Below are 144,179 nucleotides of genomic sequence, written 5' to 3'. Positions count from 1 at the left end.
GAATTTAAAGAGACAGAAACAGAAATTTTGTTTTCTGAGTCCGAGTTGACCTTATTATTATCAGTTTGTTTAAAACACTCCATCAGAGCTCTAGAAGTCAGCATAAGTGCTCTTAAGCTTTCATCTTTTTTGAGAGAGACTAAATTATATATTCTCCAGTTTATCTGGTCCCAAAAATGAAAAGTAAAAGCAGACTGTAAGTTTAAATCTTGAGTATTCGCTTTAACCCAGATAAGTAAGTTTTTAAGCTCAGTTTTTGAGACTTCAGAATGACCTTTTTCTTGTAACATTGTCTCTAATTGATGAAAAACATTCAATTTTTGATAAGTTCATTCCCATTTTTGTTTTCTTTTAATGATTTTTTTTTTCTATCTTTGCTCCCAATGTTACTCAAGCGCTCTCCTGAGATAAGTTACTTACAAATTCCTTGGCTTCGGCGGGAGAGATGATACCATCCTCCTGATTAACACTTGAGTCTCCAGCAGCAGGTAAATCCACGATTTTTCTTTTTTCTTCTAATCTACATCCTCGAACGTGGTATCCTCACACGGGTAGGCACCAATTATGGGGACAAAGGGTAGATATAGGTCCAATTGTGTCAGGAACCCACGTCTTAAGAAAGGAACCCACTTGCCGCGGCAAAACGTCCAGATATGGACAACACTGGACAAACCAGACCAGTGAAGAGCCTTTTTTTATTATTTGCACATCAGTCTCAGAACATGGTTTTACAATGGAGACAGGACGTTAACAGCTCGCTGATCCACAGGGAATGCCAGAGAAGGTGGGGTGATACAGAATGACATAAAACCATCTCAGTCTAGATTTCAGCCAATCATACATAGAACAACACATATTGACAAGCATTCTATCCAATCTTATAAAACACACGTAATGGTAGTTAAAACAATGACTGGTTCATAAGAGACAAAGAACAGAGCTCTATTCATGCTAACCTTCTAAAGATATACGTTAAATAACCTTGTTGCCATCCTAAAGCCAATTCTACAGAGGCCTATTGTTATTTGTCACGTATGCTCTACTGCTTGGGAAACTTTTCTGCTGTATCTGCAATGCTAACAAAACTTCAGTCTGAGGCCTATACTTTTTTAACCATTTCCTAAAAACCCTCTAACTTTATGGATTCCAACAATAAGGAAAAATTGCAGTGCTGGGAACAGCCTTCATGGCTGCCTACCACGTGGCATGTTCATCTTCAAGATGGATGCTCAGTGTTTTATACCCCTAGGAATTGTGTCAGCCAACCCTGGCCCCTCCCCATGGTCTGTCAGTCAACTCTTCTTTGCCGTTTATCAGTGGAGACTGCTTTCTTGTCACTTGATTGGAGGGCCACGTGTTGTCATGCCCCTTAGAAACAAGCCTTTTCATTCCCAACTGCCCCATGGAAGGGGCACATGTGCCCACCTTCTTTCTACCTGTCCTAGACAACCCAGGCTGCCTAATGGCAACAATACAGACGGGGAGAGGAGGAAAGGGAACTATGGAGAGGACAGAGGACATCTAAACTACAATAACATAACTATGCCTCAATAAAGATTCTCTTAATATTCACACAGTATTCATCCCCATGCGAGAGCCAATCATCTCACTATCCATCTGTAACAAGTTGAAAGAGAACAAAGTCACCAAAGCATCACTTACTTACTGATAACAAGTCATCTGAGTCAGGTGCATCTCACTGAGGAGGCATACATCTCTCTAAAATGCACCAACTTTTATACTCTTCCTCAACCGCTGTTGTCCCTGTCCCATTATCCCATTGGCTGGGTATCAGGAACTTACATTCCTCACATTCTTTCTGAATGCCCGAAGTGCTCAAGCTGATACCTCCCTTCCCCCCACACTTTCTATACCTCTAAGTACCAAGCACTGGTTAACTCCCCTTTTCCTACCCCACCCCACCCCACACTGAAGCAGCCTAGGCTCATGCTAGCTACATCTTTGCCTAAAAGACTGTTTCTAGTTCAAAACCTTTCTCACTATCTTGCCCAGACTTGACAGACATGAGAAGTCATGTTGGACCAACTAACCATCCTTCATCTTTCAAAATGGCCCTGTGGTCATAAAAGCTGAAGTTTTAATCAAGACCAGCTGCAACAGTGGTTGTTGACCTGCACCATCAATCTACTCCTCCTCAAGTTCCTCCCTTCACTGGCAAGTGAAAGGGCAGGGCACCACTGGGCCCTGGCACCCTTGGTCCTCACTTGCACAGCCTCACACTCATTCGTGCTTTGCTCCAGGTCTTGCCTGGTGTAGGGAATGAGTAAAAAGTAAGGAATGTTTCTCAATTGCCTCTTAGAAAATTAAGGTTTGAAAGTTAAAGTGTTCAACTGCCTCTAACAAAAACTTTAGAAACTGCTTTATTTTAGAAAATGAAGCATCCTGTTTCAAGTCATTAGAAGGGCTTGTACTTGGTACATCAGCAGAGTAAGTAATAAACTTCGAAACATCAGGCAAACTTCTCCTGAACACCAATGAACCAGCCAACCTCAAGGGAGCAAATAAAGTTATGATGGATGCGGCTAACCTGCCCCCATGTCTAAAAACTTATCAAAGTGCTGGAGTCTTTACTGTCTTTGCTGTCCTTCACTGTTCTGGCTGCTCCTACAAAGCTGTTTGTCCTTCCCCTCCTCCTCCCTCAACCCCTGCCCCATCCCCCGCTGGTCTGGCTGCCTGGCTCAGCTCCCTTGCTGGATTGCTGGCCAGCTCTCAGAGGAGCTTCACCAGGGAAAGACCCATCATGCCCCATGAAGATATTCCCCATGCATTCTATAAGCCAGTGCTGGACCCCTGGTAATCCCTTTCCTGTGGTATTCGTCATTATTCTTGGAAATTTCCTATTTTTCTGTTTCCTTTTTATCCTTCCTTCATGAAAAAATAAGTGAGTTATCACTTTGAATCCAAACATCTAATCTCATTTGTGTTTTAATATCACTTTCAGATATGTCTAGAACCTAGTTCCTTTGCTTAATTGTTGATCAAAGCAAAAGTCACCTCACCTTAAGGTATGGCTGGTTCTCAAGTTGGCCAGGAACTAGAGAAGCCTTATCAGCCTCCCCACAGTGCCCCTGTAAAGCAGCCCATCTCTTTTATCCTGACCCAGGCCAGGCAGCATGGTAGGAGGGAACTTCTGCCCCTCCACAGGGAGTTCCAATGTCACTTGCCACCTCACCCAGCTTTTCCTGGGGAGACTCAGGGGCTGCCAGATGGGGGGATGTGCCAGCCCATCATATGTTTTTGGGGTACTAAATCCCTTTTGTAGGTACAGACCTTCATTTCCCACACCTCTATGCGTGCATAGACTATACCTGTGCCCCCAAGTGCAGCCCCCAAGGGGTTCAGGCTGACACATCCTTGTTGCTGTCAGGAGAAATTATTAGAGAAGGTCAGGCACAGGTTAACAAGCCTCACAAGACCACTCCGGCATGTAATTAAGATCAGTCTATTGCTGGAAATACTCTCCTTTGCTCTTCGTCTGCTTTGCCCTTGTTCATGCCCACTAAGAGTCTGGCAAGTCTATCATGGTGTTATCCAAACACATGATGAAAGATTCACTTTCTATTATCTAACAACTGGAACTTCAGTTCTAAAAGTCTTTAGACAGTCTAAAGACTGTGTGATGCTTTGTTCTTCTTGTCTCTCTTGTCTCTGTTTATAATGTTGTAAACTCTACAATGAAATATTCATTTCAATCAATAAAGTACATCAGAAATAGCCATGATTATACATCTATATTTGTGCTGTAGTTATTATTTTAGAATCTGCTCTTTTGATGGTTTCACTTCGGAGTCTGGAAAGACCTGAACGTACCAACCATCTAGTTCTCTAAGTTTTAGTTTTGGCCTTAACTGCAAGAAGGTTGCTACATTCTGGAGCTCAAAATACGGCTAACACACATATTTTGCATTTGAATTAGGCTTGAGAGAAATACACAGATTGTAGGAAGCATGAAAATTTTACTATTCACAAAGCTGAAAATTAATAAAAAATATGGGTAATTATTACATATTTAACATTAAAAAATAGTTGAACATTAACAATGCTCTGGGAAAAGAAGTCAACCATATTAAAATATTTCAGGGTGCTGTATTCTTTGGCATTACTGATTATTGCTAGCAAGTTTATAGAAATCAGTGTTTCATTTGTAAGTACATTTCTTGTAACCATAAAAGAGCTTCACAAGATTTCACAGTCACATAATCTTAAAGAGGAAACTGTGTGGAAAAATTAAAAATGCCAGTGTTTATGTCCAAGGAGGAGACATAGGAGTCCTGTACCTTTATTCAAATAAAGGGAGAGGCCATGGGGCATTTCCTAAGGAGTCTTTAAAATTGTTGGAGAAAGCAACTAATTTATTATCGGAAGTTGTCAGGCACATCACCATCTTCCTTTCCCCATTGGCTGAGGTACTTGGAAGGTAGAGACACCCTGAATTGCTTACTCTGTGACCACTTCTAATATGCACTGTCCCTTTTTAAAATTTTGTTGCAAAACACTATTCATAATTCCATTATGTCTCTGTTCTTTTCCTCTAAGTTCAAGAATTTAACACAGCCTTGGTTGAGCATCAGTCCATGTCAATTAGTAAAATTTTTTAGAACTGATAGTTTCTTTCTTCTGTTACTTCCTTATCTGTAAGTTCCTGGCCCTATCTACAAGCCAGTTCACATGGTCTGTTTATAAAGACACATTCATCTTACTAATTTCAATCCTTCCCCTTTTAATTTTCTCAATAATTCTCTTTACAAACCTTAATTATAATTTGTGACAGCTATAGCTGGTATACACCTACACAAACAGTTCGGCCTTGATAGTCACTTATTCAACCAGCTAGCTCCTTAGCTTATGGAAGTACAGAAGTCTCCAAGTATGAAAGTGATTGGCTGAATTCAACCTCAAACATGGGGACCCCAGCCAATTCCTTTAAGCCAGAGATGCGCCCACATCATTGGCTAGTAAGATGGGTGGAGTTGAAACCTTTGTCCAATCAACTCAGTATGAGTAGAAAGGTTGAAGCCCCTATAAAAAGGGCTGCCCTTCAATAAACACTGGCTGTTGCTGCATGAGCATAAAGTTTATTTGTTGTTTTTCTGTCTCCAAAACTGTGACAATCATTCATTTAATATTTTCTTCCTGGGTCTTCTTTGGTTTTGCAATTATTCATGGTGATATAATTTTCTTTCCTTTAGCCATTTCTGGATCAGTAGGCACGGCTACTGTTATAAGTAAAAGTTGAGTTATGTTAAATTAGCGTATAGTTCAATTATATTCTAGTAATTATATTAATGGCATTATGTTAAGAGTGGGGGCGGTTATTAGAATGTTCTAGGAGAAGGATCCAGGGTTTGGTGGAAGGGTGGTCTGGCAGGGCAAGGTGAGGTCGAAGGGGGATTGGATGGAAGATCTGACCAATCATTCAAAGCCCTGCAGAAATGATTGGTACGGAACGAACAGCGTTAAAGACCAATGAGAAGCCTGGAAATGGACCAATCATCATGCAGATCCACAATGGACCAATCCTGGACTCGAAGGGGGCTATAAATGGGGAGACTTCAGATGGGTCAGGGTTCTTTTTGGAAACTTGTTTTCTGGGGAGAACCCAGTGCACTTGGGGATAGCGCACTGTTCTGTTTTTGGTTTGCTGTGTGGGTGTTTGGGCTTATCCTAGGTAGTCTGTTCCTTGCAGCTATTTTAATAAATGAGAACCTCTTTTCCAGAGAATGTTTGGCTTAGTTCATATTCGTAACATTTTTTGGGAGAATGTCCGGGATAGGCCACGCCCCAAAACAGTCCAGGGTAGCCCAGGACCTGGGAGATGCGTCCAGTCACCTTTTTGGCTGCCAGAGATTGGACTACATCGGACTGCGGAAGGGCTTGAGCCTAGACCCAAGGCTGCAGGGAACACAGCGACACAAAAGGTGAGAGCCCTCCAAGAGGGAGCAAGGCTCATGTTGCCTCAGAGCAACATGAGTGGGGTTAAAGGTAATAGGGGGTGTGAAGTGCGTGTGAGTGAATGAGATGGGGACTGTGAGTACAGACCCCCGAAGCGAGTGCAGTCCTCCCAGTACCACAATTCTGGACTCCCACAGGGGGGTTGGCTGGGAAAAGAGGGAAGTGAGTGTTGTCGTGGAGTGCATGTACCCCTATGGACCCCCGGGAGTAGGGGAGACGGGGAATGCCAACCTATAGCTGCCCTTACCCGCACAGGCTTCCCTTCCTCCGGTGATTGGAGGCTCCTAGGAGTGGTTTGAGCCCTTGGCCTGAGTTATACCCCTCGAACTAGGACCCCGTTGCAGGGTCATAGAGTGGGACACACTCAGTATCCCGAACTAGGATCCCACTGGGGGGTCATAGGGTTACCTGAGGGGGTTAGTGGGGTGGGCTTTCCCAGAGAGGAGTAGAGCTCCGACTGCTAGCTCAAACTACCTGGAGGACTGTTCCTCAGGGATAGACTAGAGGAGTCTACTCCCTGAGGAACTAGGACCTTGGGGGTGGGAGAAAATAGTCCTATACGGAGACCACTGAACAAAGTGGCCACCGTGTAGGGGAGTGCCCCTTTTCTGAAGCCAGGGAAGGGGAGGGTTCCCAACCCAAGGGCAGTAGGGTCCCTTTGAACTAGGACCCCAGTGGGAAGGGGGTCATAGAGGGGAAGTAGGCTTACCCTGAGCTAGGATCCCAGCTAAAGAGGGTCGTAGGGGTGGCTGACAATAGACTTCACAGGGATGGTGACGCACAGGGGGGAGGTGGGCCACTGGCTGTGGAAGGGCCCTTTCAGTCACTGAGGTTGAAGGGGAGGTTAGAACCAGCTTACATTACAGAGAATTTTTCTCTTTTTTTGTATGTTAAGAGTCAGGGCCCCTAAGGAGTGAGGTTTGAAGGCGAGGGCAGGCCAAAATTCCTTTGATCACTCCTTAGGAATTTTGGAGTTTTCTGTGTGGCTGGCCAAGAAGCGGCCATTTGGGGTTTTCTGTGAGATGGGCCAATAAGCAGCCATTTGGAGTTTTCTGTGAGGCGAGCTGACAAGCGGTCATTTTGAGTTTTCAGTGAGGCAGACCAAGAAGCAGCCATTTTGAGTTTTTGGTGAGGCGAGCTGAGAAGCGGCCATTTTGAGTTTTCAATGCAGTGGGCCAGGCAGCGGCCATTTTGATTTTCATGTGCGGTGGGCCAGGAAGCGGCCATTCTGAGTTTCATGTGTGGTGTGCAGTGACCATTTTAAGTAAGTGGCTTGCTGCATCTATTTTGTATTTGGTTGAGCAAGTAAGTTGTTTCATTTCTTGAAATAGCCATCATTATTGTTTAGTTTTCCAGCTAAAAGGATAGATAATATATTTCTTTTTAGAATTAATTTCGACATTTCACTATTGTTAGGTTATAAATGTTCATTGGAATTGACATTATTATTCTGAAATCCTTGTTAAACCGCCATAGTTATTTTGTTTCCCACACTAAATATTTAAGTCACCTTTTTTTTTGTTTTGTTTCCCACTAAAGCCATCATATTTATTTCATTTCTCACGTCAAACATTTATTTAAAGTTGCCATCTTTGTCTTGTCTCTTATGAGAAGGAACTTTTTAAAGTAACCATTATTATTACATTTTCCACAATAATTAATATTTATTTTCTCTTCCTCATTTATAACTAATACATATACCTTATGAGAAAAAAAAAATTGTATTTGGATACCAATTGCTAATTAAAGATGGTACAGTGTGCTGGCAAAAGTGCCAGCAGGAAGAGAAAAGGGAAGGAAGTTTTTAAGAAAATACCTCCTAGTAGTCCTTTAGGTGAACTTTTAAATAATTGGGATACTAATGAGGGAATGAAGGATCTAGATAAGATAAAAATGATAAGATACTGTACAAAATATGGCCTAAAGAGAGTACTGCTGAAGGACCTATTTTCTGGCCCTGGTACGGGACAAAAGAAAGATGGCTACGTATAGCATTAAATAGATAAGTCAATATCCGAGTAGAACCTTGCGATGAAGAGATTAGATATGCTAAATGTTGGTTAGAAAGGGAGAAACAGGAAGAGGAAATAAAATTATATAAAATATCCAGAGAAGAAGAAAAAGAAGAAACTAAGCTACCAGAAAGGAGGTGGGATCCTTTAGACCATCTTCCTCTGCCTCCCCCTCCTGATCCCTTAGATTACCTCCTGTTACCTCCTCCTCCAACTCCTCCTATTACCACCTTCCTCCTCCCCCTCCAAATTTGTACCCTTTGGTACCATCTCACGAGGTGGATGCAATTTCAGTATCTACTCCCACAGGAGTTTTAAAATCACCTCAAGATTTTAATTCAAGTTGTCCTGCTCCTGGCATCCCATCTTCTGTATCACCTCCCTTCCCAAATATACCAGAACCTGCCCATTCTAGTACTCCTTCAGTTTTGCAGATTCCCTCCAGTTCCTCAAGTACCCAGACACTGGTCTCTAGTACCACTCAGAGTGTCCATACCCCAGTTTTGGCTCCCAAAACTTTCCAAAATACCCCTCTTTATTTTTCCCCCATACTTCAACCCATAACCCAGAGTACCTCTTCCCCTATTCTTATTCCTGGAACATCACAAAACATTCCTTTTTATTTATCCCCCATACCCCAACATACTGAGAGTCAAAAGCAGGAGCAAAGTTTGCAAACAAAAGGTCAGGGAGTGAAAAAGGCCTGTTGTTATAAAGATATAGAGGAAAAGAAGGTAATTGAACTACATGAGCATGTAGCAAGCTATCAATATAATAAAAGGTTCCAAGCAAAGAAAATTCAAGATGAACGTGGGAGAACTGAAAAGTTATATCCTCTAAGGGAAGTGCCTATGGGGGGGCCAGAGGTGGTACTGGTTTTGTGAATGCCCCATTAACCGCCTCTGAAGTTAGAAATTTTAAGAAAGAAATTAAAACTTTATTAGAAGACCCAATAGGCATCTCCCAACAATTAGACCAATTCTTAGGGCCTAACATCTTTATGTGGGAGGAATTCAATTCTATCCTAGAAATATTGTTCTCTTCCAAAGAAAGACAAATAATTCATACCGCAGGTAAGAGGATTTGGGAAAGAGAAAATAGTCAAGGTCCTAGAGGGGAAGATAAAATGCCTGTCAACCCACCTAACTGGGATCCAAACCAGGAAGAGGGAAGAGCGAGCATGAGGCAATATAGGACACTAATTGTAAGAGGGATAAGAGAGGCAGTCCCAAGAACAAATAATGCATGATTGGCATTTGATAGTCAACAGGAGCAAGATGAATCATCCAGCACCTTAGAAAGATTAAAAAGAAACTTTCAGTTATACTCAAGTGTGGATCCAGATAGTCCAGAAGGACAAATTTTAGTTAAAATTCAATTTGTTACAAGGGCCTGGGTGGATATATGAAGGAAATTGGAAAAGTTAGATGATTGGCAGGAAAAAGGAATGAACGAGTTATTAAGAGAAGTATATCTAAGGAGGGACAAGGAGAAAACCAGGACAAAAGCAAAAATTATGGTAGCAGTAGCTAGAGAGAGTGCTAGATTTGAGAATAGTGAGTCACCAGGAGATGGAAAAAGAGAGTACACAGGTCCAAGAATAAGTGGGTTTAAAGATCAGCCAAGTAGAAGGTACGAGCCAGACATAGATAATAAGTCACCTTGGCCCGAGAAAAGACCACCTTGGGCAGAAATCACATGCTTTTATTGTGGTAAGAAAGGACATACCAGAAATTTCTGCAGAAAAAGAAAGATGGATGAGGCTATTGCTCAGGAACAAGACACCTTAGGGAGAAGGCTGAAAGGAGAGGACTTGGGGTGTCAGGGGCTCTACTCTCTGAAGGATGATATTGGACATCAAAAGGAGCCCCTGGTAAACCTAGAAATTTGCCCTCAGAGTGAGGAAATGGAATTTTTAGTGGATACTGGAGCAGATCGTTCAAGTATTTCAAATTTTCCCAAGGGATGCAAATTAAGTAACCGAACCTGTAAAGTTAAAGGTGCTGAGAATAACCCTTTTGAAGTACCCATTGTTAAAGAAGTACCTATAAAAGGAAGTTTCAGAGAAGGCTGTGCTGACCTGCTGTATATGCCTGATTTAGACTCTAACCTCTTAGGCTTTAGGGATTTACAAGTGCAGTTGTAGTCCCTGAAGGAAAACGTATGGTAGTGAAAATGATGGTTTTAAAAGAAGAAGATGAGAGAGAGATAGATCCAAGAGTGTGCACAGAAGGAGGGGGTCATGGACTGTTGGAATCCACCCATAGAAATCAAAATGAAATCTGACATTCTCCCAGTAAGAGTTAAACAATTTCTGTAGAAGGGAATGAGGGATTAACACCTGTAATTAAAGACTTAACTAAAGAGGGAATTTTAGAACCGTGCATGTCTCCACATAACACCCCAATATTACCCATAAAGAAACCCAATGGTACATACCGATTAGTCCAAGATTCATGAGAAGTAAATAAGCAAACTGTTACTCGATATCCAGTAGTAGCCAACCTGTATAATTCATTGAGCAAAGTACCATTGAGACATGCATGGTTTAGTGTTATAGATTTAAAAGATGCTTTTTGGTCCTGTCTGCTTGAGAAAGAAAGCAGAAAATGGATTGTGTTTGAATGGGAAGATGATGAAACTGGGACAAAACAACAATTAAAATGGACAAGGTTGCCTCAGGGATTCACGGAGTCACCAAACCTATTTGGCCATACCCTAGAAGAACTAATGAAACAGTTTATACCTGAAGAAGGATCTCAAACCCTACAGTATCTAGATGATCTATTAATTTCTGGGAAACAGAAAGAAGACATACAAACAGCAACTGATAATTTACTGAACTTCCTAGGGGAAAAGGGGTTAAAAGTATCTAAAAGAAAGTTACAATTTGTGGAATCAGAAGTAAAGTATCTAGGCCATATAACAGGGAAAGTATATAAGAGATTAGATGCTGACCGAATTCAGGGAATACTGTCATTGCCAGCACCAAAACCAAAAACAGATGTGAGAAAATTAACAGGATTAATTAGGTATTGAAAATTATGGATAGATGGATGCACAAAATTAGTTAAGTTTCTGTATGATAAATTAGTTGAAAATGAGCCCATATGTTGGGATGAAAATGATGAGAAAATGTTAAAAGACCTAAAAGAAAAGTTGGCAAATGCTCCAGTATTAAGTTTATCAGATTTAAATAGACTGTTTGAACTACTCGTCAATGTAGAAGAAGGAATAGCTTATGGAGTTATTGTACAAGAATGGTGTGGGGTGCGAAAACCCATGCTTATCTCTCCAAATTGCTGGATCCCGTAGTTAGAGGCTGGCCCACTTGTCTCCAGGCAGTGGCTGGAACTGTAACTCTTGTGGAGGAAGGTTACAAGTTGACATTAGGAAACAACATCAAGGTGTTTACTCCACATGATATAAAAGGTATACTAAGTAAGAAAGCCTGTCAATGGATTCCAGATAGCAGACTTTTAAAATATGAATTGATATTAAACAAAAGTGAAAATATAGAATTGACAACAACAAGGATCCAAAATCCTGCACAATTTTTATATGGAGAATCAAAAGAAGAATTGGAACATCACTGTCTTGAAACCATAGATTGGCAGATAAAAGTTAGAGAAGATTTATGAGAACTACCTTTACTTGAAGCAGATATACTGCTTATAGATGGTTCATCATGGGTAGTAGATGGTAAGCGAGTTTCAGGGTATGCTATTGTAAATGGACGTATGATGACAGTCATAGAAAAAGGAAAGCTTCCCAATAGTTGATCTGCACAATGCTGTGAGCTATATGCCTTATTGAAAGGGCTAAAATGGCTTGATCAAAGGAGTGGGACCATATTCACTGACTCAAAATATGCCTGTGGGGTAGTATATACTTTTGGGAAGATCTGGGCAGAGAGATGATTTGTTAACTCAAAGGGAAGAACCATAATTCATGGAGGCCTTATAAAGGCAGTGTTAGAAGCCTTGAAAAGACCAAAAGAAATTGCAGTGGTACATATAAAGGGACATCAAAAAGGCAATACTAGAGAAATAAAAGGGAGCAACTTGGCAGACGTAACTGCAAAAAAGGCCCCTCTAGAAGATTCTGAAAAGATCTTCAGGTTAAATGAAGTAGGAGATGAGAATGAGGAAGATCAAGAAAAGGAGGAGATTCCCTATATTTAATGAAAAAGAACAAGAGGAGTTACTAAAACATGGTGCAGTCCAAAACAGAAAAGGAGAATGGAGGATACCAGACAGTAGACAAGTATTAAACAAGGCATTAACTGTAGAAGCGAAGGGAGACGACCCATCCTTTGATCAGCATCGAACTCCGATTTATTGATCCAACATGCACATTTTATAACTGTGTTAATTAAGTTCATACATATTACAAAACCCGAGCTCATCATTGGCGACATTACACACCAACCCCTCCTTTTGTTTTCAATACCTGTGGTTTGTTATTGAGACCAAGACTTGTTTTCTTATCCTGTTATGAACGGTTCTCAAGGCCTCCATGTTTGTCACCTTTGCTTTCCCATACTATCCAAGGACAAAATATTTACTTGTTATTAAAAAACAACCTGAGAACTTCTGCTGTTTACAGAAACGTGCCTGAGAATTTTGTTGTTTACAGGAACAGGCTTTGAGAATTTGCTGCTTACAGCTGCCTTTTACTTTTCAATCAGCTGTATATGATTATGGCATGTCTGAACAAAACTCTATAAGCCATGTCTGAGCAAAATTCTCCAACAAATTCCCCCTTTTTTCTTTTATGCACAAGGAGGTTAGTCTGCTAGGGTTTTTCTATTATTCTACTGACCATATCTTGAATACAATTAAAAATACAAGGTAAAATAAGTAAAAGCATTATAAGCACACTTAGTATCTCTATAAGGTTCCCCAGCCATGGTCTGAGCAATGGCTTTTACCCCAAAGGGTTAAAACCACCCCCAACTGAGCCATAATGTCCTGCCTTATCAGGCATTGCACGGTAGGTGGTAATTGGACTAAGAAAAGAAGGCTGTTAGCTGTTTTCATTCATGCGAACCCAGAGAGGAGGCGAACGGCTAGGGCTAATAATGCTGGAATCGACCCCAGTGTCCAACAAGACTGAGAATGATCCTTTATGTCCTTGAAATTCCACTTCCACCCTTTTCTTGGGTCTCTCAGAAAAGTTCAAAGTCAGTAAGGTAAGTCCTCCGGTGGATTCAAAACCATTTCCCCCCTCTCTTGTCCTTTTACAGTCTGTAATCCCTTAGTCATTTGGCTCAAATGGCACCAGCTGAGCAATTCTCAGTCCTTTGTTAATTTGGAGTGGTGGGAAAGTAGTATGCATCATAACATATAGTCCACACCAATGACGCCAAGCAAAACAAATAGTCCCAACAAATGCAGATCATAAAATAAACATCTAGCATAAATCTATCTAACATCACTCCAACTTAACAGCACTTAAACTTAAAGCACTTAAAATATTTAAACTTAACAGAACTTAACATCACTTAAACTTAACAGAAATTAAACTCAACAGAACTTAACTTAGCAGAACTTAAGTTTAACAGACCTTAACTTTAACAAAGTTTAACCTTAATAGAACTTAAACTTAACAGATTTTCAAATGAACAGAACTTACATGTAAAATCACTTAAATTTAACAGAACTTAACTTTAACAGAACTTAACTGACTTTAAATTCTACATAACTTAAACCGAATATAATTTAATCTTAACAGAATCTAACTTCACTTAAATTTAATAACACTTAAACTTAGCAGAAATTAAACTGAACAGCACTTAAACCTAACAGGACATAAACTTAACAAAACTTAACCTTAACAGTATTTAACATTTAACGGCACTTAATAGATAATTTAACTTAAACTACTTAGCAACGGATAAAACTTACTATAGAAATAAAATATAGCATTTACTATGACTTACTTACAGGCCTGATTCTAAAATACTAAGCTAAAACAACTTTTTTCACGTGTTTGCTGCAGCATTTTTATACTTGAATGCACTTAAACATAAGAAGTTTGTTCAAGGTATACCTGTGGAAAAATTCTTTTGAATTCAGTGCTTGCTTTTACATCTATCGCATCCAAGCAAAGTTCAAAGAACATAAAAAGCACACTCACTACATCTCGCTCATACAATCGCTTCAACACATCTTTAACATTTTTAAATTTTTCAAAATACAATTTCAGAGTTTGATGTTCCACCGACCGAGCCATGTTAATGCAGATGATTCTGACAGCATAACGGATGCTAAGCCAAATTGGCCAAAATTTGACTCACGCATTCAGTACGCTGATTTCTGTTTCAAAGTCTCTGCCAGGAAGAACAAAAAGTCTTTTTAACTTAGGTGAGGAGCGTCTGGATAGTAATGCTCCTTGGTGTCGCTTGTTTATTATCACTGGTTTCTTAATTGCAGTAGGGATCTTTTCTTTTGTTGACGAGAGTCACATTTATTACGGCTGTTAGGTCTAAAACTGAAGCTTTTTACCGGCTGTGGGGCGGAGGGAAAAACGCTGGCGCTGGAAAAGCGCTCTGGTCCCGCGCCGCTTGTGTTGGAGCAGGAGACCCCCCCCGCACTGGGCTTCTACAGCAGCTCCGCTCCCCCCACGACTGCCTCCGCTACCACCGCTGCAGTGCAGCATTTCAGGCAGTCACTCGCCGCGGCTGCTCTCCATGGTGCAGCGCCCATGCCGAGTTCGGAGCGGCACAGCCCTGCAGGTGCCCTGAGCCGCGGCTGCTGCCTTGCACTCAGAGACATGCTGAAGTATTTTGCACTACCCGCCATAGCTTAGTTAACTTCTTGGCAGTTTTATCACTCTCCAAAGTAGCCTCCCATAATAAATCACCGAATTTACGCCACTCCGTTAACTCGTAAACCGTATGGGGGTTAATAAAAACTCCCCTACCATAGCCGTATGTCCAAAGTCCTGGTAAATCCTTTTGCAAATCTACCCCCTTAACTGGCCTTTTTTGTAAAAAGGCAGTAAATAATTCATATGCTGCTTGCCTTTCCATACCTAAAATCGTCAGCGCTGATTGCAGCCTCTTCAAGGTCCATGCAGCACGTATCAGTCAGGCTCGCCTGTACAACACCCAGGGCACGACGCGTCTCAGCTTCGTTTTTATCCCTTTTTCTTTTGTTGCGTTTACTGCCGTCCCGGCTGCTTGGACCTGACCCATGTCTTCGCTCCTCCGTGGTGCGTTGCTATATCACGTCCGGGTTCCACCATTTGTAGAAGCGAAGGGAGATGACCCATTCTTTGATCAGCATCGAACTCCGATTTATTGATCCAACATGCACATTTTAAAATTGTGTTAATTAAGTTCATACATATTACAAAACCCGAGTTCATCATTAGCGACAGATTACACACCAACCCCTCCTTTTGTCCACACTCTCGGATCTATCTCTCTCTCATCTTCTTTTAAAACCATCATTTTCACTACCATACGTTTTCCTTCAGGGACTACTCCTATTCTTAACTGCACTTGTAAATCCCTAAAGCCTAAGAGGTTAGAGTCTAAATCAGGCATATACAGCAGGTCAGCACAGCCTTCTCTGAAACTTCCTTTTATAGGTACTTCTTCAATAATGGGTACTTCAAAAGGGTTGTTCTCTGCACCTTTAACTTTACAGGTTCGGTTACTTAATTTGCATCCCTTGGGAAGCTGTCAATGGAAAAGAAAAGAAAGCCTGTCAATGGATTTCAGATACCAGACTTTTAAAATATGAGTTCATATTTTAATGAATATGAATTATTTAAAAATAGGAATATGAATTATTAAACAAAAGTGAAAATATAGAATTGACAACAACAAGGATCCAAAATCCTGCACAATTTTTATATGGAGAATCAAAAGAAGAATTGGAACATCACTGTCTTGAAACCATAGATTGGCAGATAAAAGTTAGAGAAGATTTATGAGAACTACCTTTACTTGAAGCAGATATACTGCTTATAGATGGTTCATCATGGGTAGTAGATGGTAAGCGAGTTTCAGGGTATGCTATTGTAAATGGACGTATGATGACAGTCATAGAAAAAGGAAAGCTTCCCAATAGTTGATCTGCACAATGCTGTGAGCTATATGCCTTATTGAAAGGGCTAAAATGGCTTGATCAAAGGAGTGGGACCATATTCACTGACTCAAAATATGCCTGTGGGGTAGTATATACTTTTGGGAAGATCTGGGCAGAGAGATGATTTGTTAACTCAAAGGGAAGAACCATAATTCATGAAGGCCTCATAAAGGCAGTGTTAGAAGCCTTGAAAAGACCAAAAGAAATTGCAGTGGTACATATAAAGGGACATCAAAAAGGCAATACTAGAGAAATAAAAGGGAGCAACTTGGCAGACGTAACTGCAAAAAAGGCCCCTCTAGAAGATTCTGAAAAGATCTTCAGGTTAAATGAAGTAGGAGATGGGAATGAGGAAAATGCTATCATCCTCTGTACGCAGGAGAGTCTCGGACTCCTGTCCTCAGAACACACTCGAATCCAAGCCCCAGTTGTATCAACATTTATCATTAACCACTTCTATAGAGGATGGCAAAGTGTATTGGCTATTCGAAAATATAGGGAATTTTTAAACAGAAATTGTTGGGGGAATGCCCTATGAAAGAAAAATGGATCTATTCAGAAAGGAAACAGATTAAAAGGAGAAGTAAGACATGCGGCTTAAGAACCAGATTTACTGGACATTGAGACAACTATACACAATTGAAGAGGAAACGTGTTAAAGCACTGATTAAAAGACTGGTTAAGGAACTAATTAAATAACTGTCAAGACACTGTTAAGAGGTTGATGTGGGCTAAAGCCCAATCAAAGTTTTAGGGGGGGAGATGTTACAAGTAAACTTTAAGTTATGTTAAATTAGGGTATAGTTCAATTATATTGCATTAATTATGTTATATTAATTGCATTATGTTAAGAGTGGGGGTGGTTATTGGAATGTTCTAGGGAAAGGGTCCAGGGTTTGGTGGAAGGGCGGTCTGGCAGGCAAGGTGAGGTCAAAGAGGGATTGGATGGAAGATCTGACCAATCATTCAAAGCCCTGCAGAAATGATTGGTACGGAACGAACAGCGTTAAAGACCAATGAGAAGCCTGGAAATGGACCAATCATCATGCAGATCCACAATGGACCAATCCTGGACTCGAAGGGGGACTATAAATGGAGGGGGGGAGTTCTGATGGGTCAGGGTGCTTCTTTTTGGAAACTTGTTTTCTGGGGAGAACCCAGTGCACTTGGGGATAGCGCACTGTTCTGTTTTTGGCTTGCTGTGTGGGTGTTTGGGCTTATCCTAGGTAGTCTGTTCCTTGCAGCTATTTTAATAAACGAGAACCTCTTTGTCCAGAGGAGGTTTGGCCTCGTTCACATTCACAACAGCTGCCACCTGCATCCCCTTGATTACATGCTGAATGAGCTACACTAAGTAGGATATCATGCAGGGTAAAAAAAGATTTAAGTTGCTATAGCACATAAAAGGAAAAATAGCATTTGTTTAACCCGTAGTCCACCAGGTAACCATGAAAAATGTCCCATTACCATCCTTTTCATGTTTGGGCTGGTACATGAGTTAATTGTCTTATTTCCTTTGCTATCTGCTTGACCACTTTTCTGTTGTCATCCATTTGAAAACAGTAGTTTGAGTCACTTATCTTCCCACAAATTCTTCCTTTTTCTGCTAATAATCTAACACCATCCAATGTTTAAGTATTGCATTCCTCAACTGAGTGGATTTATCAGCAAGAAGATTCAGAGCTGTACTTGTCTGGTTGATTAGTCTTTAAAAGACAGCTTGTAACCTAATTATCTAATTCCAATTATAAATGGGTTGTCTGGTACCTAATTTGTTAGGATTCCAGGTGGCTGGTGTGCCGTGCTGTATAATCTGTTCTGGTGGCCATTCATCTTTTCCCTGCTTTGGGGCAATCCCTGCAGCCAGGGATGTGTCAATTGACTGCTTTTCTCTACTTAAATCATCATATGCTTTGATCCCTGATTTCCCTGAATTTGTGGTAGCAAAAATACTCCAGCAGTTTAATATAGGATATAAAACATATCCTTGACCAGTTTGGAGGTAACTTGGGATAATGATGTTGGCCACAAACCCCATAATGTCCTTTCAAGTTCCATATTGTGTTGGCAAAGGGACCTTCCCACTTTTCGTCAACAACTAGTGGGTCAAAATGTAGCTTATTTCCTGGGCCTAACGGTATTCCAACAGTACTTGCCCCACCATAAAAGCCACAATATTTCCATTTCCAAGCTCCTAAATGGAGTTTCCATTTACAATATCATCCCAAGCTGCTTGCTGGATTTGGACCAGAATTCATTAAAAAGGGTTCAAGTTCTATTCTGATGTTACCACTTCCACTGATTATCATGGACATGTGTCTTACTTATAAAATAGGTAGTCAGAAAAGTGTCTCTTCCTAGTGCTTTACAGCCTTCAAAATCCCTGTGGTAGGATCACTTTACCCAGGTACCATTAGTGAGCTTAATGTACATGTGATTCCATCTGCCTCAATATTTAGAACAATCATAAGGAAGGCAATTTGGGATCCAACATTCATCCCAAAGATATCTATTTATCCCAAAGATAAAGTCCAGTCATTTACGATGTGTTCATTTAATTAAAACAAAAATAAGGAAGCCTGCACTGTCAAAGGTAATACATCAGATGGAAGCTATATTTTAAAAACTTGTCCAGAACATGCTAGAAGATGATTTGTTGTGGTAGTTCACCTTTCTTCAGTAATTAGCAGAGGCATTTAAAAGAAAGAATAGTTTTAAAACATCAAACTAGAGAGTGTTGTGCTTCATGTGTTTTTTCTTTTTCATTAAAGTACATGGTGCATACTCCTGTGCATGTTTCCCTCCAGCATTATGGTTAATGCATAACTCCAACCTAACTCTTCAAATGTGTTTATTTGGAATTTGACATGACTTATTGAACACTTGGAAAATGAAATAAACAAGGGCCAGGAGAATTCTTCTCCTTTTTAATGCCTTTATTAAAAGTGATCAGCTCAGGATTGGGCGGCTCGACAGTCTGCAGCGTCTGTCGTCTCTCCCAAGGCGACTCAGAGGAGGAGGATATGCACAGCTCTGTCCACCAGGGGCAGAGCTGGGGATCAGATCCTCTTGGGAGCCTTTAGGGCCTGCTGATCCCGTCAGATGGTGCCCCTCCCACTCTGTCAGCTTGGTCTCACCGCCGGGGTCAACTCTCATGGTCAGGGCGAGAGGGTCCGAAGGTGTTCCGCGTCTCTGCAGGCTCAGTACTCGGCTCCTCACGTCCAGACATCACTCCAGTCTCTCAACTCTTAGGTGCTCCAGTCTCTCAACTCTTAGGTGGCTCGTTGTTTTTGGGGTTTCTCCGTGGGTTTGGAGTCGGGGGTTCCACAAAGCATTCTGGTCTTGGGAGTCACTTTGCATAACCCCCCCCCCCACACACCCTCTAAGGTGTCTTCACTATTCTGAGAAAGGTAAAACTTAGCCTCGGGCAAGGTCCCCACCCAGGAGAAGGGCCATTACCTTGCCCCAGCCAGGGCTTTTACTAATACAAAAACAACCATTAACGACAACGACCCGTGATCACAATAACAAAGGCAGCAGCCCAGCAGTAGTGGTAACTTTTTCTCACAGAAAAAAATATTAACCGAATTTTTGTTCATAACAGTCCCCCCTCTTTTTCTTTGATCGAGCTTAAATTCTAAGCTCGCATCAACTCCCAATTTTTGTTTTGAATCTACTATAAATCTCTTGTGCGCTTTGGTAATCATGGTTGCTTAACCTTGTTACTTTCCTTGGTTTCTTCAGGTTGGTCTGCACGGCAAGTACTATTCTACTAAAACAGATAAATAAGCATAGTAAAAAAAGCAATCCTCCAAGTACACACACAGTGAGAAAAACTACCTTTTCCCATACATCCTTTTTTAAAATCTCCAGGTTCTCCCACCCACTGGGATCAAGTGTAGGAGTTTGTTCCTCATTATTTACACATGCTAACCTTTTTATTTCATTTGAAATGTTCCTAATAATTGAATTCTTTATTTTTAATACTGCCTGGAGCCGGATAACTTTGTTTAACATAGATATTGGGATCCGAATTTGGCTTTTACAGTCTTGGATTTTCTCAATTTCTATTCCACTTTGCTTGTTCTGTTTAATTTCTCCCAAATCATTATATATAGGAACTCCCAAACTTGATCCAGTTTCTTTGGGTAATAAGAAAATTGGTTTTATCACTCTAGCGGTGGAGCTGCCAGATGAGATCAAATCTAGGGGTTTAAGGCTCCCCTGAAATGTGTTCCAAAAGGGGTTTATCTCTTTTCCAGTACACTCATATAAATACTTGTAAGAAACAATTTTTCTTACCCTTTTCACCATTTCTTTGCTTTTCACTAGATCTGCTGAGCTTGTTTCAGCAGCATCACATTCAAAGCACAACCAGGCTTCCCCTATAGGGCACTCTCCTAGGAGTGGCTGCCTAAAAGTGGCAGTATTGTATGCTCTCCAATACATTCTCTTATTTTTCTGATAAAAGACCAATTGGGAGAGGTTAACACAATCAGGGTTAGAACTGATGTGGACTCTCGACAAGGAGCTCACTTCCTCCTCACAGAGGGGTTGGTAGCATTCATTGTGCGGCTCAGCTGGGCTCCCCTGAGCACCACCAGCAATCAGAGCCATCAGTACTACCCTTCCCAAGAGTCCGGTATGGGTCATCTTGCAGAGCCTGCCCACCCGGCCTTGCCTTTTAAGGAATTTGACTGAGGAAAAGCTTCCAGGCTCTTTAGAGTCCCTTCTACCCGCTTCTCTGCTTAAACCTCTCTTGGTCTGTTCCCTACCAATTTTGGTTTCCCCTCCCAGGGGAGTGTTCTGTAGAGGATTAACCTGGAGTCTTTAGAATTAAATTGGGGAACTTAACCAGAATTACTTATTTACAGTCTTAAACTTTTTACCAACATAGTTTACACAGAACAGTCTTAAAACATTTTAAGCAATATTAGAACTCTTAACAAACAATTTTTTTCCACACAGTTCAGTCTTTTTGACTCTTCCTTCTGAGAGTCAACTTTAAATCTTTTGGTCCTTTTACAACAGTGTACTCAGGTGATTTAGCTTGTGAAGCAGATGAGTCTTGTCCAGCGCCGGGGGGTGAGAGTGGTGTGGACTCTGGTCCAATGCCAGAGGGGGAAGCTGATGTTGGATCCAGTCCCGTACCTGGGGGTGAGACTGGCCCTTTTATTCCTGTGATCTGAGTCCAACCTTTTTCTTTGGTCCGCACAGCTGAATTTGTGATCAGGAGCACCTGGAAGGGGCCTTCAAATTTAGGCATTAATGTTCCCGTAGTCCATGATTTTATCAAAACCCAATCTTCTGGACTAATGTTGTGAACTTTTGTGTCGAGAGGGGAAGTTTGAGGAAGGTATCCTTTCTTTCTAAGTCTCTCCAGAGCTCTTCCAATTATTTCTAAATACTTTCTGGTAGCTTCTTCCCCTTCCAGATAGTCTCCTGTGCTATAAGGTGTTAACAAGAATGGCAGCCCAAACATCATTTCATAAGGTGAAATTCTTATGTCAGCCCGAGGTCTTGTTCTGATACGCAATAGCGCTAGGGGCAAACACTTCAGCCAATTCATCTTTGTTTCCTCAATCAATTTAGTTAATACATTTTTGAGAGTTTTGTTCATTTGCTCCACCCTCCCAGAACTCTGGGGATGCCACGGAGTATGCAACCTCCATTTCATTCCTAAAGCCTCAATTATATTTTGTAATGTTTGGGACACAAAATGTGGACCTCGGTCTGAGTCTATGGTGTCCACAATACCATATCTGGGGATAATATTCTCTAGGATTGCTTTTGCCACGACTTGAGCTGTTTCCCTCCTGGTCGGGAAGGCTTCTACCCAGTGTGTGAGATGATCAACTATAACCAGTAAATATCTGTACCCTTGCACTGGGGGCATTTCAGTGAAATCTATCTGTATGCTTTGGAAGGGTCTCAAGGCTAATTCCCTTCCTCCAGGTGCTACTTTTCTCATAACTTTCTGGTTCACTTTTTGACAAATGATACACCCTCTGGTAACAGCTTTAGACAGGCTATATATCCCGATGCATAGGTTATTTCTTAGGAAATGATCACATAGTCCTTGGACTCCCCAGTGAGTTAATTTATGTAGTTCCGTTAGCACTGTCCGAGCCAGTGCTTTTTTCAAAAACACCCGTCCATCTGAGGTTAACCACTCTCCCTGTTGTCCTTGATGTAACTTTAAATCTTTTATTGCTTCTAATTCTTCTTCACTAAATATTGGTTCCTCCCCTTTTTCAGGTGTCATTTTTGTCTTCAAAATTTTTACTGGATCCCCTGGTTCTAGAGCTGCTTCTTTGGCTATCTGATCAGCCAGTCGGTTTCCTTTAACTTCTAAACTGTCTCCTCTTTGGTGCCCCTTTATATGGACCACTGCTATTTCTGTAGGATTTTGTAGGGCTTCTAGTACTGATCGGACTAGGTTCTCATGGGCTAAGCTCTTTCCCTTTGAACTTAAATACCCACGTTCCTCCCATATTTTCCCAAATGTGTGAACTGTCCCATACGCATATTGGGAGTCCGTATAAATGGTTCCCCGGTCCCCCTCCAGTAAGTCCAGTCCCCTTTTCAGGGCATATATTTCACAACTTTGGGCTGACCAGCTTGGGGATAGGTTCCCTTTTTCTGCAATTTGTAATGTTTCTCCATCTATAATGGCATAACCTGAAGCTCTTTTTCCATTTACTACTCTTGAAGAGCCATCTATGAATAAGCTTCATTAGTATTATCTCATATTTTAATATTCTAGCATTGGTTAACCACTGCGGAGCTCTCTGTCTCAGTACTGCCTTAAGATCATGAGGAGTATGCACTTTAATTTTGCCCTGTAAGGTCAATTTTTGAGTCTTCTCTATCAGGATTGCGGTTGCTGCTATTGCCTGTATACAAACTGGCCAGCCTCTAGCCACTGGATCTAACAATTTGGAGATGTATGCCACAGGTTTCCTGCACCCTCCCCACTCTTGAGTTAATACTCCATAGGCTATACCTCCTTCTGCACTCACAAACAGGTCAAAGCCCTTCCTGAGGTCTGGTAAGCTTAGGACCGGGGCAGAAGACAATTTGTTTTTTAAGTTTTCCAATTGTTGATCATCTTCAGCTGTCCAAATTAGGGGTTCTGGATCCACTAGTTTATTGTACAGAAATTTCACACTCTGTGTGTATTGATCCAACCATAACTTACAATACCCGGACAAGCCCAGGAGTTTTCTCACATCTCTTTTCGTTTTTGGGGCCGGGAGAGCTAAAATATCTGAAATTCTGTCAGGGCTCAGTTTCTTATACCCTCCCCCTATTATGTGCCCCAAGTATGTTACTTCTGATTGCACAAATTGTAGTTTCCCTTGGGAAACTTTTAGTCCTTTCTCCTCCAGAAAATTCAAAAGTTTAATACTAGTTTGTCTGACCTGATCATTTTCCTTTCCTGATACCATCAGGTCATCAACATACTGCAAGATCTGCACTTCTTGTTCAGGGACAAATTGTTCCAACAAACTCTCTAAAGCTTATCCAAAGAGATTGGGGGTTTCAGTGAACCCCTGTGGTAATCGGGTCCACCTTAACTGTTGTCTCCTTTTCATACTCAGGTCCTCCCATTCAAAGGCAAACCAATCCCTCCATTCTGTTGCCAGAGGACACGCCCAGAAAGCATCCTTCAAATCTATGACAGTGAACCAAGCATGTTCTCTTGGAATTCTGCTTAGGAGACTATACGGGTTGGGCACAACTGGATGTCTGGCAATGGTTCTTTTGTTGACTTCCCTCAAATCTTGTACCAGCCTATATTTCCCTTCAGCCTTTTAAACTGCCAGTATAGGGGTATTATGTGGTGACATGCAGGGTTCTAAAATTCCCTCCTGCAACAGTTGCTCAATGACTATAGCAAGCCCCTTCTTTCCTTCTAGGGAAATCGGATACTGTTTAACTCGTATGGGTGAGGTATCATCCTGCATTTTTATTGTTATCAGTGGAATGTCTAATAAGCCTCTCTTTCCCCCCTCAGCCCATACCTCAGGATTTATCTCTGCAACATCTCCTTGAGACAGCTTCATCACTTGTACTACCATCCTCCCTTCCCTTGGAACAATCCCAACCCCCAAATGGACTTGCAGATCCCTTCCTAACAAACTTTTTTCTAAGTTAGGCAGATAAAGAAAATTAGCTTTACATTGCCTTGAGTTTCCAATTATTTTCACTTCTTCAATCACTGATGCTCTAAATGGTCTCCCCTCTGCACCCAATACTTCACAAAATTGTCTCCCAATTTCCATACCTTGTGGTATTTTGTTGAGACAGGACTTATCTGCCCCTGTATCAACGAAAAATTCAAACTCCTCATTTAGGGGTCCCACTTCTAAGTTTACCAAGGGCTCTTCTAGATGTTTCATCGGGTCCCCTGTAGTAAAAAGCCCTTGACACCCCTAGTCCTCCCCCTTAAGAATCCTTCCTAAATTGTCCTGTTCCTTGGCTATTGCTTCATCAAGACTGAGCTTTTTACAAAACCTCCTGACGTGTCCTGCCTTTCCACAGTAATAGCAATGCCGTTCTCTCAAAGGGACTTGAGGTCTCTCAACCCTTCGTGCACTGGTCAGTACTGGCCTACCTCTGCCTCCTCCTGGTGGTGGACCCGCCCACCCTGCACTTTCTCTAGCTACAGCAACCATGATCTTAGCCTTGGCCTTTGCTTTATCTTCCTCCCTCCTTAAATACACCTTCAATGCCTCTTTTAATAACTCATTAATGTCCTTCTCTTGCCAATCTTCCATCTTTTCCAGTTTTCTCCTTATATCAGGCCAAGATTTGGTAACAAATTGGACTTTTAGCAGCATTTGACCTTCTGAGGTGTCTGGGTCTATTCTAGAGTACAACTGGAAGTTCCGCCTTAGGCGATTAAGCCAGTTAGCAGGAGCTTCATCCTTCTCCTGTGTACCCTCAAATGCCAATTGGGTATTAGTTCCTTTGGGAACTGACTCTTTGATCCCCTGTATTATCAAAGACCTATATTCCCTCATGGCCTTCCTCCCCTCTTCCTGGTTAGGGTTCCAGCTGGGCTCCGTTAATGGCAATTTCTGTTCACCTGTTGGCACCTGGGGTCCTGGACTGTTATCTTTCTCCCAAATTTTTATGCCAGCCGCCCTTATCATCTGAACCTTCTCTGGGGAAAATAATATACTCAGGATGGAATTCATCTCCCCCCAAGCGTAGATATTTGGACCTAGAAATTGATCCACTTGGTTGGCTATGCCCACTGGGTCCTCAACCAAATGCCCCAACTCTTTCTTGAATCCTTTCACCTCAGAAGCAATTAGGGGAGCATTCACAAAGCCAACACCACCCGCCACTCCTCCCATAGGAACCTCTCTGAGGGGAAAGAGTCTCTCTGTCTTGGAGGTCTTGGATCTGGTGCTACAGTATGGCCCATCTTCAGATGCCAAACTACTTTGAGGGTTCTCTGGGTTACCCTGAATGTTCCGCCCATCAGCAGGTATATTTGCTGATAGCTGTTTATTGGACGAGGAGGCATTTGTGTCCCAACTAGGAGGAGGTAAAGGGACTGCAATAGGAGGGGGAGAAGAGCCTGAGTGTATAATAAGCGGAGTTGGAGAAGGGGTGGAGAATGCAGCAGGTGGAGTAGGCACTTGTGGTGGTGCAGAAGGGACTGGAGGAGATACTGGGTTCATCATAGCGGAAGCTGAAGAGGTAGAAGGAGGAGTTTGAGCAGGTGATAATGAGATGGCAGCCGGGGGAAGAACCGGACCTGCCATTTGAGGTGCTTGAAGAAGAGGATTATAAAGTGGAGGGGCAGAAGGAGGCAAATAATCCAGGGGGTCCCATCTTTTACTAGACCTATCATCCCCTCCTTCATTCCCCTTTTTCTTCCTCTGTACCTTACAAATTCGCACCCCTTCATCCTCAACAGCACTCTTTAACCAGCAAGCCACATAGAGTAATTGCTCAGGATCAGTATCTCTTCGAGCTGTCAGATAATTATTTAATTGTTGGCACATCCACTTATCCTTTGTCCCACACCAAGGCCATCCTCCTTGCAACTCTAATTCTGGCCACACTTCCATACAATAATGGATCATTTTCACTTTATCTAATCCCTCCGTGGCATCTATAGAATCCCATTTTTCTAACAGTTCTCCTAAGGGACTATTGGGATGTATATACCTCAGTCTCTTGCCAGTCTTTTTACTACTACAACATCCCATTTTTCAGGTTTCAATAAAAAAGTCCCAAAGGTGCCTCTACTGACCGGGAGTTTCAGAAAAAACCTTGTTTGAGGAGCTTCAGCCTCCTCCACTGAACTTCAAATTTCTGCCTGATGCTCAGGACTTTATACTGAAACAACTGCCCAATCTCTTGATTGCCCAAGTTCCCAACGTCAGGTCTTACATCTATCGGGACTTAAACACACGAAGCCTCGGCCAAGAATCTGGGTCGTGCCTGACTCCCTCAGTCAGGAAAAACAACTGCTTGATTTTTAGTTCACCTAACCCGCCAATTTTTAGGCTTCACCGTATCAGGACTTAAAAGCAAACCACAGCCTCCTTTGCTGGGGTTTGTGCCTGACTCCCTTTGTCAGGACTTACTTTGCCTGCAGGGCTTGTGAAACACCCGAATCCTTCTCGCGACTGACAAATCTTACTCGAATCCTTCTCGAGACTTACAAAAGTGCCTGACCTCCCTTTGTCAGGACTTTGGGGTGCGTGCCACTCATACACAGTAATTCACTCCGCACGCCTGGAGTGGGGGGCCCTTTATTCCCCCTTGGGAGACGACTCACTCACATTAATTCCACTTGCTTCCCCCTGTTCCTGGCCGGTTTTCTCGCGAAAAGCCGGAACCGCAGTACTGAGGGGTCCCTCTCACTTCGAAGGTCCGGCTGCCGGCCCTCGTCTCACTCACACACACATGCACATGTCTCCCACTCCCGCCACCGGATTTCTCACCAGTCCGGTGCTCCGGTGCTCCTCTGCGTCGCTGTCCTGAGCCGATCTCTCTGGTCCTGGTAGCCAGCTGTCCTCTGAAGATCCAAGATGGCCAGTCCTGAGTCCTCTTGCGGCGTGGCTATCCCGGATGAGCATCCCCAGCTGAAATAAACAAGGGCCAGGAGAATTCTTCTCCTTTTTAATGCCTTTATTAAAAGTGATCAGCTCAGGATTGGGCGGCTCGACAGTCTGCAGCGTCTGTCGTCTCTCCCAAGGCGACTCAGAGGAGGAGGATATGCACAGCTCTGTCCACCAGGGGCAGAGCTGGGGATCAGATCCTCTTGGGAGCCTTTAGGGCCTGCTGATCCCGTCAGATGGTGCCCCTCCCACTCTGTCAGCTTGGTCTCACCGCCGGGGTCAACTCTCATGGTCAGGGCGAGAGGGTCCGAAGGTGTTCCGCGTCTCTGCAGGCTCAGTACTCGGCTCCTCACGTCCAGACATCACTCCAGTCTCTCAACTCTTAGGTGGCTCGTTGTTTTTGGGGTTTCTCCGTGGGTTTGGAGTCGGGGGTTCCACAAAGCATTCTGGTCTTGGGAGTCACTTTGCATAACCCCCCCCCCCACACACCCTCTAAGGTGTCTTCACTATTCTGAGAAAGGTAAAACTTAGCCTCGGGCAAGGTCCCCACCCAGGAGAAGGGCCATTACCTTGCCCCAGCCAGGGCTTTTACTAATACAAAAACAACCATTAACGACAACGACCCGTGATCACAATAACAAAGGCAGCAGCCCAGCAGTAGTGGTAACTTTTTCTCACAGAAAAAAATATTAACCGAATTTTTGTTCATAACAGAAAGTAGTTCTCCAGCCCTGTTTTCTTACATGACAAGGAAAAAAAAAATTAGTTAGACCTTACCCTTCCAGATTTTATAGCTTTGATAGAGTTCTGTGAGGTAGAATTACAATTTTGTAGTCTAGGTATTTCGAAACTGACCTCCTGCTTACTGTATTCTGAATAGAGGTTTCACCTGAAGATTTCATTACAAAAGGAATATCATCAACCCTCCTATGAGAAATGAGTGCTCACTTTTAAAAAAATTAATGAAACTTTAACGAAAAGTACAAGGAAAAGACTAAATAAGGGAAAATTACAGCTCTGGGAGCTGCTGCAACTACCAGCCATGTACACCTCTTCAAAATGGATGCTCCTCCTTCTATAACTTTAGCCCCTCCTAGAGTCTTGTCAGTCCAGCGGTGGAGATCACTTTCTTACATCTTGATTGGAGGTCAGGTGTCAGGATAGTAACAAGCCAACGCTCCCCAAGTGCCCCGACTACCAAGGCCATCCTGTGATAACAATGTGGGGAGGAGAAGGACATATTACAGGTAACATAACTACACATCTACAAAACTTCTCTTAACATACTCTGAACATTAACAATGTTTACCCGTTAATTGTGAGAGGTGAAATAAACATGGCCAGGAGACTTCTTCTCCTTTTTAATACCTTTATTATAAGTGATCAGCTCAGGATTGGGCAGCTCAGACAGGTCTGCAGCTTCCAGTTGTCTCTCCCAGGGCGACTCAGAAGAGGAGGAGGATATGCGCAGCTTTGCCCACTAGGAGCACAGCTGGGGATCAGGTCCTTGTGGGAGCCTTTAGGGTGTGGTGATCCCTTCTGATGTTACTGCTGCTAGCTCTCTTACACGGCTCTCAGCACTGGGGACGACTCCCTCTGTCAGGGTGAGAGGGACTACGAAGGTGTTCTGCATCTCTGCAGGCTCAGCACTCGGCTCCTCACGTCCAGACATCACTCCAATCTCTCAACTCTTAGGTGGCTCATTGTTTTTGGGGTTTTCTCAGTATGTTTGGAGCAGGGGTCCCACACAGCATGCTGGTCCTTAGAGTTATGTGCACATCCCTCCCCTCAAGTCTCTTCTCCTCACTGTTTGGGAGGTACCCCACCCTTCACTGTCTCAGAGAGGTGCCATTAACTCGCCCCAGCCAGGGCTTTTACTGATACAAAAACAACTGTTAACAACAACGACCTGTAATTACCATAGCACAAGCAGCAGCCCAGCAGCAACAGTGGTAACCTTTTTCTCACAGAAAAAATTGGCAGAATTCTTGTTCATAACAAGAGCCAACCATCTCATTACTCATCTATAAAAATCCCAAGTGAAATTTAGTTAAAATTTAAACTAGAAAGCTACCTCTCTTATTAACAGCTTCTTTGCAAGCAGTACTAAAAAGAGATGCAACTGTTAAGTTCCAGAAAAAAAGACTAAAGGACATTTAAGGTTGTGGACATGTAACAACTTTATTATGGATACTTGGTGCCACAGTAGTTTTGAGGGGTTGGGTTTCTTTCTTTTGGGGGTTGGGTTTCTTTCTTTTTTCTTTCTTTTTCTTTTACTTACAGAATTTTTTCCAATAAGTTGCTAGGAAACTAATTACTGAGTACTTATGGGTACTTAAGACAAAAGAAGTAGCTGAAGTGTTGAAGTGAGGGGGAGAACGACCATCCTATAATGCATCGAACTCCGATTTATTGATTGATCAGTCACTTTAAATAACAGTGTTAATTAACTTCATGCATATTCCAAAATCCAGGTTTACGCTAGGCTAACAGAGAAAACTCTAACCACTCCTTTTGCTTTACAATACTGTTGATTGTTTACACAAAACAAAACCAGTGTTCCCACTGTGATATGAAAGGTTCCCAAAACTTCCACATCTGTTCCCAGGGTGCCATCTTTTCCCAGAGAGGGTGTTTCACTTGTTATGGGAAGACTGTCTGAGAACCTTATTGTTTATACAATGATGCCTGAGAGAGACTAATTGTTTATAGAAGTCAGACTGGGAACTGCTTTGGAACTGCTTCACAGCTACCTGTTACCTTTCTCTCAATTGCATGGCTTCATGGCCTTTTTCTTTAAGCCATGCTTGAACTAAACTCCCGACATTTCCCCCGTCTTTTTCTTTAAGAGAAAGGAGGTTAGTTTGCCACATTTTCTCTATCATCCTACTAACCATCTTTTGGATACAGCTACAGAAACAAGGTAAGATAAGTAAAAGCAATAAGAGTACACCTAATATCCCTATAGCATATTTTACAAGGTTTCTTAGCCATGGTCCCAATCCTAAATTTTTAAGCCACTCATCAATTCCCAATCCTTCTTCTTCGTTAAGTTTGTTAGGTCCTAGCCGCCGTAGCTCCTTTAACTTAGCATGAATAGATACAGAATGATCAGATAAGTTCATGCAACACATCCCTTCAAACTCTTCACACCCATGGCTTTGTGCTAATAATAAGAAATCTATAGCAGCTCTATTTTGTAGAACAGCGTGATTAACACTTTGTACATCTGAAGTTAACATATCTAATATCTGTGAAGTTCTATTTAATTCACCCTTAGCCCAACACCCTATTTGTTTTGCTAGAGTCATTGCTTTGCTTGCAGCACCCCAGGGTAGGAAAGCAGAAACCATCACTTGTTTAAATTTACTCCAGAACCATGGATCTCCTATTTGACTACAGTCTAAGTTATGTAAGCTGCGCCTTTGCTTGCCTGTCTTATGACTTAGTTGCATTAACACAGATATATTAGGGTGGAATAGTGATAACTTGCCTAAATAACAAGGTCCACCCTGAGGCTGGGCTGGTATTCCATTCCAGGCTCTATCTCCACAAATTGGAAATATTCCTGTAGGTAATTTCTTAGGTGTCAGGATATTAGAGCCTTTACATTGATTATAAAGCTGTTTGGACACTATGTCTGGGCTTAGAGATGAATCCAGAGTTGCCCATGTTTGTTTATGCTGATTCATCTTTTAAGAATTAGAGTAATCAAAGCTGAACCATCCACCGTTGGAAGTGCTGGTCATGCTAGCATTTGCACTTCCAGAAAGCTCCAACTCCTCGGGTGGAGAATGCAAAGGAATATTAAGTGATTGAATTAGCAGACATTGTCGGTAGCCATCACTCTGACTGGCAGTATACCCTTTCTGTGCAGGCAATTTAATATTTACCATATTGTGCATACATAAAGCACGATTATTAATAAGACTGCAGAATTCTTGAGGAGACCATACTGGCAATGCTGAGACAAAGCGACGACTGATTAATCTGTCTAGCAAGTGTTATTCATACATTATCTCTAGGTTGATTAAACTGTATTACCCTTAATTCTTCAGCTACTACTAGACCTAGCAATATAACAAAAGTAAACCTCATTTTTCTGTTTTTACTTTGACCTTCTTTTTCTTATCAGTTTTTAACCTTGCTGTTCCTGAAACCTGAAGACCACACCTTTGTAACCTTCTAATGCAGTTATCTAATGCTTGATTGGGATCTCCTTTTATAGGCCCTACAACAGAATGTTGTGTTAAAGGCACCAGTTTTCTATACCTTACAGAGGTTATATATGATGCACTTTGAGCTTTAACCCTTTTCAAAATACACTGCACCTCCCACCGATAATAAGCCAAGATTTTCTGCTCATGTGATTCATAAAGATCTAAAGCTGAGGCAGTGTTTAGTCCTGTTTCATTTCGTAGTGCCCACTCCCAATTATGTTCCCAGGTATGTCTATAATTACTATAAATGAAAAAGTGACAACTGATCCACCCAAAAGATCTTGTCACAACCCCCACAACACAGTGCACCCAAGCAGCACAATTTGAGCTGTGACATTCAAGGCAGCTCTCTTTTGCCGGTCCTTTTATATGGAAAGATGATAATGATTCAATAATGTCAATCAGTTCCCTGGTCATCCGGCAACGGCGTTTTATCCTTAAGGGTTAAAACCACCCCCAGCTGAGCCACAATGTCCAGCCTTATCAGGCATTACAGGGTAGGTGGTAATTAGACTAAGAAAAGAAGGCTGTTAGCTGTTTTCATTCATGTGAACCTGCAGAGGAGGTGAATGGCGAGTCTGAAAACGATCCTTTCTGTCCTTGAGATTTTCACATCCACCTTTTCCTTGGGTTTCTCAGAAAAGTTCAAAATCAGTTTTACAGTCTGTAATTCTTTAGTCATTTGGCTGAAATGGCATCAGCTGGGCGATTCTCAGTCCTTAGTTGATTTGGAGTGGTGAGAAAGTAGTATGCACTTGAAGCACTTAAAATACTTAACTTAGCAGACTTATTTTCAAATTAATAGAATTTAACTGGCTTCAAAATTCTATGGGCTAACTGTGCTACACTCTTTGCAACATAAGAATAGGCAATTCTAATAACTAAATAGTATTTTCAGCTAGCAAGGTTTCTCTGATGTTCACAACAACACTTTGAACACAAGTCATAAAACAAACGCCTATCGTAAAAGCATAGATCTATCTAACGTCACTTAAACTTAATAGCACTTATACTTAAAATACTTAAACTTAAAATATTTAAACTTAATAGAACTTAACATTACTTAAACTTATCTTTACTTAAACTTAATAGATTTTTAAATCAACAGAACTTACATGTAAAATCTCTTAATTCTAACAAAACTTAACTATAACAATATAATTTAAACTTAACAGAATCTAACTTATCTTAAACCTAATATGATTTAACCTTAACAGACCTCGAACTTAACAGAAAATAAACTTAACAAACTTAACCTTAATAGTATTTAGCATTTAATTTAACTTAAACTACTTAATAACAGATAAAACTTACTATAGACATAAAATATAGCATTTACTATAACTTGCTTACAGGTCTGATTCTAAAATATTAAGCTAAAATAACTTTGTTCACGTGTTTGCTATAGCATTTCTATATCAAAAAGCACACTCATAACATCTCACTCATACAATCAGTCTAACATATCTTAACATTTTTAAACTTTTCAAAATATAATTCTAGAGTCTGATGTTCCACTGACTGAGCCGTCTGGGCTTCTGATGTTAAAGTCTCTGCCAATACAGGTGATTTCAAGACAGCACAACCAATGCCGAGACAAACCAGCTGAAATTTGACCCATGCATACAGTACACTGATTCCTGTTTCAGTCTCTGCCAGGAAGAACAAAAGTGCCTTTAACTTTCCTTGTTTACCATCACTTGTTTCTTAATTTCAACAGGGATCTTTTCCTTTTGCTGACAAAAGTTAGATCCATTAGGCTGTTAGGTCTTAAACTGAAGCTTTTGCCGGCTGTGGGGGGAGGGAGAAACGCTCCCGCTGCAAAAAGCGCTCCAGTCCCGCGGCGCGTGTGTCGGAGCGGGCGAAACCCCCCCCTGCGCTGGGCTCTTTGTTTACTCGCCGGCAGGCTGACTCCGCTGCAGGCACCGCTGCACCCGCGGCGGCTCCCCCCGCGGCGGCTTTGCTCTCCCCCCGCGGCGGCTTCGCTCTCTCCCGGGGCGGCGCGCCTTGGCTCCCGCAGCGGCGGCTCCGCTCTCACCGCCGCTGCCTCCGCTCTCCCCGCTGCTACAGCGCAGCATTTTAGGCGGTCGGTCGCCGCGGCTGCTCCCCATGGCGGAGCGCCCGTGCCGAGTTCAGAGTAGCACAGACTCGGAAGCGCCATGAGCTGCGGCCGCTGTCTTGCACTCAGAGAGATAGTGAAATAGTGCACCATATATCACTCGCCATGGCCTGCTTAGCTTCTTGGCAGTTTTACCACTCTCTAAAGCAGCCTCTGACAATAAATCAGCGAATTCACGCAATTCCGTTAACTCCTAAACTGTGTGGGGATTCACAAAGATTCCCCGTTCCAGACCATAAGCCAGAAGACCTTGCAATTCCTTCCGTAAGTCTATTCCCTTAATTTGCTTTTTTGCAAAAACGTAATAAAAAGTTCATATGCGGCTTGCCTTTCCATACCTCTTTTTAAGTGCGCACTTTTGCCTAGCAGCGTTTTCCCAGACTTCGGCTGCACATATCGGCTGGACCCATCTAATATGGTCGCCAGGGCACGGTGCGTATCGGCGGCTCTTTTTTTCTCCGCTTTGGTTTCGCGCTTATCTGCTGCTCCGGCTGCTTCGGAGCCTGAACCAGTCCTCACTTCTCGTGGTGTTCGCAATCCCTGTGGTGTTCGTGATCATCGTGGTGTCCGCTATCACGTCCGGGTGTCACCATTTGTTGAAGTGAGGGGGAGAACGACCATCCTATAATGCATCGAACTCCGATTTATTGATCGATCAGTCACTTTAAATAACAGTGTTAATTAACTTCATGCATATTCCAAAATCCAGGTTTATGATAGGCTAACAGAGAAAACTCTAACCACTCCTTTTATTTTACAATACTGTTGATTGTTTACACAAAACAAAACCAGTGTTCCCACTGTGATATGAAAGGTTCCCAAAACTTCCACATCTGTTCCCAGGGTGCCATCTTTTCCCAGAGAGGGTGTTTCACTTGTTATGGGAAGACTGTCTGAGAACCTTATTGTTTATACAATGATGCCTGAGAGAGACTAATTGTTTATAGAAGTCAGGCTGGGAACTGCTTTGGAACTGCTTCACAGCTACCTGTTACTTTTCTCTCAATTGCATGGCTTCATGGCCTTTTTCTTTAAGCCATGCTTGAACTAAACTCCTGACACTGAAGTCAGGAGAAGAGTGTGGCATCTGGCTACTTTTTTCTCAGGGGGTTTCTCTTGGAGAGACTCTTTGAGAATAGAGGCAGGTAAAAGAGAGGAGATGGGCCAGCTGCTCCCTCTCATTCTTTAGACTCCAGAGAAGGACGATCAGGCCGTCACTTACTGTGGGGAGAATTCACTGGCACTGCTAGAGTTCAGCCCTGAGGGACCAATTACTATCTGCTTGCATGTCCCAGGAATCCTGATCTTCGCCTCTCCCGGCCCTGCTCAGAGCCGGCAGGCCACTCCTCTGTCCCCGCTGTTTCTTCTGTACTACTCTCGGTTTCCCTATGCTGTAATTCGCACCCTTCTGCCCTGCCAGAACGTCCTGCAGTTCCAGGTACCGCCGCCGAGCTTCTGATACATCCCATCCACCACTCTGGGATTTTTTTGCTCACTTCTGTTGTTTTCCAGCCTGGTGCACCTCAGAGTCCTGCAGGGGCACTGAGAATTGACTGCTGCAGGGTTTAGTGAAGCAGAGCTGCTCCTCCATCCCTTCCCGTCTTGGCCGAGAAGGCTGTCATGGGGTTCCTGGTTCTGTTTGTTGTTTGTTTGCCTTGTTACACATACTAGTAAAGAACTGTTATTGCTATTGTAATATATGTTATGAAATGCTTATAGAGATAATGTATTTTATAAGATTGTGAAATCCAAATGAGTCTCTGACCACAAGCAGCCCAAAGACAGACGTCTACTTGAATTCTGAGATTCCTGGAGGCAGCAGGAGAACAATACGCAGTTAACTTATGAATAGACGTACCCAGCGCGATCATCACCGCTATCCCGAGTGAGATAGCAGGAGTTGCCAGAAAGATATATCTGAATACATGACTTCCCTGGACACAATTAACACTGGCTGTCGACCAGAAAACAGCGATTGTCCAGCTCTGCACAGTGAAAGAAAAGTTACAAAAGAACTCCTCTGCCTCAGGCATAAAACCGTATCAAACAGTCCCGCAAAAAGCAGTGCACATGAACGGGGGTAGACCTGATGTGTAGAGGTCAGATCTAGGTTCAGTCAGCGCCAACCTCGGGCTCGACGCTGCCTCTTTGGCTGTGGTGGTTTTGAGGACTGTATTTTTGTCACGTAAAAAGAAAAATAAAATCTTTCCACATTTTTGATAAATTGGCTTTTCAATTGATCATTTATAACACTATCTTCATATATTTGCCCAAGAGTCCCTTAATTTCAGTATTATAATAATTTGGAGGGAGACTGAAATAAACAGGAGACTTTTTCTCCTTTTAATGCCTTTGTTAAAAGTAAACAGCTCAAGATTGGGAAGCCCAACGGGTCTGCAGCCTCCATCGTCTCTCCCAGGGTGACTCGGAGGAGGAGGATATGCACAGCTTTGTCCACTAAAGGGCAGAGCTGGGGGTCCCATCCTCATGGGAGCCTTGGGCGTAACCCCAATCTTGACTCTCCACTGACTCCCGGCTCTGGGTCTTGGTGTCATGCTCAGGGTGAGGGACAAAGGTTTTCAGCATCTCTGCAGGCTCAGCACTCTGTTCTTCACGTCCAGGCATCACTCTAATTTCTTAATTCTGTATTGGCTCGTTGTTTTTGGGGTCTTTTTGGTAAGTTTGACATTTCCCATGGCATGCTGGTCCCGAAGTTATTTTGCATCTTCTGATGTCCCCTCACTGTCTGGGTAGAAGAGCCATTAACTTAGCCCTATCCAGGGCCTTTACTGATACAAAAGGAGCCATTAACTACCAGGACTTGTGATTATAACAAACAGGTGTAACTGTAGCAGCAACAACTGGCTTGACTGGTTTGCAACTCTTTTTTTTTTTTTTCCCCAAAAATTTGGCAGATTTTTTATTTATAACAGACACCTGTCTTTCAAACTAAGACATTGCTCAGTCATTGAACACTTACTACTGTTCCAAGACTGGAAAAGAATGTTGAGCTAGTATGCTTATACAAATCAAACCTTTGAAGTTTGCTGTGCTTCTTAGTGATTAAAAAGAATGTCAAAGTGTCATTTGGTCTATACAATACAGGTAGCCACTTATCAATGCTAGATTAGGGAAACCCAAATCTGGTAGCTAATTTTAAGTGATGAATGAGATTACTTTCCAAATGCTTCAGTTCCTGCAGCAAATACTAGTTCCGATGCAAATAAAACACAGTGGATGTCTAAGAGTACTGCAGTAATAAAAGCTCTCTGATTATTTTCTCTCATGGGATCAGTGTCACATGATTTTCTTCCATGATATCTGTGTGTTTATTTTCAGACAGACTTGTCTGATGAAAAAAATGTGTGAAATAAATAATGTGTATTGTTCAAGTGTTATTCAGGCTCCGATCTTAGTTCTTGAACTAGAATATAGATATATAGTTTATATGTCAAAATGTCTCAGAAGTCTTGCAGCTGCAATTTCCAAAGTCTTCAAGAAACACTGAGGGTGAAGTAGTGGGGTGGGAATTTGGGGTATAAAAATAGTTTCACTCAGTATCAGGCTGGGTTTGGACATTTTGGACACACTGGAATAGCAGGCATCAGAGGGACTTGCAGCACCCTGGGGCACCATTTCTTTCACAGTCACCTATCTGGCATACAAGAAATTTGCACTCACCTGACTCCCTCACAGGCATCCTAACACAGCTGAGACTGTCAGCCTTCCAGCAAAGCATTTCTTTTTGTTACTGCAAAAATGGGATCAACTGTGGTAATGCCTCAATCTCAAGAGTAGTTTTTGAGTAGGTTTATGAAGATGCTAAAAATAATTTACAAATCAGAATTATTTTGTTATGCAAGGTTCAGAAATAGTTATTTTCTTTTAATCAGGACAATTACACAGAAGTTCTTACATTTTTATGCAAATTAACAATCATCACTAAATTTAATCTTTTATGACAAAATTTTCATTTTTAAAAGCTTTAAAAATAAAAAAAAAAAAACCAATAAATTGGTAGGGCTATGGGCCTGGAAAATACATGCTAGAAATATTGGTTTTGTGTTGGCCATATCCAAATACACCATGGGCGTTTAAGGATAGAAGGTACTTACCATTACTCAGGTGTTCTCCACTTATATCTTATGTAAATGGAATAGAGAGTTAAATAAAAGCTTAAGAAACAACTAATTCCATTAACCTTCTCTTCATTCTGCTCCTATCAGCATCCCACAAAATTGTGTTCCTTAGCTACTGCTTCTAGATTGTTTCACTGAATAAAAGATTCAGTGTAAAATTTTAATAACAAAACTGAAATTTCAGCTGCAGCCACACTAGTTTGTTGGAAGAATAATGACATGAAGTGCCAGCACACACTTGTCCCAACACAGTTCACTAAAACAAACCTTGTTTGGTACAAATGGATAACTCGTACCAGGTATTATTATTTTAACATTATTTACTACTCTCTAACAGAAACAAAAATTTTTCTACATTGATTTCTGTATAATTCCTAAGTAATGGTGAGGTAATTTCCTACCAAAAAGAGCTATTGTCACTGAACACAACACTAGGTGCAACACTGGAGATGGAAACAGCTCCTTAAAACTGCTTTGCTACCAGAATACTTCCCTGGGATCTTATATTCTAAGTGGAGCCCTGCAGCTACCCAATTAGGGCTGTGAAACTCACAAGATATGTCTGTGGATGACAAACTATCTCACAGGGACAAAACAAGCAATCAAGCTTCAAAAGGGCATCAAAGGTACTTATCCTAGGGAGTCTCAAAGGGAGGTCAGTGCTCATGTTAACGCCACAGGAACTGCCAATCCTTCAGTGAGAGATGCCCGAGTCTTTTGCAAGTCCTGTTGATTGTGGTGAAAGACTCTCAGAAACCAGCAACTGTCTGAATGCTGATCAGACACCACGACATATACATGAAGGATCAAAATAGGGGAAAACATAGAGAGCAGAGAAAAACTGCAGCAGCAGATGCAGCTCCTGCCACCTGATGCCAGGCTAGGTACTTTCTCTATTTATCACCAGGAATAAAATTCAGTAAACCTGGGGAAAAGTAATGCAGTATAGAAAAACACAGCAGAAAACTACAAGACCCACATGTCCTTTTACTTTAAATTTAATTTGTCAGATAGAAGTTATCTATGTACAATCAGTGTGCATTGTAACAATTCTGTCAGTAAAGTCATAATTCAAATCTTCTAAAATACTAACTACCTGCATAGCACATTTGACATTATTGCCTGTGTTGAAGAGGGAACATATGAATTTACAATTAATTTTGATTGATTCGGATACTGAACTGTTCAGGTATTTGACACACCTCCTTTAAAACCAATGCACCTGAAAGCTTTCCAGAGCACAGTTTAGCTAGAAATTTCTTACCATTTCATTACAAACAATTACAACATCAACAGCTTAATACAGAAAAAAGACCCCCCCCCAAAAAAAACTCCCACAAACCCACCCCAACAAAAAACCAAAACCAACAAAAACAAACAAACCAAAACAAACAAAAAAACCCCCCAAAACCACAAAACATGTATCTGAAGTATCAAAAAAAAGGGAGCACTAAATGCAAGTTTCCTTTCCCCATTTTTACATTCTGAACAGTGACTCCATCAAAGTTTTTTATTGAAACACGTACGTACACTGATTTTGTTTCATAACTGTGACTAGAAGTCCTGAGTTGGTGAGGAAAGGAACAGTCAAAAAAAGCCTGAGGGGTGGGGGGGAAAGCTCATTTAATAAATTTACAACAATTTACAGCCATTATTTTGTGTTTTGCTTTTATTTTTATTTTTTTGTTTGTTTTGTAAAAAGGCATTGTAACTGATCACAAACAGGAGAAATCCTGACTATTTTACAGTTATAGGTACAGAATTTAAATATTCAAGCTTGTGATGAAAAGCGGCAAGGTGGTCGCAGTGTACAATGTAAACAAGTAGCTTTGGAAAGTGAACAAAGTCCTTGAGAATTCTTTACTAAGAAAAAAAAATATTCTCCCCATTCCCTCCTGAAATATGAGCACAGGTCAGTGTTTAAAAGTTCATTTACAAACATAACTTAAAACATTATCAGCCTCAAACCACTTTGACATGAAGAGTGTCATACTAAGATCCAGTCTGAAATGGGCAGTGTTGAGGTCCCTGTAAAAGTAAACATCTTCAATTTCTTAAAAAAAGTGCCACAGCATTTGCAGCACAGTGCAGCATAAACTTTAAATACAAAAATATTTTTCTTCTGTTGGGATAATAGACCTTGCATCCTGGAAAGAAGTAACAATACTGCTACTGATAGAATATCCCGTCTGTATCTTTCAAGTCATGTAAGGCAATTACTGTGTTAATTTACTGTATATGGCTAAAAGAAGGTCCAGAAAAGATCAGTCTTTGTTATGTTTTCCGACTACTCCATGTATGTTCAGGTGTACTTTTGTGATCTGATGAATGTTCAAACGGAGATCTGTGACCGAGGGGAGATCTTGAACCATAAGGAGATCTCTGATCCAGGGGTGACCTTGGGGCACTACCTGAAGCTCTATGGTCCATTTGCCAGTCTGAGTGGTACCTATAATCTCTGGGAGATTTATGATGGCTGTACTCTGAAGAGGAACGGTGATCTGAATGTATCCTGTGGTCTGAATGGGAACGGTGATCCAAATGAACCCGGCTGTCTTTTAGACTCCCTTCCAGGCTTGACCTGTGGTCTCTGCTCCTGTAGTCATCTAACTTCCTATGTTTACTATCACTGTAGTACCTAAAAACCAGGAACTTATTTGTATTAGTTACTGGTAACATATCAAGAGCCACAATTATGTAAAACTGACAGAACTGCATTAGAGAAAGATCATTATTGCAATTTTGTGTTACTCAGAAAAGACTGTTTGGCACTTCCTACAAGCATAACTACAAAAACACAAAGGGAATTCTGACCGGCTTTCAAAATTGCTAAAGAAACTCACCTGCTGTCTTGTTTGTAGTGATCCCAGTCTCTGTGATCTTTTCCATTGCTGAAGGCTGAATAAGGCCTTTTCCTGGAATCATTTTTCTTGTAAGCATCTCCCTGATGCCTGTCCTTATGATGATCATGGTATTGTGACAGATGTCTATCAGAGGAATAGCTGTCCCTGCTACTGTCATCATGGTTTGTATTCTCCTTCAATCTTTCCACATCTGTTTAATAAAGCAGAGGTTAAAAGGAAATACCGTAACATTTTTACTTCACCTAATTCAAACAGCACTTCTATCTGTCAGCTGTAAACCAGTATGAAATGGACATTATTTAAAAGAAAGAAGACCTAAATAGCTGAAAATCAAATGCAATAATGCCAGTGAACACAAAAAAATCTCAGATTTAAGAGGAAATCAAGCTAGAATGTAGATGCATAGGACTTGGAAATGTAGATGCATAGAACTTCTCAACCTCTCCAGTCTATGAAGCTGAGTGTCCAAATGGGCAGTGAGTAGAGAGTACCTTCAGTAGAGCAATTTTAGATAGAATGGCAGCAACTTCCTCTCTAAGAAGGCATAGACTTAGTATGAGTAATAGTTTAAAGAAACACCTTCTTAGCAAAAAAATTTCAGTGGTATTCCTAAAATTTGTGATTGTTAAGTCCATGACAATATACTTGGAAGTTCAGTAACACAAGATTAAATAAAGCACTACATACAAAAAGGCAGGTGTGGAAACATGTGGGGAAAAAAATGAGTGTTAATGACAACAATAAAAGACAACTGTAACTAACAACTCTGACAGCAAGTCAGACTATGAGACTATAGTCTTTCATCATAGTGATACTGTGACAGCTACACACTTACCAGAATTTCTGATAAGTTTACAGGTTTTAAGTAGACCTCTTGCCCTCTCCAAAATTTAACACAAAAATAGTTTTTATTTAAAAGGATGCTCAAATAACCTGCTAAGTACCAGCTTCACTCTGCACTTTGCTGGATTTCAAGAGCAAATTAGTGAAGGTTTTCGAATTAGTCTATTACTGTGGTACATAACCATGTGGAAAACAGAACCAGAAGACATGTGAAATGAAATAAACAAGAATACTTAAGGTATTTAATACAAGAATATACTTGAAAGTTTCTTACCTGGATTTCTAATTACATGTGTATTCACATGACCGCTAATATTCTGATCGCTGTGTTGCTAAAAAAGACAAGTACACTTTTTACACTGGTAAATGTACTTATTAGTAAATCCCAAAGTTCATTTGAATACATTAGAAAAATACTCTATCAAAAGAGACTATTATACTGCAAACATGAATAGCAACTTGAAGTGTATTTCCATGTTCTTCATAATCCTCTAAATCTAATAAAAATTATAATAATTAAAATATATATTTGTGTATTTCAAAACTATTTAAAAATATTACCTGAGACTCTTGACGTTTTTTGATTGCATGTTTATACAGTTTGTGCAGCTTTCTGGCATCGAATTCTGTAAACTTAGAGACAAAAATCCACAAATTTCTGAGGAAGAAGAAAAAAAGAAAAGTTGTAAGTCTTCTTTAAATTTCTTTGCCCTTTATTATGTAGCAGAACATGGATTTGACTGAAATTATTTGAACAGTACTTCAGTAAACTGGAAATGGTATATAAGCTACACAATATTGCCAAATTGCACAAGAAATGTTATGCGGTTGTAAATTAAATACTTGAAAGACTGATCCCTTTAAAAATTTTTCACTTTTTAATATTTATTGTAAGTACTTCAGAGTGTGAAGTGCAAGGACAATAGTACTAATAAAAATTGTTAAATTTTTGTAAAATTCTTATTTAAAACATAGCTATCAGTTGATATATATATCTTCTAAAAATTTGTTTGAATTGTGAGTATTTACCAGTCTGTAAATTAAAAATTTAAGTACCTAAAGGAAGTAAAAATTCTTTCAAATGTGAAATTTCTTACAGGATAACACACTTGACACAACAAACCTTATCGTATTAAACCATCAGCAAGAGAAATTTTCCACAGACTTTTGAAAGTCTAGTCAAGGCTTTTGGAAACCAAGTAAGAGATGTGAAAGAGAACAGAAGTCATAGGGTAATAAATCTGTGCCAAATCTGTGCTTGAAGGAACTGAAGAAGAGCAAAGACAGTTTTTCGCTGTCAAGATGCCAAAATTCTGAAGAAAGCTTTTTTTTCCATGATCACAGGTGAAGTTTTTTTAACAGATACTTAATTTTTTAGTGAAATTTGCAGGTGGAATGCTTAGAAAAGTCTACAGAATACAGTGTTCAGAAACACTTGAAGTGTGCGGGTTCACAAAGCAGCAGGATTCTCCTTCACTGTGATTATTTAAACATGATAATTTCTGTCCACAAGTTTGACTAAGTATGCAGCCAGTCAATGCTGTGCCTAATGAGACCATTCTAACTTAATATAAACTACAATACTTCTTATCAAATGTAGCTAAAATAATTTTATTTATCTACACATAACATCATAGCATTATTCTCAATAACAGCTCTATTACAAGTTTCCACTTAAAATAATAAAAAAAAACCCTACCAAAACCTAAGACATGGATCTTGCTTTTGTATCTCAGATCACCTTACTATTTTCAAGTAAAGGAAGTAAAATCAGCAGAAGCAAATTACACTAGCAGAATTCTTCAAGAAAATGCAAGACTTAAGAATTAGATATATATATATAATCAGAAGATGTATTTTCAAGCATAGAGACATTAACTGAACATTCTGACAAAAGTAAGTCAAATTACATTAAGAATGTATCAATGAAATACAAGACCAGTATTTTTTCCTTAGTTGTTTTCTATTGTCATCTGATATAGATGTAAACTCTTTCCTCGCTTTTCAAGTGCATCTGAGTATATTATAATAAATACTTGTCATCAAGTAATAGTTAATACATAATACACAATTTCATTTTAGATTACATTAAAAAAAAGAAAGAATCCTACAACTTGGAATCATACATTCAACACAATTTTAGAACTGTATTTTCAACATGAATTATTAAAAAACCAAAATGACCTGAAGTTGAAAAACCAGATCGTTAAAGGTAAGAATGGTTTTCACTGAACACAGTGGCAGTGACCAGTCCCTAGCATTTGCTGTCCGTGTTAAAGACAGAGATGTCTCCACCTTCTGGACAAAATATAGGGCTCTGCATCAATGCTTAAAGTCAATCTATTACAAGTCAGAACAATGTATAATCACCTTTTAATAGACTCCTATTTAAAACAGCAGAAAGATACAAGAAAAGGGGAAAAATAAACAGGAGAAATAACTAAAACCTGCTCTTCTCAAAGGAACCAATTGCAGACTTCCCTTTTTCAAGTAAAACCCAAGAAAATAACTTACTTTCTCCACTGTTTAATTTGTTCGGGACTTGTGTACTCCTTTAGACACTCAGTAATATGATCCCCAATTTTGATAAGACACTGTCTAGTATGTTCCAGCTGTTCTCTTTCAGAAAGGCCCTTCTCTGGTCGATCAAGCTGTTTCAATGCTGCCTTGACAGGTCTCATTCTTTCTTTGCACTGTAAAATGGAAAAAAGGAATGTATCGATCCAAAAGAAAAAAATTAATTCTCAAGCATGACTCATCTTTTACTGTGATATATAACCACAGGTGAAGACAGGATTGTTAGAAGTCAAATGAAACACAAGGCTGTCTCAGAGGTCTAAAAAATGTTTTACATGTTCCCTTTGGAAGATTATCAATCCAATTGGAAATTCACTTCTCTATGAAAGCATCAGATTGTATAAAATACGTGTATCCAGCTGTAGAAGGTGCCAATGTGTATATCTCAAACATCAGCAGTCTGATAGCTGTGAAGCCACACTTTTTTCTGTTCAAAACCCACTGCTGCGGGCTTATATGGCAGATCAGGGACTAACATACTGATTTTCATTCAAAGTGTGTAATCTACTAATAAAACCTTCTAAGCTTTTGCAGACCTGCTCACTTTTGAAGTTCCTTTCTCTTGCAAGCTTCCAGGAATCTAGGGTGATGTCTTCCCCTTAAGGGTAGGACACTACTAGGATGAGAAAGCACTAATTTAATATATAGGATTTGTGAGGAAAAGGACTTACTCCAACCGTATTTTGCAATTACAACTCTGAGCATAATCATGTAGGGCAAGACTTACCACCTAAAAAGCTATACAAACTCAATGTCAAAATTAAATATGAGAGTGTTCAGTACATTTCAAACAAATACTTTCTGCCACCATTACGCTTGGCGTTCAACAAAGGATCAAAATTGCTTCTCTGAGCATTTTTCAAACCTCACTTCTTTGCAGATATTAGCAGAAGTTAAGCTACCTAGAAGAAAGCTAGTTTGCGTATAGGACCATAAAGGGTGGAAACAACCTCCAAGATCATTAAATCCAAACTCTGACTGAACACCACCATCTCAACTGGACTATATCAAGTTCCACATCATTGTTCTTTTGAACACTTCCAGGCATACTGATTTTATCTCCTCCTTGAGCAGACTGTTCACTGTTCAACCACTCTTTCACTGAAGAAATCTTTCCTTACATTCAACATAAACCTTCCCTTAAGTAGCTTGTGGCCGTTTCTCCTTGTCCTGTCACTGGTTCCCCAGGAAAAGACCTGATCCTCACCTGGCTACAACCTGCTATCAGGCAGCTGTAGGGTGTGGTAAAGTCTCCCCTGATTCTCCTTTGGGCTCAAAAACTCCAGCTCTCTCAGCCACTCCTCATAAGACTGGTGCTCCAGACCCTTCCCCAGCTCCATTCCCTTCTCTAGACTGGCTTCCGCATCAAAATGTCCTTTTTGAACTGATGGGCCCAGAACTGAACACAGCACTTGAGATGTGGCTGCAGGGAATGCTTAGACTAGCCACAGATAAAGGTCATGCATTCTTGAATTTTCATATTCTGAATCCAGTGTTTTAATAATAAATCCAGACAAATCCAGTTGGCATGGTTTAAATTGCAGACACTTGCTTAATCATACATCAAACTCCAATAGCATGGTACCCATGACCAAAAGAATATCCTCCTTGTCATCAAGGTCACTGTCAGTTAAGCCTGAACATTTCCATTTGAAAGTGCACTTAACTAGTATGTTTAGACTGCACCTTACCATGGCATAATGATAAAAACCAATCATCTCCTTCCCCCATTCTTCCCCACTATATGCTACCAAACCTAGAAAAACCAAACAAATACCTGGAATGGAATGAAATAGAATATCATCATTACCAGGTAAGCATCTAGGGACAACTAGGAAAAACTGGGGAAGCTGTTCCATTGCCATCTCATGCCACTAAGGAATCAAGCATTTGGTTTACATATTAAACTTGCCACAGATTAAAGTAGCTTTTTAAAAGACAGCTTATAGAGTGCAATTCTTAAATATAGAAAAGTGATCAGAAATATATAACTGCACATGGAAATCAAATTATTTTCTGTCATTAGCCACACTGACATATCCACTTGAATCACTCAAGGGCCATGCTGAAAATCACAGGTGAGTTAAGAATAAACTCATGGACAGTAACTGCCATAATAACAAGAATCTTACTGGTGTTCTCACGGCCAGTACCACAATACACCGAACAGACCTAGCTGGCAAAAACACAGCTGTTGAAATCTGAATGACAAAACAACCACAGCTGTGAAAGTAGCTCACTGATACTTTTCCACGGGCCTCAGCCAACCTATAAAACTTCATATAAATTGTGCATATACATTTTTCTCAAATGTTAATTATATTCTTGTAAGCAGTAGTGATTAAACAGAATTCTTTTGGTATCAGAGACATTACCTCAGCAAGATATTTCTAAGTGCTTTAGCACTGTTTCTTCCTGTGTTTACTAACTAAAGTTTGCAATACTTCAGAAGAGAAGTGCTGAATCCTAGTTTTTCTTGCTATCTTACAAAGAAGAAAAGCATATATTATATGGTGAAGCCAAAGACTCCATGAATTCCATTAACATTCATTCACATCTGCTCTTAAGAAGCAGGATATACAGGTGATTCTCATGGATAAATCTTTAGTTAATATTCTCAACCTATTAATCCTACAAACTGTTGGGTTTTTCTATTATCTTGCATATATACAACAAAAATCCAAAATAAAACTGCTAGAACAGAGTCAAAAATCACTTTAGTACACTGTCAATAACATTCATTGATCCAAGACATTGCAAAAGATCACCTGTGTTACTGTGCCAAGTAACAGTATCAAGAATATCAGTAATTGTCCTCATTTAGACTATTAAGTATACACAATAATTTATTAAAAGGTGACTTACCACACTGAAAGTTTTCTGATCTAGCTCTTCAGATTCTTCTGATATTGGAACTGGTTCACTAGATGCAGTAATATGAACTGGAGTATCCAGCAATGGAATTTTTTTAGTTTTTTCCTTATTTTCGGATTTGATTTCATTTACCTAAGAATAAGATACAAAATTTTATTTTGGTTCTGCAGTTATTTGATTTCATTTACCTAAGAACAAGATACTACATTTTATTTTGGTTCTGCAGTTATAACAGATGACAATACCCATAACCACTGCATTCTCTTAAATATATAAGAATAAAATCTATGCCGACATTCAATTACAGCACATTTTACTCTCTCTGTGAAATGGAAAAATAAATTTTTTTGCATACATTCAGTCCAATTAAGAGCTGTATCACTGAACTTCCCCATTTCAAATGCCTGCCCTAATGATTTCAGGTAGTAAAAGTAAAGCTTCAAATAACATAAAATACTTTACTGAAATGACAACTATTCAGATCCACAACATTTTTTCATCTCAAAATCATTTACAAAAACCTGGTGGCCTTCTCTAGCACTATATAATATAAGTAAACCTAGTTACCTTCTCTTCCTTTACTTCTTTTTCTTTCTGTGTGGATTCTTTTACTTTGTTTTCTCTCTTTTCTTTAATATCCTTTTCTTTTAATTCTTTCTTATCCTCTTTTTCTTTTTTGTCCCTTTTCAAATCCCTCTTATTTTCCTTTTCTTTTGTCTCTCTCTTTTCTTCAGCCTCCTTCTTTATACCAGTATCTGGCTCAGGCTTTTCTTCATTTTCTTTTTCTGCTTTAAATTTTTTATGCAGATGTTTCACTGAAACAATCTCATCCTGCAATATGCAAGCATATATGTCACATCAAATTGGGTTCCTATCTATACAAGTTCTGCATAGATTAAAACACTTTTTATCTGTGAATTTTTTTATTTCTGGACATAGATTTATCATATCACCTCTAAATAGAACTGAATGCAGTTGGTCAAGAAATATGAGCACTATGCACTCACTTCCTTGATGTGACAAAGCAAGTACTGATTGGTGGAGGCAGTGGGCATGAGAAATTGTATCCAGTTAACTTGGAATAAAATTTGAATTTGATCCCATTAAAGGCTGTTAGACTGAAAACCTGAAATCTAAAAGGAAGTATGGTTTTGAAAAACTGACCTGGTCAGTCAAGCTAGTCAAGTGATGGGAGATGTTAGAAGACCTCTGATCTAATTAGCTCTGTCCCAATCCCATATTAAACACTCACAGGAGAAGGTAACAGAATCCCAACTTTCTCTTTTCCAGAACTGTTAATTTCACTAGGCTTTAAAAAAATCTTCAATTACAGACTCTCTGTTATGTGCCCATTTAACCTGTCTGAAGGTGAACAAAGTATTCCTCACTGCTCTTTATAATATTCACTGAAAAGGTCTAGGATAAAAACTAATATCCTTTCAGACACAGAAAAATACTATAAATAAAGTATTATTATAACACAGATGGAAGAATCATTATCATGTTTGAATTTATTTGAACATACCAGAAAGGCACATACAGAAACTGCTTATCTGTTGCATGAAAACAGATGAAAGACTGTCTAGTACTTGAACTGAACCAGTTACTTAGAACATGTATGAAGTTATGAGCTCAATCAGGGCTAAGTTTTAGTGTTTAGGTATCATGGGAACTACTTTCTAGCAAAAATCCAATGATTTGATAACTTTTTTGTTAATTCTAGCAGTAAAATAGGTAAGTTTTAGATCCTGCACACAGTATGGAATCTACGTAGCTAAAGCCAGTAGTTTAGAAAGGTTGTAGTATACAGTCCAGTATTCAGAAATGGAATTGTTATTCAGTGCCCAAAAGTACTGAAGCGATGAGCACCTGTTATTAACAGAGAGGACAGCATTCTAGGCAGTCTCTCAAAACACAGTTAGTCCATCAGCTGATGGCAGTGTCTTTTCTTTTGAGTGGAGATGAAGACTAACACTCATTTTTGAAGTAGTCTGAACAATTAATTTGCTTAGTTTTAGGGTCCAGTTGTTCCCATTAATGTACTGGCAACTGTGGCAACATTTGCAGGTCTTAGTCTTACATTCCAGGCAGATTATTCTAGCTATAAACACAGGGCAGTCTACACTGATTTTTTTTTTTTTTTATTGCTGGCCTCACATTTTATTCTTTATAGTACAATTTAAATACATACACTGAAAGAGTGATTAAAAATTACTATTTTTTCATAGATTTATAATGGCTTTTCTAATGCTAATTTAAACTATGTATTCCATAAGTAGTTTTTCTTTTAGAACAAGCTGACAATTACAATAGCTTGTAACTGTTTGCTTTAAACAAAGTATAGTATTTTATGGATTATAGAATTGCAGTTACTTAATTCAACTGCTTTCAAATCAGCTGTGACATGATCCTAAATTTTATCCAAATTTTTATGTCTAGTGATTTTGCTATGTGATGAAGAACAAAAAGACACAACAAAAGCATAATACCAAGATTAATAATCATAAGTAAAAAAACCCAACAAGGTTAGTTTTTCTGAAAAATGAGAGCCATGATGTATACATGAGCTTTCATATGCAAGCCTTGAAATACAATTTTTTATGCTGCGCATTCCAATGGAGCTTGGTGACATTTTTCTCAGCCTCAATAAAAAAGTCTTTACCTTAAGAATCATTACCGGCAGTAGTAACACATGAGCAACATCCAGTAGTTTTACAACTGTGATTTGCAATTCTTGCAAATACAGGGCTAATGCTTAAAAAAAAAAAGTTGAAACTGAGCGATGTCACTATTATTTAGACTATAATATTTTAATAACTATTTGGAAAACTCATAATTCCTTATTAATTTATTTAGGATTAAACTGAAATAGATAGTCTTCCATGTGCTTATACTGATGCAACATCAGTTGTAGTGGCCACGGGAAAAGAATGACATTCAGGTGTTTTAATTTTATTAAACCAAGCAGAAGATGAAATACAAATTGATACTAACAGGAAGAACTGAATGTGTGGTAAGTATCTTTACTGTGTGAAAGATACTCACCTTGTTATTCTCATCATCATCTTCATCAGATTTTTCTGACGGTTGTGGTGAAGAATCACTTTTTATTTCTTCTTTTAATTTTTCAGCCTTTAGCACCTTATTCTTCTTAGTCCTTGTTTTCCTCCTCTTTGAATTGCCCTGAATGTAAATTGATCTCTTTAATCATGTCAACTGACAGGCATCCTAGCACTATATTTGCAAAGTAAGATTTGGTTTTACATCAAAGAGAGAGTTCCTTTTATTTTATTTATTGCCACTTATGACCACCACTTTACTCAGGACTGCAGACAGAGCTTAGTGCAACAGTAGAGAATACACACAAATAATAAGAGACTAATACTATATGAAACTTGCAATTAATATCCTGAGTTTGTCTTGTGTTCTAAAATTAAGAATAGAGTAATACTACACAAATAAAAAGTGTGGAACTGAAAAATTAAAAGGATCAGGTGACATGCCAATCAGCATATTGTTTTACCTTATTAATGAATGCCACATTTTACTTACTGCTCCAGCAAGCCTTTGTGCTTCCTTCCTCACAAGGTCTTTATTCAGTAATTTAATGAGGTAGTCTGCACGGGTCTGTAACTGCTTTGCCTGGGGTTTCTTATCTGGATCATCAGGCAAAATCTGAGGAGAAAATGATAGCATCACAGCTGTGAGTACAGATTATCAACTTCAGATGGTAGCCTGGAGCACATTCCAACTATACTCAGTAAATATATCAGAATGTTTAAAGTGAAGGAGAATTTCATGTAAGTTTTCATTTCTCTCCAATGAAACCAATGCAAGTGACCAATGCAGTCTTGGAAATTGCATCAGAGTTTAAAACCAGCTCAAGAAACCAGCCTCATATTTCTATCTCCACTCTGATGTCTCATCTAAGAAATTACAGCCACCTGTACCAGTCAGTCACAGAACTCCAGCATCTGACTCATTCATCTTCTAAATGAAGCTGCCAAGAACACAAATACATGGTTTCAAAAGCCAGACAAATTAATGAAAAGCAGGTGTAGGAATCATGACTAAGCAAATTTGGACACAAACCTGTCTTCTCAAATCCCAAAGCTATAGGTTGTTGTCACTGTCATAAAGTTTACTTCACCCCAGGCTTTTCCTCAGTATCTGCTGCTCACTATTGCTAAGAAGTTACTGCACTAATTCTAGTATAGCTACTCTCAATTGAGAGTAGAAGACAGCTTCAACTGAAGAACCTGGGGATTAAGCAGGGATGGAGAAACAAAACCAGAACATCTGAAGTAAAGAAAGAAAAGACTGAAAAAAATCAAATTACACAGAACCAACCACGTGAGAATATGAAAACACACACCGACTGCAAGAAGGCATGCTTCAAAATAAATACTCAAGACCCCAAAATTTAGTACTATACTATGAGAAGGATATGAATTACATATGAAGTACAACTGACGTACATTTTTGCAATTTCATTTATCATAAAATAAGTTCTTTCAGTAACACTACTTAGCAGCATCAATACCTAAGCAAACAGTCCTTGATGAACTATTGTAGATGACATACCTTCTGTGTCAAACTGAGATCAGGATCCATTTTTATCATTTCCCAGCTGCCATAACCATATTCATAGATGCCTATCAACAAATTGGAGTCATCTTCCTTACCCCAGTCTATATCAAAATGAGCAGCCTTAGTGTGGCATGGGATGACATATCTAGAAGAAATGTATTAGAAAGAAAAATACACGATTTTTACATCTGAAATTTAGTGAGGGGAAAGAGAACATACTGAAGGTAATGTAACTAGATTTATTTTCTCTGCTGAGATGCTGGTAAATTTAAGAAATTAATCCAAATATTTATAATAATATTTTCTTAGTATTTCTATAACACATTTATTGAAATCAGCACTGGAATGTGTTTCAAAGCTTATTAAGACTAAAATATGAAGAACAGATATCTGTCTGTACCCATGAGCCTTGTGATAGGACTGGCTAGCCACGAATAAAAGCAAAAATTAACATCCAAGTGTTCTAACGAAGTGGATAGCTTAGGAACTGCAATACACAAGGTGGCAAGTTTAGAGGGTAGGAACAACTACTGCTGCACTTTGATACTCCTCTCAAGCAGAGGTGACACATTTAGCTCCTCCTCAAGCCTGAATTCCAGTCCTAATTATTATTAGTAATTGAACACAGTTCATAGTGAATACAATTGACAAATTAAGGCTCTTACTGGCTTCTGTGGCAAAGGAAGAAAAAACAAAGTACAGCTGTGGAGCAGGTTACTGCTGCCAGTTCTTCAAGGGAACAGAGGAATAGAGGGACAATGCTTTTAACAAAATGTTTGAATCAAAGTTGCAAAAAAAAAACAAAACTTGAGAAGTTTTCTGCATTACTAATCCCTTAAAAATATGCAAAAATCAGTACCTTTTTCTTTCTTCTGGATCTGAAGGAATGGATTTGTGCAATGGTGCCAACTCTTCTTCATGAGAGATGACTAACTTTGCATTTACTTGCACTCCTGAGATTCGGAATGTCGGGCCTTTAACCTTCCCAAGTCTACCTCCTTAAAATAAATGACAATGCTATTAAAATATTTACCTTTACAAATAACACGAGAAAAACGTACAGAAAACAATTATATGTCATCACCTTTTCTTGACCAAATGCTTGAATTAAATGCTTCAGAATTGAAAAGTCCCTACTTAACAGAAGTACATCCAAATTTTATAGCAAATCAAAAATCTATTTCCTTTTTCAGTGGTAAGTCACACAGAAAGGGGAAAAAGTCATCTTACTGTAACTCTGGGTTTATTTAAATTATCCAGTATGCACCCTAACAGTTTTGTTTGTATTTCCCAACAAAACTGTTTTCTGTTATAATCAGAGTGCAAGAGTGACTAATTTTTCTTGTCAATTTTCACTGTCCTCTCAAGCCCCCTGAATATTGTACCTGCTCTTTCTTGTCCAGATGAATTGTCCTTTAAGGCTTTAATGCATCCATTATGTACAAGCTCTCCCAAACGTCTGAGATCTGTCTCTGATTTATCAACTAGCTCAGCATCTCTAGCTACAGCATCTAACCTGTAATTAAAAAAAAGACTAATTTTTGTAAGTCTGAAAATTTGGCAGTTGTGAATGATTCCTTCAGACTTGAAAACAAAATACATAATCACGTAAGTTAGTAGTCAGCTGTGGTTTCTGTTTGGTGTACAATTTTGATCCAAGAAAAAAAACCTCTACATTACTGAGGTATGAGGACAATAAAACAAGAACTGTAAAGAACCGTTACCCTAGTGTTAAATTATTTCACATTTCTTTAGAAAATGAATCATTAAATCATACACACATATATGTATCATATGATCATATGCACTATAAATATTTGTAAGGATTAACATTTTTAAGGATGGGAAGTTTTTCTTAAAATAGGAATAATGAAAGAAGCTCAAAAATGACAATTGGCAATATGTAAAATGCAAAACTAACTTTGACAGAGTGGATAAACTAACAGGCTTTCAACAGGCTTATCAAACATGAAAAGTGAATGATTATCACCAATGAAGAGTAAACCAGTCAGCAGATACATATAAAGGAAGTGCTCCTCCAAATGGCAAAGTCTGTTGTGTGGCTGTCTGCACACATACCATACATGAAGAAAAGGAAGATACTACACTAAAGTCACTCTATATTCAAGATTATGTATTTCCCCTACTGCCAAAAGTTTCATGGTACATTCTAATATATATTAAAAAATAGATTCCAAGCTGCTGCACAAATAATAATCAAACAACTTTACCTCTCAAGAGGGCCACCAAATTTCTTGTAACTCTTGATAAACCTAGTAACAGAAAATAATGTTACCATTTAAATACACGCTTAACAAATAACATTTGTTTTAAAGTTGCATTGATACAATTGTTAATCTTAGTATAACGCTATGTGGACAATAGATGGAAAAAAAGTAGAGCAGCCTCATATATTCAGATAAAATCAGTTTTATGGGTTTAAGAACTGATACAAATAAAACAATAGAAGATATCATTTATTTCAGAAATCACTTTATTAATTTCACAAGACTGAGGACTCCGCAGCTGTACGTATCTAAAAATGAAAACTGAATGTGCATTTACAGTAAATGAAGATTTCAGACATCATGTTATGTATGGTTATTAAAAAGAGCAATAATTCCAACAGGTAACTGGAAGATTTAGGAAAATGACATGAAATATACTCTCTGTTCAAATATATAAGCAATGGAAAAAAACTGGAGATATTTGGAGGAGAAAGGAAAATGAATAGAAAGAATTTTTAAGAAATTTAAAAAAAAAGAAGAAAGAAAACTTCCTCAACAATTGCTTGTTCATGCACAAGAATAGCCTTAAAAAAAGTACCAATTTGCCTCACTGTTAGATGAGATAGAAAGCAAAAAAGGATCTTTGAAGTTATTCCTCTAAAACAAATACTCTGAAGACTTTACAGCAATTTAGGGAAAAATTTCAGAAGCAAAGTAGCATTTCACAAACCCAAAAATGTTAACAAAAAGAATTCCTCCTCCTCCTACCAAAACAATACTTCAGCAAATATTTAGCATGTACAGAAGGGATCAATGATAATACGAGTTTCAAATAGGATTTTATATTTTCTTAGTTTTAAAAAAGCAGGATGTAACAATTCAATTATAGTGCCAAGAAGTTTAAAATGAAAACAAAATCCAATCAAATTGTTTCATTTGTCACCAAAGAGATGTAACACAGTCTTTGAACACTGCAAGTTTTCAATAAATTGGTGGAAACCAGATTATTTTGCTTGTTAATTTTTAAAGGAAAGCACCCCTTGTAAAATCACTGTCAGTAATTATTCAGTGAAATTACTGTCTTCATAGGCTGCAGGAACTAAAAAATTTAAACCAATCATACATATTTTTAAAACCTAATTTTACACCTCATTAAAATGGGTTCAGATTCTTGCTATAACAGTTCACTATGTCAGCAACACAAGGTAAAAACAATAAATGTCTAGAATAAAAAGATGTCAAACAACTTCAGGAAAAACAGATTACCAGCTATAGTTTCCAGACTGATAATAATATTATTATTAATAAAAATAATCATAATTTCTTGTTCCTTTAAATATGCATGTCCTCCCATATCTTACCGCCTTATCTCTGCATCACTAAATCCTTTAATATTTTCTCGAGGAATAGTTCGTGGTCTTCCACGTTTTTTTGGCCTTTTTCTTTCTGAGATGGAGTCACTATCAGATCCAGAGTATCTTCTACTCCTATTGCGTCTCCCTTCGCTGCCATTGAAGCTAATCTGGAATTCCAGAGCAAGCTATGTAAGTAACAAATATAAGCAAGTTTTACCTGCTCTGTCAAAAAAAAGTGTTCAGAAAAAGAAAAAAAACCCCAAACCCCAAAAGCAACAAACTACACCAAAAGCAACACAGAACTATAATTCAGTCAAAACCAAGAGATACCTGTTTTGCACAGTTTCTCATTCTTGGAAGCATGTATATTTCTTCAAGTTCTTTTTGTCTTTCCTCCTCTTCTATTCTTCGCCTCTGGACCTCCGGAATTATTTCTTCCCAATTTCTTGAATTTCTTTCTGGCTCCAACTCAATATCATCTTCATCCATATTGGAGAAGTTGGCCACCTTGTAACATCAAAATATATATATTCTCATCAAGTCAATACATGACACAATTTAAAAAAATCTGATCAACTACTATTTAAGGAAAACAAGGTTACAGATTCCATATTTTATGCATTTATACACATAACACATATTTTATCTATATATATGCTGTTGTTTTATAAGATATATGTTAAATTTATAAATTCAAAATGTTTCATGAAACAGACTCTAATGAAAGTACTTTTAATCATTTAGGGAAGATAGATTCCTTTCAGCATGGGCTAAGAAGAGACACAAGGAGAATCACACCACTCACACCTGTATGACTGTGGTTTAATAGGGCTAACAACATTTAAATGCCTGATTTAATCTGAAATTAAATTAATCAAACATTAATACAATGCTGATATAAAAATATGGTTTATTTATATTTTTATATTTTATATGAGTGATTAGCAGGAGAGCTATTTAATAATCTCCTGAACCAAACAAACATATCATGCTCTGCATTTTTTTTCTTGCACACATAATATGTTTAACTCATAACACCTAAAAATACGTGATATTCCAAGTTTACTTTGGGGCTAAAAGCAACTTGGAGAAATTATCAGTTAAGAAACAAAAAACACATTGCATTTATTGATACTATAGCTGCTTAATAACAAAGACAGTAAATAAACACTAACTTAAATTCTAAGCATTAACACATTCATAAATACAAAATACATAATATATTTCTATTGTTTATAATGACGGTAAGATATCATGTAGAGGCAAAAAAACATTTTACTAGGAAGTGATACAGAGTTGACTTATTGAGGCATCTATTTCGGAATAATCAAGAATTAGATACATAGAAGAGAAATAATACTGTTTAAAAAGGAAAGTATAATTATGGCAGGAAGGAGGGAACAGAGCCATACCTTGAACTGCGAAAGCAACTCATCTCCTACAGTTAATGGACCTGGCTCATTTTCCCGAGTTTCAGCCCTCTTCAATATTTCATCTATATCCATTTCCTGAGGGTAAAAAAAAGAAGTTTCTCTTTACAATTACATAATTCATATATATTTTGGGCTGATTTATCTACCTAGTCCAGAAGCACTACTTACTTGAGGCTCCTGTTCTTCCCCTTCAGGTTCTTTAAAAAGTTCCTCAGCACCAAACTTTAAAATTGCCGACAACTCCTCCTTATTAAAAGGTGTTGAGCTGAAATAAATGATGTTTTAGGAAAAACATTTTAACTTATAAACTTGCAGTTTTCTATAATCATGAGTCAATTAAGCATTCTTCTTACTAAATATAAACTCTTAATATATTTGCAATATGCATTTATTATGCAAATAAAAATCTACAAAGACCTCGCATCTTCTGTTTTGCCTTTCATTTACAACTGAAATATTCTTAAGGTAAGTTCATAGAGAAACAAACATAAAGGTACCTTGAAGGAGTAGAGCCTGTATGTAACACAGTTTTCCCTGTAGTGTCCATTCTCTGAATTACTAAATGATCTAACACCATCTTTTTCTTGGCTCGTTCAAGAATATCTTCTTCTACTGATCCTTTTGTGACTAGTCGATAAATATTAACCTATGTGTATTTAAAAAATAAAGAAATTTAAAAGCAGCAATCTCAGTCTTCATTACATGATTTCTGAACTTTTTAATGGGTTCAAAATATGAAATACTAATTTAATCACATTACCACAGTCTTTACAGAAATGTTTTATATTAAGTCATCGTAGACCTTTCTTTATAAACTTTAGTGACTTGGCACAAGCTTTGCCAGAGGCAATAATGTCATATTTCTAACTGTTTCTGTATGTCTTCAGTAAGAAGGAAAGAATCATCTTGAGAACTCGAATATTTAAGCATTGGGGATGTGCCTGATGTAGCAGTTATTTTGTAAAATGACATCATACCAATGAACATAAGACAGACAAGTTGACAACTCTTCTCCCTTTCCCACCCAAATACCACAGCTGCCATATTATTTCTTCCTGTATGGAGACTTAGGAAAAAAGAAATTAGCATTACTAACATTTCTGGAGATACGCAGAAAGTATTAGTTATTCTCAAAAATACATGAGGACTGAATGGTGCAGACAGAGGGTGGACAGCTAATGTACAGAACTGTCTTTCAGGTCTGGAGCTTAAACTGAGTGTGTTTACCTGTTTCTTCTGTCCAATTCTATGTGCTCTAGCCTGTGCTTGCAGATCGTTCTGTGGATTCCAGTCAGAATCAAATATAACCACTGTATCAGCAGATGCCAAGTTGATACCTAATCCTCCAGCTCTGGTAGACAGTAAAAAGCAGAAGTCCTGAAATCATAAGGTAGGAAATAGTTTTATATACAATACTAGTAATATTCCTAAAGGAATATATCCTTTATGCCGTATGTGGTGCTACCAAATCCATAATTGTTCTATGCTTAAAGCATCTTTAAATATAAAGCAAACACTGATTACCAATTTCTTTCATAAAGTTACTGACTTCTCAAGTCAGTTTAAAGGAAGCAGTGTCCTAGATGACGATCACTGAGCAAGACACCCCAACAAAACCAGACTGGCCAAAAAATCACCAAATCTTACTGTCAAAGCCTTTAGTGCTACAAAAACCCTCTCCCACCCTCCCTGCCCCAAGCCCTGGAAGACTAAACAGTCATGTCAGAGCAGGGAAAGCACTTGAGCCTACACATAACTGATTAAGAGACAGAAGCAAAAACCTTCTTTGAAGTTCAATGCTGTTCAGCATATTCAGGAACAATATGAAAATGGTAAGCAGCAAGGAGAAAAAACCCTGTAGGCAATATAAACTTATTGAGAAGGATGACCCTGTAGAAGGATATTGAGACATGCAAAAAACAAGATATGAAATCCAAGCTAAAGTAAAGCAGGTTAAAAAACTCCAACCAAACCAAATTTTGAGTACAGTTACAGGAAACAGCATCCATTACAATAAGGAAAGAGTCCTGAGAATTGTGTTAAAGATTTTCAGGTAGCCTGTAGCTCAGTAACACAAAAACTCTACAAAATCCACCCAAAAATATTATGAAATTTTAGGAAATAAAAAATAAAACTGAGAGCATTCTTCTTCTTGCTGCACAAATGCAGAGGTTGCATCAATTTTAGAAATGCATAAATTCTTCTTCATCTCAAAAAATATACAGTGTTACTGCTAAGATTTCAGAAAATGTCAACAATGTCTATGAAAGAAATTTGAAAGAGAGTTAGCTTTTGTATTTAACACGGAATTTGGTCCTTCTCCCTATACAAAGCAGAAACAGGCTCAGCAGCAACTAAGAAATGCTGTCTTCATATACAAATTAAACTAAACCAAAATCAATGACCAACCAACCTCCTCTCCCTCAAATCTGAGAGTGTAGGACAAAAAATTTAAACCAATCCAACAGTATGGAATGACATGCCTAATAGGAGTGCTAAATAAGGTACAAATATTCCAGTTCAGAATCTAAAGAATTGTGACAGATGCCTACGCACTCACAGGTTGCTCACAAAGAATTGCTAGAAATCAGTACTTTACTATTTCTTCCATGGCATGTAACAGGTGTCAACAAATGAAGACAACGGGAATCGTATTTGAAACAAGTAAAATATGATTGTTTGTGCAAGAATATATGAAGTTAGTTGTACCCATTGCCAAAGGACTTTCGAATACTAACTGCTTAAGTTCAGTACTTTTGTAAATACTACTAATTTCTACATAGGAACAAAGCTGGAGTTAAAATTTTGCAGCATTTATAGAGCAATCAGCTACCACTTTCCTAATTTATGTGTTATCTACTTAACATCTTAAAAAAATATTACATAAACCTTATACTCTAGGCAGTAGCAATGAATTTCCAACCTTACTGATATATTCCTGACTTTTTTCTTCTCTTCTTTTCTGTGCAATGTCTTTTGGTACTTGGGAAAAAATAAGACAGACTCCCCAGGGAAAAAAAACCTTTACCTCTGATCCTTCTGCATTAAAATGATCCAGTGCTTGTTTCCTCAATTCCCCTTTTATTGATCCATCAAGTCTCTAGAGAGATTGAGAACTACAGTTAAAAAGTAATTTTACATTGTACTCAACATCAGAACAATTTCAATTGCCAGCTGCCAAACTATTATGCGAAGGGGAAAAAAGTAAATAAACAGCTCACATCATTTTTAATTCATCTGTTTCACTTCAAAATAACATTCATCATAGAGCCAGTCCCCTCCTGGAAAAAGAAGACATTTTCATCCTTTTTTTTTTTTAATCAAAGGGCTAAAGGCTACATAATCACAAACAAAGCTCAAGGGGACTGCTGAGAGTCATCTTATCTAAATCCCCTACTGGGGCAGTGACAGCTAAAGCATGCAGCCCGAGGTCATGTCCAAGTAGCTTTTGTACCTCAACAAGAAACAGAAATTTCATAACCTCTGGAAAACCTGTTCCAGTGCTTTGACACCCTCACAGTAAAGAAAAAAAAAAATATTCAAGATCAAAGCTTCTTAGCTGCTACTATTAGCAAGTTTCTTACCTGAAATGGAAACTGACGATATTTCAGATATTCTGCCAGGATGTCCAGCATCCTTACCATCTGTGAAAAAATCAGGACTCTGTTGCCACGTTCTCGCAGACGAATCAGTAGCTTGTCAAGAAGGATTAGCTTCCCACTGCTACGTATTAAATGCTACAAAAAGCAAGAAACACACATTGCAAAATAAATTAATCTCAACACTAATACACACTGGGGTACGTTGGACATCCATCTGAGGTTTGTTTTTCTTTCTATTACTGTGGGCAGAAAAATAAAATTTATTATATTCCTGAAGAATTTTACAATTTAAAATATCCATTCAATAGTATGTGATTAAATCTGGGCATATTTATTTACTCAATTCTCTTTCAATTATTCAATTTCAATTAAGAATTAAAAAATACTCCAATGTAAAAACACAGGATGCACATTTAATGGAAAACCTGTTTTTTCTTAATACACTTCAATAAGAAGTAATGAGCTGCCAAGAAACTATAAAATTCTGTGAAAACTACAGATGTAAAATCTCTCTTTTTCTTTTTTTAATTAAAAAGTGACACTACCTGTAAGGCCTCCTGTTTATTATAGAATTCATTATCATCTGGTGGTTTAATGAGGTAGCAATGGTTGCAACACTTCTTGAGTTCCATCATGATGTTCAAAAAGCCTGAGGTACTGCCTTTTGAACCTTTGCTAAGGGCTTTATAATTCCTGGTTAAAATCCACCTATGAAATAAAATGTACAATATTAGTAACTTCTAACCGTATGTGGAAGTAAAACAGATGTAGCTGTCAAAATATGAACAAGCTATAGATTAAAAGCATCTCCCAAAAGAGTATATTAATATGCTGAATAAAAGAAACTACATAAATAGACATTAGACCAATGCAATTCCTGAGCCATTGCTTCACAGGATTTTATTGCTGTGAAACTCTACCAAAGCCCCAACTTCCATACAGTATACAAATCACTGTAATTCAGTAAATTGTACATAGACATAATCACTGAAACAGCAGAATACGCAAAGAGAGGGTACATACTTGTAGTATTGCTTCTGCAATGCACTCATTTCCATCCTCAGAATTTGCTCAACTTTAGCAGGTAAGGACTTTTCTACATCTTTTTTAACTCTTCTCAGCAGAAATGGCTCAAGTTCTTTGTGAAGACTTGCGTAACCACATTCTCTCCCTTTGCCATGCTCCTCTTCAAAATCTTCCCATGAAGAAAACCTTCAACACAAAAACACCCTGATGAAGCAAAATTCAGGAATAAAGGTAACACAGACACAGATCATATACCACAAAACCACTTATACATTCAGATTTCTTCCCCACTCCATTCTGTTTCATCCCATTTCTGAATTTTCATCTCCCAAGAAATCCCAGATACTGTGCCTGCAAATAGAAGAATGGAATTTTCAAAAAATGCCTACAGAATGAAAACCTCTGATTCCTCAATGGAAATGCAATGTTTCTCTGCAAGGACACTTGTCTAGATTGTTGCAGAAAAGTCCATTATTATATTTTATCAAGACAGCATAAAAAACCAGCTCCATGTCCAGAGGGTGTGCAAGAGAATAAGAATAGACTTAAAATATGTCTTGCAGCTTGTATGGTCTAGCTAATGTGTAGCTATTGTCGGTACTAATAGACTTGGAGAATGGAGTTTATGATCAAACAAATGAATAATGGCTAGCCAAACTCAGTGGCTTTGCTTGTACTGTTCTGTATAATCCATAGCTCGGCTTAAACAGAGCGATGGTGCTTGGGATTTACAAGACGTCTAACAGGAACATGCACTTTCACACACGACCTCTAGTTTACCTTAGGTTTAAACAAGTCAGTACACAGTCAAGTCAATGCAATAAGTTTACTGTATTCAAAACACATGGGAAAACCAGCTATCTGATTGAATTACAGTGTATGTGGCATCTTGACACAAATTTGTTTTCATCAATAGTATTAACATATGAAAAATTTCACCCTTCTTCCCCCAGAGCAAATCTATATGGTTTTTCTTTTAGGCGAAGATGAAGCCTTTTCCCCAGGTTCTGATCCATACATCAATCCATCATTTTTGCACACTGCTAAAATGGGAAAAGGTGACATCTGCTACCAGCATTACTTACCTAAAGCAGCATCAAAAGATACTTTCTGTAGAATATTTAAGCTATCTTTCAGTACAATTCTCTATTTCTACTGATTCTCACATCACTACACTACTTCACAATAAAAAACTTAACACAAAAAATCTTTCTTACTTTTCTGGCATGATGAAGTGGAGTAAAGACCAAAGCTCTTTGAGAGAGTTTTGCAGAGGTGTTCCAGTAATAAGAAGACGATGGTTAGACTTAAAGTCTATTAAAGTTTTGTACAGAAGAGAGTCATCATTTTTTAAACGATGAGCTTCATCAACTCCTATGAATGCCCAATTCAGACCACCAAGGAATGACTTGAAAAGGAAATGGAGATGGGGGAAAACATTATTGAAATCAACAAATTACATGATTTTCCACATAATATAAACAAGCTCTCAACCTGATCACTTCTTGGTTTATTTCAATAAAATAACAGCTATATGTTTTTAGTAATAATTATGGCTTTTACATTTTCAGGTTCAATGAAAAGCTGTGCAGTCATCCTAAGAAAACATAAATTCAATTTCTTATTTAAAAAAAATGCCCAGAACTCTGACCCACATTTTTTTACATGGCAGGAAAAAAAAATCATTATTGATTTCTTCCGATACAAACAATGAAGTAAACAAAGTCAAGTGCTTCTTGAATAACTGTATCAACTTCCACATACTGCTAGAGGTATTAACAATAACTCCGCGCGCTATCACTTCAGAGACAGTATTAATACATGTGCACATACATATGCAAGAATATCACAGAAAAATATTTTGGGATTTCCTAGTTTGCATCAAATTTGGGATTAAGGTTCTGTTAGGTTTTGCTTCAGTTCCTTGATGGTGGTCTGCAAAGAAGCGGAGCAAGAAGCTGAGAGGAGATCATTACAGCAATGAGATTCTCAAGCAAACTGAAGAAAAGTGTTACCCACCTCATAAAATGGGAAAAGGCTGAAAGCCTGACCACATGTATGTAAAATCCAGAAGTGCTTAAAATAAGAAAAGACTCCCAAGAAACAAAAACCAAAACCCCAAACTACACACTATTGTAGCACAACTATCAGACTCTCCATGAATTTAATGGGACATAAATCAAATATGTGCAAGTCTAAGCAGAATTATTCTATACTGGGGAAATTATTTTTGCCTCCCCAAAGAAGGGCAATTACCTTATCCTTTAGCAAAATTTCATATGTTGTTAAGAGTATGTTAAATTTCAATCGTTTGGTCTGTGGATGCATCCATTCATGAGTTCTTATCTACAAAAAGAAACAAGTAAACTATAAGCTGCAGAAAAAAGGTCTTGCTGACTGGAATCAACTGAAATACTGCAACAATGTAGATATTTACTAGCATAAAACACTATGATAATGGAACAGAAGGATGACACACATATATATAATATTAATATGTATATAACATAAATATATATATATATGAACATATATACATTTTATACATAAATATGTACACACGCATATGCACGCTATACACACACACACACATACACATTTTAAAACAGACAAGGACTCTTTACTTTAACAAGTATGATTAATAACATTAACAAACCAACAACCTTTCAGGAAAGTAAGATCATGACTGGCTTTCTTATATACTTATATTCACTATATCCACCTAAACAATCACATGAGAGAAGATAACTGGTTTTCAAATGCAAAATTCTTAATTCTGTCCACTATTAAGTAGAAAGGAAACTTCTCACACACATTTACATGAGATCAAAATCCAAGTCTTCAATTCACATTTTAAAGACAGGGCTTCAGCAAATATTTCCTCAGTCCCAACCAAAAAATCTGAGATATGCAGATGATAAAAATATTAAGTATGTCTTGTTTATGAACAAGACTTTCCAATGACAAGGAGAAATACTCACCATATTTCTACTAGTTATATCTCCTAAGTAAACTACAGCATTCATCTGAGGAGCCCAGGTTTGAATCTCTCTTTGCCAAGACGTCAAGGTAGAAAGTGGCACAACCAACAAGAAAGGCCCATACAATTGATGTTCGTGAAACAGGTAGTTCAGAAAAGAAATTGTTTGTATTGTTTTACCTAGACCCATTTCATCTGCGAGAATACAGCTATTCCCTCTAAAAAAAAAGAAGAAAAAAAAGGAAACAAAACTATTTAGGGGGTGTGTGGAGATTGGGAAGGTTTGGATTAAAAGAAATCATTATCTTTTGAATATAAAATCCAATCATAACAGTTTTCAAGATTTTACTACTACACATTTTGAAGACATTTATTTACATTGTTTTTCCATCGCAAGATTTCCAACTGCTCCTACCCCCCTGAATTAACAAAAAGGTTTTAAGTAGTTCTCCTGAGTCTAATTTTTAAATTTTAACAGTAATATTGACATTCTATAAATGTTTGTTCGGCTTTTTTAATATTACTGGTTTAGGTCTGTTGGTTGTTTTAAAAATATTACTTATTCCATTGAAACTAAAAGCAAAGTAATGACACATCTTAACTGCTTTTTGTTGAGAACAACCATAAAATTATAATTTTGGTACTACTTAGAGCAAAACCAGTCCCTTCAGATCTCTGTTTTGAGCTTACAGTATGAAAGTTTCCAACTTTAAAAAAAACCCACCCAACAAAAAAACCATTTCAATATGTTACAAATGCTTGCAATTTACAAACAAAATTGAGAGTCCTTACTTGCACCATGAGTGAGCAAGCCAATTCAACCCATTTAACTGATAATCTCTTAACTCTAAACTTTCGTGTCCTCCAATGTAAGATGGTTGTTTTTTTAGTGCAACAAATCGTGGCCTTTGTTTTAGAACCTGTGAAAAGCAAATTGATCATCGGTCAATGATTGAACTGCAACTGAAATTACCAGAAGATCTTCCTATAGAAAAAGTAACAGGAGGTATTTACTAACTCATCAACTCTAGTTTTTATCTATCAGTGTAAGCCAGGCCATAAAAAAAACCCAAGTAATTGGCAAATTGTAACTAGTTTGATTGCCAACCTAAATGTCACAACATGAATGACATTAACTCAATGTTAATAAAATAAACTGCAATACTAAACAAATCCATTTCTGAACGCTAGTAAAAATGCAGAGGACTGGCATCTACAAAACCTATTCTCAGTAGTGCTACTGTCCAGACATCCTACTATACATCATTATTGGTATTCTGAAAAAACTTTCAAAAAACCTCACAATGTGTATTTGATATGTAGATTTAAAAAAAAAAAAAAACAACTCAGTTTTACTATTGCAACTGATGTGGTAGCTTGAACTTGGCCAGGAGCCAAGCTGCTACCCAACTGCTTACTCACTTACCACCCTAGAGAGACAAGAGAGAGAAATGAAAAGGTAAAAAGTGGGAAAAAAATTGTGGGTCAAAATAAGGAGTCTACTGGATGAAGGAAAAACACCCAACCAATCAAAACAAAAAACATATAGAAAAAAAAATCCCACAAGGGACACAATGAGTCACACATCAATTCACCAGCAGACTGATGACCAACAAATTTCCAGGCAACAGGCAGCCCCTGCTCAGCCCACTAATTTATTGCTGAGTAAGACATTAAACGGCAACAAGCACCTCTTTGGTCAGCAGGTGGTTCAGCTGCTACTGGTGTGCTCCCTCCTAACCTACTCAATAGTGGGGAACGAGTACACAGGATACAGAGAAGGCACTGCGCAAGCACTGTTCAGTAACAGCCAATATGTGTTACCAAAACCATTTAGGTCACAAAAATAAACCACAGACTGCAGAGCCTGCTATGAAGAAAATTAGCCCTATCCTAGTCAGACCCGGTACAGCTGATTATAAATCTATTGCAAGTTACCTACTCACCTTGCAGTCTTTAAAGGGAGTGGTCTTGGATTGATTTCTGCTGAAGTATTCATCAATGCGTGCCTGAAACTTTTTGGCAATGAGAGCTCCATCTTCCCAGCTACATTCAGAATAAGGTAGACCCTGCCACTTACAATAGTAGTCTGGATAACCAGCAGCTGATTTCTGATTTGAATGAGCTGCAAAAATGCATCAGAATTCTGATCAGCATTTTACTTCTGTACTGTAGGAAAACATTCATTTTACATAATAATACAACAGAAGCTAGACCCATACAGACAGCCTGACAGCTTTTCTCTTCACCTGAAGTTTTGTTTTGGATTAAAATTTTGTGGTATCAATATTTGACATTTCTTAAGTATAAAAACAATAGCATTGAGAACATAGAGAATCCCTGACATTGATTTCTGTCCACAAGTTTGTAACATACCAATTATTCTTTCCACTATCTGGTACTGTTTATGTAGATCATCTGTAAGCTCCTGCTGGCAGTTGTAATATTCCACATCTTCTGGAGAAGCATTTTTCAGCCTGGAGCAGGAATTAATTCACAACACTTATTACACCATGTACTTCTAAACTAAGAAAATTCAGCAACTCTACAGCTCTGAATGTAAGCATCCCATGAATCTTGCCTGGAAAGTTTTTTTGAAGGAACAACCTAAAAATCCCTACTACAAAATGGCTGTGTCTGGCCTAAGTGCCTCACCAATAATGACCGAAAATACTTATTGCTGAAAATTAGTATTCTCCATTAGTTGCTTGACTAGTACAACTGATAGCTGTAGCTATCTCTCCAGATAAGCAGTACACTTTTACAGGTTATTTTCATGGAATAGTACTCAGGGTGGCTCACTCTGTAAGAATCCATCTTAAGATTAGTGGCTAAAAATCCCACCAGCATTCACTGATTATATTAAACATTCTAATAAAACTGGACACCAAAGAGATGACTTTAAAATGTATGTATTTCTTCATGGTTTTTATTCTCAAGCTTCAACCTCAGGTTTCAGCAAAGAAAGCTGAATTCTGCAAAGTCACCTGAAATGACTAATGCACCAAGAAAACATTGATCCTTGAAGCAATTCTTGAAGAACTCCAATCAAAGTATAATGGAAAAATTACCAAAAGCTACAATTTATTATTCATTTTTAAATACTACCCATCTTGTTAAAACTCCATTTATACCATACAGACACATACACACACACACAAACGTGCACACACACACCAGATTCATAGAATGATGTTACTGGAACATGTTAAAGGGGCTTTGGCTTTCAAAGTTTTTGTCTTCCCAAAAAGACAAAAAACAGTTACCTTCTCAAAACCAGGTAACAGGTCTCAGAAACAAAACAGAATACCTACAGTGTTTCAAAATAAGTATAATTAAAAAAATATATTCACCATCGTTTTGTTTCCTGATCCTTTTTCTTGTAATTGTCCAGTTTCTTCATTCCTTTAACATTTTGTTGCTTCAGTGTTTCCTCAGTTTCCCAAGTGTTGTGGATGTGTGACCAACCTTTCCATTTAATAAGATACTGCACTTCTGCTGGCTCCTTTGATTTTTCAAACCCAGCATTTGGATCACCATCGGCCTCAACTGCATATATTGTGGTTGCAGCACCTGTGGCTGAAAAAGAAACCACACCATATGCCTTGAGTAAGTGTGTGTTGTTCTAAGTTAACCAGTTAAAAATGTAGCAAAGTAGTTGGTGGTAATTTTAGATGAGCACATACTTGACCAGTGCCTCCTGCACTCATGTCATTACTATTATTTGAAAGATTTATGATGTAGATATATTACGACATGCACAAGTAGTCAAGAGAATAAAAGAGCAACCAAAATTTCTACACCTACCCTGCAATATCTTATCTTTCCTCATGAAAATTTTATTTGCATTCCCGGTTTTTAAAGTAGTCACTAGGGAATGCTCCACACTTACAATGCTTGTCATCTTCTGTTACACTAGTCTTATCTCTGAGCATAAAAAAGACATCTGATGTTATATCTGATCAGCCTCAAGACATGAAAAACCTACTAACAGGGACACTATAAATCTCCTTCTTCCTAAACAAGTTTGTTGGTTGTCCTGACTCTGTTATTTTACGAGGTAATAATTATTAAGTACAGATTAAGCACAGACTGTATTGTAGCTGCAGCACACTAGCAGCAGGTAACAGCTCATTTTGGTGAGGACAGGGTACAGAATCACAGAATATTCTGAGCTGGGAGGGACCCACAAGGATCATAGAGTCCAACTCTTCAGCTTGTACAGGGATAATCCTGGCATTATTACCAGCCAGCTCTAACCAAGTGAGCTAATCTCAGTGATGTTGATAAGGAAATGAGACCAGCAAGCTGGTGGGGCAGATAAACTCTGCCTAGAGAGGCAATGCCAACAAAACAGCAACATCATCTGTGCAGGAAGAATGAAGAAGCTTTGTCCCTAAGGCTTTGACTACAGTAGTAACACCATACACTGGAGCAGGATATGGGAGAGGGAATTTGAGAGAAGAGTACTAGTTGTGACAAGGGTCAATCATTTAAGACAGTACATATAACTAATGGAGAAAGGTAGCCCTGCAGTGCAAGAGGCTTAGCATTTGGGTGGGGTTTTTTCATGTGTTTGTTTAGATATCTAAGAGTAGTATGGAAGAACTGGTTACTTGGGACAAGGAGCAGGCTGAGATACATGACAACTGCTTTGCCTCAGTCTTCACTATGCAAGTGACTAAGCCACACCAGAGAAAGCAAAGGCAGGGAGGGAATGGGAGAAGGAGGAATCACCCACTCCAGGAAAAGATCAGGTTTGAGACCAATTAAGGAAACTGAAAGTGGGACCAGATAAGATACATCTACAGGTCCCGAGGGAACTGGCAGATGAAATAGCTAAGCCACAACCATAATCTTTGAGGTCATGGTGGTCCAGGGAAGTTCATACTAACTAGAAAAGGAGAAATATAACTTCATTTTCGAAAAAGAGGAAAAAGGAAGACCCCAGGCTCTAGGGTCCCCACTGTAACAAGGATGTGGGCTTTCTGGAGTAGATCCAGAGGAGGCCACCAACATGGTAAAGTGGGCTGGAACAGCTTTGGTATGAAAACAGGCTAACAGTTGAGGCTGCTATGCCAGGAGAAGCCTCTGGGGAGACCTTGCAGCACCTTCTAGTACCTAAAGGAGGCTATAAGAAGGCTGGAGAGGGACATCAGACAAGGGCACATAGTAGTAAGACAAGAGGTAATGACTTTAAACTGAAGGAGACTTATATTAGGTATCAGGAAGAATTCTTTGCTAAGAGGGGGGTGAGGCACCATAACTGGTTGCCTGGCTACACCCAGAGAAGCTGTAACCCAGGAAGTAAGTGTTCAAGACCAGTTGCATGCGTCTTTGACCAAACTGGTGTAGTGAAATGTATACCTGCCAATGGCAGAGGAGTTGGAATTAGCTGATCTTTAAGGTCCCTTCCAACCAAAACCATTCTGTGAGTCTATAATTTTAACTTGCAGACTCAAATACAAAGCAGAATTCTAGATACCATTGCAATTTTAGATGCATTTTCTGTAGCCATTCCACACATTGTTCTGTATTTGTACTGCAGTACCTGAAATCATTATTTCAGTGGTTCAGCCTTACCAATACTGTCTTTCAATGTTCAGACTACTAGTCAGCTGTCCCATGTAGTCTACTTTCTGCACATACATAATTTGCACTGATCAAGACCACTGAACTGTACAAACAGCATCACAACAACATGGTGTGCATTCATGCAATAGAGAGTTATCTTCCACCTGATTTTTACACTCTACTCAGGTATGCAATTTTTCTGTATTCTACAATACTTAGAAAGGAATAGAAACATTCTTACAAATATAAAAGGTGCAACAGTATGACTTCTTTGTAACTGTGGTGGTTGGACCGGAAATGGGATTTCTGGGATGCTGTGGTCACTACCATCAGGCCAATGGATGCTCAGATTGTAGGACCACCTCTGAGAAAAACACAGGGGTTAAAACCCAGAGCGGCCCGCCCCAGGAGTCTCTTGGGACTTCTGTGGGGAGAGGCTTTGGATCTCTCCCCCGTCCCAGCTGCCGGCTGGGCGGGGGGAGGGGAAAAGCCACGCGGCCATGAGGTAGGCCCAGCCCAAGGATGGAAGGGTGGAAAAGACCAAGAGACATCAGGCAGCCCGCCAGGGAAGAGAGAGAGAGAGCCAGCATCTGAATTCGATAGCAGAGATGGCCCAGGAGGAGAAGGGGGGAGTGTGAGGGCAGTGTGGGAGTTCCAGAGCTCTGGGACAGGCAGAGACTGAAATTTTTAACCCTTTCCTTGCATGATTGAGACCTTGCAAAATGCTTATCTCCCTGGTGCTGAATGAGAAGAGAGATAAGAGATAAGAGGGAATGGGCCACGAGGGAAGTGGAGAAGACTTTTGAGTGGGGGAGAGATGACAGAGTGGCCTTTTGGCTGGACTTTTCTTGTGTGGCCATAGACAGAACCATTTCTTTTTTCCTGTGACACAGAGACTGCATTTAGGGAGAGGCAGTGCCTCAAAACCGGGAGGGTTCAGTGTGGGTACCCTTCGGCCCCAGGGGGTGAAAAACTGGGGGGGACAGACGTCCCAAAAGAGAGACTGTGCCTTTTTTGGAGTGAGACAAAGCATCCTTGAAAGACAACCCTAGAAGCAGCTCTGGTCCATGCACAGTGGTGAGAGCACTGGGCATGGAAGGAAGATGTCACGATGGCAAAAGGACTTTCTGGGTGGTGCTGAGTGACATGGGAGCACACGAGGTTTCAGTGTGTTTCCAGGGGAAGCCTATGGTGCAAGAAGGACTCCTCACCTCTTGATGAACTGAAGATTGAGTATTCTAAAGGGTGGTGCCAGACTGAGAGTTGGTAATTTGGGGGAATGTATTGGACTGGGGAATTTGGTGGGGGGGAAGAGGAAAGTGCTTTTTGTAAGGTTTTCAATTTTTCCCTTATAGTTTTTTTCCTTCTTTTCTTGTAGTTTAGTTAATAAAGTTTTCTTTATTTCTAAGCTGGGGCCTGCTTTGCTTATTCCTGGTCACATCTCACAGCAGATACCAGGGAGAGGGTATTCTCATGGGGGCACTGGCTTTGCGCCAGGCCTAAACCATGACAGTAACTTTAAAATGATTGCTTTTTAACCTATAGACGAGAATATGCATTGAAGTTGCACCGTGATCTTAACAAGGATTTTAAAAACACTTAAAAAATATACCTCCTTTACGGCCAACTCGACTATCCATAAATTTCTCTATAGTTTCAAATTCATCTTCTTCAGGTTGTGGAACGTCTTCTCCACAAACTTCTAGCAAATCATCAGAATCTGTCTTGGTTTCTTCAGCTTCCTTGTAACTAATGTTGACTGTCGCCTGACGACGAGATCCCCTCTTATCATAATCATCATCATCCTCCTCCTCCTCATCATCCTCTGAAGAATCAAGTTGCCTCTTTTTTGGTCCTGCATTTTTCTTCCCACTTTTTGGCTTAATTCTTCAAGACAATAATGTATGACACAAAAATGACGTTTCAATGGAGGCAACAATTAATTTTCTGCATTGTTTTCTGAATACAAGTATTTAATGAATGTTCAATTACTCTCATTTAAAGCAGACAGGAAAAAGTAGTCACTAGAAAGCATAAATATATTGTCATATTATGTATATTAAAAAAAAACCCTTTTCCAGTAAGTACTACCATTTTCAGTCGAATGCATAGTAGTAGTAAATACTCAGTTGGTTTTTAGAAATAGTTTAGAACAGAGCATTCAAATGCCCAACTTCTTACCTGGTTGGAGGTTTACGGCTTTTGACCTTGTTTTTCGGCTCATAGTCAGATTCACTCTCCTCACAGCTGCTTTTCTCTCTGTCTTCCTCTGACTCAGAATCTGAACCTGTTCCCGACATTGACCCTGATCCTGACATTTGCCAGTCTTCACTGTACATGATGAAAGACAAAACAGTAATTTCATATTGTTACATTTTTTAGAACAGTTATTCACCCATGAGGGATCTGCTGTTATTTCAAGACTCTTCACAGAAATAAAAATCTTGTAACAGTTATTTCAATTGATGAGACAGAAATTTATCCTCAGTGAATACTAGGTAAGTTAAAAAATGTCCAATGGCATCAAAAGGATTTGGACTAAGAGGAAGATTTAAAATCTAAAAAAACAACAAAAATCTGGATTTCCATATAAATTTCAGCATGAAGAAATGAGTGAACAAGACATTAAGAAAACAAGTCTACCTGGTAAGATACATTTCATCAGAAGTTAGACATGTTCAAAACATAAAGTTCTATCATACTGTATTCTGCAGAGTCTCATATTTCTCATATTGTCTAATGCCTGCAGTCTCTGTGGCCCATGTGAAGAATCGGCAACTTTGGCACGAGAAATGAAAAATAACAGAGGCAGATTTGAGAAATGCAGAAAAACCTGAAAACCTGAACTGCAACAACTAGTGAGTGGCACTGGCTCCCAAAAGCTTCCACTAAACTCTCAAATCAGCGCTTCACAGCCAGGCCAGGTACTATGAGTAAGACACTTGTGACTGACTGTCCTAGGTTACAATATAAAGATGTATTCTATTCCCATCTTCAAGAGCTGCTGAAACCAGGAGGGGTATTGTTTTTTCCTCATCTCCTGTTAATGGGCCCAACAACGCCTTGCCACATGACTCAGAGATAACTCCCTCCAGAGGCCATTTCTATTTAATGGGTAATCAAGAACCCACTGCATAACTCAGAATGATATCAGCCCATCGTGAGATGCTCCACCCAAGGGGGAGGAGCTAAGCATCACCACCCAGATATAATCTTGGCTTTGGGACAGAACTGGCAGCCCTTACCTGTTTCCAGAGGACAAGAGCTTCCAGATCTTTTTCACAGGATCACCACTTCAACAAGACCATTTTATCTAGACTGTTACCACCACCCTAACTAGCAGGGTGTCAGGTTGTATTCTGACTCTGTCAATGGTTTTCTTCTTTTGTACTATTGCATGTATTTGGTTTTTGTTGTGTTGTGTCTGTTTAAGTTGGAGTGTACTGTTTCCCCCTTTCTTGTAATGGCTCTGCCCTGGTTCTCTCCTCCCTCCCTCGTGCTGCCAGTTATCCCAACTCCTCCCCAGTTGCCATGGCAACCAATGTATCCTATCTCAAATCCCTCCCCAGTGTCCTGTCCATCACTCAGCACTCCCACCTTTCTCTCCAGAAACTTCCAGCGAGAGCGTCAAGTGATTGGTTCAGGGACTGGGGCCCCACCCTCAAGTTATCCCCATTGGTGCTTTCCCTAAGTCAATCTTTTGTATCTCACTCCTCCCTGAAATTCTATTTGCCCGAGGACTGACCCCTCCCCTGTCTCCTTTCCCCCTTATAAGCTCTTGTAACCTCTCTGAAATTGTCTTTGGGTGTTGGTTCACCTGGGACTCAATAAACCTGGATTCACCACAGCTGGAGTCCGCTCTCTTCCTCTGCTGATTATAGCTGCAAGCCACGTCCTTCAACAAGGCTATCATTGCTGTGTCATAGCATAGGGCGATTGCCTTAGGTGCTGTCCTGGATCACTGAAATCAGGATAGTGCCCCCATACTGCTAGCTGTGCTGGATTGCTAGCAGGGATGTCCAAGAAGGACAATCCTCTAGCTGGCCGCTTCAGGTTTTATTACCTTTTCCTAATAAACTGTATTTCTGACTTGGAGTCTCTCACTGGTTTTGCTTTCAACCCAGAACTCTGAGTAGCAGGATTCCCTGGTTTCTGCTTAACTGAAATTTTTTAGTTCGTGACGGGAAAGATGATGTACAGAATCTTGAATCAATTTTGACTTCATGCAGGAAAATTCAATCTTAATACCTTAAATAACAACTTAATAGAGTTAACTTGTTGTTAAACTGCAACAAAGTTAAACTCAACAAAGTATTTTAGAAATAAAAGCACTGATGAATGTTTTCAAACATATTGCAGACTCATACTGAGAAAGTAGTGCGATAGAGATGCTCATTTGACAGTTCATTTTAAAATTACAAAACTAGAAATGAAAGATCAAGATAAATTAAGAAGAGAAGCATTTTAAGAGTGAGGAAATGAAACATAAGCATCTGTCTCTATGATAAAAAATGTGTGCTATTACTTAGGAAAATAGCTTACTCTTTATGTGTTTTTTTCTTGGTTTCACTGGATGAGTCATCTGCTGAATCTTCACTACTTGAGGAGTCCTGCAGAGGAAGAAAATAAACCAAAGCCAAAGGACATAAACCAAAGACAACTCATTTTTACAAAAACAATTATGTAAAAAATCTTCTAACAAGTAGATTTTGAAACGATATATCAGTTTCCACCCTCTTCATGCCTTCCAAATTAGCTGTTTGAATCCTGGTATTGTTTTTGTACTTACCCATCTATGAATACACTATGCCAATACTGCTCTGGAGAACACCACATAAAACTCCCAGCTTAAAAAATCAACATTGTGCCCACATAAAAACAGTCATGGTGTAAGCTGCCCCACATTACTCAAGATGGCATCTCTATAAAAATCCTAATGAAATCTCCTACCCTCAAGAGCTTTTTCACCTTTCATATCCGTTCACATTAAACCACCAGTTTAAGAAAATTTTGAGAATAACATATTCCTTCTTTCTTTACAATAAAAGTAAAAACAAGAACCCTCTAAAGCTAGGTTTTCTTAAGACCAGTCTCATTGTCTTAAACTTAGTTTAGAATAACTTTTATCCTGAAAAGCATCTTTCTTCAAGATAGTGCTTAACAGGTGTAAAGTAAAATTTTAATGATACATGATTAAGTTTTCTGTTTAAAAGATGAGCTCCTAAATCAGAAAAAAGCAGAAATTCAACCAAATGTGTGTGACTACAGTACAAAGTCTTTGTAATACAGGACAAAAAGACAGCTTTACAAATAAATTACATTTCATGGTTCAGATTACTGTTCTTAAAAGATATTCCTACTGCAAAAAGTCAGTATTTCTTTAGCCTATGATTTAGGTTTTGAAATACCTGGAATACAGGTCTCATACTTAAAATATAAGAATTCTTCTGTGGTAACTACTACTAGACTTGTAAAAATTAGTTTTCTACTTCATACAGAATTTCTTAAGACTCTAGCAGACATCTTTTCCAAAAACACATTGAAAAAACAATTTAGCATTTTATTTGTCTTTACAATAAACTCAAGAAGCCAGAAATACAGTGTAAGTCAGCACTGTGTGGCTTGAAAATTTTGTCTAGACAACACAGAAAAGCTACGTAAAAAAAGCACAGAATAGCACTGCTATAATTTTGGGACAACTCACTTGGAAACAAGTAACCAGAGGTATCTTTACTTTTCTGCATAAAAATGTCAGTTATTTAAATGTTAATTTTATAGACTAACCCCAGGCTTCTATGCCCACTCAGAGAATATATATATTTGCTCAATGTAATTTTATTGCAATGTGTACATTTTTAAAATTACATTAATCACCTCTTCTGAAACACTGTCTGATGAGGCTGCCTTTTGTTGTTGCTGCTTCTTGAGTACTCCTGATCTTTGCACGGCAAGTATACTTGGACTAGACTTCCAAAACTAAACAGGAATAGACATGCAAGAGTCAGTTAAACATACTGAAAATCTCCAGTTTACCACATATTTACTTTTCCTAAGTAGCATCTTAATTTTATCAATTTAAACATTTCACTACAAAACAATTCACTACAAAACACTTAACATTAACTAACAATATCAGACAGCTTTTTAAAGTCGTAAGATTTCTACAAAACAGAATGTTATATGCTAATCACTAGGATGATTACTGAAACATGTTTAACCATAGTTGTGTAGGTAATTGTTAAAGCAAAACTTCATAAAGTACATTTTTAAATTCACACAGATAAATTCTTTCAGATTGTTTAACTGCTATGATTTTGTTTCATACAGTAATAGTTAAACATATGGGAAAAAAATTTAACAGAGAATCCTTAACTGTCTTCAGTTCTTGGTGTGATTCATCCAAAACTACCTTCATAAATACAGTATACCACTCCATAAACATGGGAGAGTGCATGTAATTCTGGCCCACTGGATTGAAGAGATTTCTCAACATCACTTTTTTCCTGCTCTTAGCAGACTTATTGATAAAGAAAAGCCTGAAATTTCTAAACAATTATTTATACATACAATGAAACCAAGCATTTGAGAAACAATGTAAAAACAGAATTCAGGAACAACAGTATATGTTATCTTTCTCTTACATAAGTTCCAGTAAATAAGCACATGCTTCTGTATGATGAAATTTAGGTAGCCTTTTAACTGAAAATACTTACAAATAAGAGAATTTTAAAAGTACAAATTTAAACACTTATATGAGAAACCTGCCCAATGTTTAAGGCAGCAAAGTACATGCTTTCACTAACCCAATCAAGTTAAAAATCTAATTAAGAACATTTCATTACCTCTTTTTTTTTTTAATGAGCACTGCTCTTTAAAATAATTTTAAAATATTTTTTACTATTCCCTTTCCACTTTTTTAGTATTTCCTTTGCCATTTCCTTGACAAAGAATTCATTTATATATCTTGTTTACCTCAGATCCGTCAACTTTTGTTTGTTTAGACTGAATTTGTTTCTTCTCTCTAGATGTGTCAGACTCTGATTCTGACCGAGTCCCTGACTCTGAACCAGAGTCAGAGTCACTGCTGCCTGACTGGCTGCTGCTTCCGTCACTACTGCTTCCAGAACTTGAACCAGATCCAGAAGCTGATGCTGACCCAGAATCATCATCTGATCGGCTGCAATGACAAGTTAGTAGGATATTACACAAGTGCCAAAGTAACAGGATTAAAAGAAAAAATAAGACACCTTAGCTTTACCTATAACTCAACTGCTAAGTCAGACCAGACTACATAAGCAGAGTTGAAAAATGCTAAAAATAAACAGGGAATAAGAATTTAAAGTGTAATTAGATACTTTATATGACGCCAAAATAAAGATAAAGCAAAACCATTCTAATTATTACAGCAGTGTCATACAGGGAAATTAAAAGTGGTAGAAATGCTTTGTAGCCATACAAACAAGCTTCACTCCCTTCAAAATCCCTGCCTTTAGGGCCATCAAATGCCATACTAGCTAATGGTTTAGACTACTTCACAAAAGACTATCCAATATTGTTTTCAATAAAGCCGTGCTAGTCCTTAAAACAAAACAGAAAGCTACACAGACCATGGTCTTCTGTTAAAAGAGCAGCACAAACTTTCCCCACACAGGCAACTCTGAATTTATCAGAGGTGGTAAGACTTGTGCCAAAGCACTTTCTTTGGCATACATTTGAGCTGTCTAAATTACTTCATCTGTATATTCATCTTACACCACATTTAACATAATTAGAACATTAGCATTAATTAAAGATACTTCTTTTATAATTTTAGCATTTTTCACTGAGTAGATGAGTTTGAAACTTTAGTAAAATTCCTTACTAGATTAATACTACATTTCAAAGATATCATGAGAAAGAAACAGCGCATGGCAAAATTATTTCAAATTATGTACACACTGACACAAATGCTTAAAAACCAGAGTACACATGAAGCTGGAACTGAAAATGTTAAAGCCAAAACCGTATCAAAGCCCATCTGGTCTCTGCCAGCACAATTCATCTGGCTGACAATCAGCTGGAGGTGAGGTGAGGGAGAGGGAAGATTGATCATTTGCCCCAGAATATACTTAACTGACTATTTTACAACTGTAGAACAAAGCAAAATCACTCGTCTGCTTTTGCTGCAACCAGTAAAACTGTGCCAGAAAAGAAGAAATGAAGCTATTCATTAACAGATCCCTGCAGAATGCACCTCCATCAGCCATCTGCAACCAGCAACCAGGAAAATAAAGAGGGGCAAAGTAAACACAGTGAAGCTTCCTTGCTCTGAAGGGCAAGATGTGGAGAAACATGTTGCTACATGCCAGAGAGACTACAGAAGGCATTTACTAACTGTAAATGAAGATATATAGAAGAAAACTCAGCATGGAGAGACACAAATAAATACCGGACAAAGTTCTAGTCATAAAAAGCTAACAAAAGTATGTAAATCCTACAGAACCTTGAAGGAGGGGAAAGGAATCAAGTACCTTCATGCAGGACAAGGCTTGCTTGAAGAGGACATTAATAACATGGATTCCCAAATCAAAAACTTATGCAAAACACTAAGCCATATGGATGGTAATTAAGTTAGCTTTCCATATAGCAGGAAAATTGTTCATACATACTAATACAGTGCTAACCATAGGTTTAACTGCATACACAGACAGAGGCAACCAAGACAAAGTGCCTGCTTTCTAAGGTAGCATGGGGAAACTAACACTGGAATAAAACATCTTCGTCAACTTCCTAACACTGTAAGAAACATCTAAACCACATACAGAAGAGAATGGTGGAGAGATAAAAGAAAATGCAAAAAAAAATTCCAGTTTACTCAGATAAGTAAGCCAGAATTACAGAATCATCAAGATTGGAAGAGACTTTTCAAGAACATCCAGTGAACCCAGCACTATCACTCTAACTCCTAAACCACACCACCCAGCACCAGACCAAATGCCTCTTGGACATCTCCAAGGATAAACAATTGATGGGAAATTTTAAGTTGTTTTATGTTCTTCCCAGAAATTGAGTGTAGGTTTAAAACCAAAGAGGACTGAAATAGGGAAATTAAAACTGTAGTGGGCAATGCTATTTGCTGTAGAGTTCAATGCAAAAAAAACAGCTAATACCAGATTTTATTATTTACTAAGAGATCAGCTACCTATCATCTAAGGTCTCTGTTAAACAATAGCAACATGTCAACGTGTGGATTTTGATGTAGATCATACAGTATTCGAAGACAAGAACATGGGCTCCTTATCTTGCCAGCTAGCTCTCATCGAAGCTCTGAGTCTGGTAATGAATTTCCATTAGGCTTACAAGAAGGACAAGCAATGTAAGAGCTATTCCATAATCCTTATTTCTCAAAATAAATTGGCCTGATTTGGATAAAAGCAGCCTAACAGAACTCACATCACAACACATAGTAACATCTGACAAAGAGTAAAAATCTTAATTCAACCACATTACTAATAAATGCAAGACAAGAAAACAAACCTACACGTGGAAGTAAAAGAAATGGGGAGAGAAATTACAAGAAAATTATAAGAAATTACAAGAAGAAAAAAGCAAATAATAAAGTTCACCACAACTGATTTAGAGCTTCCCTAACGATACCATGCATGAAGGACAATGTAGGATCCCTACCAGAGATTAACATATGGTACACAGAACAGCAAAAAATAGTCAAATGAAATCCAAACACTATAGCACCAATAATAACTTACTAGGCTTTCTTATGCCACAGCATCTAATAAGAACAAGGAAAGGGGAAAAGACAAACTGAGTAGCCTGAAATAATTTTACAACCAGGGTAACAGCAACAACTTGCTGAAATATTTATCAAAGCTTAGTAATCCATGACAGTTTACATACATGCATAAAACATTTGAAATTAACTCACAAAAAGCACTACAGATGTTCAAACACACAAGGCTACTCCATGTTGGGAAGAGCCTACTTCAACTATAATCATCCAAATTAATGCAGTTGCGTGAAACTTGTATGAATTACAAGTTCTGCCTGTGCACCACATAGTCCCAGATATCTTCACAGAACTACAGCATGTATTAAGAAAATTGGGTAAGAATAACAAATAGGTTTTCACTTCTACAGTTGACTTGCCTGTTGACTTCTTCCTGATTGACTTACCACGGAACAAGTAACTGACAGGCTCTCTTGAGGGCTACCAAAGCAATGTTTCTTTTATCATGTACTGTCATACACTCTTTCAGCCTGAAACCTATAGGCACAAACTTACAAAGATAGCCCTATAAGTCAGAAACCTAAAGCTCTTGTTTGCAAAGGAGATAGAAAGTCGAATAATATATAAGCTCTGCATAACAACAAATTGCATATCTTTAAGACAGTATAGACAAGCAGCACGGCATGAGATAGAACATTACAAATCCCCGACAGCTGCAACTTCAAAGAACTTTCCTCCACAGAAATATGAAGGATTTGAAGCAACAGTAACAGAGATGCGGCACATAAGGCAAAAAACACATCTACAGGAAGAACTACAGGTTTAGGGCTCAGTTTTCAGTGTGCAAAATATTTTCAATATTAGAGAGAAAATTTTTCTTTCTATAAGTCAAAGACCCAAAAAAGATCATGTTTATGCCAAGATCAAAATTTTATACTCTTCTGGATGCATACTGTCCTTTTGCTTTTCCTGTACTTAAAAAAAATAAAGTATTTGTCTAGCACTTTTAATGATAATATTTTGTGTAACACAGCAGTTTAAAGAAAACATTTTTGTAGAAACACAACAACAACAAAACCTCTATTGTCTAACAGGACTAGGTATATTCAATTTCTGTTTGAATAGATAATTTTTCAGTCCAAGAATTAGTTATTAATTAGCTATAAAGTTCTGTATCTGCAAGACAGACAGAAAGAATAGTTGATTATCAACTGGGGTTTTTTTATTTCTTCACATATCTCACGCAAAGCAGTTTTAGACTGATATCAGATTCAACTAACAATCCACTTTTGATATAACGAAGCACCTTATTTGTTTTTTACAAAACACCTGTAAAAAAGCAGCAGCAATGAAGTAAAAGCACAGACCTATGTAACTTTTTCTAACAATGAACAAATCCACCAAAATGTGCACAGACTTATCTGGGACAAAGGGAAAAGAGTTATGTAAAGAGAATAAAGAAACACGTTTCCCCTTACAACAAATGGAAAAGTTAAATATATCCATGGCATTTTCTAGCCATATCTCTTAAACAGTGTCCATAATGAAAAAATGGGGCAGTAAAAATTAAGTCTTACTGAAAACCCAATGCAGCAGCAGTTTTCCATTTCAACTTCTATTAGGCATAGATACTAGCAGTTACTGTATCATATCAATTTAACACAGAGAGACCAATGATTTCTAGCACTTTGCCTCTGCAGATGTAACATCACTGGGACATTATCTGTACTTCTACTTTTGTTTCACATGTAGAACAAAACAATGAGTCGTTGCTTCACATTATCGCATGAGCCAGACTGACCCTGCCTCAGGACTTAGCTGAGAAACTATCTCTTAAAGACAGCCTTCCTAGTGATAAGGACAATCCATACCTCAAACTGATGTGAGGAATGCCAGGATTTACCTAAAGGCTTTATCATGCTCCAAGGAGCCAGCCTTGGAGCTGCAGTATTTGCCCTAAGGTGTTTTATGAATGAGAAACAGCTTCCCCTTCTCCCAGCCTCACCACACTTCACTGATGAGTGAAAACTGGCACATGAAGACAATGGTTATCAAAGAGGAGTGCACATAAGCAGACAAGACAATCAGTGGGGGTACATAAAGAATACATTGGAACTGGTATTAAGATTTAATTTTTATTTAAAACAAACAAACAAAGCAAAAAACCCCACCCAAACCTATGAAATGCAAGAAGGAAAGGATGGGAAGGACAGCAAGGGACAAAAAGGAAGGAAGGGGAGGCAAGGAGACCCCCAAACCACAAACTAAACTCTACAAATATTCAACTATTTAATAAATGATTTGATGTTGGAATGTTGGGGGACACAAGACAGATAATGGACTTTGGACCTGGTTAACATAAGAGATTTGATTACAAGATGACTCGGCAAAAGCGAATGGAACTTTGAAAATTAGACCTAGATTGCAAGAAGACTAAATCAGACACATTTATCAGAAAAAAAATCCCATTAAACTCTGCAAGCAAGAGATGTTATATGCTTAAGTTTGTGTATGTGATTTTAACTTAATCATTGTAGCACACATTACTAGTCTCTCTGAAATAGCATATAAGCATTTGTATCCAACAATAAAATTGGATATTGATCAACGAATCAGTCTTCCCAGTCTCTCTCCATCGCCAACAGTTTGACACCTGTAAGCTCACTCAGCCCGTATGTCTGTCTGATGGCCCGGTGTCACATAAGGCAGTTGAGGGGCCCTGGAGTAAGTATCTGCTCCACAACCCAGGGGTGACAGTGGCACAATCACTCCATTCCTTCTGTGTGCAAGTGAGAGAGACCTGTGCGCAGCTTATCTCTGCCCTATGAGGTGGACTCCTGGATAGTATTACTTAGTTTTAACCAAATTAACCCTTACAGAATGGAGTAGTTTAAAAAGAGTCCTGTAAGGAAACAATGGACTCAAAGTACTGTGAGTGCATGTGAAAAGAAAATGGCAGCACTACACTTCTATTACATACAAGCTCTTAATAAGCCACACTGCCAAGGTAACAAACAATGACAATTAATGACATCTGACAAGAATTTGGATTAAAGAAAATTTCAGTTATCAAGACTATTCAAAATACTGCTTACCATTGTTAACAATTACTCGTACCCTAAATGTGTATCATATCTTGAGATATTAGCCAATGGTAGCACGAAACCATCACAATTAACAAGACACCTGAAAACTAACCATCCAAAACACAAAGACAAACCTTCATTTTTTCCAGCAATGTTTCAAGTAATGCAATAATAGCAAATCTTGTACTTTAAAAAATGTCCCTTTTTTAAATGATAAATTAAAGTAGCAGCCTACTCTGAGGTTTTCTTACCTAAGAGCAAGGGGGAAAAAACCATCATGCCAACTGAGAATTGATTTTTTGTGACTTAAAAATAGGTAAAATACTGCATGGAAAACTACAGTGACAAACTGAAGCTCATTTCTTTGACAGCAAATGCTATTCAAAGACACATAGAAAACATTGCTGAAGATTTGAAAAAGCAAGTACTAGAACAAATCATCCATTTCAGAAGATTTGCTCTACAATTGGATGAAAGTACAGATGTTTCAACCATGTCTCAAATTTAGGAATTTCAATAATGAGGTACATTAAAAATTACTTTTCCTAAGCCACTAAAGGAAAAGCATTAGAGAAGTTACTTTATCAACAGTAAACTACTTCTTTAATTAAAAAAAGTAAAAAAAAGTTTTATGAAAAAACTATGCAAATATATCTGGGAATGTGTGGTTGCTTTGACTGGAATAAAAAACAGAGTCTAGTAAGGGTGGTAAGAGACTGCAGTACAAAATAAATTCATCCACTCCATCAACAACCGGCAAGCTACTGCAGCAAAGAATCTGGAGCCAGAAGAATGTAGGAAGTCACTGATGTTCTTAATTTTAAGAAAATAAGTCTATTAAATAGTAAAATATTTACCATATTTTGTAACAAGATAGGAAATTAACTTAAGAAACTATTTATGCCGTAAGAGGTTTAACTACTAAGAAGCACTGTCGACAAGGAATATTTGTTTGTTTTAGAAAGAAGAGTGCTTCAAATATACTGACCATTTCTGTGGAAATAATTTTTTACCAGTAGTATGCTACCTAGCAGATATTTTTGAAAATAATAAACAGACTTTATATATCCCTTCCAAGTGAAGGTGACATTTTAACAGTTAAAAAGCAGGTGCTTTTCAAAAGAAACTCATGCCATAGAGATAGCATTTTGAAAACAGATGTTTGGAAAGGTTTCCATCATTATATGATCATATTACTAAAACCAATGCATGTTCCCTAAAAAAGCTATTATATTTATACACATTAAAAGCTGGGGGATAAAAATTTCCAGCCTTTATGAAAATCTTCCAAGAAGTTTCAGTGGGTTTTGAACCCATTTCTTAAAAACATGAAAACTGCAACCCCTTCAGATTAACACGCATGAAATGACTGTACAGGGTACTTGGAAATTTACTAGACAAAATATAATAAAAACCTTCACATAATTAGCTGATGGGATTGAAAAAAATAGTACTACAACTTAGTAAGTGCAGTAGACAATGCACTTCTTCCATATGAAGCCATGTATCTCTGCTGGGTATCTTCTTAGATGTACTAATCACTAAAATAAGGTAACAAAATAAACTTAATGAGGAACCATACCTTCAAGACACTGTGTCACAAAATGCTAAACCAAGATATTACTAAACAAGAATATTCTTAATATTTTTATTAAGTGCTAAAATAGTTATTTTACCAATAAAAATCTAATATTTTCAAATATTAAATCTTTATCTCATAATTTTAAATTTTCTAATTCTTGTATATGTTTTATAAAGGTAGATTTTAGTACAAGTATTACTACATTTATATACTTCATAAATAAAATATATATACATTGAGATGCATGCTGAAATATTGCCAGGAGTGCACAAACAACAATTTTGGAGACCACTGCACCAAGGCATTAAACAAAAAAGGTAAAGGAGAGATGTCCTCCTTCACCCAGAGAAGGAGCAAGCCTTGATTATTAAAAACAAACATCAGTCTGTAGTCCATTTTGCAAAATTAACTATGACACTCTTCCACATGAGCAGTAATTCAGATTAAATCCTAGTATGCTAGATGCTAAACTTAAGAGTAGAAATGGAATTACTTAAAAAGAGGGATATACATTTACACACATGGATTCAAAGTGAGCATTTACATCTGTCATCTCCTCATAGTAAAAGGGGAACACAGAAACGAGAAACAGAACTGTAAAGCTTCTCTTTAACTGCTCCTGCCTTTGCTCTGAGTTACAGAAATATTTACACAATTCATACTGGGAACAGTATGCCCTGCCACACTTTGAAAACACATTCAGTCCTCACCAATACATTCATCTATTGGTGAGGATATATAAAAACAACTTTTTCTGACACTGATATTTTTGCCCTCTCCAATGTCCCCTATGGTGTCAAAGAGAAGACAGAGCTTTTCAAAGCTACTTCTGTTCTCATAAACATCCTTAAGCATCTATGAAAATGTGGAAGAAACAAGCAGGAACAATCAAGCAGTATTTCTTGAGACTGCTGTCCTGAAACCAAGGCATAAACCAGTGGAAATCAACATAGAATCTAGGAAAAAACACTATACCAATTTCAAATGAAAAAGGCATCTTTGGTATTATTCAATTTTAGCACATCTACTACATGGTGTAACACCTCTCCTTTCTATGTAACACCTCTCCATTCCTGCACATGGAACTGCAGATGTGACTGATAAAACAGGCAACAGCACAGAGAACTCAAACTACACTGCAGTGTCTAGCAGCATCACTGCAAATTTAGAGCCCATTTACCAGTTTTTGAAATGTAATTGTTTCAGTTTCTGAAAGTCATAGGAAAACACATACAGAAGTTTCAGACAGATTTTTAGTAGCTTAGCTGACATTTTCTTCATCTGCTGAAATGCTCAAAACAAGTATCCTGCCACACAGCCATTAGTTTAGCTGCCACAGTCTTAAGTTCAGCTTCATTAGTTGATTCTTTAGAACAAGATGCCCCTGAGAGGATCATACAATGAGAAACTAGGCACTAGGAATACAAATCCTAAAATGGAAAGCTAAACAAGCCACATTCTGGAAGAACTGACAGAAAATTTAGACTCCTGTCTAGGACAGTAACTGATCCAATAACAGCTAATTTAACATCACTGATTTCAAGTGCATTCATTAGACAATGTTACCTTAGCCACCTTCTGTTTCAAGGCTAGTAAATCAGAGTGTAACAATTTAAGCAAACTAAAGCTCAACACACTAAGAAGAAGAGATTACTATCTGCAAAGTCTTTGAAACTTATCTGAGATGACAGTGGACTGTCTCCTTTGATGCTTGGTTGCTGGGTTTTTTAAAAAAAGCTGAAGGAGGAAAAGCATAGGAATTTGAAGAACCCATTCAAAATATGCAGAAGTAATAGATACTAAATGCCAAACTCATAAAATTACAAGTAAGTTTCTATATGCAAATGTTATGTAAATAGTTTTATTTCTTCCAGAAATCTTAACTGTTTAACTTAATTAGAATGCATAAGGCAGATTTATCTTATTCATCACTGCCAGTAAAGAACAGAGGGCACAAGAATATAATGTTCAATCTGCCAAATGTTATTTCCTGTTCTCAGCTATTACAGAGTATGAACTGCATTGAATTTTCCTGGTATGGGCTAATATTCACCAATATTGTATTTCCTGTCCTGCAGACTAATTATTTGCTGCTACTACTGTAAGCAAAGCAACGTTATCAAAATTAAACTGATACCTACCAACTTTCATGAACGTATGAACTACAGTATTTGAAAGATACAAGTCACGCATCTTAAGAGCACAAAGTTGTTCCAGGAACCCTTCACAGGCAGGAGTATCAGTGATTACCAGGGGTCTACTACTTTGTTGTGTAATCTGAGAAACCTTCAACACATAGCTGGATCCAGCAGCAACAAAATGATGTCTTTACTGGAAGCTCCTTAGAGACTACCAGCAAAAAGTATTACATGGAATTTAACAAACAAACAAAACAACCTTTGAAAACCCAAACAAACAAACAGACAAAAAAACCCCCAACCAAACAAAGAAAATAGTTGAAGACAGCTGAGGGACCACATCTGGACAGGTCTGATGTATACACTGCTGGTATCATAACACTTAGTTTGGAGGAACATGAAAAGCTTGCATCAGCTAAAATCCTGAAACTTCTAGAGTAAAGGAATTTAATTTAAAATATGTGGTACAGGTATGTGACATCCAGTTGGGTTACACAAAACACAGGGATAAATTCAGCAAGAGTTACAAAACCAAAGTTAAGATCACATGCAGATCAAGAGCCAGACCATGAATTTTTAATTTTTTCTTTTCGTTAGAAAGGTTTCTAGGAAAAAAATACTTGGGCTTGGATACATGTTCTCTCTGAACTCTTCCAAAAAGAAGGGGAAAGATGCTTTTAACTTGGATTTGGACACCTTATCATAATTTAGTATGCTTAATTTTTTAAGAGATTGTTCCTGATAAAATAAACATTTGTTAATTAAGGAGAAAAATACTGCAAAGAGTTAGCTTTATCCACTAGCTCTTTACAGTTCATGCTACCAACAGTTTTCTTTACCATTCAGGTACTTTCGTTGATCTGAGAATTCCTGTGCAGTAAATATGTATCTAAATATATACAATTTTATTTACAGGCTCTCTCTTGCTGTATACACTTTTACTAATACCATCTATTGAACTCCTACTAAAAAGAAGTCAGTGCATACAAGTAATTCTGCAAATACGCTTGGTCAATTTCTATTTTAACTCCCACTTAGATTTCAGGAAAACGAGAACCTAAAGTCACAGCTTTAAACAAATCTTCTTTACTTTCTATAGAAGGTATGCATTTATATAGTAAATTGAAGCCTGTTGACCACGTCTTTACTGTTTACTTAATTATGTGATTCACAGATTGTGCAGTCCACAAAACAAATTAAACCCACTGAAATTCCTCTTATTTTAACATCAACTTTCAAGTGTAAAAACTTGTAGAAGTCTTTGGTGTAAACAGCTGCTTCCTGCTTACTGCAAAAATGGCCAGCTACCTTCCACTCAAGCAACACTGACCACATGCCTTTTTACCTAGGAAAGAAAGATATGCTCAAGTCCTCTATACCTTGTTCTGCAGAAACACATAACAGCAAAGAGATACAAAATCAGATTGTTATTCAAATAGTGCCAACATTTCATTGCTGCAGTCCTTGTTCTACCTGGCACTTGTCTTGCAGTTCAGGTACAACTGCCCTTCCTTGCTGATTAAGCTTTCTTATTGCGATGTAATTTGAATGTATGTATTCATATTGAAGTTTATATGATGAATTGTACTGAATGACGTCAAGAACACTATACTAAGATACTCTGCTTGAGTAAGCTTCTCAGCATATTACTAATAAGTCTGCGTCTACACGCACTTGCTATCCAGATGAATAGTATCTGTGATATTTAACCTTGAGCTACATAAAAACATTATAGAATAGTTATTTCTAGTAAACAAGAAACTGGAAACTACACTCCATTGTGATTACTGGACAGAAACTGGAACACCAAGAAACAAGACTAATTAGCAATGTTTACAACAATTTCCATCATGCTCAGTTCTAGTAGTGATTTAGAGCTTCAGAGGCTGAAATAGCCAAAGAAAGTCCAAATGGTGTGGCCATGCACTTTTCCACCTGTAGCAAAAGAGAACTTCAGGATGAATACCTGCAACCAGGGAAAGTTTTCTAGTGATCTAGCAGACAGATGAATAGATGCAATGCTGGAAAGGTATGAAGCAGTGTGGCAAACTGTTCATTCTTCTCACTTAAGAAAAAACAATCACCTTCATAGCTAGACACGGTGAATAAAGGCAAGCTACAATCCCGTACCACAGTGCACCAAGTCAAAGGTCTATGATCAGTTCCTTCTCCAGCCCTCCTACTGCTGAGAATACTACAAGCTTTCAACAACTTTTTCAAGTCATGGTGTTTCCATAAAATTAATGAAAATTTGAAATGAATGAAAATAAATGAAAGTAATTAAAATAAAACAACACAGGAATGGAACTTGACACCATATACCAAAGGCAAGTGAACTGCTTTACTGCACTTTTGAAGTATCAAATGTGCAAACTGACACAAATTTTCAAAGACTTCTCCTACTTAACACCAATGCTGCAGCTTAGATGATCACTGTACTCATCTTCACCTCTTCTTTTTTCCTGCTAATTCTTGAATTTGATCTTCTTTGCAATTCACTCCCAGCAGCAGTTCTCAATTGCTTTCTTCACTTATTTCATTTCCACCCCTAGCATTCTGAACAGAATGGGATCACTATAAGCTTAGGAAACATATTCTGTTGCCAATTTTTACCTCCATTCTCTAAAATCACACATCCAGATCAGAAGGATAATTACAGAAACAAATCCCAAGTTACAGTAAAGTATCTGTCTACAGCTGCAGCTTGCTAAGGTACCTCAGGGTGAAAATCATCTCGAGTACTCGAAATCTACACATTAAAGTAAAAAATGCTCAGCTATAAACCAAGGCTAAGTCATATAAAAATATTTTGCATTATTTTAATAACGGAACTAGGTTAGACAGAAGAGAGTTCCATCATTTTAAATGTCAAGTTTTCTTGCTTCACTTATACAAACAGCTTTCTGATAATGAACATGAAAATAAACTTTCCAAGGCCTGCCTGTGAATTAGACTACAAGGTTATCAAGTGACACAAGTCTAGGAAAAAGAGTTGTTTGGATTTTAAAATTTTAAAGTTTTAAGATGTGCTCAGCAGGACATTTAAGAGGAAGAATAAAGTCTCACTATCCAGACAAAAATGAAGTTTTGAGCACTGTGCATCCTCCTGATACTTATTTTTCATTAAATTCATGGGAACTTTATGACATTTAATTTCTTTAGTCTTATGAACTGCTGTGGCTTTTAAGTAACTTTGATATACAGATAGTTATGAGCAATCACAGTTCAGTACAAAATAGCTTCTCCATAGACCTTTAGCAAGGTGGTTTCTTTCAAGCAGTAAGAAAATCCACATGCTAACTTGTCCCAGGTAGGTTCATGTTCCTTAGAAGGTTTTGTTTTGCCTTTTTTTTTAAGCAACAAGCAATATTATTTCCCATAAGAGATTTCATACTTGTTTTTTAACTGTAACATTAACTTTATAAGAAGCAGAAATCTTCAAAAATTACTATGTGTTAAGAGCTTACAAATTATTCACAAATTTGAAAACTTCTGCATATAACCAGAATCTTGACGTAAAAATACACAATAATAAAAGTCTCTTTAGTTTAACTGTTCATAAATTTCCTTCTGATTTGTACCCAGGGTCTCCTAAACAATTCTCTCTTCCCTGTCTTCCCAGTCCATCATACACTGTAGAAGTTTGATGGCCAGCACAGGCTGTCTGATTAGCTGGCAGTTATATGTTGTTCTTGCATTTCTTCTCTTGAGGCAATAATTCAGATCTCTCTCTACCCAGCTGGAAGTTTCATAGTCTGCAGAACGTAGTTTTCTTTATGGCACTCTGACTGAAAGAATTAGCTAACCAGTTGAACAGGCTGTAATCTGACAGGAAGAGGGGCAGAAAAACAGCACAGTCACAAACGACCTCTTAGAGGAGAAGTCTAATGCTCACCTTTTATTGGTAAATTGATTTTTAAACATCTTCTAAACATTTATCATACTTCCAGTTTTAGAAATCTGAACTTTGTAGCACAGGAGGGGCTTTTTGAACTTAGAACTGTTCTAGTAAGTGAACTTAATTCCACACCCTACAAACTGGCTGTCACCCTGCATAAACACAAGGACATTCTAATCCTTCTCCAAACATCTTAACATTCTGCACTTCATAGAAGACTGTAATCTGACATTAGAGAACTGATTTTAGGTACCGTTTTAGTTAAGAACACAGCTGGACAACAGTTCTTTCACTTCCAAAAACAAAGTTAACACTTTGAGCTACACAAGTCTGACAGCTCTGAAGAATGACAGAATCATAAAGTATTTCATATCAAAAACTGACGTGAACCACTGCTTCTTTAATGACACCCTAATTAGGGTTTTATACAACATATATTATGCATGTGTGCCTTGCACTTTATAGAGGATAGCTTTAACACTTTAATCCAATGGTTTTGAATTTGTTTTTTCAGGCACTTTTTTTCCTCAAGAGAGATACTAAGCTGCTGGATGCTGACATGGCTTTAATGCTTCTTCAGCTTTATTATGTAAGACGTATACATGATCACTCCCATTCTTAGCTGAAATTATGTGAATGTAATAAGCAGATTAAGCACCTGTAGGAAAGCAAAGCCAGTCTTCCTAACGATGATCTGCCTTCTAACCACATTTCAGCATTCAGTTCAAATATAAATTAGTTTTAGCAAATAAAATGTAAGAAAATACATAGCCAAGGATAAGTGAAATAAACAAGTGCTTACCTTGACTCTCCACTACTGTTTCCTACACTTTCTTCATCACTGTGCCCATTCATTGTAAATATTAAAAAGTTCAAAAAAATAAATAGAAGTCCACTCAAGGTACAAGGTGGATATCAGGAATCCACTTCTTGTTACTCTGTATGTTTTCCAGACACTGTACGGGTTTGCTTTAGTGGTGTCAGCAGGTATTCAAGATTTCTCCCAAAACACCTAAAACAGGAAAGGAAAACATTAACACAATTTTAAAGTATGTTTGCAATTAAAGATATACCAAAAATAAACTTTTTTTTTCCCCACTAACAGTGAAAGGGGCATGTTTGACATCATGTCTGTAACTCAAAAAAAGCTTTTTTTTTGTGCGTGTGTTACCTGTTCATGGTTGATCATTTTATCACTATTTCCTTTTCTGAGGAAAAAAAAAATTCCTGCTATCTGTGAAAACAAGAAAAAATAATGCCAGATAACAGGTCTTCACACTAATTATTTTTTAAAAACTGGAACATGTAAATAAAATACACAAAATGCAGGGGGAAAATTGTTTTGCTTTTTGTCTAGTGCATTTCTTTTTGCCATTATGCTTCTTTATGCAACTTTTCATGGATGGTGCTATAAAGATGGAAATTTTTGCTGAACTACTAGCTCCAGAATAAGAAAAATTACAGAAATTACATTTTCATTAGTACTGTGGGCTGAGAACAATTTACTGCCTATCTGCACTATACGTCGTGTCTTAACTTTGGGCATAGTATTGAATGCAGGACAAAACAGACCTAAATATTAAAGAAAAAATGCCTACTGAATGAGGTAGGTAAATATTAATGTTCTGCTAAGATCTTCTTAGTAAAATGTATTTCATACACAAAACATAGTGCAAGTATTTCCAGGAACACACGTAATGCGACCCACTTACAGCTGTGGGCAGGAGCAGGAAGGTAAAAGACTGTACATGAGCTTCCACAAAATCAAATTAGCAAGATCCCAGAGATGGAATGACCATTATTCCGTATACATTAGTCTCCTAGGCCTGATTACTACGCAGTCAGTATTCGATGCAGCCAGAGAAAGTTTAGGCTCACGGTAAATAGGCCGCAAGTACAAGCTCAGTGATAATCAGATCAACTCGCGCCCTCATGGACTTAGTGGTGTGAAGGCGATTAGGGTCTTGCCTGCCCCGGGGTGCTCCCCAAGAACAAGCTACAGCCCAAACCCCAGCCCATCGAGGCGGTGGTGAGGGAACTCTCGCCCTGGGGCGGACACTGCCCTCCGCTGACACCACCGGGCCGCTCCGGACCGCGAACAATGGCGATGAGGAACGGCAGCGAGATCGGAAGGAAACCCGCAGCCACAGCGGGGCCGCGAAGAACAACTGGGGACCCCGCGGGGAAGTCGGGGGGCGCCGGGAGATCCCGCGACGGCACGAACCGCCGCGCCTTGGGCACCCAGGAAACATCGTGCGCGGCGGCAAAACTTTCCCCCCGCCGCCTGCTCTCTGCTCCGGGCCGATCCGATCTCGACCCTCATCCTCCACCGCCCGCGCCGCTCTCTCGCTGCCCGCCCACAGGGAGCGCGGGCAGCGCCGCCCGCTCGCACCGCAATCGGCGCGGCCTGCACGGGCGCCGCTCTCTGGCAGCGCTTCCAAGGCCATCGCCGCCGCCCTCCACGATCGCTTCCCCCGGCGCCCCCCACAGCCCGGAGCGGAGCCGCTCTCGGGCCGCCCGGGTGGCTTCGCAGTGGCTCCCCCCGCAGGAGCGCGCGGGAGCACCTCGGCCACACTGCCCACCTCGGTCCCGCAGAATCCCTTCCTCTTCTCCACAGAGAACAGGCAGAGAACCCGAGGAGCCAGCCTGGCGCCGGGCATCGACGCCCCTCGAGACCGGCAGCGGGCCCGCATTTCCTCCACACCGTCCGCCCCCCTCTGGCTTTCATCTCCCGGCTGGCGAAGGGAGCCATGGCGGCCTTTGCCTACCTGCAGTGCGTGGGGCCCCACCGGCCCAACCCACCCCGGGACCCCCAAGGCCCGAGGCCTCGATGCGCCCCGCGGGGCGTACTGCCGCTCGTACCGCAGTCCCGGGTCGCGGGCGGCTCCCGCGGCCGCGGCCGGGCCTGACCGGCCGCCGCTGCTCTTGCTGGCTCCGCGCTGCCCGCGCCGCGGGCTCGCTCGCTCTATCGCTCAAACAATGGGGTCAGGACCACGCTGGGAGGGGCGCAGGGAGAACCGGGGTGGGCGCAGCTCTGCTCCGCCGCCGACTCCTAAGTCCTGGCGACCGCCGCCATCACGCCGTCGCTCCGTTCAGCCTCCCCCTCCCGCGGTCGGATGGAAACCCCGGGCGTGATGTCAGCCCTGCGCCCTGGGACCGACCGGCAGCGGGAGGAGGAGCTTCGGGCGGGGACGGTGAGCAGCAGCCTCGCAGCCCGGCCTCGCACTGCACCAGGGAAGTCGTGCGGTCGCTCTGGGAGCCGGTGGGCTCGCTGCAGCTCCCGCCCGCCATCTGCCCTTACCTCGCTTCTGCCTAGCGCTGGGAATACTCCCATCCCGGTGTGCGGGCACCGGACACTGCCCGAGGAGCGCCATGAGCTGAGCGCCGCGGCCGCAGCCCGCAGCGGGTCGCCTGATACTGCGCTGCGCGGCGCAGGGGTTTTGTTTGCGGTTTTCGGTGTAAAATCACGGCCCGACGACAAATGTAACTGCGTTTCTCACTTCACGTGGTCACAAGGGGTGATGAAGCATGCTTAAAGAGGTTTGGACTGTTCCCAGGCAAGGAGGTGGCCTTACTCCTCGAATCCAACTATCCGCTCCTTGCCAGTGATCAGTATGGTTTAACGAGACGCATGTTCGTTATTGGAAAAAACCGAACAACTCAACCCCGAAAAAAACAACAAACAAGCAAAAAAGTATTTTGTGTGTCCAAATGTTCCCAGAGTGAGTGGCAAAGGAAAGTAGCAGCTGTATGAGAGAGTGCTGTAAACAACATAGCACGGCGCTGGAAAGTGGAAGCAGCTTACCTGCCTTCTTCCCCATGAAAGCGCACCTGCGCTGTAAGGCTCTGACATTCTGCAAGAGGATTGTGGGGGCATTGCTGACTGACATCTAGCACCAGACCTTTGAACACCCTGCAAGGGTGAAAGAGGTCAGATCAGCAGGAAAACAGTTCCGTCATCAGTGAAGGAGATCTTGAAGGAAGCTACTCACCCTGTGGGTATATGAGAGGAAGATAGTCACAGCAGCTGTCAAATTAATTCAGGCTTGAAGAGTTGTGTTGGCTGGAACCCACATGTGAGCCACAGTCACTCAGCTGGAGGCCTTAACTCATGGTTACTCTTCCAGGGTGAGCAATGCTGACTGCCTTGGTGCTCACTGATGTGTGGGACAGCTGTTGCACACACCACCCTGCAGCTGAGTTGGTTAGGTTTCTTGGAGCCTACCAAGGAACCTTCAGTGCGCCAAGCATGATGTGGTGTTGGCTGTCACACTTAGTTCCCTGTCTGAGGAGCTGCAGAGGCCAGATGAGGCACATACATTGTCTCAGTTCTCAAGCACCGTATAGGAGATTATGACAAAATCTCAGTGATGGATGGCAGAGAAAAAAATTTTCCCTCTGGAGTTAAAAAAGATGCATTTAGGAATTGTTTGGACAAGAAAACAGCCTGAAAGTTTACAACAAGGGGATAATTATACTATGTTCCTTACTGAAGCACTAAAGTTTGCCTAAGTCATCTTAACAGAGAATATTTTGTGATAGAGTGCTGCAAAGAGGAATGAACTCAAGTTTAAATTGAAGAGTGTCAGAATAAAAATAACTTTTAAATTAAGGTAAATTTAAAAAAAACACCTAACCCCTTCCCATGGGCAGGTGGTTGTTCAGCCATCCCTAGGGGAGCAGCGCATTGTCACCTATCCCACCATCCTTCTTTTCCCCTCAGTTTTATATACTGAGCATGACACCATATGGTCTGACCCTGTGGTCATTTGGGCTCCACTATCCTGGCTTCCACTCCTTGTGCACCTCTAGCCTCCTCACTGGTGGGATGGGATGAGGAGCATGAAAAGCACTGACTCTGCATAACCCCTGCTCAGCAGTAATTAAAACATACTTCTTTTATCAACACTATTTCTAGCACAAATCCAAAACATAGCCCCATTCCAGCTATTGTAAATAAAACTAATTTTATCCCAGCCAAAACTAGCACACCTTCATGTTTGTTGTATTTTACTTAATAATCTTCTTGGCTTTTTCAGTTTTCTTTACCCTAGAAACTCTATGTTTATAGAGTTTCTCAGTTCTGAGCCTTGGAAATCCCTTTTGAAGGTATATTTTTACAATGATTTAAATAACTGGAGTCAGAACTGCTGTGATACCAACCTCATCTGCTACGAGAGCCAAAAAATATCCAGTTAACTGTCTGAACTAGGTCACCACGCAGCTGCACATGCAATGATCCCTGTGCAGTGTAATACTAGCAGCAGTTACTTAGAGTGCTTGAAAATTGCCAAAACATTATCTGGAGATCTTTCTCCACTTCCATGTGAGAAGGACTTTTCTTTTACTTTTCTTTCTTCATTTTGCATCTTTAACCAATTCCTTCTTTCCCAGATGCCATAGCAAAGTATAGATGACATTGCTATCTTAGCAGCATTTTATACTGTAAGTAAAACTGACTTCTGGTACGCACATCTTTCAGTCAGCATCAAGAAAGAAATACACATAATGCACAACATTTTAAGGACAGATGGACAAAGCTTTTTCTCATTACAGAAAGCTACCACCTGTGGAATAAATTATAATTAAATATAAAAAAAAGAATTAAATTGGTTTTTTGTGAAGCTGTATTGCAAGTTTCTGACACCTCACCAGGGTGTGGGTGAGAATATTTATTGTGCCTAAGGAGTCACTGATTTACCCCACCCCAGCAGTTTGTGAGTTGGATTTTTGCTTATAGATAAGAGATAATCAATGCACTGTACAACACAGCTGCACTGTTATGCATGAACAGAATCACTTTCAATGTCTATGTTTTCAGATTATTTATCTTTCTAACACTGGTAGGGGTTCATGTTTATCACAGCAACTTTTGTTTAAGAAAGGACTTACCACTGTTCTATTCTTAACATTTAGAAGTTCTGGGTAAAGAAGCTTTTTCTTTTTAAAGTACTGAAGCCTTCAATACTGCACCTAGCAGTTTTAGTGAGGCAAGATAGATGCAAGAAATAGCCTTAAGATTTAACTATGCACTAAATTATGTTCTAGTTTCTTTGCTTTTTGTTCTCTTCTTTCTAAACAACTCCTTCACCACACTTAGTACTTCGGTTCTTCTGCTTCTACCCTTCAGGTAGCTCTAAAACATGTCCTGAAGATCTTAAAGACCACAACTTGAGATATAATTTCGTAGCAAAGATTTTCTTTCTCTTGAGTATCTGTTAAATGCAGCAGGTATAGTCTAGTTTGCTTCTTTTCATTTTCATTCATTTTGTATCCCTACTGTTACTCCATTTAATTTTACATTCTCTCTTCTACTAAGAAGCAATTTATGTAAGTAACACAGTCATTATCCTGTGACTTGAGTCTTTCTTGCCTTCTTTCTTGCCTTCTTTGCCTCTCACACTCCTTTTATTTTTACGATACGCAGAATGATGTCCTCACTTGGGCCTAACCAACCAGCCAGCTGCAAAGTGCTAAAGACTAGAGAGATAAGATTTAGAGAAAAACAACAGTGACAAAAACTCCAGTTATTTTATAGAATTAGTTGAAAGAAAAATAAATTGATTCAGAGCATTCTGGTCTAGGGGGAAAAAGCTAGTCTGAATTTTTTTATCAGTTTAGTCTGTGGGCCTCTTTCAGATTACTCTTGTTAGAAATCAGTTTAGTTTAGATCTGCGACTTGCTTAGGTCTTCATAAACAGTTGATCAGAAGTGGTTATTCCAAAAGAATTTGGAATATGCAAAGTCTTGTTAAATTTAAATATCAATTATCTGCCAATACTTAAAGTGCAAGTAGATTTGTCAACTGCAGTGCACAGAAACTGGAATTATGGAAGAAAAAAGAAAGAGTGAGTAGTTAGATATATTGCTTAAGTTTGACCAACTAAGCATAGAGATTTTTTTCATTACTTAATTATAAATTTCTTACACTATTTGTGCGATTCATGAAAAAATATGCCAGTACATAATTTAAATTATTTTCAATTTAAAAATAACACCTTTGGCTGGTACAAATGTATGCATAAAATTTCTTAACTATATGGATTTAATTAAATAGAACAACAAACTGATCGCTGGACAAGCATGACTACTGCTTCACTTAAAACTGCACATTACAATCAACTAAAGTTTTAACAGATTGCTACCTTGTTTGAACAGAGTATCTGTACACAACTGGACCTCTACAGAAACACTGTATCGCTGCATTGACTGAATATCTTGCTGAAAAGCTGAAACGACTAATATAAACAGGGGCATTTATATGGTTATAATAAGCCTCTAAAGTTAATATGCATCAGGACATCTGGGAAAAGTTCACACTTTTCTTTGAAGTACTGTTTTGTTTGGTCTAATTCACCACAGATTTGTTGGAAGCGTTAATTCTCTCCAAAAACAGCTGCAGGGTGTAGACCATAGATGTCAAATAAGCATTATGTCTATTACTGTTTCCTTCTCAATGTTTAGCTAACAAAAGTATAAACTGAGTGTAAACTGTACTTTTCTTTCTCTTCTTAGATATTAACCTGAACAATCAAAATATGTCAGGTTCTACATGTTGGTAGGTTTAATATGCCATAACTCTCCTTTAGAGATCTGTTATACTATTTCTAGGGCAGACTCTTTTTCAGGGTTTGCAACAGTCATATCCAAGTCTTGTTCATCTGGCACCTTTCTCGCTTTCCTTGTTTGCTTGGTGGTGTATCGTGAACTTGTAGAGATCTCATTCATGATTTGTCTTCCCAAATTCACATGACTGGCCAGCTGGCCTGGTTTGTAAAGCGTTGATCAGGTACACTTGGCAGGTAGAATATCACAGCAAAAGGCATTATACTGCGCAGGTCTGTTGGAATTTGCACCCATGCTTAATGAGCTCCCATCATAAGGCATTTCTTGTGCTGCAGGCCCTCCTCTGTGACCATGTGTTAGCAGGAACCTGTTTTTCATTTGATTTCATTGTTATGTAGCCTAGTGCATATAATGCCAATTCTTTGTAATGTGTCACTGTAGCCTTAGATTTTCTAATTTTCTGAAGTTAAGAAGCATAAAGTGGTATAACTATATGCTACTATATATAACACTCTATTTATACCTGGAAATTTTATTTGCATGCCTGTTTCACTCACAAGCTTCCGCTGCTCATATTCCAATCTGACAGAGCTTACACTGCAAGTGTTTACAAATGCAGATGTTTGGAGCTTCCTCTCTGCTACAGGAAGGCCAATCTTAGGCATCAGTTCTAGCAAACCAACATATTTTATGCTAGTATATTGGTTACATTTGGCCAAAACCTTGAAAACTATGCCCTTTGTACTGGAGTAATGCAATTCTCTAACTAGACCAACTGAAAAAATGTATTACATTAGACTTAGTGCAAGTTATATAAGACTTTTTTTCTGTCTGAATTGTGACGGTATAATGGGTAGGTCATACTAGAAGTTAAAGTAATGAGTAGTCTTTTGGTACTTCAGTGCGGGGGACGGGAAGATATAAGTCCAATTGTGTCAGGAACCCACGTCTTAAAAAGGAACCCAATAGGCTGCAGCAAAATATCCAAATATGGATAACATTGTAACCAGACCAGTGAAGAGATTTTTGCTTTTATTTCCAGCACATCAGTCTCAAAATACAAAATGGAGACATGACAGCTCACTGATCCACACGAAAAAATGTCTCCTCCCGCAGCACTGGTACAGAAATACATAAAATCATCTCAGACTAGAATTCAGCCAATCAGACACAGAAAACACGTATTGACAAGCATTCTATCCAATCCCACAAAGCACACACAATGATAGTTAAAACAAAGACTAGTTCATAAGAGACAAAGAACAAAGTTCTATTCATGCTAACCTCTAAAGATATACATTAAATAACCTTGTTGCCATCCTAAAGCCAATTCTACAGAAGCCTATTGTTATTTGTCACATCTACTGCTTGGGAAACTTTTCTGCTTGCATGGGAAACTTTTCTGCAATGCTAACAAAACTCCAATCTAAGGCCTACATACTTTTTTTAACCATTTCTTAAAAATCCTCTAACCTTATGGATTCCAACACTTCAGTACTTCTAGGTATAAATAAGTTTATAAAGAGCAACAGTTTTCAGTGTCTGAGTCTTTTTCTGAGAAGAGCTATTTGAGTGTGCAGAATTCAGCTCAAAGCTTTGTTACTTAATCCTAATGCTGTTAAGAAAAATAATTCCAGTTACTAAATGGAGGATAAGCAGGAATGCTGTCTGAAAGAGGAATCGTGCTTCTGTACCTAACATGTAACATATAAAATATGAAGGTGTGTTTGGAAAAGACCTGAACTATATTGCTCTGTACAACAAAACCAATCAATTCTTTGATAGAGTGATGGAAAGCAGTGATTTTGAAGCTGAGAAGAGTTGCAAAAATGCAGAATATATTTATTCCTTCAAAGTGTTTGTACTGTCATTCAGAATTTAATCCTCAAAATATTCCTGCAAGACACAGTAAATAAGAATTAAAAGGCTCCAATAGCATTGGAAGAAAAAATGGCTACAAAGTGTTAACTGCATGTACTTTACAGCAAGACACTGAAGATGTAACAGTGTCTCTATCTATTTTCTCAGGTTGATTTTTAAACTAATCACAAAATTCATTTACTGCTAATGTAAATAAAAGAAGGGCAATGGGACCTCAGATTTCTGAGGTCTTGTCTAAGACAGATCATTAATGTATTAAAATATAGATCTCTGTCTCCAGGTTTTACCAACAAGATTGGATAAAAATTCTGAAATTATTGATACCAAGCCTTAATTCTTCCAAAGGATTATTATAGAAGTTAAATCATTAACTTTAGAAGTAGAGCTGAGAACTCAGTTTAGTAGAAAGGAACACCTTAGAGACAGGGATTTGTTACTTGAGGCAGAAGAGAGCTAAGTCAACCCTAACACTTAAAGAAATGTAAGAGAAATACCTTTGCTGTCAGACTAGCATGTAAGACTCCATTGTCCAATCATACAAGGCAAGGAAATATAAGAGGGTTTACATCATGTGCTAGAAAATATGAAGCTGTATGCGAGGGCTGGAGCAAAAAAGATAAAGTTCTGTGAATTCTTGGCAGCTGGTAACCGTAAAGTTAGAAAATGTCAGACTTTCTTAGAAGGTAGCATAAGTAACAAGAAATTCTAATGTGAGTTTTAACATTTTCCTTTTTGTTTCTGCTACAGTTTGCAATTTTAAGTGAGCAGGTTATTTTTGTTCTTATAGCTTGTCTGTCAATGAAACTGATTATTATTATGAAACTAATTATCTGATTTTTCCGTTTCCTCTTTGTGACAAATTCCACTACATGAGGTGGGTTGATTTTGGCTGCCTGCAAGACACACACAGAGCTGTTTTCTCATTCCTCCATATCAGCAGGATGGAGAGAAATATAGAATAAATTCATGGGTCAAGATAAAGACAGAGAAAAAACCTACTAAGTAACATCACAGGGGAAACAGACCGGACATGGGAGAAATAATTTAATTTATTGCCAATTAAAATAGAACTGGATGGTGAAAAACAAATTTAAAATATCTATACTGCCTTCCCTTCATCCTCCTGCTCTTTCTCAGGCCCAGCTTCAGTCCTTCAATCCTGACTCCTCTCCCTGAGTGGTGCCAGGACACAGGAAATGGCTGCTGGGATCAACCTGTAGCAGCTCCTCACTGCCCCTTTTTCCTTATCACACTCTTCCAGTACTCCCAAGTGGGTCCTTTCTGTGGATACAGTCCTTCCCAAACTGCTTCAACATGGGCCACAGTTCTATCAAGATAAAACTTACTCCAGCATGGGCTGTATGGAAATCTCTTGACCAGTGCCTGGAGCGCCTCATCCCCTTGTTCTCTGATCTTGGTTTCACATATTCCTCACTCCTCTCTCTCAGCTGCTGTGCAGCATTGAACTTTAAATGGTACGGCCCTTTAGGTGGAGATAGGAAGTAAAAGCACTGCTGTAAGTCAGAGATATTTCATCAACTTAGTAAATTATTATGAAGCAGGAAAATGCAATAATATTTTTTCCTAAAGAAAAGCATCACAGGAAATTAATACTTGGCAGGACTGTATTTGGCCATTCTGTGTTTCTAAACTGAGAACATTCAGTGATATGGATACCAAACTACTTGGTAAAGCAACAGTATCATATAATTTGAATGTGGGACTGTGAAGTGACTGCTGGAACCTGGGCTAGCTCTTAGAACTCCAGTGCCATACCAGGAATGGGGAACTGCCTCGGTGTGAGGATTTACCAGAGGCAGAACCTTTAGAGCCACTTGCTCCAAGATGCTAGACACAAGCCACGACAGAGACCAGGCAGAGAAGAAAGGAAGAGGCTCCCTGTCTTGAGGTTCCACAAGGAACGGTTTATTCCAGCCGAGGTGAGCAGGACAAAAAGCCCCTAGCTGTATTCCCAAGGGGTTTTCTACAGATGCAAATCAGGGGGTGGATACAAACAGCTAACCAATAGGGAATCCTCAGGGGAGGAATGAGCGTCTGGGGCCAATTGGGGTAGAGGGGTGGAGAGGATGGGTCATATTCATCAAAGGGCTGGATCTTCAAAGGAAGACTGTCCCGGTGCCTCTCTGAGTGTGTGCTGGGAGTCACCCCGGCTTGCTCTGGCACAGCGAGCAGCGGAGGACACTCTCCCGTTCCTCAGGAGCTCAGGAGAACAGCTAAGGCTTTCACCTTTCTCATGAGACAGTGGGATGACGTAGGTAGAAGAAGGAGAGTGGACTCCAGTTGAGGGCAAAGTCCAGGTTTATTCTGGAACTCAAACAAGATCCCTAACCCAGGGAATCCAACCAAATGAAGACAACCAAAATGGGGTGTGCAGGGTGTTATAAAGGGGAGAATAAACCAGGGAGGGGTTTGCCTGCCTGCCAATGGGGATATAGGAGGGTGTGGGGATAAGCAAAACAAGCAGGTAGGGGGACCAATAAGGGCCACCCGAGAAAGGGGCCCCAGTACCTTGAACCTATCACTTGACGTCCTTGGTAGAATTTTCTAGAGGGAGGGTATGGGCTGCCAAGTGAAGGACAGGACACCGGGGAGGGGTTAAGGGAAGGATTGAGCCACATTGGGGGAACAGGGGGAGGAGGTAGCGAGATTGACATTAAAAAGAAGAAGATTGACATTCAAACCAAGACAAGTGTATCTGGAGAGTCTTAATTTAACTTTTTAGTTTGAAATACATTTCCAGATACATAAATTAGAAATCTTGCTGCAAAAATACATCAATACATGTTTTTAGAATACCCATTTAAAACAGAAAAAAAACTCCCAAAACTCCCAACCTCCAAAACTTCACTATTGATGTAACTGTTGTTTTTTGGTTTTTTTTTTCTTTGAAGGCATGGAGAATACAATAATATGACCAAATCAATGAACCATACCAGGTGCCTTTATTTCAAATAAATCTCTAGAGATCAGTTAGTTCTCCTGATCAGTCCATGGAATCATGATGATTCTCACTAGTATTGCAGGTGTAATAAAAGTGTTCAAGTTAAATTACCACCTCAATTTAGTTGGTCCCCTAAAATGCTGCTTTCCTTTTTTGTTGTTGTTGATTGCAGATACTTTCATACACTAGAAGTCCTACCACATCTTTCTATAAACACAGACTTAAAGAGATTCCGCTTTCGCCTCCCTCCTTTTCAATGTCAAAACTTAAAGAAAAACTAAATTCAATTACTGAATTTGAAATAGACAAAGTTCTGAGTTTTAATTGAAGAAAGAAGTCCTAGATCAAAATAAAATGGCACTTTCTGTTTTAAAAGTCTAGGAAAGATAAATCCAATAGTGCTTTTAACTCTTAACTTTGCTGAGAATACCAGACAGGAAAATATTTTCATAATTTTAAATATGAAGGGAGTGTTGAATAGGAATGAGGGCTGTCTTTAGTTTATTTTTATTTCACATTGTTTACCAAACAGTTTGATAAATCATTTAAAATCTATGTTGGCATTAAGGAAGTTCACAGTCAAAGGAAGAAAGCTACTTACTTAGGCTGTATATTACTAAATTTTATTCCTGAGCTCCAAAAATAAGAGAAATGTAAAGACTAGTGAGAAAGGGTGCTTCAAGATACAGGATGCTTTTCATGCAGAGTGCTTTGATGCATACTAATGCTATGAAAAAAATTTCAGAGGTGCATTTATGGAAGTGGGAAGATAAATGGTAATTGTGAATTGCTTGAGATCACAGAGCTGTATGAGACAATTCTGGCAATTAAGGAAAATTTTCCTAGACACAGGAATGGATTTTACTTAATAAGTGGACAATAGAGATACACTTTCCAAATCATGTTGAGGATTTGTCATACTGATTTTTAAAATAATATCTATTTTAAAACTTTTTCTTTACTGTTACAATCACGAGGTAAGTCAAACCTGAAAAAAGTTTCTTAAAATTCCAAGACATGATTTCTTCTATTGGAAAATTAAGATACGGTTTTGTAACAAAGAATTGAATCAGTTAGTCCCTAAATAAATATGTCTTAAAGTCATTCTTCTACTAGCTAAGAAATATTTGCTGTTGCAGTGATGTGGTTTTCAGGGCTTTATTTGTTTGTTTATTTGTATTTTAAACAGTTTTGAAAATCAGCCCTTCAAAAACAACCTTAGGGGCCTTGTACAGCTTGTAAATGAGAGCCACAGTATCTCTATCTTTGGTAGAAAAGCCTGGATTATAATATTAACAGGTGTTGCTTCCTTCAATACACAGAGATTATTTCATATATTTAAGGGATCTAGGACTCAGAAATAATTGTATTATCCAAAATGGAAGACTGGGAAAGGTGCTTGCAAATTATGATTTTAATAGTGTTTGTCCTTTGTATTTACAAAGCATATTTCTACCAAAAAGGAAACAGCAGATTGTGTAGTTTCTTCCTTACAAACATGTAACTTTGGGAATCAGCCAGCAGAGGAGCAAAGGATGTTTAAGAAAGGAAAAGTTAAAACTAATCAGAAAAGGTAGTAAATCCATTGTTTGGCTCCTCCTCTGTTACTTAGAACATTGGTTTAATTTTTTTGTCTCTGACCCAGTACTAGATTTTGCACATGCATTTTTCTTGTGTTGGAACCTAGTAATTAAACTGTTGAATCTAAGTTCTGGTAGGTTTTTCTTGTAAGATTTAACCTTTTTCATTATGAAATCAGATTTTAACCACATTTTGGATAAAGAAGGAAATCCCAAAAGGTTAGGTTTTTTCTTCCAAGAAAATTCAATGAGTCAAAGTCAGTACATGGAAGGAAAACAAGTGAATACTTCAGCCTATGATTAAAGTGTTGATGTAATATGGTATAAAAGAATGAGCATACTGAAACTTACAAGACTTCAGCCTTCAGCTGGAGTGAATATTTGTGTAAGGAACAGATGATCACTTTTATGTTATTGAGAATCATGTTCAAGAATTTAATTGAAAAGAGTTGACAACATTCTGTGACATGTTGAGAAAAGTAGTGCTGTAATTTAAAATCTTAAGAATTGCCTATTTTATGCTTACGTGAAAGTGCTAATTAAGTATGGGGTCATGACTTTCTGAAGTTTCATTTCCAAGTTAAGTTGCCTCCATCTGGGTGGATCCATAGCCGTGTCATGTCTTTCTTTGTACTATAAATTATATTGAGTTCTAAGGTTTGTACTATCCTGTTGGTCATTCTTAAGAAGAAAATGGAATTATTATGGCGGCAAACATTACCCATCATTAAGAAAATAAAAAAGAAATATGCTGTGCAGCTGTTCCACTTTGGAAAGCTGTTGGTAAATTAAAAATAGTAGCTCTTCACTTAGAGATTCTGGGTTATTGTGTAGCGGTTGTGCAAAAGTCTCTGTTCAGTACCTTCTAGTACATGTGTGTGGCTGAAATCTGAGATGTAGTTGGTGTTAATTCCCTGCATCAGTAAAAATTAGTGATTTTTGAAATGAAATATTCTTTAGTACAGTAAATTTTCTTTTAATAATAGATGTCTCTTACTTCTTGAAGTAAACTGTTCTTCATTGGAAATTCTACTTGGAAACTAATTTAATGTAAGTAGTTTGTCTGTGTTTTTAAACATTTTTTTCCCAAGTATGGAACTACACCTTTCACAGTCAGTTTACAATTGGTAGTAGTAGTTTTAGTAGTAGTAGTAATTTTAATTTGTTTGAAATACTAGCTTTTCATAACACACACTAAAATTCCAGGGGGAATCCCCCACATTATAAACAATTTTGTTATGAAACAAGCTCTGGAAAACCATAAGTGGAATTATCAGCATTTGTAAAAACTAGAATTCTGGATGTTCTCCAGTGACAGTCTTTTATTCATTATTAAATTGATCTAGTTCTGTAATGTTGGAACTGTTTATACTAGTAAAGTATCTGCCCTATTTTAGTTTATAATTCTTAATAATAATGGGAATAGTTTTTGTAATAATTTTTACATCTGTGTTTTAACATTGATGAGTTACAGTGGGAGATACTGTTGTAGTGTGTTAGGTTAGTTTGTTCAGTTGCTCCCCCATTTTGTATTATGGTTCTGTCCTCCATTATTTTTCCCACCTAAGTAATGTCTGTCATTGAGTTGCCATGGTTACTCCCGCCTTTAGTTTTGTCAGTCCCCTGGTTATATAAGTTGACTCCCAGTTCTCCTCCCCCTGTTTCCCTATATGGGAACATACTCCTCCCTCCCTGGCCCTGCCAGTCACTCCATACTCCACCTGTTTTTCTAGAATGTTCCTTACTTTGGGAGTTATGATTGGCTGTGGGACTGGGGCCCCTCCTTTGTTATGTATTTATTGGCTTTCCTGTAATGTCTATTATCCTAAGTTCACTCCCTCACCTCCCATGATTGGTTCTTTTGTAATCCCCTCCCCTGGATTCCTCCCCCTTTATAACTCCCTGACACCTCTGGATCTTCATCACTCCCTGGCTGTCTTCTGTCAGGCGCAATAAACCTGATTGACCCCAGAGAGTGTCCGGCTCTTGGTCTCGCCATTCTTTGCAGCTCGGCATCGGATCCAGCGTGATCTCATCCCCACGGACACAGCCCGAAGCCTTTAGCCACTGAGGGGTGTCCGTAGGAGCGATCCTGGGGCCCTGCCACTGGGATTGGCTCTCCACTTATGCAGTAGGGCAGTGGCCACCCTGCTAACCGGATGGACATTAATTTAAGGCTGCTGACCACTGCAAGATACTACTGGCACTTTAACTTTAATTCAGACTAAATGGAAAAAAAACATGATGTAACATGTTCTTGTGTTTGTATTCTGAAATTTGGTGAAATTTGGTACAATTTGCCAGTGTGCAATAGAAGGAGCATCAGTGAGAATTCCAGCTAGACCCAAGAGAATTATTCAATTGGATCTTCAGTATAGTTTTTAAGTGTTAGTTAGTTTTACATATCTTTGTATTACTTTAATCAGAACTGATAGTCCTGAAGTAGTCATAGTTGAGCAGTAATAACTCACATGATGATGTTGTCCAGAAGATATTTATCAAACTGCTATGTGGGTCTGCTAATTCTAAACCACTGCTGTTGATTTGCCTTTTGATTTTACTGGGTTTGTTGTTTTGGGGTTGGTTTTTTTCTTAGATTGTTAAGGGTAACTTACATTAACTCAAAAACTGGAACATCTTATTCCTTTCTAGGAGGATGAAGTCTACAGATAATTGAGAAATATTAAAGCAAAAATACTAAATTATAATTTAGACCTTTATCTTTCATCTCTCATTGCTGATCTTTTTGATACCTAATTTGACAACTTGGATACTAGAAAGGGACAAAGAAATGGCTAGTTGGATCACTAACTAGAAAATTATTTGATTTTTAAAAAATGCAGATACCTTGTCACGGAGGAGATAATGGTGAGTCAATTTTGGAATAAGTATTTTACTACTCTATCCTTCAGAGTGTTGTCATGCTCTTTCTTGATTGAATGAAAACAGCTCTGGCAAGTTACTGCTTTAAGCAGGGTAAATTGATTATAGTAAAGAATGTTAAAATGCATTAGGACTGCACATTAATCATTCATTAGTTATCTATAGAGATTCTCAGTATGCCTAATGTTCTTTACAAGGTCTGAAATAGAGGAAGGAGTTTCATTATAATGTTTTGAAACATAATTTGTTACATAAACCTCTATGGAAAAAAGGATTTTGTTAGAAGCAGATGTCAATCATTCTAATAGAATATAAGATATGTCACTGGTTTTTTTGCATCATAAATTTTAAATCAGTGATAGTGAAAGTTGTTGCTTATGGAGAAATATATGATCCAATAGTGATAACCCAGCAGGAAAATCTTATAAAAGAAGGCATTCCTGACAAATTAGAGGATTGGGGTTAGCCTAATCCTCTAATTTGTCAAGAATATGTTACTATGAAGTTTAACAAGGACAGATGCTGGATTCTGCTTCTGGGACAGGGCAACCATGGCTGTTGCGTATACAATGGGGAATGAGGTGCTGGACAGCAGTCCCATGGAAAGGGACATGGGGGTCTTGGTGGATGGCAAGTTGAACATGAGTCAGCAGTGTCTTGGCGGCCCAAGTGGCCAAATATAGCCTGCCCCAGCATTGCCAGCGGGCAAGGGAGGGGATTGTCTCACTCTGCTCTGCAGTAGGGCAGCCTCACCTTGACCGCTGGGGGTAGTTTTGGGCACTGCAATACAAGAAAGACATTAAACTATTAGAGAGCATCCAAAGGAGGGTCATGAGGATGATGAAGGATCTGGAAGGGAAGCCATATGAGAAGCAGCTGAGGTCACTTGATCTGACTGAGGAGACACCTGATCAGACTCCACAACTTGCTTATGAGGCACATTGTCTGTTTGTGATCATTGTCACAAACGGTCAATGATCTTTTCTCTGTGATGACCGGATGAGTAAATGGCATGAAGTTGAGTGAGGGAAAGTTTTGGTTGGATATCAGGATAATGTTTTTAACTCACAGGATAGTTGGGCATTGGGGCAGGATCCCCAGGGAAATTGTCACAACAAATAGCCTGAAATAGTTCAAGAAGTGTTTGGACAATGCTCTCAGGCCTATAGTAGGATTCATGGGGTGTCCTGTGTAAGCCCCAGAGTTGGACTCAATGATAGGTCCCTTCCAAGTCAGCATGTTATGTGATTCTGTGATTCTATTCCCAAGATCTCTGAAATAAGGTCAAAACTTCAACTTAAGATTCTTGACATTCTTATACTTGTAATATATGTTAGAAATAATTCATGCTATAAAAGAATGTATTTTATAAAGACTGTGAAATCCAAATGAGTCTCTACCACAGGCAGCCTGAGAGGTGGATGTCTATTCAAACTCCGAAATTCCTGAGTTGGCCAGATAACAATCGGCATTTAGCTCAAGAATAGACGCACCCAACGCGATGATCACCAGTATCCCGAGTAATCGGCAACCGTGTAAGAGCGATCATTGCCCTGGGGATAACATCGATCAAGATAGCTGAAGTCATCAGAAAGATACATGTGAATACACAACTTCCCAGGATTCAATCAACGCTGGTTATCAACCAGGAGACGGCCTGTCCAGCTCTGCACAGTGAAAGAACCAACTATGAATGTGAAGAGTTACAAAAGAAACTGGGACTCTTCACCTCAGGCACAATACACTGTATAAAACATCACCGCTAGAAGCGACCTTCATGAACGGGGGGGGGGGAGGGGGGGGCTTCGGCTTCGATGCGATAGAAGTCAGATCCAGGTTCACCCAGCACCGATCCTGGGCTTGATGCTGTGTCTTTGGCCGTGGTAGTTTTGAGGACTGTATTTTGGTCTCAGAAAAAGATAAATAAATATTTTTGCATTTTTTATAATTTAGCTTTTGATTAATGATTTATAACATACTGAAGTATAAAGACCCATGAAATTGCTGCTGGTCTTAACAAAACTGAATTTGTTAGTCAACAATTTTATTTTCTTTTTAATATGATGAAAGATGGGGAAAATTATTTTCTGTGTAACCTTCAGAGAAAATGTGAAGAGGCTACATACTAATTTGACCTATAGGGTAAATACATTTTCTACATCAACCCCCACGTTCCTGTTCCTCTTTTATGAAAATGCTGCAAGGTGATCCATGGACGGAATAGGCACAATAATTAAAAAGGTACTTCTTGCTTTTTGTATTAAGAGAAAGTTATAGGTTGAGATAAGAACAGTTAGATAATGAACAAGAGAGAGGGAAAACGAGCAATTATTGTTATGGCAGTGACTTGCCATCTCCAAACAGCATATACCAGTGCCCAGCTTGTGTCTGAGGATTGGCTACTTTGGAAAGACTACACCCCCACATCTGACTGCTGAGCATGTTATTGTATGGCATATGGCATTTGCATTTCTTCAGTTGGGGTCACCTGTCCTGGCTGCTTCTCTTGCCAGGTTCTTGCTCACCCCTGGCGTGCTTGCTGCAGGGACAGAGTGACAAACAGAGGGGCCCTGGACTCTGCAAGCCCGGTTCAATAACCAAAACATTTTGGTCACAGATGCAGAGTGGGGCACCATAAACCCTGCTTTATGAAATTAAGAAACATAATTATATACTAAGCAGGGACAGTACAGGTATACAGATGCTAATGCATAACTCTGTTACTATAGTGCAAATTATTATTAGGCAGTCTTTATTTGCTTAGCCGCTACTTCCTTCTTCTGTACTTAGAGAGTTTTATTAGATCTATACGGGGCTTTCAAGCACAGTTCTGTTATGCAAAGTAAGGTTTGAACCCCTTTAGAGTTCACCAAGAGAGCTTCCTTAAAAAATATCCCCAGGTGCATTGTGTTTGCAACCAGGCTTGGACAGTGCAGAGGTGAAGGGTGAAGGAGAGAAGGCTATTGGGCTTTGTGGAGATATTATGGACAAGGAAACTGTGTCATTAACAGATACAGCTGTAAGTGCTCTTAAATTCACTAACGCAGTGGAGGGCAGGACTGATTGTCATGAGTCATTAGCATAGAGAGCTGAAGCTGCAGTGGTCATTAATATGTAGACACTAGATATGCATTCACAATCTGACACTGTCCACTGAAATTGAAGAGATTTTAGATTCTGAAGCCAATGTTATGTTCTTATATTTTAGTTTTGTTCACTTTGTTTTTTGATTAGACCTAGATGATGTTTTAAAATAAAAAATGTTACCTCTCCTTAATTCCTATCATGTGTAGAAATTTCCACTTTTGTATCCAAATTATTTATGTAATTTCTTAAAACAAGCCTATAATCTCATCAAACCTTTGCAAGTATATGTCTGTAAGTTCAAAGCACAAATGCAGTGCAATAAAGATATCAAAATATGACTTAGCTGTCCTTCTGCTATATTTGCAAATCTATGAGAGTTACTTTTCCCTGGTAAAGGGTAATTATTTCCCCTACTCTCTTGCTTTTTTTCCTCCTCCAAAACAATGAGATTGGATAACACATAAAACTTTTCTAGGTAAAAAAATTTACTGGGAAAAAAAAAATTGACTGAAATGACTGAAATTGACTATGAAGATAAAAAACAAAGGAATTCTATTGAGGATCTTCTAAAAGATATTTTGATGTGGTCAATAAAAATTTTTCTGGAAACCAGCATGATGATTTCCTTCTCAATTAGAAACTAAGACATGTTGCTTTCAAGATTAACAAGTGATCAGATGCTATCTTCATTATTATTATTATTAACAATTTTTTTTCTAATGTCATAGATTCAGAGAATGGTTTGGTTTGGTAGGGGTCTTTTTCCAACAGCATCAGCATTTTTTCCCTTACATCCATTTCATGCAATAAATAATCTAAAGAAACAGCAATGTGTCATGGTGTATACAATGGCATTAATGTGAGCTGTAGTTAGTCATAAATAATTTTTTTTAAACAGGTAAAACCAAATATAAACCAAAATATAATAGTAATCTAGATAACAAATGAAAACTAAACTGTCTTGTACAAATTTTTTTAGAGGCTTAAAGAGGATTTATAGCTGAGAAAATGTACATTTTATTTTCAGTAACTTAAGGCCATAGTTTTCAGAAGCTATTAAGGGGGGAAAAAAGGAAAGAGAAAAAAAAGAAAACCTGAAAGAGAACTCCAAACTTTGAAGTCCCCAAATACAATTCTTTCATTCTTTGTATGCAGCCTTTTGCCAAATAGAAATCCAGTATTGCAACATCACTGGAATCATCATACATATGAAAAAAATTGACCTTGCTCACATTATCAAAACAATGGAGAAGATCAGTTTTTTGACCAAAAAACCCATTTGAGCATTCTCCTTGTTACACTAAAAATTAGCACTGTGTTCTCCAGCTGTGATTTTATGGTTAAGCCATGTTTAGTTGTATAGTTTCTCCAAGTGCTTGCTTGGTGAATGCTGCCTTTGGTTACTGCACAACATACATGCCATGAAGCCAAGCTGCAGTAATGTTGCTGATCCTGTTCTACAACTCCTCCTCAGCTCTGAGGTCTGGTACAAAATCTTCATCTTAGAAGGACTGCCAAAGTTGAGTGGTGATTTACTTTAGCTCTTTATTGTGCTGTCCCTCATACTTCTTGTTCTTCCATATAATCACTACCCTTGTTTTGCCTTGTGAAAACTAAGCTTCAGATATGCCTGTCCCATAGCAATTATTAGCAATTAGTTAGCATATTTAAAGTTAGCATATCTTCTGGACTATTGTCTGTCAGTGAAAACAGAGACACTGAGACAGCCCTGTTCTGAGCATGAATTAGTGTGAGATGATTAGCTGTAAAGTGACTTCCTTACTAGTATTAGGAAGCAAAGTTAAAATTTGTTGCTATAGCCAAGATTTTTATGTTCAGCTGCCAAAATTCTGTAAACTTGTACTAGCAGGACTAAGCCTGTATCTTTTGAATTTGCTCCTTTTTCTGTTGCAATAACATATTAAAATTATTGATAATAAAAATAATATTCCAGGAGTAGCACATTTATCTTTTACCCAGTAACTGCTAACACAAGGACTGGATTGAAAACTTGGAAATATCATATTTACAATTATATAGAGGGATTTTGGCTCCCTCTAGTGAAAAAAGGCATCAATATTAATGTGGCAGTTTAACTCACCCATACAGATACAATGAGAAAATCATTGAAGGATGTTTGACTAATGCACTGCAGGGCCTCTATTCTGCTACACAAGGCAATCAATGCAGGACTTGGCTGACATAAAGTGTCAGAACTGGATAATCTTTATTAAGCTAAAAGAACTCTCATGCTGCAATTTCCTTAGGAGTTTTAAACAATTTATTGCTGTACAAGTATATAGAAGGAAAAGCTGCTATAAGATTGGCAGCTGTTGGTGTGAGGGGTTTGGTTTTGGTTTTGTGTTTGTGCTTATTTTGTTTGTTTTAAAATTTTAACAGATATTTCTTTTACATTAAAATACTTGTGAATACTCAAATTAATAAAAATATTCAAAAGACATGGACAGTTAGATGGAGTGGGAAAAAGAAAGGAGAATTTAAAAAAAAATCAGATCCAGTTCTGCAGAGAAGTGGACTCAGTGTCCCTGTACTGTTTCTAGCTGCCTTAGACCAACTTTGTTTTTATTTTCTTCTTTTTTTTTAAGAGAAGGATAGAACAGCCAAGTGAGAGAAGAAAATTAAGGCATATAGCAAAATAACATAAAAGAAAACAATAACATTGTCAAAGGAACAGAATAATGGCTATTGTTGACAATGTTCATCTGAAGAAGAGCTTGTCAGATCGATCTCAAGCTCTGTTGGTGTGGTTTAAGCTATTTATTTCTCCTAGATGACACAGCTCTGATTAAAGTGATTATAAAAAATTGGCAGAGGCACAAGAAGGTACCATTAATTTTGTTTGAGCAAAAGGCTATTCTTTTCCATAATTTGTCAAGATTTTAAAAAATTTCTGGTTTCCTTTATTTTCTTTTTTCCAAGGCAAGACAGGAAAAGAAAAACTTCACTCCCAAGTTTTCCACAAATGTTTTCTACAAGTTTTCTACAAGGAGAAACAAGCTGTTGGGTTTTCTGTTCTTTTTCATCCAACCTATTCAGAATTTAGTAAATGAAGACTTCAGGCAAGCTTAATTTTTCACAAGAAAGCTTTCTTTTCAAATACAATGATCAGCCATCTCTAACACATTTTTGTTGTATTATTCAGAAACATAGAGTTTAAAGTAAACAGAAGGAGGGTGAGAAGAGGGACTTAAATCATTGCTGGTCTGAATGTTCTTTTAAATTTCCTTCAATTGCATGTCAAGTAAATCCAGTTTCTTAATGTACTGTTAATTGTCCCAAATGCATGTATCAATTTTAACAGATGATTATTTGAATTGTAGGAAGGACATGGTCATTTTCTTGGTAGGTGTTCTGTTTCTTCTTTAATAGTTGGGGTTGTGGAAATTTATGTATATTATCCAGGTAAATTGTTGTTTAATTTGAACTCCTTTGTAGCATACATGTATTGGAGTGTAATAAACTACCTTGAATTTGTATACATTAATGTTCAGAGAGGGGAGAAAGGAAGAGGAAGTAAATGCTGGCATAAAAGTCCACAAAAACATGTATCAAGGAGAAAAGCCCAGATCTTCCTAGTGTGATGCCTTACCTACAGGCTTTTGCAGAACACATGGAACTAATTCCAGGAAAGGTATTTTTTTTTTCACCTGCTGAACAAGAGTAAGAGTGAATAAATAAATATGTCTAGGCAGGAATTTTCTTTGGGAGAGAGAAAAAAAATTAGGCCTGGGTTTATCAGGGAACTGATTGCCTTGTCTTGGGAAACTGCCTGGGCACAAGAGAGGGTTTCAGTAAGACAGAGTCCATGGCTGCTGTTTAACGGCAAATTTTTTGAATTTTTTTGTTTAAGGAGAAAATTAATTCTTCTGCTAGGAACTTGAGAAGGGCTTATAAGAATGTTGCAGCTTGTGTTAAGGTCTCAGATGATGAACTGTTCACAACAAGTTGGCCCATTTAAGTAAAGGTGTGACAGCAGATTTTGGAACTTGACCATGTTTTCCTCAGAGACAGAATGACAGGGCTAGGTTTTCCTGCTATGTGTTTACAAAAGAGTTCAATACAAGTAAATGAATTTGTTAGTGCACGTTGAACTGAGTCCAGTACAAAAGCAGTGAATACAGGAACTATTCTCTTTTAATTTGAATGATGATAAAATGCATATCAAATAAAAGCATTTTTGAGTAGCAGGAAGATTTTATATGTAGGTAGCAAATCATAAAAAGATGTATATTTACAGGTTGGGTTCTTTTAAAATTTCCAAGAATTCCAGAGAAAAAATGTAGTTTAGTAAACTGCAAATCTAAATCTAAATTACAGTATCTAGAAAGGTGACATGAAAAACAACAAGAGGAAGTAACATGAAAAGAAAACCAAAGGAAGTCAGAAATAAGGCACAACCTTTTCTGCTTACTACAGTATCTTAGAAGTACCTTAGAGTGTCTTAACAGTCATGTAAGCAGAAAACTGTGCTGAGAACAGTTGTGGAAAACTGTGGAAAAGTGTGCTATCCAAACATAAAAATTGGATTTGCTTTCACGACGATCAAAATCAGCAGGTAATGTGTGAGGTTAGGGTGTATTTTGTGTATTCAAAAATAATTTTAAAATATTTTCAGATTGAAAATTTTATTTGTTTTATGTGAATGTTTTATTTTATGTTTTATGTTTTATTTGTTTTAATGTGAATTACTTGGCGCATGGCAAAATACTGCAGACATGTAGTTCATTTTAGAGTTGCCAACTGTGAAGGAGGGATGCATTTTTTGTGCTTAAAAAAGTAAAGTATTTTAGAGTGCTTTTGTTACTTATTTAGAAGGTTAGAATATGCATAAAATGTGCTAGCTGTGGACTTAAAATTGATGAAATATTTGCAGTAAGTAGGTCAAATTGCATGAGCTTTCAAAAAGAAAATGCCAATTCTGAAGTAGATTAATAGCCCTTAAGCAGGATATGGAAGAGGGGTACGACCTTAAAAGGTTAAGCAGCACTGTGGATGGCAAAAAACTCTTCTGCTTTGCACAAATACAGGAGATAAATTACTCTTTTTTTCACAAATATTGCTAATCAGAGCTTTCCTTGAAAAGTTTCAATGATAATCATGACAGTAAAATTCTGAGCAAGCATGAGATAAATACCTTAAGCAAAGAGTAGCTCAAGCATGACTCGCATTTTATGTAAAAAAAAGGTGACTTAGCCTGCATTTATCACATCTACTCCATTAAAAAGCCTACTCTGTCTCAGATTGCTTTTCAAGGATACCAACTCAAGCTGTGAAACTGCAGGAAAATGATGATTTAAAGAAGGATATATTTGAAGAATGGAATAATGGTTAATGTTCTTTTCCTTCCAACTGCTTTGTTTGCCCTTTTAAATTTTTGAAGTCCTTTCTATTATCACCATGGTAGCACTGCAGCAAGTGTTCCATTCTAAGCTGTCCATATTGCCAGCTTCTGGACTACCTTCAGAAAACTTCCCACTGGTTTTGTATAGAAATCACAAGCAGTAGAGATGACAAAGACCACAGAAACCTTCTCATCTCCTTCTAGAGCAAGACCATGTCTTTGACCCACTCTTAACTAGACAACTTTCATCAGTCATGAGGGAGTCTCACGTTCATGAGCCGTAATGATAGCCGTAAATGACAAAAAGCAGACTGAAATTCTCTTGGGACTCCAGTGCAGAGCAATGAAGGAGGCTGAATTCACCTTCTTGGGAAGTTTTAAAATGCACATTAACTTAAAGACAGGAGCTGAGCCATTGTAATCTTTGTTGAGTATGTCTGTCAGTCTCAGAGTTTCCATCACTGCAGGAGGAATGTCATTTAACCCACATTATCATCACTAGTTGCTCAGCTGCAGTTGCTGCAGAGTAACAGCAACATATTTTACAGGGTGGTCTTTTATGTGTAAATCCTGAGAAATATTTCAGAGAGAGGTATTATGTGGGGGGGTGGGAAACCTCAACTCTTAAATATCTCAAAGAATGGGTACATTTAAAAGTAAAAAAAGATCTAAAATGGTTCATTTCTAGATGTATTACCAGCACAAACTGTACCAGAATTTATGACACTTTTGATTATGACAGCATAACTCTACCATGATTGCTCTTGCTCTTGTATATTACTTAAGAAACAAAGCCTTTTCTCTAGGAAAAAAAAAAAAAAAAAAAAACACAAAAATACTAGGCAAAATATTGGGCTAGATTTCAAAGGCTATGTACTAAAGGCCAAACACTTCTAATAGTAATTAGTGGACTAAAAGTTAAATCAATACAGCTTAACATAGGTCAAAGACGTCTTTTGTGCTGATGTTCTCACAGAAGACTGTAAAAAATATCTATTTTTTGGGTTTGTTTTAACCCTTTAAATGTACCTTACGCTTTTTCCCACAGTATGAGAATGTTTATGACAGGGTTGGATGACCTCATGCAACTTTCTGTAAGTAAAGAAAGAGAAGCCAGAAAAGAAGGGCAAAATTGTTAATTTTGTGTGGAAAGAGGGAGGCAGAGAAAACTAAAATAGAAAAATAATAATCAAAAGCCCCACCATTTTCTGTGAAAAGTAAAGGCACAGACAAGAAAGAACAAGTGCAAAACTCTCACTAGAAAAATGCAATTTATCTGGCTCAAGTGTTTTGTGGTACATTTCTTGCTGTTTTCTTATGCTAAACAGCTTAATCGCTGAAGGTGTCCCTTTTCTCTTTCTCTACTATAGCTAGAAAGATGGCTGTGTCATTGCTGACAAGCTGCTATTCTCAGAGCTGTCCAGCTGAAAGTCCTAGATCAATTGATTTGCTCTGTCATTTTAATATGGCATGACTTCACCCTCTTACAGTTTCAGCACCTGAAGTTGCCCAGCCCTACAATTCTTTGCCCCTTTGAATGATTGCGCTACTTGGCAACCAGCATTTGTAAATCCGTGAAATTATGCAGAATTTGCACTGTGAGATGATACCAAATGAGTCATACCAGTAGATTAACTAGGGCACACAAAGCAAAGAGGGAGGAATGAGAGGGCAAGAAGGGAGTACACAAGAAGAGAGTACGACCTACTTTTTTATCTGCAACAGGCCTAACACCATAGAAATCAAAATTAACTCAAATCCTCCTAGGGCTAAGTTTTGCTAAAGACAAAGACTTCCTTTGGTGTTCAAAGGCCTGGAATATTTAGATTTGGAATATCAATTCAATTAGAAATGTAAATGCAGGAGGGAGCCACCATTCTTAAAATTAGCTTCTATAACCTTTCATGGGGATTCATCTTTGTCATGCACATCACATTTTGTAAGAGAAGAGGCATTGTTGAGTGGCTTCAGTGAAAACAACTCTTACATTTACTCTGAATAGAATTAGGATCCAGAGAAGCAATTACTTCCAGAAAGCCTGAGCTATTGCCTGTGATGAGATCCCTTCTAAGAGGTTCACTTAAGGTACCAAATTCTCTATGAAAATACTGGCAGATTAGTGAGAGGAGAAAAACAAACTTTTTAAATGGTCCTTTGGGAAGACAGGGCTTGCAGGGAATTTCGTAATTGCTGGTCTATTGCCTACATTCCAGGAAAGAGTTTTAAGTACTGAAACGACCTATGGAAGATGAAGTCTTTGTGAATGTGAAAGTGTAGTGCATGGCAGCCTCAGAAAGGAACCCATCAAAGCCCTTGAAACACCAACACACATGTTGTGAGTTGGCAGTGTATGCTAGTTCTTACCAAACCACAGCAAAATGCTGATGACAAAAAGAGGCCATTAGGTCACACACAGTATGAAGCAGTATGAAAGAGGAAAGCAGCTGAAAGCATCAACCCTGTTATGTAGTGTGAGTATTCTTACTGACATTAGCAGAAATTTGCAATGAGTCTATGAAAATTACAAACCACGCAAAAGAAAAGGGAGCAAGACTACTCTGGCATAGCATTTCCTAAGAAGGAGCTTCAAAATGTAAAGATTGTATCATCCTTTAAACTGAAGGAAGGTATTAAAATAACAGACTGGAAATGGCATCAAATACTAGAAAGACTCTGGGCAGCGCACTTATAGATCGAAGTGCCACTGATGGAAAACTGACTAAACTGGCATCAATGGAGCAGCATTGTACTAAACCCCAGAAATGTCCACCACTTCACTGTTTGCCATTCCGTTAATGTGCACATAGCAGCTCTGCAACATTTCTACTGATCATCTATCTCCTTGGCAAACTGTGATTGAGGGTCCGTAATGACCCAGAGTTGCCAGGCAAGTTCAAAGGAGAGCTGATTTATTGCAAAAATCAGGATTTTAAAGCAGTCAGGCCATTCTCGGTTACATAATTTTAAATCATAACAAACATAATTCAGACAACCACCATACACCACAACGTGAACACATGATGATTACACAACTGTCGTGGGGTGACAGCCTTTATCCCAATATCGTGTGTTGTGTCTGGCAGCTGTACCTTTTCTCTCTTCCTCCCCCCCGGCTGTCTTGCTTCGGCGGGGCGGGGAAGAGAGGAGGGAGTGTGACCAGGCGCTTTCGCTTTTGGCTTTTGGCTGCTTGGCTTGGCTAGCTGCTTGCTTGCTTGCTTTCTGCTTTCTGCGCTATTTTTTTTTCTTTTCTTTTGTTCCCTCTTTTCTTACCCTCCCCTGAAGATACTGGACCGGCTCCGGACCTGACCTGAGACGTCCAGGACCTGCCCTGGAGTTTGCGAGAGAAGCTCAGCGCCCTTCACAACACAGCTGGTTTTTCTTTTCTTTTCTTTTCTTTTCTTTTCTTTTCTTTTCTTTTCTTTTCTTTTCTTTTCTTTTCTTTTCTTTTCTTTTCTTTTCTTTTCTTTTCTTTTCTTTTCTTTTCTTTTCTTTTCTTTTCTTTTCTTTTCTTTTCTTTTCTTTTCTTTTCTTTTCTTTTCTTTTCTTTTCTTTTCTTTTCTTTTCTTTTCTTTTCTTTTCTTTTCTTTTCTTTTCTTTTCTTTTCTTTTCTTTTCTTTTCTTTTCTTTTCTTTTCTTTTCTTTTCTTGGGGAGTGTTCTTTTGTTACTTGTAAATAAATAGGTTTTGTTTTCCACGTTGCTCCTCCGAGAAATTCCTTCCCGAACCCGGTATTGGGGGAGGGGTGGTTGGAGGTTTGTTTTGTTTTGGGGGGGGGCTCCCTTTTGGAGATTTCCCCTAATTTGTCCTAAACCAGGACAATATATTTTTTGGTGCGTTGGCCGGGAAACGGAGGCCAAAGACAGTGGAAAAAAAAAACCTATAACAATAATATTTTGGTTTTGGTTGTTTTGTGGGCATATTGGTAATTCATAATGTCATTTGGAGTGGAAGCTTGCTGGTATTTCTGGTCCCTAGGGGTTTTTGAAGTTTTAATACCTTTGTGGTCCCTAGGGTTATTTCCTTACTCAAAAATAGCTCTGGTGTTGTCCCTAATAAGTAGCTTTTGTAAGCGGGGGGCACTAACCAGAATAGTCATTGTGCTGGTCTTATGTGTGATGATGTGTCAGATAAAAATGCTGGACTTTGTTTCAGGAATGTATGGATTGTTGTTATGGCTGTGTGCTCAGTTTGTTTGGGGAGAAGAAGGGGAAGGGGCTTTTCAGCCTTTGTCTTCCTTCTTCTCCTCCAAATTGTTGACATCTCTATTAGAAAATACTGAATTTCCCCTGAGTTTAAAAGAAACCATCTTTCTGGCATTTAATTTATTAAGCCTTTTCTATACTGTCTGGAGTGTATATAAAATGAAAGCTGAGATTTCTAGAGGGGATAGAGAGACTCCTGATTCAGGAGTAAAACAAAGCAGGAAAAATCTTAACTGGAGTGGGAAATGGGAGGATATGGGCCAGACTTTAAAGGAATTTTCTGATCCTATAGACTGGGACTTCCCATCTGATCAAATTCAGAATCCAGTCGAGGTGGCAAAGTATTTGAGGGAGAAGTGCCATGGTAATACTAAGGAAGAAAGGATTACTGCAGTGAGCTGGGCCTTGGCATTTGTTTACCGTACTCTGCTAGATACTGTGGAGCAGCAGATAGCAGAAAGGCAACAGGGAGATAAGTTAGTTACTATCCCAGTGACCCAGGCTGCAGCTAACATCCCAGGCTCCAGGCTAGCAGCTGAATCAGACAATAGGCCCCAAACCATGGCTGTTGCAGCTAATACAAGAGGTGGAAAGTGTAAAGGCAAGACCGATCGAAAGGTGGAGGATGATGAGGATGATGCGACCGATCGAAAGGTGGAGGATGATGATGATGATGCAGGAGAAGGACCCTCACCAAAATCAGAGGCCACATCAAGGGGCACAGAATCTGGAGCTAATATTGACTCCTTTTCTCTGAAGGACCTCAGAGGCCTAAGAAAGGATTACAGACGACAACCTGACGAATCTATAATTAGTTGGTTAGTCTGCCTTTGGGATGCTGCAGGGGAGGTTACAATTTTGGATGGTACTGAAGCGAGGCATTTGGGATCCCTGTCACATGATCCTGTCATCGATCAAGGTATGATGAGGGGGGCTAACACTCACAGCCTCTGGGAACGGGTCCTAAGAAGCGTAGCAGAACGATACCTGTGTGCAGATGATCTCTATATACAGCAGACACGGTGGAAGACCATAGAACAGGGGATCCAATGCCTGAGAGAGATGGCAGTGGCAGAGCTCATTTTCTCAGATGATACAACAACTAGGAATCCGGACCTGGTACCATGCACACCTGTAATGTGGAGGAAACTTGTGCGACTTGGGCCACCTGAATACGCTTCTGCCCTAGCAATAATGAAGTGGGATGATACATATGAGACTGTGCTCGATATGGCAAAGAAGCTTCGAGTGTATGCAGATGCTGTGCATGGCCCAACTCATGCCAGAATTGCAGCAGTGGAAACCCGACTGCAGAAACTAGAGGACAAAATAGAGGAGAATCATAAGAAACTCCGGGAAGAGATTAAGGAGGACCTTATTCAAATCTCAGCTGTACAAATTAGAGGCCCTGGTATCCAACGCTGGCGCTCCTTTGATGGGGAGAGAAGGTACATCCCACGGGCTGAGTTATGGGTTTTTCTGCGTGAGTCTGGAGAAGACATGAGGAAATGGGATGGAAAACCCACTGCTGCTTTGGCACAACGGGTGTGTGATTTGAAGAAAAGAGGAAGTATCACCTAAAAGATAGCAGCTCCAGTCGCTTGTAGCCGAGATGTGAAATATGATGATGACGATGACATGTCCAATCCCCTTGAAGGAACTTCTAAGGCATACGCCCAAGGAAAGAAGGACAATCTGGCTTAGAGGGGCCCTGCCTCCAGCCAGGAAGAGGCACGGGAGAACCGGGTTTTTTGGAAGGTATGGATCAGACGGCCTGGCACATCAGAGCCACAAGACTATGAAGCATTGGTTGACACTGGATAACAGTGTACCTTAATGCCATCGGAACACGTGGGGACAGAACCTGTTTCCATTGCTGGAGTGACGGGGGGATCACAACAGTTGACTTTGTTGGAAGCTGAGGTGAGCTTGACTGGGAAGGAGGGGCAGGAACATCCGATTGTGACTGGTCCAGAGGCTCCGTGTATTTTGGGCATAGACTTCCTCCGGAATGGCTATTACAAAGATCCTAAGGGATTCAGGTGGGCTTTTGGAATAGCTGCAGTGGAGACAGAGGGTATTAAACAATTGAATACCTTGTCTGGACTATCAGAGAACCCATCTGCAGTAGGAATCTTGAAGGTAGAGGAGCAACGAGTGCCAATTGCCACCTCAACAGTGCACCACAGGCAGTACCGGATGAATCGAGATGCCGTGATCCCCATCCACAAAATGATCCGAGAGCTGAAGAGCCAGGGGGTGGTCAGTAAAACCCACTCACCCTTTAACAGCCCTATCTGGCCCGTGCAAAAATCTGACAGAGAATGGAGATTGACTGTGGACTATCGTGCCTTGAATGAAGTGACTCCACCACTGATAGTGCGGCTGTACCGGACATACTGGAACTGCAGTACAAGCTGGAGTCCAAGGCAGCAAAGTGGTACGCGACCATCGATATTGCTAACGCATTTTTCTCCATCCCTCTGGCAGCAGAATGCAGGCCTCAGTTTGCTTTTACATGGAGGGGAATGCAGTATACCTGGAACCGATTGCCCCAGGGGTAGAAACACAGTCCTACCATCTGTCATGGACTGATCCAGGCTGCACTAGAAGAGGGTGAGGCTCCAGAACATTTACAATATATTGATGATATCATTGTTTGGGGGAACACGGCAATAGAAGTGTTCGAGAAAGGAGAGAAGATAATTCATATTCTCCTGGAAGCCGGATTTGCCATTAAGAAGAGCAAAGTCAAGGGACCTGCCCGAGAAATTCAGTTCTTGGGGGTGAAGTGGCAAGATGGATGGCATCAGATTCCTGCGGATGTTATTAACAAAATCACTGCTATGTCCCCACCAACTGATAAGAAGGAAACACAAGCTTTCTTAGGTGCTATAGGTTTCTGGAGGATGCACATCCCTGAGTATAGTCAGATTGTGAGACCCCTTCATCTGGTTACCTGCAAGAAGAACGACTTCCATTGGGGCCCTGAGCAGCAGCAAGCTTTCGTCCAGATCAAGCAGGAGATCACTCATGCTGTAGCCCTTGGTCCAGTCAGGACGGGACCAGATGTGAAGAATGTGCTCTACTCTGCAGCTGGGAGCCACGGTCTGTCCTGGAGCCTTTGGCAAAAGCTACCTGGCGAGACCCGAGGCCGACCACTGGGATTTTGGAGTTGGAGCTACAGGGGGTCTGAAGATAACTATACTCCAACAGAAAAGGAAATCTTGGCTGCCTATGAAGGAGTCCAAGCCGCCTCGGAGGTGATTGGTACAGAGTCATAACTCCTTCTGGCACCCCGACTACCGGTGCTGGGATGGATGTTCAGAGGAAAGGTTCCCTCTACCCACCATGCCACCAGTGCTACTTGGAGTAAGTGGATTGCCCTCATTATGCAGCGCGCTCGAATTGGGAAGTTAAATCGCCCTGGGATTCTGGAAATAATTACAAATTGGCCCGAAGGTGAAAGCTTTAGTGTCGCAGATGAGGAACAAGAGCCAGTGACCCGGGTTGAGGAAGCTCCGCCATACAATCAGTTGCCAGTAGAAGAAACAAGGTACACTCTATTCACTGATGGTTCTTGTCGCGTCATAGGGATGAAACGGATGTGGAAAGTAGCTGTATGGAGTCCCACTCGATGGGTTGCAGAGGCTACTGAAGGAGAGGGTGAATCCAGTCAATTTGCTGAAATCAAAGCTATTCAACTGGCCCTAGGTATTGCAGAGAGAGAAAAGTGGCCAAGGCTCTATTTGTATACCGATTCTTGGATGGCAGCCAACACTCTATGGGGATGGCTGAAGAGATGGAAAGAGGCCAACTGGCAGCGCAGAGGAAAACCAATTTGGGCTGCGGAAGAGTGGAAAGATATCACTACTCGGTTAGAGAAGTTACCTGTGAAGGTTCGCCATGTAGATGCCCATGTCCCCAGAAGCAGAGCTAATGAAGAGCAGCAAAACAACCAGCAAGTACATCAGGCTGCAAAGATAGGGGAGTTGAAGATAGATATCAACTGGGAGCATAAGGGAGAGTTATTCTTAGCACGATGGGCCCATGATGCCTCAGGCCACCAGGGTAGAGATGCCACCTATAAGTGGGCACGAGACCGAGGGGTGGATCTAACCATGGACAGTATCTCTCAGGTTATTCGTGACTGTGAGACGTGCGCTGCCATTAAGCAGGCCAAGCGAGTGAAGCCCCTCTGGTATGGGGGGCGGTGGTCTAAGTACAAATACGGGGAGGCCTGGCAGATTGATTACATCACACTGCCTCAAACCCGCCAGGGCAAGCGCTATGTACTAATCATGGTAGAAGCCACCACAGGATGGTTGGAAACCTACCCTGTGTCTCATGCTACAGCCCGTAACACTATCTTGGGCCTTGAAAAGCAGGTCCTTTGGAGGCACGGTACTCCCGAGAGAATTGAGTCAGATAATGGAACTCATTTTAAAAACAATCTTATTAATACTTGGGCTAGGGAACATGGCATCGAGTGGGTATACCATATCCCCTATCATGCACCAGCTGCAGGGAAAGTGGAAAGGTACAATGGATTGTTAAAAACCACCTTAAAAGCATTGGGTGGGGGTCTTTAAAAAACTGGGAGAAGCAAAGGCTACCTGGTTAGTTAACACTCGAGGTTCCACCAACCGAGCGGGTCCTGCTCAGTCTGAGCTCCTTAATATAGTAGATGGGGATAAAGCCCCAGTGGCCCATGTCAGAGGTTTGTTGGGAAAGACAGTATGGATCAACCCTGCCTCGAGTACAGACAAACCCATCCATCTTTGCTCAAGGACCAGGTTATACATGGTGGATAATGCAGAAAGATGGAACAACACGGTGTGTACCTCAGGGAGACCTGATTGTGGGATGAGACTCATATATGAATGTCATTGCTTGTTGAATGTGAGACAGAAGGAAACTGTAAGTGTCAAAGGTGTGAGCAAGTAAGATGAGAGGAATGCATAAGTGTCAAAGGTGTAAGTGAAATGAAAGTTTTTTATTGTATATTCACGATATGGGATAAGGCGTGGAGTGTCGTGGGTTGACAGCCTTTATCCCAGTATCGTGTGTTGTGTCTGGCAGCTGTGCCTTTTCTCTCTTCCCCGCCCCCGGCCATCTTGCTGCGGCGGGGTGGGGAAGAGAGGAGGGAGTGTGACCAGGCACTTTCGCTTTTGGCTTTTGGCTGCTTGGCTTGGCTAGCTGCTTGCTTGCTTGCTTTCTGCTTTCTGCGCTGTTTTGTTTTTTTTTTTTTTCTTTTCTTTCGTTCCCTCTTTTCTTACCCTCCCCTGAAGATACTGGACCGGCTCCGGACCTGACCTGAGACGTCCAGGACCCGCCCCGGAGTTTGCGAGAGAAGCTCAGCGCCCTTCACAACACAGCCTGGTTTCTTTTCTTTTCTTGTGTTGGGGAGTGTTCTTTTGTTACTTGTAAATAAATAGGTTTTGTTTTCCACTTTGCTCCTCCGAGAAATTCCTTCCCGAACCTGGTATTGGGGGAGGGGTGGTTGGAGGTTTGTTTTGTTTTGGGGGGGGCTCCCTTTTGGAGATTTCCCCTAATTTGTCCTAAACCAGGACAACAACTCATCTCTAATTCAGCTGTGTCACTTTCTGTTCAGCCAAAATAACATGCCTGAGCCATGATTTTACAAGACCTTTCTTTTGTAAGGTTTTACCTATATGCAAGAACAAACCACTAGTTTCTTCAGTGCCAAGAGTCTACTAGGTAGATGATCTTACAGATGCAAATCCATGCCTGTCAAGCGAAACTAATTGTGAAGAGAAAATCCTGTCTGAGAAATTCAGTCATTCCCTTTTCTAGACAGACGAAATAAAAAGAAAAGCAAGCTATAGGACGGTACACTTGCCATTACAAAACACCTGTTGCCATCATGAAAATGAACAAGCAGAAAATCAGCAAAAATGAGACTTGAGGCAAACACCCCTTTGAAGGGAATAATGATGTGATAATCATACTACAACTATTCTGATACAAAAAGGCTCTAGAACTAAAAGCCAGTGCAGGACTGCACCTTTCATGTGCGCCATGTAAGCCACAACACATTTACCGGTACATTCTGTCCTTCCCTTCTCCGCTGCATCTACATTGTGCTCTCTGGATCTCAGTGCCTGAATGTAGGCGCAATTATTTCCACAGAGGGGTAGGAAGAGGCATAGGGAGCTGTGGTATTAATCAAAGGGATGGGACCACGATCAAACTAAGAACGATTTATTGCTTTGATAACATCAATCTCAAAGGCCATGAGATTTATAAGACAGCAAGCAGTTGGCCAGAATCCAAGATGGTCACAAGTTCTTTGTTGCAAGACAATATATAACTTTCTAATCCAATGGACAGCCACCACTGAGTATGTTTTGTTTTTCTAACCTATCACCTCTACTTCTTTCTACTGCAATGTGGATACTTTTGTCCAAAAAGATCTTATTACAGGTACACATATATGGCTCTATTATAATATCTAAACTCAGCTTATTCTATTACAGTCACATTACTACATTACTATACTATATAACCCTTTATCATCTTATCTAATAAAGTTTCTTACTTAAGGCATATTCTTACTTCTAACTATACAAACAGAAGTTTATGGTTTCTCTGTTCAATGCCTGTGTACCTGCTTTCACATCAATCTAGACTTCTTCTAAGGCTGTAAATCAAACCTTCTTAAATCTGTGAAGATTTTTATCTTTCCAATTCTCACACTTCAAACTCTCTCAGGAAATTCCAACTTGACTGGTTTTCAGTGTCTTCATAAGCAGGCTTTTTCTGGCTAGATCATGCAAACACTGCCTGTCTAAGGAAAAATCTAATGTCCCAGCTATGGAATATGTAGACAGAAGTTTGTGCATCATCAGTGAGATGTGTGTGCTCATACACACATGCAGTGAGAACAGAATGGTGTTATGGTGGGGGTGTGGGTTGGAGACAGAGATGACACACACTACAGAGGTCCTTGCGACAAACAGCCTGTTTTATTGTTCAGAGCTTAGGGCGCAGCATTCATTGGAGAATTCTCATTGTTTGAAGGGGCACTAGAATTCCTATGAGTCAGCATTAGCTGCCTCTCAGGAGGCCAATAACCAGGAAATGAAGACCAGCACTCCCCTCAGTGTCAGCCATAAGCATGGAGTGAGTGGTTTATGCCTGGAGAGTCCATGTGGTTCAACCTGGCTGTTGTGGGTCGATACTGGCCCAATGTCAACACAAAACCCACAAAAGCCACTCCTGCACTGGACAGAGGAGAGAAAATACACCAATGGATTCATGGGTGGAGGTAAGGACCTGGAGAGATCATCAAATACTGTCACAGGCAAACTTATGAAATTGTTTAACAAAATCAGAGCAGGATAATGAGAAGTAAAATGAAACCATTAGAAACACCTTCCCCCCACCCCTCCCTCCTTCCAACCCTACCTTCTAGTGGTGCAAGGAGACAGAGAATAGGGGTGTACAGTCAGTTGATCACCCATGACTTCATGGGGTTCTCCACTGACATCTCCAATGTAAGTCAATGTCACAAACAATAGCTCTCTGGGAACTGCTGCTACGTGAATCATGGGCAGCAGTCTTTCCAAAACTGCTGCAGTGCGAGTCACTCTTCCACAGGCCACAGTCCTTCAAGGACAGGCTGCTGCAGAGACACCCCTCTCTCCACAGGTCTCCCACAAGAGTCACAGCCTCCTCTTAGGCATCCACCTGCTCCGGCAGGGGCTCCTCCATGGGCTGTGGGTAGATCTCTGTGGATCATCCCTGTGGATTTCCATGGTCTGCAGGAGGACAGCTGTTTCACCATTGTCTTCACCACAGCTGCAAGTGTATCTCGGTTCTGGTGCCAGGTGCATCTCCTCCCCCTCCTTCCCCACTGACCTTGGTGTCTGCACAGTTGTTCTTCTCACATGTTCTCCCTCCACTCTTCTCTGGCTTAAATTACAGCACCACATCTTTTGTTTCCATTTCTTCTTAAATATGTTATCTCAGAGGTTTTATTGGTATTTCTAGTTGCCCCAGCCTTGGTTCATTGCACTTTGATCTTTGGAGCTTCTATCAGCTTCTCACAGAAGGCACCTCTATAAGCAACCCCCCAAATACCAAAACCAGGCCATGCAAAAACAACGCACTGGCTTTTGATAAGTCTGCTACAGAAGACTGACAAGGAGAAAGCTTCCCACAGAATCCTGTACCTCCACAATATCCCTGTATGCATTTCTATGTGAAACAATAAGACTTAATCACTCATAGGTTACAATGTAGTCCCACAGTCCTTTCATATAGATTGTAGCTGAAAAGTAGGGAGTACTTGGAAAATCAGCCTAGAATTCCAAATCGTTGGAGGTAGTAATGCGATAGTTGGCTCTCACAATTAAGAGATGAGTATTATATATATGTTAAGAGAAGTTTTATTGATGTTATGTTATTGTAATATGCTGTCCCCATAGACCTCTTTCCCCTCCCTCTTGTATTGTTGCTACTGGATGGCCTTGGTAGTCAGGGCATTTGGGGGGGAGGGCAGGTTTGTTGCTAGGAGGTGTGGCATGGCAACACCTGACCTTCAATCAAATTGCAAGAAAGCAGTCTTCACCAGTGGACAGCAAAGAAGAGTTGACCGATGGACTTTGGGAGAGGTTAGGTTATCTGGTGCAACACCAGAGTATAAAAGGTTGAGCAACCATTTTGTGGTTGAGCACATGGTGTTTTAGTTCTATGCTCCCAGCGCTGTTCTTTCTCCTAATTCAGTCATTTGTTGTATTTTGTTAAAGTTTAATAAGCGTTTGAAATTTGGAAAGTGAGAGTAATTTCTCACAAATGGGGGCTCAGTTCGGGATAAACACCTGGTCTTTGTGGCCCTTTTTAAAAGGGAGGCATGTGTCTCACCGAGTTCAGTAGCTCAATCAACTTCTCCTTGGGTCACCTGTGATTTTCAGGTCAGCACCCTGGGGACAACTGAAGACTGAACAACAAAAAAGAAGAGGGGGAAGGTGAGTACCATTCTCATATTATTTTGGTCAGATTAATTACCTGTAATCCAGGTGCATTAACCCCAGCTCCAGGTGGTAGTGCACAGGACCTGTACCTAGTCCTTTGGAGCTTAAGGATACTGGACGGTTGGGCTGATACAGGGTGGGACATTAAGTAAGAGGAAGGTGGGGAGCTGCAAAAGGCAGGACATGAGTGAAAGAGGGAGGGCAGGATGTGGAGTAAGAGAGAAGTGGCAGAACTGTGGACAGTGGGATGCAAACAAAAGAGGAGTAGAAAAAGTGAAGGTGGTGGCAGGGACCAGAGGTGGTGAGGGGCCACGGGCGGCAAGAGACTGCCACTAGGTGTTGCAGAGACTGGGAGGCGGCGAGTATGGTAGCACCCAGCAGGATTGACCCAGTTTTGTGCAGTTGCCAGACAAGGGGCTGCAGGGATTGACATGGGTAGTGGCCAGCAGGAACACAGCGCAGTAGCTCACAGCATTTGCTAACTCAACTGGGGAGGTGGCGGCGCTGAAACGCAGCTCACACGTGATGCTGCTGAGGGTCAGGGGGTAGCTCAGTTGTGGGGGAGGGGTCTTGGAAACCACAGGCAGGCGCCCATGTGGGTAGTGGGCAGCAGGACCCCAGCACAGTAAGTCATAGCGCTCGCTAACCCAACCGAGGCAGCACTGGTGCCGAATGCAGTTTGCGTGCCGTGCTGCTGAAGGTCGGAGGCTAGATTGGTTGTGTTGGAGTGTCGCACGTCCCGACTAGATGGTGACAGTGGGGGGACAACAGTCCCCCTCTTTCAGGGCTCCGCCGAATACCAGCTACCAGTGCAGGCTCAGCGCAGAACAAAAAGGCACAGCATGGGCCTGGGTAGCACTAGGTTACTTTATTTGATGGTAAACTCCCCGAGTCCCGCGGTCCCAGGCAACGGACTGGGGGCAAACAGCTTATAAAGGGGGGCAGTTCTCAAGGGAGGATACAATGTTCAGCTAATCAGGAGAACTGGGGGTGGAACACAAGGCAGGGAATACAAAGGAGAAAACTGCTTGAGACAGGAGGGGTTAACAACTGGATGTGGGAGGAAGGGGTTTGAAATTTGGCAGGAAAGTTGGTAAGTAACAACAGATAAGGCACCTGTCTCAATTGAATAACAAAGGCAGGTCTGTGTCACTCTAAAAGCAGGGGGAGAAAAAACCCAAAAGGACTACCAAAGAACAACTCAAACAAATAATAATAATAAAAAACAATAGCCTGCAAAATAAAAACACGCTGCAACATAGGAGGTCTCAGAAACTGCAGTGGTTTCCCTGCAGTATCCATCTGCTGGCATAAAGCCATGTGAGCATGGGACCACCTCAGTGGCTTTCAGCAGCTGCCCTGCACTGCACCAGAAGGCACCAGGGTGCTGGACCATGCTGGCTTCCTTGTGGTATTCACCGGCATAAAGCCGCACAAGTATGGGACCACATGAGTGGATTTTGGTAGCTGCCCTGCACTGCACCTAAAGGCACCAGGGCGTGGAGCCAAGGCAGCAAGAGGAATGGTGGAACAGACATGATGGTGCAAGGTTCCCCAGATTGCAGATGGGTTGTTTATTTTTGTTTTCCCGGAATAAGGTAAGGTGCTTTTTCCCCCCCACCCTTTCCTTTCTCTTGCTCTTTTTCCTTCTTTTCTTTTTCTTTCTTTTTCCTTCTAGTTGATTGGGAAGACAGGCCTTGTTGGGAGGGCCTTTTGGGCAGGTGGACATTGCTGGGAGGACCTGTAGTTGGCTGCTGAAGATGGGACTAGGAGCAAGCAGGGAATCCCCAAGGGGAGAAGTGAAGAGATATCAGGTATACCCATAAACAGCCCCCCAGGAAGTAAACTAACCTAGTGGAGATGTGACCTCAACACCAAGAGTGAAGACAAGGTTATGCAGTACTGTGTAATAGACTGGATTGAGAGGGAGATTGAGTCCTACCAGGTGTACTGGCTGTGATGTGAGTCAAAGGAAGAGCAGATGTGTCAAGGTATCCATATAAAAATTAAAGAACCACCCTGGTACAGAACAGGGAGAAGGGACTTCTTACTGAACAACCCTTCTAGCTATAGCCTCTCAGTCCTGAATCTCAAAAGAAAGCTATTCTACACCCCACTCTGTCCAAACAAAAAAATCCTGGATTAGAGAAAAACACTGGTTTGCAGTATGCTTTGCTTTCCTCCTTCCTTATGCCACCTCCTACCTTTTTTTCTTTCACTGTGAACACTAATTTTTAATCAAGTGTATAACAGAACAGTCATTCTCCACTAAAATTTAACATTAACATGTGCTACTTCTCTTTCAAATTAAGAGTAAAGTTTAGGTGTCAAAGGCTTAGATATTTTTCCATGCATGTGCAGTGATTTACCTTGCCCTCTTTCAGTCCAAGATAATATCTTGGTGGACTCTGTTTTGAAGTCACTGTCACCCCTACGGAGTGGCCTGGAGCTTTCCTTACTGTGTCTGCCTCATCCCCAAGAGACTGTGAGCTGCCCTCTGCAGACATAGGGACCACAGGTACCCCCCCACCACCCACCTCAGTTAAGGGGTAAGAGGTACCCCTTGAAAAAACACAACAGTTTATCTACAGTCACCTACACTTTCCCCTTCCCTTCCTCTCGTAAACCACTGAACAGCTCCACTGGGATGGTGAGAGCTAGGCCTAAGAACTACCTCCTTTAGAGTACATCCCCCCCCTCCAACAGCCAGTACTATGTGCATGTGAGGAGGAGAGGTTCACCAGAGCCCTTCTGCTGCTGTGCTAACTCCAGGGCAAGACTGGAATGGAAACCAACCAAGGCATAAACCCCCATCTACTCTGCTAGATTCTGTAAAACTTGGCTGCTGCAAAGAAGCAGATTGGGGTACGAATATAACTTTCTAAAGAGGCCAGAAGTAGATGCTTCCATAGAAATTTTGACTTGTAGAGCAGTAAGGTAGAGCTGGTTTTAGTTCCTACTCCAGCATCTCATGATGTAAAGAGTAAAGAATGCCATGTGTGCTATGCACTAGCAGTGGTCCTCAATAAATCCCTTTAATCCTCTCCTTCGTGCTGGCCAAGCCCCCGGAGAAGACGGGACAGCAAAAGGTGCTCAGTTTTGTGCCCTCCTGCTCTTGTGAGGTAAGAGGTAGGAGGCAAGAATCCAGCATGGTCTCTCTTCGACCTTTTCTTTAGGACAGCACTGTCTGTTTCCCACCCCAAAGGCACAGAGGGTGGTTTTCCAGAATCGCACTGGGAGTGCTAGAGCGTAGGTCTATGAGTCTAAACAGTTGAATCTTGCCCAGAGGATAACAAGCAGTAGATGTGATTCATCTCATGTCAAGACTGGCCTGGCCTTTCTTATCTGTAAGACTGTGCCACAATGTCCCACACATAGCCCTCTCTGCCCCCATCCCCACTGTGTCATAATACCACAGAGAGAGACTCACAGAGAAGTCGGGGCCAGGAGAGCTCTAGGGGAGTGCTGTTCATGTGTGTGACAGTGGGCATGGCTCTGTGGGCACACACAGGTGCTCAGGTGCACGTGTGTCGGTGTAGGTGGCTGTGTGCATGTGTCTTGAATTGCACACTCTCAAGTGTGAGTAGGTTTGTGCAAAGCTCTGTGCTTTTGAGTGTGCACGAGCTCTGCAGATGTGAGCATAGCCCTGTGTGAGATATGCGTTGCATTGATGTGTACACATTGATGTGCACAGCTCTATATGAACATGTGCTGGTGTGTGCAGGTTAGGAGAGCACAGCTCCATGTGTGTGTGCAAGTGTGTGCTGCTAGCAAGTACCAGGGCTCTGTGCAGGTGAGCAGGTGCCAGAGTGTGTGCACTAGCTCTGCACATGTCCCTCGATGCATGTCATGGTTTGACTCTAGTGCAATGCCAGTGCTCCCATGAAAATACATTCTCCCTGCCTTCTGCTGTGAGATGTGACCAGGAATAAGCAAAGCAGGCCCCCACTCAGAAATAAAGAAAACTTTATTAACTAAACAACAACTCTAAGTAAAAAGAAACACACAGGGAAAAGGAAAACCTTCCAAAAACATTTCCTCCTCCCCCCACCAAATTTCCAGTACATCCATCCCCCCAATCATCAACCCTTGGTCCATCACCACCCTTTAGATAATCAGTTCTCAGTTCATCAAGAGGAGAGGAGTCCTTCTTGTGCCTGAGGTTTCCCCAGGAAACACCGTTGAAACCTCATGTGTTTCCATGTCACTCGTGGCCCCACCTGGAGAACATCTCCCATCATGTCCTCTTCCTTCCATGTCCAGTGCTCTCACCACTGCACATGGACCAGAGCTGCTTCTAGGGTCATCCTTTCAAGGATGCTTTGTCCCATTCCAAAAAGAGCACGCCTTCCGGACACCTGTCCCCCCTAAATTTCACCCCCTGGGGTCTAGGGGTACTAACACTAAACCCTCTTGGCTCTGAGCCATTGCCTTCCCCTGGATGCAGTCTCTGTGTCACAAAGAATATGGTTCTGTCCATGGCTATAACAGGAAGAGTCCAGCTAAGGCCACTCTACCTAAGATTCTTCTCTACTCTTCTGACAACTTCCACTTGCCCAGACCTTCATACTTGCACATTTCCTTCTTCCATTTCATCTCTATCTCTCTTCTAGGAAAGGTTAATGTTCTGCAAAGCTTTCATTGTCCAAAAGAGGGTTAAAAGCTCGGGCTCTGCCTGTCCAAATCTCCCATAGCTGCCGGACACCTTCTCGCTGCACCCCTGCCCTTTCTTCTCCTTCTCAGCCGTGCTGCCGGCACCTGTTATCAAGTTTCAAGGTAACACAGTCACAAGCGCAGGCTGTATTCCTGGAGAGGGCTGCCTGATGCCTCCTGGTGCTTCTCCCACTCTTCCATCCTCGGGGCCTCTTCACCTCCTATCTCTGTCCAAGCCCTGGCCTACCTCATCCGGCTGTATGGCTTCCCCTCCCCTACCCAGCCGGTAGCAGCTGAATGAGAGAGAGATCCAAACTCTTTCCCCACCGGAACCTGAGAGACGGTTTCCCGGGAATGCTCTGCTTTTAACCCCTGTGTTCTCAGAGGCCACACCAGGTGCCAATATTAAAATCTGAACACCTATTGGTCACTACAGCATATCCCAGAAAACTTACTTCCTCTCAAACCATGACAGGGCACATGCGAGCTAGGCACGACCAGGGACATGGCTCCAGAAACACGGCTCTGGATACACAGCTCTGTGCATCCAGCTGCTGTCCCACCTGAGAAAAACGTGTCTCTGTTTGTGTGTGTGTCTGTGTGTGTGTGTCATTACTGAGCTCTGCTGGCTAGAGTGGCCTCTAGCTTGCTGTGTACACTCTTATTTGAATATGAATCCCAATATTACCAGTTAGATTGTGCCTGGGCCAGTCGGACCCTTGCTGCTGGGCCAAAGGCAGCAACTGCGGTGTATCACCCCAGAGATACCTTGGCTTGCTGGAGATTGCAGCTGGGCACTGAACAAGTCCAGGCTTGTTAGGAACTCCATTTACCTCAGGAGGAGAGCTTCAGGCGATGGTGAAGAGAAAAAGGATGGATTCTGCTGGAGGGTTATATCCAGAGGTTTATTCCATGGTTACAGAGGTCTGAACATGAGCAACTGCTCCAACAGAATCCGGCCGCATGGTCTGATTCACCTTTTAAGCTCAGGGACAGGGGTAGGGGAGGTACAGGTGAGCCACCAACCAGGTGAGAGGGGCAGGGTCTCAGGGGAAGATGACACCTAGACAGGCCAATGACCCCTGGGCTTGAGGGGTATCCTTTGAACTTGACTAACCACACGACGCCTTGCTGGAATGTTAAGCCTGATTGACAGGACTCACTCAGCATGGGGGCAAGGGGGAAGGGAGAGAGGTATAGGCACACCTGGGGAAGTGACCTGGAAGTCTACAATGGGACATTACAGCACACCACAACACACTCTGTTCTCATAGAAAGAAGAATTTGCCTCTGCATTTCCCTTTTATAACTGTTAAAGGCAGGCTGCCTGCCCTAGAAAGAAGGAGAGGCATCCTAGGCACAGCCAGTCTCTTTGTTCCTTTTCTCTAGGAGAACTGTCCTTTCCGTGATCTCAAGGGCTTTAAAACCTAGCACCGCTGAGGACATAGCTGGGTACAGGAAAATAAGGCAGCTGTGGCCAAAAATCTTTTGCTAAAGCCAGAAAATTTGAGGGGATGCTGATGGCAAATCCTGATGTGGTGTTGCCTTCCTCTGGTCACTGTCCCTGTGCTGTTGGGTGAGTAACTGCTGAGGATAATCGTCCTCCCTAGACCTGCTCTACCTTGACTGAAAAGGAGACCTCTTTTGCCTTTTTAAGTAGTTGCCAGTCCTCTTTTCACCTTTCTCACAAAGTAACCCTCTTCTATCCTGTATGCAGCCCATGGTGTAAATGTAACAGTGCCCCCATTGGTGACAGCAATACCCAGATCAGTGACAGTTGCTGCTTGTGCCTTTTACTTGCCAGCACAAAACCACAGCATTTTCTCTTGTCCCAAGAGAAGCCCATGTCATTGGCACATCTCCACAGCCTAGAGTGGCAGACAATCAGGTCTTGCCAGTGCAGACAAGCCTGGAATATCTTAGAGATGAGAACCAAAGATTGGGAGCAGTGGGAAGGGAAGGGGAGGTGTGTATGTATGCTAGTAAGCATAGCTGCTATGAAAAATCAGAGCCTGGATAAACACACTTGTTTATTACTTTTGGGGTTTTTTTTATGCTGATGGATTTATTTTTCCATGTAAGTTCAGCTAAGATAACTGCAATGTCTTGTCCCGTCCCTCAGCTGTTCCAATGGCCTGGAAAGGCTCGGGATGGCCTTGGGGCAGCCAGCGCTCCAAAGGACAAAAGGAGTCTTCAGGTTTTTCGGTCTTCAGTGTTGTTTATTAAATTTTATCTACAGTATTTTCCCCCAGCCTGACAGAGGTCCGCACAGCAAGCCAGCCATGAGCACTCTGACTGCCCTCGGGGCGGTCACTTATCTTTATACTAAAAACTACGTATAAGATATTTACCTTTTCCCCCCAATACGTTTCACCCTTATTGACAAGTGCACATTCAGTAAGAACCAATCCCAAAGTGCCACCACCACCACTGAAGATGGATGACAAGAAGAAGAAGAAGAGGGACAGGACACGCCCTAATTCCTCCATCTTGTCCCCATAGAACCCCCCTCTACCGAAACTCCAAAACCCGTGTTTCACACTATAATTAATCTATCTCTTCACCATCTATCCCCGTGTGATCCTCCCATCCTCATACAGCTGTTACGTCCTGTGCAGGATCAAAGTCCAACCACCAAACACTTCTGGCAACGTTCCAGGACCTCCGAGTCCCCCAAGGGTTGTCTCGGTGACTCTGCACATCAGGACTGCTGTGCTGAGTTCCCACATCTCCCCCTTCTGTTTGTACTAAAAACACTTCCTTTGCTACCTGACTCATGACACACCTTAAACATACAAAGATGCACGGAATAACAAGTATGAGGACTAAGAGAATTATTAAGACATAGAATGCTATCTTTAAAACTCCTCTCCATATGGGAGAGATATCAAAAAATCCTACCAGATCATCGATCCACGATCCTGTGATGTCGCCAAGTTTATTTATGCTGTCTTTTATTTTCTGAATACTTTTTTGAATTGATCTTGAATTGTCTGAGAGATTCATGCAGCACATCCCTTCAAATTCTTCACACCCATGTCCATGAGCGAGCAATAGATAATCGATGGCTGCTCTGTTTTGAAGAGTCACCTGTCTTACACCATTGATGTCTTTTAACATGTCACTCAATGCGACAGACACAGACTGAGCATGTTTGCTCAACCAACAACCCATGCTGTTGATTTGAGTCAAGGCCACCCCTGATGCTGCTTGAGGTGAGAAGATTGCTGTAGCAACTCTCGCTGCCTTGTCCCAAGTAAATATTTCTTCATTGCAATTTGCCACATAATGTTGTATTGATCTTTGTCCTTGTGCTTTTTCTCTCTCAGCGATTTCAAATCTGGCGACAACATTGAAATTTCCCCAATGCTGCATGGACCTCCCGTGGCATTAGCAGGAATGCCGTGCCAAATTCTGTCCCTGCAAATTAGAAACAAACCTCGTGGCAATTGCACTGGGACTTGGATCGATCCTCTGGCAGTTTTCTCTGTGTATTTGCACCAAGCTGATGCATTGTTATAGAATTCATGATTGGGAGTCACATCGATAGGTTTTGCCTTTGTGACATTCGGAGTTTCAAACTGCATGCAGAGTTCCATTGTCATGGACCCAAGAATCTCCAATTCCTGAGGTTCTGTAGAAGCCACAGGAAGAAGATGTGTCCAAGCACACCACTCCTTCACAGGATCTTTAATGACCTGCGAGATGTTAACTGCGGAGTGCCCTGGAATTGGCCATTCGTCCACTGGCAATCCAACCATGCATGCTGAAAATGGTCTCCCTGGCCTCGAATGTGTCAGACAAATACTATCCAAATTCGCTGCTTGAGCTAAAGCCTCCCATACATTTTGGTTTGGTTGATTAATAGGTAAATTTGCCCCATTGCTTATTGCAATGAATGAAAAAATGATGCACATGAGCATCGCGAAGCTCATGACTTCACTTTCGTGCAAAATCATTGTTATGTTTTCACTCAAGACCCCAAAGGAAAAATCCCCAAAATCTTTAGTTCTTTTTATTTCTCTTCCGAGTCGTCTTTTGCAGTCTGAATCTCGACTTCTGTCTGAGTACTCGTCTCTTTGTTTCTCGGATCAGCATTCTCCTGTTCTCGCGTTCGAAATGGCTTCACGTGTCGCGCTGACACCCACTTCAGACCTCGATCTGTGGAAACACAAGCGAAACCCTTGCCCCAAGGGATTAGTTTGAAAGGATCCTTTATTTGTTCTGTCTCTGGGTTTCTGATCAAAACTAAAGGATTTTCCCTTAGCTTTGCCTGTGTGCTGTTTAAAAAATGCCTCATGATTGGTGGATTAGATTCTGAGGATGAACTATTTAGGAAATTCAACACATACAACGCCTTATTTAATTTCATGTGAGGTGTTTCCTCTGGCTCACCCCTTCTTTGTCTGTCCAGAAGGGATTTCAGGGTGTGATGTGTTCTTTCAATGATTGCCTGACCTGTGGGCGAATGTGGAATACCAAATGTATGTTTGACACCCCATCTTTTCAGGAATCTGTCAAGAACCCTGCTTGTATATGTTGGACCATTGTCTGTTTTTATCTCCTGAGGCACACCTAATGATGCAAATTGTTGCAGAAAATGTTGACAAGCATGGTCTGCTGTTTCCCCTGCATGTGCTGAAGCAAAGACTGCACCTGAGAATGTATCTACTGCAACATGAACATTTTTGAGCCTCCCAAAAGATGGATACTTCATGACATCAGCTTGCCACAATTGAAGAGTTTGCAGTCCCTGTGAATTGACTGCTCCTGTAGAAGAAGGTGGTTGCACAAGCTGACAGTCTGGACACGCACTAATGATCTCCCTCGCCTGACTCTTTTTGAGACGAAAGGACTCCATCAGCGCCTGGGTATTCTGATGAAAGAACGCATGACTTAATCTTGCCTGCTCAAAAATGTCCGGCAGTGTTTGCAAAATGGGCATTGTCAGCCTGTCTGCCTGAGCATTCCCTTCCGCTAAAAACCCCGGAAGTGTTGTGTGCGCTCTAATGTGCGTGATAAAATATTCTCTTTTCCTGCTCTCTAGCAATGTTTTCAAACTCACCAGAAATGAGTATAAAACCTCATTACTGACTTCTTTCAAGAGCGAACCCTCTAATCGTTTGACCACACCCGCAACATATGCGGAATCTGTGACTAGATTGAGAGGTTGTTTGAACAACTGAAACACTCAGACAATGGCTGCCAACTCCACAATTTGTGGAGAGCCCTGAACCATCTTTACATCTGATTCCCAATCCCCTGTCGTTGAGTTTCTCCACGTGATCACCGACTTGTGTGTCTTCCCCGACCCATCAGTGAACACTATGATCCCGTCCAAAGGTTCTTCACTTATTCTTGGTTTCGCTCTGTAACATATTTGTGATTGCAGTATTCTATGCTGTGGAAAATGGATTGTGCAAATTCCCAGAAAAGCTAACAATGCAATTAATAAGTCTTTCGATTGTTGCATTGCCCAATCGAAATAGTCTTGCTTCAGAGGTAATCTGATGACTGAGAATTCCCGTCCTGCCATTGTCAGCAACCTTGTTCTTGCCTTTATGATGATTTGTGCTGCCATCTCTAAATCTGTGAGAATTGTCTTTGAAGGACTGTATGGTAGAAAAACCCACTCTATGATTATCAAAGAGTCTTTTTGTGATTCATCCCATTGGAAAATCAAACCATGGAACTGTGTTTTCTTCCCCAGCACTGCCAACTGAAAAGGCAACATTGGAACAAATGGATGTGCCTGCCTTTTCTGCATCACATCTGTGACTTTCTCCAACTCTTTCTTCGCTTCTTGCGTGAGTGTCCTGGGAGATCGAATGTCTGTGTCTCCTCTCAAAAGATTGAGCAACGCTGGAATGTCGCTGTTTGTGATTCCCAAAACCAGCCTCATCCAGTTGATCTCTCCCAAAAGCTGTTGTAAATCATGCAAATTGCTGATCTTTGTGCTGACCTCCATTTTCTGAGGTTTTATTGTTCTCTCTGAAATCTTCCACCCTAGATATTTCCAAGGCACAACCTCTTGAATCTTTGAAATGCTGATTTCCAGACCTGCCTTTTGCACCTCTGCGATCACACAGTCACGAGCTTCTTGCAGCTCCTGTTGTGTTGACGCTGCAATGAGCAAATCATCCATGTAATGAATGATCTTCACCTTTGGAAATTTCTTCCGCGCTGCTGCCAAAGCTCGTGCCACATACCATTGACAGATTGTCGGAGAATTTTTCAGTCCTTGTGGAAGGACCACGCAATGGTACCGCTGCAGAGGCGTTTCCTTGTTGATACTGGGAACTGAAAAGGCAAATCTCGGAGCATCATCTGGATGGAGCGGAATACTGAAGAAACAATCCTTGAGGTCAATGACCACAAGTGGCCAATCTCTGGGAATCCTTGAGACAGATGGAAGTCCCAGCTGAAATGGTCCCATGTCTTCTATGACTTCGTTGATCTTCCTGAGATCATGTAAGAATCTCCATTTGCCTGATAGCTTTTTCTTGATGACAAACACTGGAGAGTTCCAAGGGCTGTCTGTTGGCTTGATGTGTCCCTTCTACAATTGTTCTTGAACCAGGTTTTTCAAAGCACTCAACTTTTTCCACTCAAGGGGCCACTGATCCACCCAAACCTGATCGTCTGTTCTCCATGTCAACTTCAATGTGGCGAGTGCCATAGTGACCCCTATTAAAAGTCCACTTCGATCTTCGCGCCCCATTGTGCCAAAAGGTCTCGACCCCAGACTGTGATCGGCTTTTGGACGACAAAAGGACGAATGATCGCCGTCTTGTCTCCTGGTCCCGTGACAACGACAGAATTCTCACTCTGCAGACACAGAGAAGCTCCCCCTATGCCTGAGAGAGAACCCAAGGGCGCGACCATGCTCCAATTGTGTGGCCAAAAGATGTACGATATTACTGTGACATCCGCCCCTGTTTCGAGCATATCTCTGATGGCTATCGTCCTGTCTCCACATGTCAGTTGGCATGTGAGTGTGGGTCGATCTTGACCTATGTGCTTCACCCATGTAGTATGTACTTCAACATGTTCTTTCATAGGAAACCCTCCTTTGTCGAAGATTGACATGACTTCTCCAATGGCGTGTGGTGGCAAGGCGAAAGCTCTCGCAGCCACAGTATTTTCTGGCACAGTCAATGGTGGATGAAGCGCTCTTGCCAGAACCGTCAGATCTGTACTCTTGTCTGCAGAAAAAACTGTAGGATAAACAATGAGTCCAAGGATGCTGCATTTGTCTTGTCCAACTATCAAGAAATCTTGTTTGTTGTATGAATCTCTGCAGATACCCGTTGGTATCTCTGCATGATGTTCGTCTAGAAAGCAGACTAGTTTTGAAGCTGCCAATGCACACTGTGCCTCTGGTGGGAGGAGGTCTGGGTCGCTATGGAATTGACTGAGGATTTTGCTGAGGGCATCTGCTCGTCGCTCACTGATGATTGCCCTGTCTGCTCTTGTGTCACCGCCAGTACTTGTGTCTGAGCGCACTGGCGATTTACGGGTGCACTCCTTCTTCCGTTTCCCGGACACGGTAACGGATTTCCTTCCACGTCTGTCTGAGAATAACATTCTTGCACAGAGTGTCTTCCTCTTCCGCACCGTGCACAAATTGGCCTTTCTGCTTTTTGTGCTGGTGCTGGTGTATGTGTCTGAGGACAATTCTTTCTCATGTGTCCAAACTCCCCACATTTGTAACACTGTCTTCCTGGGGGATTGCTCTTCTTCTGCATTGTTGCAAGAATTTTATTGGTGTTCTTGTTATGTTGATGAAGTATTTTTTCCAGCATCTTTTCCAATGTCTTGTCTTCTGATTGTCTCTCTGAGTGTCCCTTTATCTGTTCTTCCCATTCCTCTCTTAATTTGTTCTTCACAATCGATGTGACATGCTGAGGTGTCCCCACCTTGCTGCATGCCTCCACCATCTCTGCCAAGGATGGCCGTCCTGGCATGGTGCTAATGACCCGTTGACAACCCGGGTTGGCATTGCCGAAAGCTAAGCCCTCCAAGAGAGGCCTCTTTGCTTCCTCAATCGTCACCTGTCGATCCACGGCTTGCGTGAGTCGATCGATGAACGACATGAATGGTTCTGCGGGACCTTGCCTGATGCAAGAGAATGGAACATCCAGAGCTCCTATTGGTGTAATCTGCATGATTGCCATTCGCGCTGCTTCTTTGATGTCATTTAACACTCTTCGTGGAAGCTGCACTGCTTGTTCCCCTGGGTTGTCATCCGGAGGATCTCCTGCTAACTGCGCTTCTGTGAGATTCGCGTTTGGCCCACCTTGATATCTATTTTGCAACTCTGAAAGATACTTTCTCCATCTTTTTTCCCAGACGAGACTCTGTGTGTCAGTGAGAATCATTGCCACAATGCTTCGAATATCATATGGCGTAAGGTCATATGTGGTGAATGTCCCTCTTAATAGTTGTTTGAAATATTGTGAATCCAGCCCAAAAGTTTGAGCCACCTTCCCTAAGTCTTTGAGTGTTTCGTGACCCATCCTTTCCCATCTTGGGTTCTGTCCCTGGGCATCATATGTCACTGGCATTGTCAAATCTCCTGAACCTGGAAATAAAGCGTTGTCTTTTGCCAATGCTTTTCTGATGCACTTCCAATCCATCGTCTTCACCGGCTGTTGAAATTCCTCCTCTGGAGACTCCATTGGAATTTGCATGAACAATGGGGTTGTGGAGGTCATCGGTGATTCGTTGTACCTCATTCTTTGCCTTGAGGTTTTCGGCCTCGCTCCTAAATCCGAAAAGGAAACTTGAGGATCCTGTTGATATCTCTTTTTTGCTGTATCAAAAGAATGCAAGAAGCTTTTTGCTGCTTCCGCTGCTGACAGCATCCATACCGGAACACCTTCCGATGCTGTAATCCGTATGATGTCTTCTCCTTGTTTCTGTGCTTCATCTGAATTTTCCTCGTCCTCGCGAAATCCCGAAGTTGAAGGATAATCCATTTGTTGCGTTGTCATTGTCTTCTTAAATGTACTCATCTTTTTATATGTTGTTGGAAAAAATTGCTGCATTGTTGCAGTCTTGCCACAAGATGGCGCTGTGGCTCCACCGAACATATCGGCATGTCGTGCACTTCGGTCATTCCCCCACGAGGTGGCGCTGTCACTGGACTGGACAGCCTTGAAGAAGACGGCACGAACTCGACTGCCCCTCGTTCGCCCGACTGCCGTGCCTGCGATCTCGTTTGAGACCGAGTCTGCATGGCTTTTAATTCAGCTGACAATGGAGCTGGAATATGTGAACGTCCCCCCTGGAGGGAAGAGGCTTGGACTCCAAGGGTTTGGATTGAAGGCACCGGGACTGGAGAGGGGGTGGAGCCTCGGGATGTGGAACCCCGAGTATGGCCCCTCCTTGCCCGAGCCGTCACAGGGGAACGAGCCCGTCTCCACCCGCGCTCTGCTTTCTGCGCATGTGTGCTTTCGGAACCGCCCCCCATCTCTCCCGAGCTTACATCACTCTCTCCCTCCTGTTCCGCCTCTGAAATCTCTTCCCTCTGATCTGTCCCTGACTCTCTCTCCTCCTCCTCTGACGCTGTATCCACTCCTCCCACCAGTGCGCGCAGCCCGCCCCCTGCCGGCACCCAGGCACGCCCCGCGATCCGAGCCAATCTCCGTTTCCCAGCTTCCGGGTCTGACGTCACAACTGCGCGTCTCCTGCATCTCCCTACGGTGGCCTTTTGGTGCTGTGCAGCTTCTCCTAACTCGCTGCCTGTGTCTGACGCTCCCGCACTGGTTTGAGATCCCCCCCCTAAGGTTCCGCGAGCCTTTGCGTCTTTACCACTGTGCCGGCTGGAGCAGCCGCCGCTCCCAGCGTTGTGCTTACGAAAGCCACACCAGAACCCGTGTCTTCCATCCCCTCCTTACTTGTGCCCCCCCCACCCAGGCTGCACCACCACAGCCGTGCAAGTCTGCTCTGCCGCCGCCATGCCGCTGTGCCTGCCGCAAGAAAGCGCTTCCCCCGACCCTTTTTCTCCCCCTTGGATCCCCCCTTCTGACCCCGCCGCTTCTGAGTTGGAGCCTGAAGTCCCTGTACTCTCTGGGGTTTCAGGGCGTTTTAGGAATCTCTTAGGCTTTCTGGGTGGTGGGATCAGAGGCAATGATATTATTCCCTGCTCCCGTTCCTCGAGAGCTTTTTCCCCCTGGCTAACTGGGGCCAGAGCCAATCTCTGCCTAGAGCCTTGCTCTCCTCCCCCTGCTCCTGAGGGACCCGCAACAGCTTGTTGCCTTTCCAGTCGTTTTGACTGCACTGATACACCTTCTAACATAATTCTTGCCGGAGACAGCAATTTTAAGGCTGTCTCGTCTTTTTTCATGGCTAGGAGATAGAGATGCCTCTTAATTTCTTGCCAAAACCCTACTTCAAACAACAGACGCGTCTCTGAAAACGGGTAATTGAGTCTTACCCACAATAAAAGCTGTTTCAGCTCCTTCTTTGGAATCCCGACTGTGTACATCTCTGCCACGCCTTGTAAGGCGGACAAAATTCCCAGCTGTTCTTGGGAAAGTGTGCCCCCCATGTTCTTAATTTCGACCTTCACACAAATCTCTGTCGTCAGAGCAGTCCGAAGGCTCCCGATCTCCGTCCAGCAGGTCACAGGAGATGGATCCAGAGGTGCCTTTCTGGTTCCGATCCAGGCTGTTCTGCTACGAACCTTCTTTGGCAGAAGCTGAGAGGTGTAATTCTCAGTGACTGCTGGTTTTTTCAGACTCTCTCGGCCGGTTTTTTTTTTTTTTGCTCCTCTCCCAAGGAGTTATCAGTGCTCTCCTGGGAATTCGTCCAAGTCAGGAGCTGTTCTCTCGGCTCTTCAGGGCTGATACCCCCCCTTTGGTGGGAGTAGCCCACGCAGTGGATGCCAGTTGTCCCGTCCCTCAGCTGTTCCAATGGCCTGGAAAGGCTCGGGATGGCCTTGGGGCAGCCTGCGCTCCAAAGGACAAAAG

The 144,179-nt window shown here is 40.2% G+C and overlaps 1 protein-coding gene across 1 annotated transcript; it reads right to left on the bottom strand.

Moving 5' to 3' along the window:
- Positions 1–38,622: 38,622 nt before the first annotated feature.
- Positions 38,623–92,993, bottom strand: CHD1 (chromodomain helicase DNA binding protein 1). The gene is made up of 37 exons (XM_059491952.1): positions 92,798–92,993; positions 90,832–91,041; positions 76,574–76,778; positions 75,476–75,577; positions 74,144–74,211; positions 71,783–71,932; positions 71,214–71,488; positions 67,381–67,606; positions 66,404–66,504; positions 65,974–66,152; positions 64,820–64,947; positions 64,029–64,245; positions 63,304–63,393; positions 62,265–62,455; positions 61,045–61,233; positions 60,567–60,729; positions 60,004–60,156; positions 59,448–59,519; positions 57,647–57,796; positions 56,917–57,065; positions 56,588–56,684; positions 56,399–56,494; positions 55,317–55,493; positions 54,993–55,153; positions 53,635–53,676; positions 52,789–52,919; positions 52,263–52,401; positions 51,398–51,548; positions 50,366–50,488; positions 49,859–49,996; positions 47,381–47,644; positions 46,805–46,945; positions 43,877–44,055; positions 41,924–42,020; positions 41,637–41,694; positions 40,499–40,709; positions 38,623–40,293 (listed from the first exon to the last, which is right to left on the bottom strand). Exons 2-37 carry the CDS (start codon positions 90,882–90,884, stop codon positions 39,930–39,932), a joined length of 5,430 nt encoding a protein of 1,809 aa, XP_059347935.1. The 5' UTR covers positions 90,885–91,041; positions 92,798–92,993; the 3' UTR covers positions 38,623–39,929.
- Positions 92,994–144,179: the final 51,186 nt, after the last annotated feature.

The sequence above is a fragment of the Ammospiza nelsoni genome, chromosome Z, assembly GCF_027579445.1.
Source record: "Ammospiza nelsoni isolate bAmmNel1 chromosome Z, bAmmNel1.pri, whole genome shotgun sequence".
Classification (NCBI taxonomy): domain Eukaryota; kingdom Metazoa; phylum Chordata; class Aves; order Passeriformes; family Passerellidae; genus Ammospiza; species Ammospiza nelsoni.
The sequence above is the reverse complement of the archived record's forward strand: the minus strand, read 5'-3'. Positions and strand labels throughout refer to the sequence as shown.

Bases quoted from the DNA above. Each gene is read 5' to 3' on its own strand.
- CHD1 (XM_059491952.1), bottom strand. From the start codon at position 90,884: ATGAATGGGCACAGTGATGAAGAAAGTGTAGGAAACAGTAGTGGAGAG. The intron at 64,948-65,973 runs GTGAGTAGGTAA...TGCTTTTCACAG, and splicing joins CTCCCTTTAAAGACTGCAAG to GTTCTAAAACAAAGGCCACG. The intron at 40,294-40,498 runs GTGAGTTTCTTT...CCTGGTTTTTAG, and splicing joins CACTACAAACAAGACAGCAG to GTACTACAGTGATAGTAAAC.